The sequence below is a fragment of the Pholcus phalangioides genome, unplaced genomic scaffold (genome assembly GCF_987345545.1).
Source record: "Pholcus phalangioides strain wild (caught in Gottingen) unplaced genomic scaffold, Ppha-v1.0 ptg000003l_1, whole genome shotgun sequence".
NCBI lineage: Eukaryota > Metazoa > Arthropoda > Arachnida > Araneae > Pholcidae > Pholcus > Pholcus phalangioides.
In genome coordinates this window covers 31,142,384-31,264,335 of record NW_028301596.1, presented here as the reverse complement: position 1 = coordinate 31,264,335, position 121,952 = coordinate 31,142,384, and the positions used below count along the sequence as shown (strand labels likewise).

The 121,952-nt window shown below is 34.4% G+C and overlaps 2 protein-coding genes and 2 non-coding genes across 4 annotated transcripts; 2 read left to right on the top strand and 2 right to left on the bottom strand.

The window, feature by feature from the left end:
• Window positions 1–14,495: 14,495 nt before the first annotated feature.
• Window positions 14,496–55,780, top strand: Naa35 (N-alpha-acetyltransferase 35). Its single transcript, XM_089247492.1, has 20 exons — window positions 14,496–14,688; window positions 18,555–18,664; window positions 21,064–21,097; window positions 22,348–22,462; window positions 23,403–23,477; window positions 24,584–24,751; window positions 27,141–27,251; window positions 28,324–28,374; window positions 29,074–29,157; window positions 29,240–29,360; window positions 29,719–29,900; window positions 31,170–31,229; window positions 34,650–34,756; window positions 35,323–35,488; window positions 40,573–40,751; window positions 44,616–44,701; window positions 45,575–45,696; window positions 45,977–46,240; window positions 48,979–49,059; window positions 55,487–55,780. The coding sequence occupies exons 1-20, from the start codon at window positions 14,642–14,644 to the stop codon at window positions 55,544–55,546; spliced, it is 2,223 nt and encodes a 740-aa protein (XP_089103618.1). The 5' UTR covers window positions 14,496–14,641; the 3' UTR covers window positions 55,547–55,780.
• Window positions 55,781–59,577: 3,797 nt separating this feature from the next.
• Cand1 (Cullin-associated and neddylation-dissociated 1) lies at window positions 59,578–112,953 on the bottom strand. Its single transcript, XM_089247491.1, has 32 exons — window positions 112,593–112,953; window positions 106,811–106,912; window positions 99,829–99,896; window positions 99,392–99,504; window positions 97,997–98,097; window positions 97,079–97,145; window positions 94,473–94,571; window positions 89,992–90,118; window positions 89,464–89,626; window positions 89,249–89,352; window positions 88,983–89,137; window positions 87,864–87,981; window positions 86,299–86,484; window positions 85,899–86,010; window positions 84,938–85,031; window positions 82,904–83,021; window positions 82,515–82,646; window positions 82,206–82,339; window positions 80,792–80,877; window positions 79,831–79,945; window positions 79,024–79,109; window positions 78,284–78,451; window positions 74,447–74,532; window positions 71,137–71,231; window positions 70,818–70,921; window positions 70,650–70,717; window positions 69,278–69,467; window positions 66,563–66,751; window positions 66,364–66,435; window positions 66,095–66,266; window positions 64,132–64,278; window positions 59,578–60,165 (listed from the first exon to the last, which is right to left on the bottom strand). Exons 1-32 carry the CDS (start codon window positions 112,632–112,634, stop codon window positions 60,032–60,034), a joined length of 3,747 nt encoding a protein of 1,248 aa, XP_089103617.1. The 5' UTR covers window positions 112,635–112,953; the 3' UTR covers window positions 59,578–60,031.
• TRNAT-GGU (transfer RNA threonine (anticodon GGU)) lies at window positions 93,802–93,875 on the bottom strand. Its single transcript has one exon. It is a non-coding gene; the product is annotated as a tRNA-Thr (tRNA).
• Window positions 93,980–94,053, top strand: TRNAT-GGU (transfer RNA threonine (anticodon GGU)). The gene has a single exon. It is a non-coding gene; the product is annotated as a tRNA-Thr (tRNA).
• Window positions 112,954–121,952: the final 8,999 nt, after the last annotated feature.

The following is a 121,952-nucleotide window of genomic DNA, read 5'->3' as shown; positions in this document are numbered from 1 at the left end:
GCACCTGTCATTAAAAATGAGGTAATACGTGAGGTTTTTGTGTAATTTATATTTTTTAGTATTCTTTTATGGTTTTGTTCTGTTTTTGTTCTGCATATCGTGCTTTACACCGTAATACATTCATGAAATTATACCTGTGATTATTCTAAACTTTTTGTGATTGAACATAACGAGTCTGGAAAGCACTGAATTACCAATGTCAGAGGAAAGCGAATGGAAAGACGAACGACCTCCAGAACTGTACAGACCTGGTTATATGGCCTCACCTCGTAGAACAGAAGGAATTGAATGATTTACTCCGCAAATTTAAAGCTTTCGCAATTAAAGCAAGCTGAAATTTTGAATCTAGGTAGAAAAAATGGAAACTTCTGCTGTCTGAAGAAACAAATGTTTCCAGTTTTAGATGAAGATGTGCCCTTTTTTCTGTGTATGGTGGGTGTTCTGGTATAGACAGATGATGGGAAATAGGTGTTCAATGGAATCCACAGGTGGGATGACGGCTCAAATAAAATCAGCTTTAAAGCGGTATTATTGCATGACAACAAACTTCCTTCTGTGTCTATGAGTTAGTGCGGTGGGCACAAGAGAAACGTATCATTTGAATGGCGTATCATTGAAAAGAATATGTAAATTACTGTACTGGTTGAGCTGAGTACAAACATTTCACCTCCACTTCATATGTTCAGCCTAATGAATTTTGTAACAGCCTTCTTAAGAGGGTCAGGCTTTTAATCATTTGAATATAATTCTCGAATTCAGTGAGGGAAAGCTTAGAGTGTCTTTGTTGGACCTGAAATCAGAAAAGCAGTTTCGAAGTTCGTATCATGATCCATTCTATTTCACTGTTTCTCCTCACCATCCCCCTCCTTAGTTGAAGAGAGGCCAACTTCAGAAATTTAAGGTATAATCGTTCAAAATTAAATTACCGTAGCCCCACGGTAACCAATAGTTTGGGGCAACACCGCATTCCCCAAGAAGGGTCTCAACCGCCACTTTCGTTCGCAACTTTCTTGCGGTCCTGGACTGCCACATCCATTCTGACTCTTAGAAGTGTGGCTTTCATTTCAAATTCAGTACGGAAATTGTTAGCGCAAATCTAACGGCTTCTGGTTTATTGCCGTGATAACTTAAAATCGCTTACCACGATTACATGTGCTTCCTTGCACTATTCGTTATTGACATTCGGCCCCCGTAACTTGTTTCCAAGTTCGTATCATGATCTATTCTGGTTCTCGGTCTCTATTCCATCATTCTCCCTCCACTTGCCAAGAAAAAAAAAATTGAATGCATATTCGTTCAAATTCGAAGAAACGAAGCACCACGGAAACCAATAATTTGCGGTAACAGCTGAAAATCAGTTTGTTTGCGGGTTTAGAATATCAACAGTTAGTCAGTATAAGTATCTGGGCAGACTTCCGTTCTTATTTGCGGGTAGACGACAATTTCATTGTTAGCGGGCTGGATGGTCACTTTGGTTCTGAACCTTGGAAGTGATGGGTTTGCATCTTAGTAAGCACATTCTTGCCGCATGTCTAACCGGCGACTACTTCTTTACTGCTACATCTCAACTTCAGATCACTTAATACAATGTCGCGTTTACTTGCACTCCTTTATCAACATTCTGCCCTCGTAACTAGTTTCGAAGTTCGCATCATGATCCATTCTAATTATCTGTCTCTCGTGCACCATCCCTCTGTTAGTTGCCGAGAAGACCAGATCAATCTATTTCGTGGGGGCTTCTTTAAACAAATTTAAGGCATATTCGTTTAAATCGAAGGAAAAGAATCCTCACGGCAACCAATAATTTGAAATAACATGGGAACTTGGAACATGGTTAGTTTCCAGTTTTAGAACGATACATTCTAGTTTGAAGGCCTGGACAACCACTATCTTTTGGACCATTTTTGCACCGTTTCTTTGAAGTGTTGGGATTGCACTTTAATATGCACATTATTAGCGCAAGTTTAAAAGCGGCCGCATGTTTACCACTACGACATCGACAACTTCAAATCGCTTAGTGCAATTTCATGCGCTTTCTTGCGTTCCGCTTTAGTAACATTGTCAACGTAACTAGTTATTAAGTTCATACCATGATCCATTCCAATTATCTGTCTATCCTTCCCATCCACCCCTTCAGTTGCCGAGAACTAAATTTGAACGAATATGCCTCAACTTTTGAAGAACCGAAGCCCCACGGTAACTGATAATTTGCGGCATCATCGAATTTCCATTTCGCCACTTGGGTTCAAGTCCGACTCGTTCGACGGTCGCTTACGCTCTTGTCCGGCCACTTACTTTCCGATTCTTAGAACCGCTGAGCTTGCAAGTTAGTACGCACATTGTTAGTGCAAGTCTAAAAAACAGCGACTACTGTTTTATGGCTGTGACAACTTCAAATCGCTTACCACGATTACAAGTGCTTTCTTGCATTCCTTTTCAGTGGCATTCTGCTCCCGTAAATTGTTTCGAAGTTCGTATCATGATCCATTCTGGTTCTCGGTCTCTATTCCCCCTCCACTGTTGCCGAGAAAAATTTAAAGCATATTCGTTCAAATCAACGAAGCCCCACGGTAACCAATAATTTTCTGCAACAACTGAAATCCAATTTTTTTTTTTTGGTTTCAGAATACCGCATACTAGTTTGAAGGATCTGGACAGCCACTCTCCTTATTTACGGAATGGGTCCCTTCCTGCGAGCCTGGCCGGCGACTTCCGTTCTGAATCTTAGAAACTTTGTTAGCGCAAGTCTAATAGCGGCCACTTACTGCCACATCCACAAATTCAAATCTTGCGTAATTTCATACGTCCTTGCACTCCTCCTTGCCCCCGTAACTAGTTTCGGAGTTCGCGCCATGATCCATTCTAATTCTCTGTCTCTCTTCCTCCATCCCCACCTCTTTAGTTGAGAAGAATTTTAAGGTAATGTTAATATATTCGTTGAAATTTAAATAACCGCAGCCCCACGGTAACCAATAATTTGGAACAACTTGCGGAGATCCAGACTTCGTAGACTTCCTAGATACTGATTCTCTGGTTTTGAAAAATGAATTCTAGAGCTATTCAAAAGAAACTTATTGAAATAATCACAAGACTAGAACTGTCTTGGAGCTTGATTAGTGGTATTGGATCATTATAACCGAGTCAGCCTTTGTATTGTATCACGGTAGCATATGTGAAATTAAACTTTATTGTTTTTCAATCGTTCATACACCTAGTATCTCAATGATAATTTTTGTCTCACCACGGTCAGAACACACAGGTCCTTCTGCACACGAGGGCTAATTTTAGACATCTAGTACCGAAATCAGTTTGCCGTTAGCGGGATTCAATGATTTTAATACAGTCGACACCACTTATTAAAATCCCGGATAATGTTATCATTCGGGTATTATTGCGAAAAGTACGGAACAGACCAATATCATAACATGAAAAGAAATTAGTTTATTATTATGAGGACTAATCAAAAATCCAGAGCCCCGCTGTGATCACATTCAGCGGCGTGCACTGTACAAACATAGTTCATAAGTATATCTTCATTTTCTACAAATCAATGTGAACGGTTTTGCTTCCACGTCCAAAACATCTCTCGCTTCCACTAAACGGAAAATGTAAGAAAATATGACAAGAAACAAAAGCAATTTGTTCTTTTTTTTTCTATAGTTATGATAGACGGAAGAACCGTGTGATGAGCCTGTCCACATCCCACTTGCAAAGAGGATATCACACACTTACTTATTTTTTCTTGTACCAGTCCCCAACCCATTCACTGAAACTGCACCGAAACTATTTTCAGTACGTATCTTTCTTCGGGTCCCGAGCATCAGTCGTATAGCCTTTCTCTCGACTTTTTTTTATAACGAATACATATAAAAAAGGTGGGCAAACGGGAAAAGGAGCTGTGCAAAGAAAAGACAGAGCTCGGGTAAAGTGGGTTATATGTTGTGCTGTGTGTGATGGCGGCGGGTGATGGTTTTTCCTTTTGAAATATAGATGGCGAGACCTGCCATCTAATGGACCCGGGCCGCGCCGTTGCCATCCCCGGAGAGCGCAAAAAAGCCGGCAAATGGGAATGTAATTGCGTTAGTGCCACACAGAAGTGAGAAAACCGACCCTCTTTCTCCTACCTTCTACCTAGTCCCAATTCTGTTTCCACCCCAACGTTGCTGTTCGTCGTCGTAAGATGTTGTGGGAGGAGGATAGATAGATACATCGTGCTGGTGTGTATGTGTACTTTTCTATGTCGCTTTTCCTCCTCAACATGTATATATGTCTGGAGGAGTTTGGTGGTGGTAGTTGTAAGCGAGGTGTGCAGGCTGCGGCAATCTACCTGTCCGAATGGCGATGGCCCGTTATGACGGTGGCCTCCGAAATTATTTTACCCCGTAATGGACCCTCGTGGTCATGAAACATTTATAGAGACACTTGCGCTATGCGTTTTTTTCCTCTCCCATTGCCCACGAGTGAGAAGACAGGAAAGGAAAAGCCACCACACCAACCACTGTACCCATGTATACTGTATGTATATACGTATGGTGCTCACTGCTGCTGCGACTTTTACGAAAATCGCTCTCCTCTCATGCTTTTTTTATATTTTGTTTTCTGTTTCTCCTTTTTGCTACCACTTTCTGCCTGGTCTGTCTTCTTCCCATGTTTATTTATTGAAGTTCTATTCCCGGAAAAGTTGTTCCCTCGGAAACAAATGCGCTGTGACACAGAAACTTGTTTCAGGTGAGATTAGCTCCGGGAGGTTTTACTGTTTCCTTTTTTTTTTTTACTTTTTATCCCTTTTTCATGCCTTTTTTGTGGCTTTACCTTTTCTGGTGTCATTTTTTTTCTTATTCTCGTACCTGCGAGAGAAATAAGAGCATTCCGCTCAAAGGATTAGATTCTAGTATAAACTTGCATCGTACAAAAAAAAATCAATCATCATATTGAAAAGTCATCTCCTTCGAAACTATTAGTTACGTTTCTCAGATTACTTGACATAGAGTAGCTTGAATTGAACACTGTGAAGGACTGATTCGAAATCTAGATGATCGATTGAAATGAAAATTTTCGAGAAGTTAGTGTAGGCGAGTATGATGATAGTTCATCTTGTCCTTTACTGAAATAATGAAATTGTCAATGTTGTTTTTATATTCATGTTGATTCATCGTTTTGATCGTCCCGAAGCAAAATTAGCCATTATTCATCTCAAAATTGGCTAATTATTTTAAAAACAATATGATTTGAATCTACAACTACTGTTCATTTGAGGAATGAAGTTTTTTCTTAATAAAAGAATTTCGACGCCTGTAAATCAGTCTTCTTTTCACAGTGAAAGATCTTCCAGAAGCCACCTTCCAGTCGCTATTGCATGTATTTATCCGTTGATATCTTTCGTTTTTATATCACCTTCTCTTTCATTGAATCGAATATCTCAGCATAAATAATGATGAAATTACGTTTCCTAACCGTTCCAAAAGCATAATTAATTAATAACTTGGCCATTCTCATGCGTAAAAAATATCCCCCCATAAAGTTTGAGAAACTGGTCCAAGACGGAGTTTCAAATCATTTTTTGGTCCACCGCCTGTTTCTTCAGAAATTATTTTGTCTCGTCGATCCTCTTCCCACCCCCCCCCCCCCTTCCCCAACTTGACCAACCCATAGGATCGTATATTGTACCAATAATTTTTACCATGCCCACTTTGGGAATGACTGTTTTAGACTCATTGTATTCATTTTAAGGCAATCGAGGAATCATTGGTCAAAACATAATCCTGACACCATGAGTTAATTACCTTACATCATTTCTTCCGCGTGAAATGGCATGCCTTATCATCTATAAACGATGGGAACAGTTATGCCGTTGAAAATATACAAAATTATTAACAACGCTGATAGGAATCGCGCTTTTAGTGCTTCGCTTTTGAATTCTGAGATTGTAAAAAGTCATACAGTAATTTACATCACTTGAAATCATGCAAAAACGTCAGTTTAGTTTTTTGCCAATTTCAAATATTTTGAAGTTTACATGAAATACTTCTCTGATTCTCAGATTAATTTTCTAATCAAAGATCAGATTAATTTAATCCAAATATTGATATTTATGTGTTTAAAACTAGGAAGAAAGGCTTGATTTCTTGAGCATGTTTACATTGGAGGAACGTAGGCGTAGGGGGATATGATCGAAGTGTTTAAAATTTTCAACGAGATGGATAGGATGGACCATGAGTTATTAATACACCGTTGATCGACTTCTTTGGTAGGGGAAAACCAGTACCGTTTAGTAAGGGATAATTCTAGGTTGTTTTTTTTGCAGGGAGTCTTTTTCTCCAATAGGGTTGTTATTAAATGGAATAGCTTACATCCAAGTGTCATGAATTCTAACGCAATTGGTATGTTTAAAAAGAAGTACGACAAACATAGTGGGATAAATGGAGAAGCTATCCATACTTAGATAAGGCAAACATAATCTTCTTATGGGTATAAATTGTATTTTATATATATACTAGCTGATACCCGGCGACGTTGCCCACCCCGTAAAAAATTTATGTATGCATAGCTTATTAATTATTTCTTAATCAAGAAATTTCTGCATCAAGTAAGAAAAAATTACTTTTATTTTTTAAATATTTTAATTAAAAACTTGAGGCAATCGCTTGTGGATACACAATATTTTTTTTTTCCCATCTGGTGTGTAGATGTACAAATTTTTTTGGATTACCAACACGCGAACAGGCGATGAAAAGCTGTCCGTGAGAAATACAGGGTCAAGTAGGTTGATACCCGCCACTGCTAACGACTGGCCTTGCGCTTTGTTGATTGTCGTGGCAAAAGCTAAACGGATCGGGAACTGTAATCGCTTTGAAGTGAATGGCATTTCTTCAGTGATAATTGGGATACGTGGAATGAAGAAGTCTTCTCCTTTTTCACATCCAGTTAGAATCGGTAATTGAATGATGTAATTGTGCAATTTCTTCACGCAGAGTCTGCTGCCATTGCAGAGTCTCGGTGTCTCCAAATTTCTTAAAAGCATTATAGGTGCTCCGACTTTGAGGGTCAAGTTGTATGGTGACATACCCGGAATATCCAAAGAGTTCAGAAATTCTGCAGGATACAGAACTGTCTGCGCTGTGTCTGTGACAGTGTCAACCGATTTTAAGATATGGAGTCTCCCGGAATAATTTTTAGGATTTTTTCGTTGATCTTGTTCACACTGTCATTTTTCGGTGCCAGAATCGCTCTCTCATAAAGCCACTCATGGTTTCGGTGATTTTGTTGAATGTTTGGGAAGACTTTGTCTGCAACTTCTTGAACTGAGTTTAACAACTGGCAAAACCAATTTGAGAACGTAATGAGTCCAGCGCTTGGGTATCTTACGGGAATTCTTCCATTGCCAAGTTTGATCAACTGACGTGAAAATGATAGCAGTGCTGAGTCATTTTGCAGTTGAACTCGCATGTTGGTGGATAATGATAATTTTTTAACTTAATGCCAAAGTGTTGATGATTTGAGGCAAGCATTGAGTTCATCAGCTGGCGTTAAACATTTTTATTCTCAATTTTGTTGTCGCAGTTGTTGTCCTCTGTTGTTAGCGACGTCATACGTCCAGCTTGTGCAGCGAATATTATTCACACGTCTTTTAAGCATTTTTTAGTTTGAAACTATACCTCTACGATGGGTGGATGATGAGATAAAGGCCGCATTACACTTACAGAACACCCTGTATATAGGCAAGGAAAAATGTCTGGCGCTTCCCGGGTTTTCTTCAATTACTGGGAGGATTGGAAAAGTGACAAACCATTATAAAGGAATAAACTGTTATAATGGCAGCATTAAAGATTTGACAAACAAATAATTCTAATTTGGAAAATACTTAATTATTTCGTAACTGCTAATCACTAATGCGTAATTAATCAATTTGATTGATTTTATTGAACAAACAACATAACAATTAATAAATTATATGAATTAATTAATAATTCAATATTTTTCCAGAATTTTTTCTTTTTTTTTGTATTGAGATCGTGTCGCTTATGTTTTCAACTTGTAACGTGTTTTTTGCAACATATTTAATACTAATTGATAATGAATAGCAACACTTTGTACACGAGTAATATGTCGAAAAAAGTCTCAAATGCAGAAGCCCCAGAGTAAAAGCCAATCGATCAGTATTCCATCTACGTTTTCCGGGTACCGTTCCTTCCTTCACGTCATACAAACGGCAAAAAAAAAACCAGTCGGAATGTCGTAGGAGCCATTCAAGCCGCCCAAGAGAGCCAGAGATGGGCTTATTATTATTTCTTTACGGCCACACGCTCCGTGAAATTTCAATAAAAGTGTCCTTTCGCTGCGGGAGAGTCGTACTCTATCTCTCTCTCGGAATTAGAATCGCGCGGGCAACCTAAAAAAAATACAAGATATACATATAGTTTATTAGAATTCCCCAATGTAGCCATGAGTAGAAAGACATTTCAAATATGTGTGCGGTTGCAGTCACAAACTTTTTATTTATTTATACGTCAGTACATGTACCTCTGCTGGCGTGAATATAACTTTTTTTTTCCATTTCTTATCAAGTTTATCGATATCAGAGTCTCGATCCATGAATATCCTAGAGATTGAACAATAAATGTTGAAAAAGTATTGAAAAAAATGTATATAGAATTCACTCTTTCATCAAGTTTAACTTGATAATTAAATAAATATAGGGTCGATCAAACGGTGTGGCTGATGGGGTAGCAAAATTAAGCAAAGTAATCTACAAGGAAGCTGGTATGCACTTTTGGTTCGTTAGAAAAAGTAACATTATAAATATTCATGCAAGCTTTCCACTTGTGAGGAGATAGTGACGAAAGACTTTGGTCCGCTTCAACGATATATTGGGCAACTGCATATAAAGCCCATCAAGAATAAACGATCTTGTTACAATCACATGATACAGACATTCCGAGGAATTTCCTAGTCTAAGGTTTTTTGACGTATCACAAAGTCAAGACTTTTAGCGAGCAATCTAAATCAGAGTTCTCCAACCGCTGGTCTATGAGAATTTTCTGCCGGTTCACAAAACATTTTGGCCAGTCCATATAGCCGCTACATAATTTTTTAAAAATTTATATCAGTTATACGACTTTCACATTGTGCGGCGTTTGGCTTCAGTCGTATTTGGCTCCTAATTTTAATGTAAAAATATTTCATTCATTCGACGTAAAGCATCAAGTATTTGACGTTTTCGCTTCGAACTCCAAGTCTTTAAGAAAACGTCGTTTATATTCATCAAATGTGCGTAATTTTTGTAGACAGTGAAAACACGTTACTGAAATAGTTCTTGCATATTGTTAACCACAAAAGCCATGAATGTTATGGTGATTGTTAACATATATAAAAATAGCCATTGAGCTAGCTGATAACCGTTCAGAATGGACATTTAGGTGTTTATTGCTTGTTCCCGAGAACACGCAGACCCGCGATGAGCCCTAAATAAACGGGTTTTAATTATTTGAAAAATGGACCATATGCTGTGCCATCTTAACGCATGGGCCCACCCGGCACGGCGCCTCAAGAGAAGAGGGGCCTCACAAAAAATAGAACCGGTCCAAATTTTCGAAAATTTGCCAGGTAGAGCCTCAGAAAAATCACGTGACCCGGGGGGGCCATGATGCTCTTAAGATGGCCCTGGCCATCTCCCAATGTTTTCAGCGTTATCCCCAGAAGGGGGAAAAGTTCATTATAAGCATTTAGAGCATAGTTTCCCAACCTTTTTTGTCCCATTGCCCCCTTCTTCAGAAATTGTTTCTCCCTTTGCCCCCCAACGCAATCTAACGCATAGGATCCTATGGGTAGGATCCCAGTAGCTTCTACCATACGTAGTACCCGTAGCTTCTACCGCATCCCTGGAACATTCCATCGCCCATGTTGGGAATCACTGACATAGAGGGTACAGGTCTACCAATGAAAATGGTGCAAAAAATTTCCAATTCGCAATTAGCTCATACCGTTCCCCCCCCCCCACTAGCCGGCATGCAGGGAAACATCGAGGGAGACCAAACATGCCGGAAATAGTCGTATTTTCCAACATGTCCGGAAATTCGAATCACAGACTGTAGAAAATTGTAAAAAAATTATTATATATAGGGCTGGGAATCAATTCAAATTTTTAACTGGTTAATCAAAAATTTTTAATCGATTAATCGTCTAAATAATTGAATTTTAATCGAATATTTTTGTGACCAAATAATATTAATAAGTGCTATAAAAATACATTTTATTCATTTCGAATTCACCTATTCGGTAGATGTAAACAAATGTAGGAATAGGGTAAAAAATTAAGATTGCCGCTTCAAACAATTTGATATGCTCAACACAAGTGCCCAAATCCGTGATTTCTCCATTTGGATCTTGTCGTTTTTTTTTTTTTAAATCGGTTGTTTTTGGTTATTATTCACTGATTTCGAAACTACTTTCGATTATACTGTTTTGCTTGTTTTTCTAGAAACTCCACTCGAATGGCACTTGTGAGAAGATGAGCTATGCTTCCAAGAATACGAGCAACTATTGTTCATAGCGGAGACAATTAATTTTGGTATTCTTTTAAAACACCTTTGATATAGAACCTTCACAGCGACACCTACACTCCCATCAAACTCAATTTGAAAGTGAAATCATCAGTTTACATTGAATCTAATTCGATCAAAATTTTAATTCAAATATTTTTAAATAATGTCACTTATCCAAAATGTTCGGTATAAAACATGATTGTGGGTAGTTTCTGGTACCCTTGCCATGTGAGAAAACATGGCAGTTGTAGAGTCATGATGAAAATAAATCTAATGAAAATGTTTAAAAATTGCTTATATGCTGTGAATATTGCATATATGCTGGAGGGGAAAAAAATCCTTTCAAATTTAGAGAGTTGGTCTGCATAAAATATACTAGACAAAGGTTTGCATTATAACTAAGTAATTATTTGATAGCAAATATATAAGTGCTCTTGTGAATTTTGTGATTTTAATATTCCAAATCCTGTTTGTAAATTGTTTATATTGAAAAATTTGAACGTGTACATTGCTGTTTATATAATGATGGAAAAAAATATTAAAAATCTTTTTTTAATTCAAAATAATGTAATGGCCGTATTCACCAACACAGTTTAAACTGCAATCGCAGGTGAAAGGATCGAAGATCGAAACGGATTGGTTAAGGGGTGTCACGACCCCTGACGACATTTTCAAACATGACTTCAAAAAATACTTCATTCAATCGCAAATAAAATACTAAAAATTTCGTGTCAATCGGTTAATTTGTTCTTTCATAATAAAAGAAAGAAATACTGAATTATAGTGTAAACGTATACAAGAAAAAACACTTTGAACGCGATTTTCTCAGAATGCAGTTTCTGAGCTCATCCGTAAGATTAAAAAAAACTACTGCCCCGAAAATTCTGAAATTTTGCAGAAATGTTTATTCGACATGTGTTAGTAAAATGAACCTCGGATTTAGCAATTGGCTGATGGGAAGTATTTTTAAAAAACTGTTGAATTTAGATTTTTTCTCAAACTTTAAAAATTCATGAAATTCTAACGAAACGTCTGATATTCTATTCTCATTCAATAATTAAATATGATTACATGAAATATTTATTTTTTAAATTAAATAACTTATCTTTTCGAATTTCTTCATCTCCTATAGTTTATATTTTACTAATAAGATATTCGTATAAATAGCGCAGCTATTTTAATAAATCTTTCTTTTTCCCAGTCTGAAATCGGAATTTTCGATGCGCTAGTCGAACTAACAATAACTCGAAGTTTTTTGTCGGCCGCTGCAAATTCGATTTATCGAGATTTGACTGTAAATGCCACGCACATAAAAATTCGGAGAATTCAATGAAACTTCAGCGAAAGAAAGAATTCAAAGAAAGTTCAACCAATTGGGATATCAGATTGCGGTTTGCACCAAAATAATCTCAACGATAAGGAAATTTTAAATGAACACAAGAAAAATGTTTATTTGAAACGTAGGTTACTTATTCATTTGTTTTCGGAGTGGCTTGGACCATCTAAATATGGTCGACTATATGATTACATTATTATGCCAGGAAATGCGAAGTTATAACAGCGTTATAAAAAAAATAAATAAAACTATTTCCTATAATTCTGCAAGAGTAAAGTGATGAGTGATGTTCCAGTGTAAAGCCGGGTTTTCCTTAGGAACACGTTTTTTTTTGCGCCGCGTGAACCAAATAGGACCATTCCGTGCGGGCAGAAACTTTATCACGCTACGCGTTTATGTTTTCCTACCATGGCGTATCATATTTTCTGTCGTCTGCACACCGGATCGTCTGCTCCACGTATTTTTGCACAATGAAAGAGGGAGACAGAAAGGAGAAGGGAAAGAAAACACAACAAAAGTAAAGAGAAGATCCGCGAAATGCGCGACGCACGACGTGTTTAACTCCTCAAGAACCAGTAGGCCAATCCCACTCGACGTAAAGCGCTGCCGTGAGGTGTGTTGCGTTCTGTAGTAAAACACTTTTCCTATTGATGCGTGGACGGCGTGTCGGGCTGGGCAATTCATGTTGCACGCAGCACAAAAAACCTGCTCCTAGGTTTTATAAGTTAAACCTGGCTTAAAGCCGGATTTTCCTAGGAGCAGGGCCGTCTTAAGAGCATCATGGGCCCCCGGGCCAAATGATTTTGCTAAGGCCCTACCAGGCAAATTCTCAAAAATCTCAACCAGATCTCATTTTTGTGAGGCACTTTCCTCTCGAGGCCCCCGGGCCGTGCCCGGGTGGGCCCATGCCTTAAGACGGCACTGCCTAGGAGTAGGTTTTTTTGCGCCGCGTGAACCGAATTAGACCATTTAGCATCGGCAGAAACGTGTTACGTAGTCACGCTACGCGTTTGTGTTTTCCTAGCTTAGCGCATCAGCTCAGGGCGGTTACTTAGTACAGTGGTTCTCAACCTGTGGCCATATGGCCCCCTAGTGGTATTGGGATACTTCAAGGGGGCCACGGAAGAAAATGGAAAAAGGGGCCATGACAGGTGGTTTGGAGGGCAACAGAGAGTTGAGAAGAAAAATTAAGGTGTGAAGAAATAAAGTTTTTATATTGTAGTTACTATACACTTACAGAATAAAACAAAACCACCCATAAAACCAGTTCCGTCTTAGAGCATGAACCCACTCGGGCCTCACCACCTACATTTTGCAGCAGGTTCCTTAGGATGGGGTTTTTCACAGCCCCCCGGCTACATTTTTCACAGACCCCCCCCCCCCTCCTCTATATTAAATTATAGTGTGAAAAACAAAGAATGATGAAAACCATATCAGGTCCCGGGCTGCAGCTCTGTCAGTCCCACTCTTGTGAGGGGTCATGCCCGGGAGTCTCATGTCCATAAGGATGGGGTTGATACCACATATTAATACCCCACCTTATGATATTTTGTATAGTACGATAAATTTTGAAAATAAGTAGGAAATATGTCGGCTGTTTATTTCCAGCTAAGTATGGGACTACCATAGCATCACTTTGCCTAGGACGCCCATGATGTTGAGACGACCCTGAATAGAACTCGGACTAGCGGGGAGCTCAATAACCTCTAGGCCAGTGGTCTGGAGGCCAACCTTATTTGAAAAATTTTCGTTCAGTATAAATTCACTGACAAATCAATTCAATTCGTATAAAGGATCTTGCTTTTAGATGAGGGTCGAAAACTCAGGGTAATGCAGGGGAGCCACGAGAAAAACAAATATGGTCCAAAGGGGGCCACGGGCAAAAAAAAGGTTAAGAATCACTGACTTAGTATATGGCACTGGCATCAATGATTCTGTCGTCTGCATGCTCCGGTTTAAAAGAAAGGGAAAGAAAACAACAAAAATGAAAAGAAGATAGGCGAACGCGCGGAGCACAACGCATTTGACTCCTCCAGAAGCAGTCGGCCAATCATGCCCGATGTAAAGCGCTGCCGTGAGGCTTGTGGCGCTATGTAGGAAAATAGTCGCACTGCTTTTCTTTCTAGTGAGTGGACGGCGTGTCGCTTTGAGTGATTCACGTTGCACGCGACACAGAAAACCCGCTCCTAGGAAAACCCGGCTTTAGATGGGAAAAAAATTTAAATACGGGCACATATTTACTGAATAGTTGTAAACAGAAAATATAGATGGAAGCACCAAATAACATGCGCCATCGTGTGAATTAGCAAAATTTGCTCGCCTCTGTCCCGTATTTAAAAGACACCTGACTACATCAAGCAGCAAAAAATGTAAATAGAAAATTCTTAAATTTACCAAACAACTGGGAAACGATAGAACCACTACAATAACTTTATATTAACTTTTATAATGAATATCTAGGTATCTTAGAAAAGGACCAACGGGGATATTAACATGTTTGGTCCTCCTTTGTGGTTTACAAAAATGGGATGGAATAATTTTTATACGCACATAGTCCTTGCTATTGTCGCGCCATCTGTAACACGGAGGTAGTATTATATATCTGGTCTTCCCATAATACTTCCACGATGTGTAAGCCACTCCGGTAGTCTGGTTTATTTGTAAACAACGAATTTTTTTGCTGTTTCATAATGATGCTTTGATTTGAGGTTGTTTTATTTTGTTATATTTACCTGAAAAATTGGCATTGCATTGAAACACCACGATGGCCGATCAGAAGCAAGATCAAGAGAATCCAGAAACTAGTGACAGGTTTGTATGAATTCGAAATGTGATGTGAGAGGAAATCTTGTTCACTTTCTCTATTCGTGAAAGCAGGGCCGGAGCCATAAAACAATCTTTTTTTTAGACGCAGAAATAGCCCATGCAGTTGGCATGGCTTTTTGTGTCCTCACCGACGCTCGAAATGTGTCTTCCACTATTAATTATTAAGGAGTCATCCACTATTTATAATCTACATCATCATTAACCAGTCAACTGTCCAGTTAATTTCTCCGAGCGTTACCCGCAGTGCCCACTTTTTTTTTTATTTAAGATGCGCGCCTTTTCCCCTTTTCTTGGAAGTTTGAAATATTAAAATATTTTTTATAGCTTGAATGTGTGGAGACATAATATAACACTCCAAAAGTGGGGGTCATAATGTCCTGTGACTAAAAGAAATGGTGTTGATGGATTTATGTGGAACCATTGTAGTTGAACCTTTGCTAAAAGATATATGAGTAATATATCTTATAAACATGCATCTTCGCAAGGGAATTGGAAATCGAAAAAAAAAAGCGATGGGGATGCAGCTTTTTGCAAAACATGACAAATATAATAGTAATAATAATCTCAGACCTTGAAATATAATTTTTCAACTCCATCTAGTGATGAGATAATAAAGTAGAAGGTTGGCTTGTACAGATGGCAGCGCATGGAAAGACAAATTATTTCGTCATATCTATGTGAAAAAGACCGAAAAGTCTGCCGTCGTAGGCACCACCATTACGTATGGCAGCGTCGTAACCACTTGACTGGTTAAAGAGACATCTGAGGACACCGTTTTGCTCAAGGACGAAATCATGAAATATTTGCTAGAGGTTCCGGGATTTGTTAGTTAATTCTTAATATGACACGTACCTTGAAGTTGAAAATGTCTCCATTCATAGTGGAAGATGTCTGCCTTTGCTCGGGTACGAATCCAGAGGGATTTGCCCCCTTCCCAAAAGTGGAATGATGCTCGGTAGGAGGAGGAGGTAGAATTTGTCTGTCCCATAAAATATGGGATGATCCAATGCACCTACAAGCTGCTTCTTCGACACTCGCCTGGGGTCTACCCTCCTGGGCTCCATTCGTCATTGCAGATCCTCCATTCCATTTGTAGCTGAAGACGTCTACTTTTGCTCCATTCTTTCTGCCTTGGCTTCCTTCACAGCTGAATATGTCTGCCGTCTGAAGATTTGAGTTTAATGTAAGAAAAATAGTATTTTATTTTGGTCAGTGTACACTGCATGTAAACATTTGGACGTCATATGGTCCAGAGTACTGCATTTGTTATGGAAAAATTAGCAGTAAATCCTAAATATACCATATACATAGACATAACATTAACTGGACTGCTCATCCTGTTGTCTGGTCCCCTCTTTTTTTTAGAAGGCATGGACCTCCCCCACGTGACAAGTTGAATAACAAAAGCATAGTATCCATAACTTGGCACGCTAGCTTCACACTTGGCGACACATTCCTTGTAATGCATGAAGGGTGGAGAAAATTTATATTCACATTATTCATGGCTTTATTTAAAAGAAATAAATCATATTCATTTCTGCACATTCTTTATTCTTCATTTCGCAATAGCAATAAGTATAGGGACTAGGGTCACATAGTGAAAGACGTGAAATACAGAATTCCACGTCTTATATACACATTGGAACACTAAATTAATGTCGAGTTTCTTTAAGCAATCGTTTTGTTTTTACTTTCTTTATCATTTGAACTCATTTATTCGATCCACAAATTCCTCAAATAGTCTTTGAGAGGCTTGTTGATGCTCACATCTGAAGGCTGTACAATCAATGTTAGCCCATCTGGTATCAAAGCCAATGATGTTTTCGATTTCTTTGCCTCGGATTTGACATCGGTTCCGTGGGGTTTGAACATATCCCATACCAATAATGCCGGTTTCTCGAACACTGGTATAAAAATGACTACTGATTGTGGGGTGAAAATTTTCTCATCAAAAACTGACCCAAGTATAAGCCGACTCCTCTTCCCACTTGAGGAACAAATTTTTCCACAAAAAAACTTGGCTTATACACGCGTATATACGGTAATTGAAAAAATTATTTTTTACTCTTTTAAGTAATGAAACAATTAAACATTATTCATTTATTAAATGACACAGACCTCTTCCTGGAAAATGAAAATTTCCATCTTATTTTAAAGATCATTAGAAAACATTATTATTGCAAATAATAATTATAAAATATCAGAAAATATTATAAAAATCCTCATTTTCCTCACTGTAGTGCAACATTGAAAAACAGAAGTGTTTTTAGCAATTGTATGCTGTGTAATCGATTTCTCAGCTTAGAATGAATGAATATAAAGACTAAATTTTTTTGCGATCTGTAGAACTTGAAAGGGTGCGTAAAAGCAATTTGACATATCTACCAAGTTTTCATTAGGTATGTCACTGCCAGGATTAGGAAGCTCCTTCTGAGTTGGAAAAAACTATGGGAAAAAAAAACAGCAGGAATAAATGGAAGAAACCAATTTCTAAAAAATTACTTCCTCTCATACTCATGCAATCATAAGCTTAATTTACTACTGTTACAGGAGGATTTTATCAACTGTAATGTTAATATAGTATAAATTCTGAAAGGTTTTATTATAATATATTTGAATAAAAAGTCCTTTATGTATTTATGAACTTCAAATTACTTTTATTGACAAGAAATATAACCATTTTAAAATTAATTGCCACTTTCATCAGTTCAGTACAACATAGTGTGACAAACCTTTTTTTTTTTGTTATGACAGCCATTAGGCTGTTATAAAGTTGAGTGGGTGAATCCAAAAACATATATAAAATTCTTTTCAAACCTGCTGAATTTGCAGAACTTAGAAACATTTCAACACAATCACAGCTTTTTTTGAGAATTTCAGATATTTAACATATTACTTCTTTATTACATCTTTCTTATCATATAATACTATATTAAAATTTGAATGGTATGACTTAAGTTTTGCACTTGCAGTTAAAAAATCACAAGTTATTATACTTTACCACAGTTCCTGTTCAGAATTTAATCTTATCCTAATATTCAATATTGATAAGACATGAGAAAAAATGATAGGGCAGAATAGTCTCTTCATATCTTAATTTTATGACTTACAAATAAGGCATTGAGTCAGCATTTTGTAAAAAGCCCCATTAATTCATGATAATAATCAGCGCTATTTGCACAATCTCTCTGTAGCTGATATATTGAGTGCAATTTATGCAATTTAGAATTTCAAATTATTTCAAGTATGCTTCTATCCATCTCATGGAGATAGTCACTCATAATGATGAAAAACATTACGATTAAAAATGTTTCTAAGCATTTCAATTGGCTGTTATATCTGATGTCTCCCAGCAGCTTTGGTCTTATTGCATAGGGAACACCTGTCGATCATACACAATTCCTATGATAATTCCTAAAATACTTTTACATTTTCGTTAAACGCAGCATATTACTTACTCATATATATATATATACTCATATATATTACTAAGTAATTAGATGAATGTGCTGAAACTCTATGTCCCACTATATCATTTCGAAACCCCAGAGGTAATTATGAATCGCCCTGTATGAAGGTTGTCTATATATAAGCAATACACAGGTTCAAGCTTAATTTTATATAATACTTAACTTGTACCAGAATTCAGCAAAATAAATGACTATGTTAAATCAGGGTTTGAATGCATAATCGGAAACAAAATCTGTTCGAAACTTGATACAACCAAAAACAGGAATGTTTTTCTTTTATCCCTCATTTTTCAGTTCATAAAAATATTGTCGATATTGATGGAAACATTGTTCCTTGATTTGTGCAGACGTTACAATTATGTTTTTTTTATATTTCAACAGGAAGAAAGATGGCTCAGAAGCACAGCAAGCTGCTGGATGTGAAGAACCCGGTAAAGGGTGTACTTTCAATTGGGTGGATGTCACCAAGGATTTTTTTGTTGCCACAGATGGTATGGTTTTATTTTTTATTACTTATATGTCTCCTAAAAAGTTGATACAGTAAAACCTGTTTTCAATGGAAACCGTATTAAGTGGAAACCTATCGACCAAAAAAAATCTTGGTTCTCATGATTAGATTTTAATGTTCAAAATTAACATTAAAAACCCTGTGGAACCTGTCTAATGCAGAAACTGAAAGAAAAATTTGACCCTCTTAACGGAAAATTTTGCACAAACACTTCAAATATACAAAATGTTAAAGTGCTCTATCTAAATTTTTTATTATGCAATCCTTTACTGCTAATGCGGGTTCTACTTCTCCCACCCTTACATTAGCAAAAACCATTTCTGTACTTGATGCTGTGATTTTAAAAAGCCATGGTTTTATATATCGTAGAGCAGTTGCTTTCTTAAACGGTGACAAAATTTTTCGAAGAAGCAGGATTTTCTACGGGAGAAATCAGTTCAATGGTTAGATTTCCAAATTATATGCAAATTACAAAATGTTATGCAAGCTGTTTTCCGTGATTAGAGAGGGCAAAATTTAGGTGGGAACGAAAACACTGTTGTAAAATCATCAAATTTTACAGTGGTCGGGCAGCAAAATCATATTGCTCTCTCCCCCTCCTCAAAAATTGATACCCTCATTAAAATATTTAGAGAAAGTCAAATTAATGTAAATGTCATCAATTCAGATAAACAGTGTGGGGTGAAGTTTTATACGAAGGTGCTGTGGAAATGGAAATATTTAGTAATTATAGAGTGAATAATGTACATTATTGTATTTATTTTATATATTTTTAAATTATGTACTTTACTTTTAATTAATTAATTTTTTTTATGTTTCAATTACATCCAAAATCATTGCACAATTTTATACATTATGTCAATGGGACCTTTATTAATTGGAAACCTGTATTCAATGGAGAGAAAATGTTTGTCCCTTGTAGAAGACAGGCTTTACCGCATATTGGTGTCCCTTAAAAAAATGAGTGTCTGTGGCAGCTTGTGACTGAAAATTCTGGGGTAAATGGGTGGGTGCTAAAATTATACTGCATTTTAAGATACAAATAATCATTCATTTTGTTAGTCAAACTATCTTTACATTATATTAATCTAAACCATACAAAAAAAATGTTGCTCAACCAATCAGTGTAGACATAAGTAATTCATGCTGTTGCCCTAATCACCATTTTTTAAAATTGAAAATGTTCAGATTCTGCCTTCCACACTTACCATTAACGTTTATTACAAATTGTGAATATTATAGTTTGATTTCTATGTCAGGCTACATACTGAGATTTGAAAGATAGGTGGCAACATTAATACATTACTCATTGGCGGCCAGTGGTGGTTGTCTGAAGTTGATTTTCTGTGATTTTCCAACTTTGGGGGCACAAATGTGAGCCAATTTCCCATTTTAAAAAGCGTCTCTTCACAGAGCAGCCAGATCTTCAACACGGTAGGCATTTATCATCTTAACTTTGAAATATAGAAGACAGATGGCAGCACCAGCAGAACATGAAACAAGTACAACTTTTACAATATAAATATGATAAGAGATCACAAATGCACTCAAGGCCATTTTTAGAGTAAAAAATGGCCCATGGGTTCCTGGGATGAGTGATTTTTCTGAGACCCATACTGAAGTTATAAATGCTTTCCTACTTGTTTACATGCTTACTCTCAGAAATTTTAGCGTCATCTCATTTTCATGAGGTTCCCCCTCTGCACATGAGGCTCCTGGGCTGTATCTGGGTGGGCGCCCATGTATTAAGACGGCACTGCATACACTCAGAACGCACAATTTGGCATATACCGATTTGCTTGAAATTCTGCATAAAAATTTGTGTGATATGCATGTACTGTTAAGGAGCATTAATAAATTGTGTGTGTTGTTTTCCAGTCATCCCGAAAGGTGCATATGTCTGATAACCTGTAGATTCTTCCTCCCCTTTCTCTCTCGCTAGGCTAAAAAGTTGCTGTTCCCTTGCTTTCTTACTGTCAAACTTTTCTCTTCTAAGACGGCCCTCAAGCACCAAAACCAATAACCAGGTGGAATAGAATGAAGGAATCAGTTCAGACTATCAACTAACACACTATGCTGTATGGGTGGTGACCACACAAGATATAATTTTTTTCCCTTCAAATTATCACTTTGGAATAATTCATTTTCCTGTAAAATTTTATAAAAACCCATAAGATTAATTATAATGTAATGGTGTTAAATTGATATCCATTCCATTTTGGAAATTAATTACCTAAAACTTTTTTAAATTGTGTTTTTCCCTTAAAGAAAAAAAATTAAGCCGTCAGAATACCCAGACTGCTCTTCAGTTTTCAATTGTGAAGTACTTGATTGATACATTGTTATATGATTAATAATAAAAGCCTTTTCTTTCCCCTTTAGAGCTGAAAATTGGCGAGCTATTGCATGATGAGATGTGAGTAATATATATATATATACTTTTTTTGCATAGTCAAAAAAGATCACTTCGTGTTTTCTTGACTATTATGTGAAATTTTATTGTAGAACGTTTTCAGTCATCTGAGGCAGGGCCGTCATTTCAACTTTTGTCGGGGTGGGGGGGGGGACACACAAAGAACATGTACTCAAGGTATGCATATATATATATTTGTATATATATATCATTTGTAGTGTATTTTTAAAAGCCAGGTGATGAGCTGAATGACAGGCAAATGACAGGCCTGAGCTTAGGGCTCATTGCAGAACAATGCAAAACATTTTGCTTTCGAGATACCCAGATGCTATCGGTATCCAAGCTCAACTACATTGCTACTATGCTTAAAAGTTCTGAGACTTATTTTATTATGGAGCAATGATTACAGATAGAACATGTTTATTTGGTGTTTCCTTTGAAGTAACTACCCTGTGCAATTATGCATTTTTTGCTATTGTTCATAGATGCAACTACGGATTGCAAGCCTTTTTTTGTCACAACCTCCAGTGCCTTCATCACTGTTCGCTGCACTCCTTCGGAACTGGATAATCATTGCCCCTTAAACAAATTCTTTTGCATAATTGCATAGGGTAATTTCTTCAAAAGGAACACCAAATAAACAGGTTCTATCTGTATTCATTCTTCTGTAATAAAATAAGTCTCTGAATTTTTTGACCATAGTAGTTAACTACATCTCTGACAAGTAGATTAACCTCTTACCTGCCGAATTAAGATTTAAATTGATTTTTTTCTGCTATTTCCCTTCTGATCCTTTAGTTTAGAGATCTCAACCATAAAATCCAGGGAAAAAAATTCTCCTGTATGTTTCTTGGACTTGCGCATGTCCATAAAAACAACATTGAAATTTAAAAAAAAAAAAAAATTCCTTAAAAAATGGATGATGAAAAAAATTGAACTCACAGCATAAATGCTGAAATTAATGAAATTTTTGTTTTGTAAATTATGTTTGGAATCTCACATGTTCAGGGGAAAAAATCAAGTGTGCTTTCATGTAAGAAAAGTATGTTTTTCCCAACGTTCCCTTTTGGAAACATTGGCTGTTAGAAAGTTACAGTGGAAAAATTCATTTTGTGTGTTGAGTGAAAGGCACTAGCTTCTCAGATAAATTTTATTGATTGATTTCGAAAATGCAGTGATTTTTATAAATTTAATTTCTCCATTCTAATTTATTTTTTCATGATTGTTTCCGTTCCTTGTTACCTTTATTTTAGGTTTGGTTTATTTGAAGCTATGTCTGCTATCGAGATGATGGATCCAAAGATGGATGCTGGCATGATGTGTAACCGTGGTTCTAAGAAAGTTCTAAACTTTGACCAAGCACTCAGTGTAATGATTCTTTTTTTACATACAGTTTACATACTCAGAGAACTGGCATTGATTTCTCAAGTAAAAGTGTCTTCCAATAATATTTTCTGAAGAAATTTAATTTAGCATTTTGGTATAACGAATTGTTTTCTGTTATGAAAAAACTTAATGTAAAAAAGAATACTGTTTCAGAAATTGATTGCTATAACCTCGTATAAGCAGGCATACAATTTCAGGATATATAAATGATGTAGCAAACGAGAGTGAAGAATAGAGAAATGGAGCACAATTCTATCGGTATCAGGTAGAAAAGAAATGCTGCGCTATTATCGCAGCATTTTGCTTTTTCTCACTATTGCCAAAAAAGGTTGGGTATATAAAACATATATTTCGTACATGGGAATAAAATCAAAACTTCTGTTTTGCAATGCACAGTAAAGCCTATGTATTCTTTTCAAACAATTTATTTTGCATTTTATTTTACTTTGCAATTATATTTTGCATTGGCAATTACTAACTTCTCAGTAACATTTTTTTTGATCAAACAAGTATTTATTTATTTTCATCCGCGAAAGGCTGGTTGCACTTACAGGAACATGTTACAGTAAAATCTCTCTTTTGCGGTCACCGGTGGAACAAAAAAAATTGTCTGTAAAAGAGGGGTGACCGGTAATCAGGGGTTTGAAATGCATAATTTTATTGTACAAGGGAAAATTATTATTTGTCCACAAAAGAGGGGTGTCTCTTCTCTCTTAAGAGGGATTTTACTGTATATGGAACATTATACATACTGCTATTCATATATGGAACATTACACATACTGCTATTCATATATGGAACATTACACATACTGCTATTCATATATGGAACATTACACATACTGCTATTCATATATGGAACAATGTATATGGACATTAGGTGTATGGAAGCTCAACTATATTTTATTGTATTTTTTCAATAGGCGGGGACTTTGAAAGTTAAAGATTTTTCTCCAGCGGAGCAGATTGGAATTATCGATGCAACATTGTCCTGTTTGGTAATTATGTTTCATGGATCAGATGTCTTAGTGTAGTTGCCAAATTTTTCCTGTCATTTCTAGAACTGTTAATATTATGACTTTATTGTGACTTTTTACAATTTGTATCGATATGAAATCATTATATCATAATCATTGAGTGCAACCATTGAAATAATATATACAGCAAAAGTCTGTTATAAAAAATATGGCTTATAATGTGAATCTCGCTATTACGAATAATTTGAAAGTGATTGTCAGAGCTAATGTTAAATATACAAAACAAATTTCTTGCTTATAGCAAGTTATTTATGAAAATCAGAACACATTCGCTGTAACGAATGTGTGTTCGGAAATTATCAAAAAGCATGTTTTTCTGTCCCTTTCTTTAAAAATTATACAAAAAATGGAAAGACTGAAAAAAGTGACATTTTATTTAAATCTCTTAGGTGACCTCTCTCTCTCTCTTCTTTCTTTATTATCATAGGTGGTATGAATGGGGCATGTCAGTACCTCCCCCATAGATAAGACCACATACTGTATCTTATTTTCTTGTTATCTATATAGGAGATAGAAAACACATAATTTTTTATCTGTAGGTGTGTTTGTTGGGCAGGGAGCACGACCTCTGGTTTTGACATGGTTGTTATTTCTCTTAAAAAGTAATTTTTCTCCCCTCTCTCCTTTCTTGGAACCTTCCAAAACTGGGCACAGGGCAAACAGATCTTAATCATTTTCTCTGCCTTATATATTATTAGACACTGTACAACTCCATTTGAATTTCAAAAAGTGCAAAACTTTGATATACAATCAAAATTGTATATGCAAAAGCAGTTAACTTTAGATGCATATTTCAGCAAAAGTAGTTCAAATTAAAAGGAAAAAGAAAAGTAAATTTATCTAGTTATTTTATCTATCTCCTATTTATATGTTTCTACAGTGCAAAAAAAAATAAAATTTGTTTATAATGAGAAGTCCGCTATAATAACAATTTCCCCTTCAATTGTAAACTGACATTACTACATTATTTTTTTACTGAACAGACTTTTATTTTATTTTTTTATTTTTTTTATTGACATATGAATATCAAGGTATAGCCATATATTTATTTATTCTCTTCACCATAGGTAACTTGGCTAGAAGGCCATTCTTTAGCGCAGACTGTCTTCACTAATCTCTATCTTCATAAGCCCCAACTCATTGAGGATAAACTCATCAGGACATTCAGCATTCATTCGTTGAAGCTTTTAGATATAATCAAGGAATTCATCAGTAGGGCCTCAGTCTATGAAGAGGTAAACATACTTTTTCCCTTAATCTGCAGCATAGCTATTTACTTTGGAGATACTTTTGCAACTTATTTCTGACAGCCCAATTGAGAAAAATATATAAACTTAAAATGAAGTCAGGATGCATGAAAAAAATTACTTGATGGAAGTTTGGTACATCCAACAATTTTTAATCAAATTTTGTCATAATTGTCATTTGTTTTTGCTAACAAAAAAACTTTCTCTTCAGATCACCCGCCATTCTTTACTTGTCAAGATACAGTACAGACTTGAAGCAACTTTATTTCTTTACTGAAATCTAAACATAGAACAGCACAATATTTTATGGTATTGGTTTACATCAGTTGGCCACTGAAACCTTCCTACACACAATCTCTAAATTGTGTTATTGCCTCCTTTACTATGTTATTATTATCCTCCTTTTTTTGTCTCAAAGGGCTGAAGGTCACATTCTGGGAAGTCAAGTCTTTGGATTGATTTTTGGAGGATGAAAAACAAATTAAGGATAGTTTGAAATATAGGTATTTTTCTGTTAAAGGGACTCCAGTTTCACCAGTTCAATATTAGCAGGATTGGCAGATTTTTTGATGGTTTAAACTGTCACGTCAAAAACCTCAAAAATTGCTTTTTGATATAAAATTCCCATTGGAAATACACACATTAATTGTGCATGTAGTATTTAAAGTGACTATGTTATACAAAGAATAACTACTGTATATGATTGTAAAATAGTTTTCTACTCTCTACGGCAGGGGTTCTCAAACTGTGCGCTGTGGCGCCTTGGTATGCCTCCAACCTTTGTCAAGGGTGCAGCAGAGCAGTGGCCCTGACAAAGGTTTTTTGAAAATATTCTTTGTTAAACAGCTCTGGGGACCAACAAAGCTCGCGGATAAGCCTTGAATAGAAGAAAGAGGCATCTCGGGTGGGAAAAGTGCGAGAACTCCTGCTCTACAGAATTATTTTGGACAAAAGATATGTTGTTTTTCTTATAAATAATTTGAATAAAGCATAGCATAAACACTGAAGGGAAAACTATGGAAAAATTTGATATTCTTCGATGCAAGATGGTTCTTGACCTTCCAAAATTTCTTTAGCTGCTTATGTATGTATATAGACATAAACATCTGCTATGCACTTTTTATAACAGATAGGTGTTTAAAAAGCACCATATATGCAATGCTGATTTCTGTTAAATTATCTATATAATCACTGATACTTAAAACAGGCGTGGTAGCCCAGGTCGATAACATTCTCGCCTAAAGTGTCGAAGGATGTTTAGAGATGTTGCGAGTTGAATACCCAGTTTGTCCTTGTCAGAAACTTTCCAGACAAGGGGAGTACAACAGAAACAGTGACATGACCACAGAAAAAGATTGCTATCACAGGGAGTCCCACATTGAGGGGTTAGTGCACCAACCTCTCAGTGAGTATAGGAAAGGCTGCCGCGTTCAGAATCGAAAATTGTAGGTTTCGGTCTAATTAGCCCTTGTGTGCAGCAAATGAATGTGGTGCAACAAAAATGATGAAACTGATACTTAAAACTAAACCCTTATTGTGCATAACATTAGAATATATCGAGCAATCAAAATACTAAATTTTAGGACTAAAATGTCCTTTAATTTGGCAGTGCTGGCTTTTATATGATGCTTAAGAAACTCCTGTAACTTATTCTTAGCACAAAAGTAAGAATAACCAAGTTTGGCTGTGATAATGGTATATTTACAAGCATTTATAATGCAATGGTTTTCAATTGGAGCTGTATCTAAACGTGCAAAACATTGCTTTGGGTATTAAGTCCTGCTAGCTTTGCATTCATTGAAAATACTCTTTTAAAACTTTGGATTTATACAACTAAGGCTAAAAAAATTTTAGGTGAGAATAAAGGAGTTTAATTAGTATATTAACACATGCTGCTTGAGAATTTTTATATGAAATAAAGTTTTGGGCGGATCAGAAATTTTACATATCAAAATATGTATTTTTTTCTCAGTAATTATAATTCAAAATGTAAAATATTTTAATCTACATAAAAGTAAGGGATTTGTTTTTTAACATATTGGGTTGAAAAACTATTTGACAACATTGACAATAAGTTTTTGGCTGTTTTAATATTGATCTATACCAATAGTCATGCCATTTTTGTGCCAGCAGAGCATTTCTCGCCAAAATTCCTGTATTGTGCCAATAGCTGTTTTAATGCGTAGTACCAAAATATATTTGTTTTATATTTAAGGTTTTTATTTCTCAAATAGGGGTCTGACCTTCATTTTTGCCAGAATTAAAAAAAAATTAAATCAAGGAATTCATTCAATTGGAGTTCATAATATTGGGGTCTGGCTGTATTCAGTCTAGATTTACTGGATGATTTAGCTATTTTTCTTTTATTGCATTTCAGGAAGACTTCCAGCCAGTAATGTATGGCTATAAATTGGCTAATGATGTTTCCTCTGTCAAGGCATCATCGATGTTGAAGGAAGTTGAAGAGGAACTTTTCAAGAAAGTTAAGGTTAGAAATCGCAACTAAAGATCTTTCAGAAAAATGGAATTTTCTGGATGTTATGCCAAAACTGATAATTGAAAGAAAAGTTATTTGTCTCCTCCGGGAATCAAACCTGGATCCCCTTGCATACCAGGCAAGTGCGCTAACTTATAAGGAATTGAAAAGTGTGTGTCTCTGGTGTATTGGTTAGTTCACTTGCCTGGTATGCAAGGGAAATCGGGTTTGTGTGATTCCTGAAGAAGACAAATAACTTTTCTTTCCAGCATCAGTTTCGGCATAACATCCAGAAAATTCAATTTTTCATTATATTTCAGGCCTAAAAAATACCATCTCTTCATATAAAGATCTTTCATTTTATGTAGTTTCCACGGGAACTGAATGTTTTTATGATTACAGTCAGTGCCTAATGTATACTTGAGTAAGTATAGCATTCGCCCTGGGGCCGTATAATTTAGCCACTCCACCTTCAAATTCACACAACATGTATTCATGGATGAACCTAATATCTCTGACCCTTGTCATGGATGTTGAGTGGCACCAGCAACTAGTGTATCAGGACCAGAAAGTTATATTATTATAGAGGGTATATAGGTGTAGGATTTTCACAAAAATTATATATTGATACAAATTATGTAATTTTAATCTGTGTTCGAGATAAAATAAACTACTTCACATACACTCTAATATGAGGACTTGAAAATCCCAGATTGCCATAGCAACTAAAAAGTCTGTATTGGTGCCTTGAATTTTTCATGTGTGATCACTGAATTGTGGGGTTTGAGGCCAACATAAAATTTTCAGAATTTGTTTCAGCACGTCTACTAACATGGAAAGAGATACCTAAGTAAAAAAAACAATGCCCAGAACCATTTTTTCTTGGTAAAAATATGTTTGGCTCCTAAGAAATTTGGCTATGCCTAAATTTTTCTTCAGCGTGTTAAGCCCTTTACTAGATTTAAAATAGATTTTAATTTCTGGCCCATTTCATTTCACACAGTTTATTGCTGCTTTGTATAGTTATATTAAATTAATGAATTTTTGTTTTTTTTATATAAAAATATTTTTATTATTCATTTAGAATACACGGACAAAATCAAAAGAAGAGCAAGATTTTGATTTGCAGAAACAGGTAGTTCTATCATTTTAATGATTTAAAAATACTTTCATTTCATCTATACTAATGAGTTTTCTTGGAAACTCTTGTTGTTAGTTCATAACTTTTGCTTGATTCCTTGAAGTTCAGTAGAGAATAGAAAAATACAAAATCTTTGTTTGCATATGCAATCAGAGAAATGGTGAAAGTATAAACAAAACAAAAACTATTGAATATTAAGCCTGGTGGTGATACACAGTAGGTGATGTGCTGCTTCTCATGGGAAAGAAAATAAAAATGTCTGTGAAGGTAATGTAACTACTCCTACACTGATCTTTGTCCTTTAAGGGCAGCTGCTGTCTTTTTGGATTATAAGATCGCCTGCTCTTTAGCTTGATGGTGAAGTCACTACTGTTGATGCTTCTTTGTGAAGGGGGGGAAAAAAGCCCCAGAGATAATACACTGCTATAATACCCACAGCATGAAGATACTTTAAGAAAAACATATATATTCAGGGTATACATGGTAATATTTTCTCAAGGGAAAATAACTTGAAAAAAAAACTACTTGGTCGCATCTAAGGTTTAAACCAAACACCCCCCCCCCCCAATATTTTCAATAACTTTATGCCTATGTACATGTTTTTAAAAATATAGTGCTACAGGTGTGTAAATTATTTACATATTTTTGTAGAATTAAATGATGTATTTTATTTTTTTATTTTCATGCCCACAGCATGAAGTATCGATTGCTCTCTACTCCAGAATCCGATTTTGTCGACTTTTTTACCAAGCTCTGCTATTGTTCAACAAGAAAAAGGTAAAAATAAGAGAGTTGCCTTTTTCAAATCTTTGGGAATTAGTTTTGATGATTGTGAATTCAGTTTATATATTTTTTTTAGTGCATGGGGGTTGAAGAGATTGATCGTTACTTTGAGCAATGTAGTGAAGTTTTACCGACTATTGAACGAACGATATCTCTTGGAATCAAACCCGATCCCAGGGCTGAAAGTAGCAATAGAGGTAAGGTTTTTGGTTTCAACTCTAAATTATTTAGTTTATTTCTTTGACACTTTCTATATAATGCTTGTTTTCTATAAAATAATAGGGGTCACTATGAAGAACGCCAACTGCATTATTAGATAGTTTACACATTATAATAGTGTTTTTATCTAGTATAAGTCTTTGAAAAACAGATAAAATCTGGTATATACCTTCCTGCATGTCATACCATTGTGAAATAGAATTTCAACTTCCTTGTAATACCAAAAGCCACTGTGGAATTGTTTAGTTGAATTCATTATGCAAAAGAAGGAAAGAAAGTTGTTTATTCGTACTTGAATATATAAGTTATTTTTCTATTTGTTATTTGTCTACCTAGCTGATTATCCCACAATTATGGGATTTGAACCTCTCGTCAATCAGCGATTGCTTCCTCCTACATTTCCCAGGTATACAAAAATCAAAACCAGACAAGAATCGCAGGAGCATCTCAGGTTATTAGTATCAAGGTTACGAGCTGTTTGTAATATTACTGAGAGCACCACTTTTCATTCTGCCTTGGTAAGTTTCAAAATCACATTCATCTATGTTTGAAACTTTTATTTGCTCTTTAACAATTTGAAAGACAGTAAATTGAAAACTGACGAGTTTGTGTTCAATGTAAGCTTGCAATGAGAAAGGAAGGGTATTGAGAGTGTCCTCTTATCTTAGAAAATAGTTCTTTGCATAACTGTTACTACATAGTCATCCAAAAAAATTTACAATCTAATGCATGATTTTGAAAACTTACCTTTTTATATATGCTATTTAAAATTAATGAATTCTATGTAAAAAGTTGAATTCACGATTTTTTTTCATCTACTCTTTGATTAATCAATTTGATCATTCGTGTTGCACCACAACCATTTCTATGCACACAAGGTTAAACGAGCTAACGGTTTATAGTAAATTCCAAACATGACTTTCCTCCGAGTCTCTTACCTAAGTATTTGGTGTAGGACTTTCTGTTGAGAAATCCTGCAAATTGCTGCTAATGTGTAATTAACAATTTTGTAATATGCAATTTTGTATTAGTAGTGGATGTCTTATTGACTTCAGCTGCTGCTCTCTTTAATATCAGTTTTTATTCAATAGTTTAAACTTTTATAGTTTCAAATTAATGTATTAAAAGTTTTTACTATCATTTCCAAATCCAAGTGGAAGACCTTTCCAATAATCTGAGAAAGAATATGTTTTTGTTACGACCAAAGTCTGAAATGCCCATACTTCAAGTATCGCGCATGAAGCCTACTCGTTGTTGCAACTGGGGGGTGGGGGGGGGGAGAGCAGACAGGTCTGGTGCGCTGGACCAGAGGTGGTGCAAATTTCACTATTCATCCTCTCTGTCAACATTACAAGGGGGCACCAAAATGTGTACTTGTTCCGGCTGACCAAACATTTAGTTGTGGCTACTGATATTACAAAATAACACTGTTAGGCCTGATATATTAAGTTGTGCAGATTAGCTGCTGTTTAGTTTGCCAACTGTTACCATTTTGAAAAATATTTTCTGCTATGCTGTTTATCTTCACATTTATCCTGTTACATATAACATTCCTGAGAGGGTTTCTGTCAAATTGGTACATGCTGGAAAGTGTTGTATATGTGTGTATTCCCGGACATGCTGAGAATACTTGCGTGAAGAAGTGTGTGTGTTTTGTTTCGCTTTATATGGAAATTATGTAGTTTTTTTTATGCTTTCATTTTGATGAGAATTGCATGATTCTAATTTTAATTTTGCTCTTTCTTTTCACACAAACAGAAGATAATTGTTAAAATTTATTCCCCCAGGATTTTCTGAATGAATTCAGTAAGTCATCACCATGTGTTCTTTCACGATCTGTGTTACAGGTAGGGATATTTTTTTATTTTTCTGTATTCTATTTTTGCTACATCAAATAAACTTTCTATGCATTTTATGCAACTGATTCCAAAAATAGTGATACTCTGGTACTCATTAATTCATTTTGTATCTCATGGTGGTTACCACATAAATATTTTTACCATGTATATATAAAACATATAACAGAGCTAAAATAACACTATTAGCAAGCACAGCATGCTGAAATTTTTTTCCCTGTTAAAATATGACAAGTACTGAATTTGACAAGTTCTGAAATGGTTGAGTACCAAGGTAAGTAGCAAGACTAAGTAGCATCAAGTACAGTGATACCCCAACTTACGCTACCCTGAGTTGCGTAATTTAAAAGTTACATGATTTTCTGTGAAAAATGTTCATTTATGAAATTCGAAGCACAATCACTAGATTATTGCTTGGATAATAGAGATTATTAAGTGGTAGTTCAAATAAAGAATTGTTTTATTTGACCAAAACATCATGTGGTAGAACACTTCAGTGGTTTTTACTACCGGAACGGATTACAAATACAAGGCTACAACATGCAACATTCCCAACAAGGTGGCTGAGAAAAAGCTGCTATAATAAATATGGATGTCATATATTTCTGAAACAGAGCAATCCAATTAAAAATGCAATCATAAGCACTAAAGACTGTATACATGATAAAATATAATACATTGCCCAAAATAATGAAAAAATATTTATGGTTGTCTTATTCTAAGTATGGATAGCTTCTCGATTTACACCAACATGTTTATCGTAAACATTCACTCGCAATGCAAATTAAATGTTATGAAGTCATAGTTAAGTACCATGGGGTAGTGTAGCCATGGTAAGAAGGAAAAGCCAGGTACTTTTCCTAAATTTTGGTCCCAATAAATTAATATTCATATGTATTTTTATATGAAAAATTGTACCCCGACTGTAGGGATAGGACGAATAGTGATTTGACTGAATACCAATTTTCTTAAAATTCATCACTATTATGAATAAAATTGGTGTTTTTAATTGAAAATGAAATTATTGGTAATTTTAAATTTGTAGGATATATATATATATATATATATATATATATATAAACTGCTTAATTAAAATTTAATATGTATATGTATATATATATATATATATATATATTAAATTTTAATTAAGCAGTTTATTATTTGAATAAATATTAAGAAGTAATTGAAAAATGCAGTGGAATCCCATTTTTAACAAGCACTGTTACAGTGAAAATCTTGTCTTAACAAATACCATTATAACAAAAAAATCTTGTCTTAATACTTTTTTAATCCCCCAGATTAGTTTACATAGGAACAATACAAAAATTTGGAATTCCTTTATAATGAAATTTCATTTTAAAGAAGTGATTTCCCCAGTCAATTGGAGTTCATTATAATGGGATAAGACTGTATTTTTATTGCCATGGTACTGACAATCAAATTTAATGATATATTGTATTTTAATATTACTTAAGAAAATGTCAAGCATTAATTACTCTGAACTAGTAATATAGCATAAAATTTACAACTTATTTTCTTGTTTCTCCTCTTTAGATGTTCTTTGCCCATTTTGTCTCTTTCAGTCACTTAATACATATCTTTTCTAGATACATCCTTCAGTAGTGAACTTTATTTGTGTAATTCATGCTCATTTTTCTCATTGCAGTAATTTTTAGTAAAAATTGCATACCTATTTTCAGTTCATGTATTCCCTGTCCTAGGTACGGGGCCATTCAAGTACTATGTCAGCAGATTCTTAGCCATTTTTGACCCCCCCCCCCCATCAGCAAAGTCAGTAAAACTCTGACCCCCTCTTCCCTTGTCAGCTTTAATCCCTATCTCTTAATGCACATTGAGATCAGAGATGCATGCGGGGGAAGCTGCCCCCCACACGATCAAAATTGATTTCTTTGATGCAAAAATTATTTTTTTAAATTAAAATTTGAAAAGAAAATACCTTTATATATGTTATATTATAATAGATTTCTATTAATTTCAATTCTATTTGGAGACTAAGAACTCAAAATTTCTCTTTAAGAAATTTATTTCAATTCATTTTATAATCCATACATGCTAAACCTGTGGCCCTCAGGGTTATCTGATGTGGCCCGCCACCTCAAACCTAATTTTGTAAAAGTGAACTGAGCGGCACAGTTACAAATCACTTAAGTGACCCTTGACACAATTCCAGAGTATTGAAGTGGCCCTTGGCATATTTTCAGATCGCTCTGGTACGCCCTTGGTATATTTTCAGATTGCTCTGGTACGCCCATGGCACATTTAACGATCGCTCAAGTGATCTGTGGCACAGTTCCAGAACACTTAAGTGGTCTGTGGCACGTTTAGAGAGAGAGATCCCTTAAATGTCACATGGAACAGTTTTGGAGCACTTAAGTGGTCTGCAGTGCAGTTCTACATCATTCAAGTTACCCGGGCACATTTCCGGATTACTTAAGTGATCCAGGGCATGTTTGCGGATCACTTGAGTGACTCGCAACACTGTTCCAGAGCACTTAAGTGGCCTGGACACGTTTCCAGATCATCTGAAATATCTGCGGAACATTTAGGGATCACAAAAGTGGCTCTATAGAGCAGTGTTTTGCAACTGCCAGGCCCTAACATCAATCACACCTGGATGTGAGTGATTCACTGTTTCATTTTTCCTTATTTATTTCTCATTAGTTGTGTGTATGACGGGGCCTTCTACTCACAAAAAAGGAATCAAGGCAATGGGCTTCCCACGGTTGAGAACCATTGCTACAGAGGACTTATCAATAGGAAGAATGTTAGTTCAGGTGCCCACAAACTAGCAAAAGATTTTTCTAGTTTTTAGCATGCTCAGTAAAAATACCATTAAGAATATTTAATATTTTTATAAAGGGTGGTTGATGATGACGTAAGCATCATTCAAACTTCCCCCCACCCCGTCATCAAAAAGCAGCAAACCCGAACACACCCTCCCACAATGTTTACATAATACCTGAATGACCCCTAATCACTCTGACATAACCTCCTTCACTGGAAAGGGGAGATACACCATACAATAAAATATAATCAGTAAATTTTTATAATTTATGAGAAGAATTCCAATTGAATTAATTTTTTCAAATTAATTTGTACTTATATGTACATATATTCTGTAGAATTCGTGACCAATATTCGTCCATACTGAATTTTTGGCAATAGGGCTAAATAGTGAATAGCAACTGAATATTGGTCCAATCTAACCCTGGCTTATGTGGTTATCGTCGGCCCCTAATATCATGTAACTGCGGGTATTACTATAGTGTGAATATTAAGATAATTTAAATATATTTTCAAATTTTAACTTTTTTTTGTTTTTTATGTGTATATGTTGTTAATTAGACCAAATTGATGATTAACAAAACAATTCTGTATTTTTCTATCAAGTTGTTATACCTCAGTGAGCCAGGAAGAGTTCTAGGCAATCACCATATAATTGATGTTTTAAGGGATGCTATTAGACTTTTCATCAAACCACCTGCTCTCATGCCAAAGTATGTTGAAAAATTTCAATTTATAGTGTAATATTCACTTTTTAGTTTGTCTTAGTGAGGTGGTTGTTGTTGAAAGAGAGTTTCTTGGGCAAAATACTATCATTTGCACAGATTTATTTCCTTCTGGATGTTTTCCTAATATTAATAGTTATTATTGTGAGGAGGAAGTTACATTGCTGAATTAAAAAATTTTGATGTTTCTAGCTTTTACAAGGTTGTCTTGTATTTTTTTATTTAAGTTTATTACAAGCCAATTAATTATTTCATGTGTGTCAAGTTAGACACCTTCTGACAGTGCTAACCACTATCATTAGGGAAGCATCAAGAAGTAAATGAACTCATACCAAAGACGAGCTTTCTCACCAAAAAAAACTGATAACAATTCAGTTATCTTAAAATTTTTGTAAGGTCTGATTATTTTCAGTATATATGTCTTTGGATGTTAATTTGAGCACAAATAAAAACCTCTGCATATTCCATGGATAACTTCTACGATATATACTGAATGTTATGTCGCCATCACCTATTTCATTTTACCTATTTTTTTTTTTCAATATTTTTTCAAGAACTCCATTGATGTCAAATGTTCAAGCCAAAGAGTATGTTGAAGCATTTTTAGGGCATTGTGCCAGGCCTTTCTGTAAATTAGTTCAAATCACTGGTCACAACCGTGCCAGACAACGAGACAAGCTTGCTCACCTACTCGAAGAGCTGGCTGCATTACAGGATGAAGTATATTTCAATTCAGTAATTTTGTATTAGTTAATTAGAGAAATTTATGTAACATTTTCGTAGGCATAGTCATGAAATGTTTTCAATCACTATCAAATTATTCCACAACTTTTTTTGCTTTTACTCTTGGGAAACTGTTTCTTTAATATTTACTTCAGGTAAAAGCTGTATGATTTATTTGTACTTTTTTAAAATATCTAATAAATTAAAATGTCTAATTAAAAATACAGTGCATGCCACTTTTGATGTGATCACATCAGGATGTGGGAGTTTTGATAAAAAATATATTTATATGAAAGGTGACCATGCTTCTTGTTTTTCATATTTCTCATCTACTCCGGTCCAGTGGTGGTGCAAGGAAAAAACCCTACCCATGCTGGCATTGCCGTACACAAAGGGGGAGGGTTGGGGATTATAACCCCTTCGTTGAGTCAAGATTATAGTGTTATTTCGCATGAAAAAATGTGAACACCCCCCCACCCACGCATAAAATCTCGTGTATGCCTATTCATGTGGGACCTATTTTTGATGTATCTGACCATGTTTTTTGGGTCAGCAAAGCTTTTTACTCATCTTTTGAACTTGGGTTTGGCACCTGCATGTAGCCATATAACTCAACAATCACCCCTGATCCTGTCATTTTGGTAAAAATGCTTAAATCATCACAAATCCAATATCTTCATGGAAGTCCTACCAATAATTTAACCTCTTGAGACCCAAGCCCAAGTTTATCAACCGATTTTTATGAAATTTGGAATTAACCTCCTTTATGGTAATACAAAATATTATGCATAGTCATTTTAAAAAAAAAATTCAAGAAAACTTCACTTTTCGGCATGTCCATTACAATGGACATTGGGTCTCAGTTCTTGAAAAATATGCACTATTAACATAGAAGGAATGGGGTGGGGGGGAGGACGAGCCGATCAGCCGCTATAGCTGAACCCACTTTTTTTAACCTTTTAAATACCTTTTAATACCAGAAAATAACTTTTAGTACCAGAAAATAACTTTCAGGTATCTTTATGTAAGGGGTCATTCAAGTATTACGTCAGCATGGATGGGGGATTTTCGATTTGCTGACTTGATGACGGGGGGGGGGGGTGGTTCTTATAAAAAATATGAAATATTATTAATGACGTCTTACTCTGTGCGTGAAAAACGAGTAAAACTTTTCACTAGTTTGTGGACACCTGAACTAACATTCTCCCTATTGAGTCCCGTACAGAGCCACTCTAGTGATCTTCAAATACTTAGCGGATCCAAATGCTCTGGAGCTGTGCAGCGCGTCATATAAGTGATCCATGATTATGCCGCAGATCATTGCATTTTTAATTGGGTTGCTGTATTTTTGAAATATGACATCCATCTTTTTATGGGCATCTTTTTCTTAGCCACCTCATTGGGCATTTTGCCTGTTGTGGCGTTGTATTTGTATCTCTCTCTGGCAGAAGTGGCCACAGCTCAAGCAAGATAAAAACAAAATTTATTACAAACTCAGTACATCACTTCCGATTTCTTTAAATCATTTTAATACTATATACTACCACAACTCTCTTTCTTTCTTACTACACTTCTCAATACCTAATCTTGATCATCATGCTCTGTTACTGTTCAAATTTGTGTTCTCTTGTCGCTTATTACTCGCTCATACAGTCATGGCATATCTCTTCCTTTTCAGCTGAAATTCCTACCCATCATACCCTTTATTCTGAAAGTTGAAGTCTTGGAAACATTGAAATAGAAATTAAAGAAAAAAGACATTTAAATGAAAATCGATTCACATGTGGGCTTCTTTTATTGTCTAGTGGTGCAATTTTTTTTTCCGGAGGGTGCGTGACCCCATGACACCTTAAAAACTCCTTACTTTTCATTTTGAAAATTTTGTATGAACCCTGAAGAGTTGCTACAAATATAAATAATTTTTTAAGAAAAATCTTTGTCGGCTGTGGTTTTTATTTTGAATAATTGGAGGGGGAATGAATATCACTTTTAAAATTTTTATAATTTATGTGATGCTGTTACGGGTTATATTTTTGACTAATACTTGAAGGTTTTAGAACACTTTGGTGACGACAGAAAGCATGTATGTGGATTATTTTATGAATTCTTATGATGTCAGGTAACAAATCAAAACTTGTAATTTTTGAACCATTTCTACATCTATATTTTTGAGAAGAGGGAAAGATTGTTTGCAAATTAAAAATAAATTTTCATATGTGCCCCGCCCCTTTTTTTTGCTGTAAAACTTGTAAGTTATGAAGTTTGCCACGACTCCTTAAAAACTGCTTGAAACTCCTTAAAAAGTCCTTACAAACTCCTTACTTTTCATTTTGAAAATTTTGTATGAACCCTGCCAACATAGAAATATTCAACAAAACTATGAGTGGGCCTCTACAAAACAATTATTTTCAACAGTCAAACAGAAATATAGGTTGCATTTGATGCACATTACTTTTGTTTTTTTTGTGCAACCTTTGTTCTTACATCTTACAGAATTGTTTATATTCATCATTTGTGGAAGATGTTTGACTCCGTTTTTGTTACTTGTGTTGGACTCAATACTCGTATTGTGTTTTCATTTATGAGTGTTTGGCAGTGTATTGGCCATTTCTTCATCACTGGAATCTGTCAGCTCAGGTTGGCGTAGAAGTTTCTCTGCAATTAATATTTTGAAATCTAAAAATTGCATGGATTTACTACTCTCATTAGCCTTCTTGTCTTCCCTCATTAAAATCCATGCATTTGCTAAACCGAGATCGAAGAAATGCATGATTGTTTTTATGGTTCATTTTTTAGTGCGCGTCTTTATTCAGTAATAACTGATCATTCGATCAATCAAATCGATTCCACCCATGTTGTTATTGTATTCTTTTACAATTACTGGCCTAGGGATTTCCAGGTACGTACCCTCCTTCTTTGACCAACGTCTACATTGTCTTGTGGCTCTTTTCCAAGTTTGGAGGAACACAGCAACACAGCTTTCTTGTCAGACCATTTCACGATGCAGATTTCTTCATCCTGGCAGACTGACATGACAGAATTACCTCTTTCCATTTTGGACATTATTTTGTCATCAGTCAAGTTCACCGCTCTGGGAAGTCTAAAATTCATGATCGTTCCTGTGCAAGCAATATCTTTTTTCTGTAACTCATCTATCAAAGCAGTAGAAGTAAAATATCTATCAAAAAATATATGTGTTCCTTTTCCCACTGTCTCCACAAGTCGCAACACTGCTGCACCTCCAACACCAAGGCTCTTTGCACTTTCACTTGTAATTAATGTATTTTTTCCTTGGTATACTTCAAAATCCAATACCAATCCACTCGGTGCTGCCAAAACAAAACTTTTGAGCCCCTCTGGATTTGGTTTACCTGGTACAAATTGTTTGACTGCACACGTGCCTGTAAAGGGTATCATCTGTTCGTCAACGGCGAGATTTTTGCTACGAGGTAATGTAAGACACCCTTTTCTAACTTTGTCCATTATTGGCCTGACTTTCCAAAGTTTGTCTTTCTGTTTCTGTTCACTTGTAACTTGAGTATCATCAAGTACTTTTAGATGGTTTCTAATTTGAAAAAAAAGATTTCTAGTTATGGTGTTAGTAATAATAGGAACACGTGCAGATTTTTCCCAGTACATTCGAACACTTGGATAGCCTAAGCATGACATCAAGATGGTATCACCTAAATATGATTTCATGTCATTAAGGCATATGTTTGAAACGTTTCCTGTTTTTGATGGAACCTCATGTTCATGTATTTACACATTTCCTTCAGAAAATTATCATCCCAAAATAGAGAGACATAGTCTTGTGGTGTCCAGTTCTGTCTGTCAGTTGCAGAATCATCATTATTGCAACTGTAATCTTTAAGACCATCAAAACTGTGCCATACAAAAGAAAAAATAGTGATTCAGAACAGATTTAGAATCTTTTTTTATACCTCTAGTGAAATTAATTTCTGATTATTTTAAGGTATTTACCTTTCAGTTTTCTTCCAAAATTGACGCCTAGATTTAGGATTTGTTTTTCCCTTTTCTTCCTCAAAAGATTGTTTGATCTTACTATTGGGAGGCTCGCCATTGTCACTTGAACTGTCAACATCAATTATTGGACTATATTTTAAATCTTTACAGACTATGTCATTTTCCTGTTCATCCTCTGCATCACTAATGTCAATATCTGACACATCGCCATTCATTATAGCTTCCAAAACTTTCTCTGCATCTTTTTCGGCATCTAAATATCGTTGGTTTCCGAATATCTCTAGAAAAAATATGTAACACAGAAAAATATATATGTTCGTGATTAAAAATATCATTATGCACCAAGAAAATTGGTTATACTTCGTGAAAATGAAAAAAAAATCAATGCATATAATCTACCGATTAAGACCCATTGTCCATTACAATGGACACGGATAAAAACTTGCTATTGTCTTAAAAATATGCTTGTAAAAAATAAAATAACAACAGAGTTTAATCAAGCAAACATTTTAATTTTAGTATTGGATGTAATTGTTTTCAAATTCACTTCATAAAATATGTAAAACTACAATCAAATTGTTTACATACCTTCAACAGTCCTTCTTCTGTCATGAGCCATTTTCAAATGATGATATCTAAAAATCCCGCCGCAAAACTCGACATATAGCTGCACAGGTGGTAGCACCTGACTGTCCAAGATAATAGAAAATAAAATTTGAAGACCTGAAAAAAAAAAAAAATTTTTTTTTCATTCAAAAGAAAAATGTCCATTACAATGGACGTTGGGTCTCAAGAGGACATATCAATGAACTGAAGTTTGGAATACTTTCATCAAGAATAAATAAGTTTCTGAATATCATCCATGTTCCATTTATTTTCCCATCCCAATGTTTTCTTCATATTGGTACCTCTATCAAGCTCATATTTTGGGGAAGTGATGATAACATTACAAAATCATAATATTATCTGGAGTCCAATAAGTACCATAGTATGTAATTTTTCATTTTTGAATTTAACGTGCACTGCATAACACATAGAAAAACGCGGATTCATCTGGATTTCAAATTTTCATTCAACGTGCACTTCTCTTTTTACAGGCTGACAAAGTTGATGCGTATTTACATAATCTGTCTGTGAAAGCTGAAAATCACTGTCCTCATCTGGCATGTTTTGGAACTTGGGTTCTGTACCACACTTTGAAAGTCATGATCCAGTACGTTCTTTCTGGTTTTGAGCTTGAGCTTTATTCTAGCCATGAGTATACTTATATATTTTGGTAAGTTATATTTTAGTATATTTTATTGTGATATTTTTGCTTTTTAGTTTTTTGTATTTCTACACTGGTTAAAGCTGCATATGGGTCATTTCCAAAAAAGTGTACATTCAACATTTTTAAATGAAAAATTTGAAATTGATATTTTCAAAATAAAATTTATCTCAAATTTTGATCGAATAATGTATAGGTAGAAAGAGGAAAATCTTATGCAGTTGCCAACAGGTAGTGCTAATGCTTTACCCACAGTTAGAAACCGATTCGGGTGACTTCATTTTTCAGCAGGACAGGGCACCACCACTACACTGGAGCTTGGGCATTTGAAAATTTTTGTACAATTGCATTCCTACACGATGGATCAGCTATACAGGACCTGACCATTCAGTTAAACATCACTGGCCTCCAAGATCGCCGGACCTCACAGTGTGCGATTTCTTCTTGTGGGGGTTTATAAAAGACTATGTTTATGTGCCTCTCCTTCCAGCTACATTAGCTGAACTGATCGCCGGACCTCACAGTGTGTGATTTCTTCTTGTGGGGGTTTATAAAAGACTATGTTTATGTGCCTCTCCTTCCAGCTACATTAGCTGAACTGAAGGTATCGTTGAAGCATAACAGCAGCTGTGGAAGCAGTGGATGCAAACATGCTCGTAAAAGTTTGGGATGAATTTGACTACCGTATGGACATATACCATGCATCCCAAGGTGGACATATTGAGCACCTTTAATTTGGTTTGTCAAAAAACTTTAATTAGCCATGTAATATAAAATTAATCTTAAGTGTCCATCTATGTTCAATATTTTTCATAATATACGCATTTTAAATTGGGTTATTCTTTTTGAAACACCCTGTATTTTAGAATGACGATCGCCTGAAAAAATGTTCATTTAAGGAAATGTTAGCATGGTTGCTAAGAAATGATAAATACATAATGCTTTTTGAGCCATGTTGCAGTAAAAAACAAACATATTCATACTTAATTATTCGATGTGATTTGAATCAAAGATTCTTCCCAAGTCCACAGGGATAGAGAACATTGCCCCCTCCCCCACCACAAAGAATGGCTATGTTATGATGAAAGAGCTGTTATTATGAATAATCACTGGCTATTTTGGTAAGTTTGATAAATTTTGCTTGCATACCATGAATCTATCACACGTGCAGGTCATTATGCATAATCATCAATCTATGGTTAATGCAATAAATGAGTCATCATTATGTTTGCATTATGTATATGAGTAAAGCTAACATTACAAGACTAACAATAATTCTTATAATATGCTTCTTGTTCACTTAAATTAGTTGCCATAGCGAAATGTGCATGGTACTGTACATGCATCATATAGCTGCTTCGTGATCAAATAAAAAATAATAGTGATCAGATAATACACCGTAATAGTAAAAATTGGCATCACTTCTGTAATGTGGGCTTTTTTTGCATGCATTCAAGTGTGTGGGAAAAAACAAACGCAGCAGCAGGTCAATAATGGTTTTTATATTCATGTGCAGTTACATTTTGGCCGATTAGAACTTATATATTTTGTGTGAAAAATTTAATTTTCTCTCACTTTTTAAGCTTAGAAAAATTGTCAAATCTACAAGTTCCCATAACATAAAAAATTTGAAGTATTTACGACCCATCGATCATGATATTTATGGATTGAAAATTTTGGAATTATGCATAATCACTATATAAATATGATAAATGTAGCAAAATTTATCAAACTTTATTGAGATGATTTGATATTATCACATATATTGCCAACTAATTATCAATATATTATATCAATCATCAATATATTACCAACTATTATTATGCATATATATTACCAACTATTATTATGCATATATATTACCAACATATATGTGCGGTATATAGACTTCAACACTGGTTTCCACTCTCCCACACAACCTTTTGATAATTTAAAAAGTTTGATGAATTCCTTATTCAGCAATAAAAATGCATCTGTAAAGTACTTTTTTAATTTTTTAGAATATGATTGTGAATATGAAACATAAAAAAAAACTTCTATTAAAGAAAGAATTTAAATTATCTTGCATATGGAAGAAAAGAAATTATCTACTAAGAAGTGGGGTCACCCGATTCTTAACTACAGAAGGAAAATGATTCCTAGTTAAGAATGTGGTAGCAAAATTGCCTCTTGATTCTTAACTAAAGATCAAATCTGTAGTTAAGCATCAGATGCTTATTAAGAATGAGAAGGTGGTACACCCCCAGGTCTCATACTGTATATCAGTCAGCAAGAGGATTGATATTTAACAGTTTTTTTATGCTTTCACCATTATTCCCAGTTAATCAAGATGTGCAGTAGTATTTTTTGAAAAATAATCAGCTGGTTATTATAATTAAAGTTCTGATTCCAAAACAATTCTTACCATTCTTACCAATGGTTCTTATTGTAGAATAAGAACCATTGGTAAGAATGGGTAGAAAATTTTCATGAGAATAAGAACCATTGGTAAGAATGGGTAGAAAATTTTCATGAATACTCCTGAAGCAATGGAATTTTCTTTGGTGAAAGAAAAAAAAATATACCAGTAGATGATGCAGTACTTAACCAGTGGTATTATCTATTTTGCACAACCACTTCATTTGGACATTTCAACAGCATCAGTGTGTGGATAGCATAACTTTTATCAAGATACACATTCCAACACCAGTAAAGCAGCTGCTGAAGAACCATTTTGACAACAACACGACACGTGGCTGCCGCGTTCATCTGACCTTAATACTTGCAACTTGTTTTGGAGGATAGCTCAAAATGTTATGTACAGTGGTCGGATTGCAAACTTTAGTGAATTGAAAACACATCCACATCATTACCATGACATACACAGATCTGTCGGTGAACAAACATTTGTGTGCTTCCACTTCATAGTCAGAAGTGGAAAACATATTTTATATTTCTTCTGTAAGTTGTAGTTATTTGTTTAATGACTTCATTTTTGTGATGTTTTCATGAATTATGAAATCATGCTATGCTAATTAAGTTATCGTTTTGGCCTGACTGGGCATCATTTCCATTCTACAAGCAAATTTCCCATGGATTGGATGAGTACAGTGTTGTTTCATTTTTAAGTAAGTTCTTCCTTCACCATACAAAATTCCATTGCTTCAGGAATATTCATGTAAACATTCAAGTCATTCTGACCATTGGTTCATATTTTACAGTGTTTTGAAATTAAAACGTTTGTTATAATCACTCTGCACATTGTAAATCATTGCTAATTAATCTGCATTAATTATGCTTTATTTTGTCTTATCTGAACATAAACTAAGATCCATAGATTATATCCATCCATAGATTTTATAGTATGAAAAATTTAGTTAATTTTAATGTATTTATTATACACAGTTGACATTTTCACGAAAATAACTGTGGCAGTGCCCCCCTCCCATGCCTATTATTATTATTATTTTTTTTTACATTACGTTTGTCTCCACTATATGTAGGCCATTGCAAAAGTAACTTCATGCATACATGGATTATAGCAGCTAGCAACTACTACTGCTGGGATAAGGCATTGTGTATGGAAATGAAATGTTTGTAAACAAGGGGAAAAGAAATACATCTTCCAACCTCCTGCTTAGTGTTGTCGATTGATAATGATTGCTTATGGGGGGGGGGGGGATAAGTCTAGTTCCACCTTAACTTTAAAATTCACAAAAAAAACTTTCTACTAAAAAAATTGATAACACATTAGCTGAAAGGCTGATAAATATGAACAAATTTTTTTCTATATTGTGATATTGGAATGTTTCTTACTTTGCGTAAGGGATTACAATACGTGTTGTTCTAATAAGTGGTGTCTACTTTATTCAAATAATTTTTGATATATTACAGGTATTTGTATGAATTTCTGTATGGCTGGATGGTTTCTGCCTTGACTCGCGCTGACAACTTCTTGAGTGAACAAGAAAGTAGAGCTGGTAATTTTTTATTAGAACGTCCTTATCATTTAAGTTTATGCCTCATATCTGAAGATATGGTGTGACTCTCCACTATTGATATGAGGGTTTCAAAAGTTGGCTGATACAAAGATAAATTCAGAAAATAAAGTTTTTTAAAAGATAATTATCTGATTGTCCATAAATGGTCTATTTGAGTGCATATAAGCTTTAAGGAAAAAAGTGTGTGTGCTTCTATAGCATGGTGGTGCAGCACGTTCAGCCATCATGCAAGAAAACATGGGTTTGACTCCCTGGAGAGACAGTTGAATTTTCATTCCTGAATTTATCTTGGCCGCAGCCAGCTGTTAAAACCTTTGTAAGACTGTGTGTTAGTAGAAAAATATTTTCATAAATTTATCGTTTAACCTGAGAATGAGAAATTACCAGGCTGTTAGGCCATGGTCTGCTATTTCTTTCTGGCGTTTCTCCTGCCACAGCTGCGGGTAAAACATCAGAAAAAATAGTAGACCATGGTGTAACGGCCCAGTAAGTTCTCATTCTCAATTAGATGCCGGTTGTGGCCTATGCCAACAAATTAGTGTTTAACCCCAGGGTTCTTAACCTATGGGTCATGATCCAATCTTCGGTCACAGGAGCTTCTGAGATGGGTTGTTCAAATCCACTAAGAGTCAGGAGCGGCTTTTGAGCAATGGATCATGACACAAACTTGATTTGCAGGGGCTTCTTTTTTCTGTGGGTAATCCGAGGTTTCAGTAATTAGAGTTAGCCCTGGTCACCTCGGATTATTCAGAGTCTACTGTAAATAACAATTTTTAGTGTCAATCAACAGAAAAATATTTTCCATTAAAGTTTGAAGGTGTATTGATTTGTTTTCATTTCCACCCATTGTAGAACAGCAGCAACAAAAAGGACGAGCCCCAAAAAAAAACAAGAAAAAGAAGAAAACTCAGCCACATCATCGAGAAATAATAATAAACCAGGCACTTCAGAACTTATGTGGTGGCTATTATAAGGTATTTTGTTTGTTATAAAATGTGCTGGTTATCTTGAAAGATTCAATTTTGATCACATATTTTGTTTGTTATTTATAAATTCGTAATAACTTCTTTGATTTTAATTAGCAATGATAAGGAAGGTGGAATTAGCAACATAACTATTTTTAAATATTATAATTTATAATTGCTATTTTATAATTTATATATCTGGGTAGTTTTTTTTAGTGGGTTTTTCCCCACTTATTACTTCTATAAGATTTACTTATTTTTCGAATGTATCATTTCCTCTCTTCTTTAGGCTGTTTCTGGATTCAAAATCCATGGAAAACTGAGAAGACCTTACATTGAATTCGACAATGAGCAAGTCCGTTACGAGCATCGATTCGCACCTTTCAGCAGTGTTATAACTCCACCTCCTGTACAGTATGCCCAGTATCACGAGATGACTGATCTCACAAGATATGTCCCACCACCTGCACCAGAAGACCTTTACCTTGAAGCGTGCAAATGTTTCCATCATGCAAGAACTAATATAGAGAAGTTAACCGATCCAAGTGAAGAGGTAAGAGTTGTGATCTTAACTGAAAATGTGATCAGAAAGTGACATCATTCTTTTGGCATTACACCAGATAAGTACTAATGCTGTTCTTTATGGATTGTGCATACTCTCTTTACCCTGTTGTTCAAGTATGTGTAGTTCTTCACACGTATTGAAATTAGTTCATGTAATTTGTGCTTGCATATTCAAGAATGCTAATAATTGCTGCATACTTATGGCATTGTGATAGTAATGCATAAACTACTGTAAATATTTTTATACGCCATAAATAAGAAATTTATGTCTTACTTTTGAAAAAAAAACAATGCTTACCACATAATTGGCATCTCCTTAATTGACTTTCGTGAAGAAATCTGATTCTCTTATGCACTCGTTATAACAACCCCATGTAATTGTGACCATTTCATCACACCGACTGGTAAGGTAGGTCCTAAATGTTAACATATAACGGCAATCCCATGTATTTTTATTTCAATTTGACCACCTGATGTAACATCCATTTTTTGCAGAATGATGAGGGTCATTATAACTACTATAATTGTATTTCAATTTTTATTTATATCTTATTATTGGGGCAGTTTAAGCGAAAGTGCAGCAGGTTGAATGGGGTGGCAGTCTAGGCTTTTGCTTAGATACATAAATTTTTAAAATTTTAGAACTGAAAACTCACAAGACACCAAGTGCTTTCACTCTTTTGAGCCATAAACTTATGAGAAAACTTTATGAAACAGTCAGGCGTGGGGTGTGGTACCAGAAATAAGAATGAACTCCATCACATGGGGCAATTGTATATTTCAATGACCAGTATTTTTTAGAGTGGTTGAATAAAGGCAAAGAAAGAATTAGGGTTCTCACGTGTCCAGGGCCTAAAGCACCAGAACCCCCCGTTCCACTCCCCCTAGTTTCTACCTTATTTCAGTGCAGACATTTCTGCATTAACAAGGTTCAACTATATGTTAAAGATTTGAAATAAATTTAAAAATTCAGCCCTGAAAGCAATGAAAATATGATGGCTCATAAATAAAAGTTGTAATGTGGGAAAAGTTATCAGTTAAGAACGGCAAAACAAGTCTACATCAAAGATAGGGAAATATGGTCAAGTGTATTTTGTTCGATGAACAATGGTGTGCTTAGTCTTATAGTCGTCTGGGCTAAAGCCCATTCAGCCTCCCATCAAGGTTGACTTTAGGGGTGAGACACAATGCTTTGCCCCTGGGTCACAGGTGAGCTCGAGCCACCCCTGCTTATTATCTATTATGTACGGGCTATCCATTGGGACCAAAACACTATTTTTAAAGAGGGGAGGGATATTTCATGCTGAAATTTAAATGACTCCTGAAAAATTTACCTGCAATTCACTGATAGGAAAATTCGCTAAAAAGAATTAGTTAATAATAGTTCATCACCTTATATGTTTTTGATTGGGTCAGTGAAATTGTAAGACTCACTCATTTATGAATCCTGATGGTGATAAATTGTTTTTGCCGAGGTTGAACTGTTCTCTGAATTTTCTGGACATATTTCAACGCCCAATTTGGGAACATAAGTTTTATTAATTTTAAAAAATATATATTTTCTATGCTTTCAGAATTGGATTCTTCCTAAATTTATGAGTCAGAAAACATAAAATTAATTAGTTTGGGCATCCATGCCCTAAATTTTATTTTCAAGGACATTGAAGAGTCAGAGTGGCATATCTAGTGAGGGCTGTTTCATACTTTTGAAGTTTGTGCTTGTCACCTTGGCTCAGTGAGCGTGGTCTCAGAACTAATGCATGGTGTCACTGCTCAAACATTTTTTTTAGCAGATGACAGCACAGCACATGAGATGTAGTAAAATTAGTTGATAATTTTACTGTTTTAAGTGAGTGATTTCTCGTTCATGGTGATGTATTAGTGTCACAAGTATGCGCATGTGGTACTTTTATAATCTATAAACTAAAAAATGGGTTAAATCCAAGAAATAGTTGGTAAGTAATATCTTTTGAAATTAGCATTCAAAATAATAATAAATTCAAACATTTTATGCTAGGATTTTTTTAAATATTTGCTTCCCATGTTTTTATGTTGCAGTTGTATTGGTAATAATGAAGTCCAAGGCTTTTAAAAGCTACACCTAATTCAAATGAAAGCAAAAATGTAATAAAGAATTATTAGAAAGTTCAAAAAATAATTGAAATTATCTGTCTCAAGTTGACTTTCAATCAACCCAATAAAAATGAACCAATGTACATGATTCAACTGAAATAAATCAGAGAAAAATATTCGCTGTGGAAGAAGTTACCTCATAAGCAAATGCGAAATTTCTTATTTTAAATGTTTAAATGGTCAAATGAAGCAATCCAATGAATATACAAATACTATTAACAATAATTTGGTGCATCACACAACAACCCTTATTATATAGCTCTAAAGAGAGACCTGAAAACATGCAGGAAAATTTTTTTTTTCATGGATTTCTTGATCACACACAAAAATTTCTAAACTGAAAGATAAAAGGGGGAATATCATAAAAAAATAATGAAAATCGGTCTGATTCTCAATTTTATCTGTGAAAAGTTAATGAGCAAATGATAAGTGAAGCGTGTTATTTGGTCGTACATATAAACATATGTATCTTTAATTTAATCCATGAGACATTTCTGTCCTTTTTCTTGTGATAGCTTGTGCAATTATTCAGTTATAAATTTGTGTTCCAAGATGAGCAGTTATTATTTTTTAAAATTGGAAACATTTTTACAGGTTCTCAATATTTTGAAAGTAGCTAAAACAAACTTCGTTGTCATGAAGTTACTTTTGAGTGGACACAAAAAAAATTCAAAGGTAAGTCGTATTGAATTCATTGTTCATTACTTTTAGTGAGATTTTTATCATGTCTTTCTTGAAAAAATTAAACTTTTTTTATACTTGTTGTATTCCATTGATGCACAGATAATACAGTGGAACCTCCAGTTAACAAACACTTTAAAAAATAATAATGTCAGTGGCACACATATGTGCTAATACATTCGAATCCCATTATAGCGAACTCCAAGAGACAGAAGGAATCACTTCATTAAAATGAAATTTTGTTATAAAGGAATTCCAGGTTACCTAGCATTGTTCCGATATAAACTTATTGGGGGATTTGAAAAGTGTTCGCTATAACGGTATTCGACTGTAATTTGAAAAATCTATAATTTATAACATGATGAAATACTTTGCAACAAAGATAATATGTCACACAAATAAAAAACTGCGGATTTTATTGGGTAACCAGATGAACCATATTCACAGGATGTTCCCATATTTGTTGCTGCTCCAATTTTTTTTTTTTTTTTTTTTTGGGCACGGTAGCCCAGGTCAATAAGGCACTCACCTAAAGTACCAAAGGATGTTTTTAGAGGCTTGTCAAAAGTTCAATACTAGGTTCATCATTGTTAGACACTTTCCTGACACAGGCACAACAGAAATGGCAACATGGCCATGGAAAAACATTGCTACCGCAGGGAGTACCACATCAAGGGGTTAGTGCACCAACTCTTCGGTGAGTAGAAAAAAGGTTGTCATTTGGAATCGCAATAAATTGTACGACCCGGTCTAATTAGCCTTCATGTGCAGAAAATGGCTGTTGTGGGACAAAAAATGATCAAATGTACCCAATTTTTAGCAACTTTGCTTATTTTCGACAATTACCGATTCTAATTTCCCATATTTTTCCAGAGAAAACGTGGTTGGTCTTGAATTTCGAGGATTGAAGAGTATTTTTTAGTGATTTTTCATTCAAGCAAAGCATAATTTGAGAATTTTTAGGAATTTTTCTATAAATAGACGAAATTCCGGTTTCATCTCTTAAGATTTTAATAAGGTTGAAAAATCAAAAGCATTGACAACCTGTGTAATGAGCATCAACAGATACTCTTTTTTAGCTGACAAAATTTTAGGTCCCAAGGGTGTCCTCACCGGCACCACAGTAGTAGTTGGCTGAAGTTTGTTTTCTGTAGCCCCCCCCCCCCCAACTCATTTTACACAACTCATAGTTATGGGTCCAGCAAAGTGTGAATGCAAGTTGTTCTCCCCAACAAAAAGTCTCACCACAGAGAGCAATAATACAAATATTCAATCATTACATTTCATTTTTGAAATATTGATGGCAGCACAGGAAAATCAGACACAATACTAGATATGCACTCAGACTGTTAGATCTGCATGTATCATCTCATTGCAATGTTTGCCAATACTCATTGAAATTTAATTTTACTCCTCCAAATTTTGTTGAGAAGTGAAAATACTCATATGTGAATGCTATTAAAATTAGGTTTTTTTTTTAATTGAGTTATTTCTCATCGTTAAAAATAATACCCCTCTTTTTACAAAACTACCCCTTAAATTTTTGGGCGGGAGTGAAATTGATCTTCAAAATTATTCTTTTGGATAATGCTGGTCTAGAAGTGATCTCTGCAACGGGATAAATCTGGTTGTAGAGTCCTGCCATTTTTTCATTCAGTCCCAAGGGTATCTGTTATTAAGAGGTCCCACTATATCATAATTTTATACTGAATGCTTCTAAGATTTCTTTTTTGAACCTGTAATTTTTTTAAAAGAAAAGTAAAAGTCTGCTATAATGAGTAAGACTTATGAGAACCTCTCTCTGTAACAAGTGATTGTCAGAGCTAATGTTAAAAATGCTATGAATTAACCAAGTATTTCTTGCAAGTTAAAATTGTTTACAATTTTTGTTAATTGCATTTTTAATTGGGTAGCTATATTTTTGAAATATATGACATCCATATTTTTATGGGCATCTTTTTCTCAGCCACCTTGTTGGGCATTTTGCCTGTTGTGGCGTTATATTTATATTTATAAAAATACTGAAGATTTTGTAACATCAACAAAATTTTGCAAGAGGTCAGTTTTCTTTCTTTCCTCTAAAGAATTGAACTAAAAGGATGGATTACTATCACTTATCATCACACATGCTCCTTGTAAACATTGCTCTGAGGTAGTTCTAACAAAAGATGGACTTGGAAAAATCACATTATTTTATTCTCCCCCCCCCCCCCATATTTCTTGGTTTTCCCACTACTCCACATGGGTGGGATATGTGACCATTTTATTCAACTTTCGTCTCTCCGATTAAATACTACTTAATCATACATGTACGTTGTACACATTCCTCTGCAGAATTTCGAAGAAATTGATACATGTTGGAATGTAATCAATATCACGGGAAATTGATATCACAACTTAGGTCCTATTCATTGGCTTTAATCCACTAGAATCCCACCTAATCCAAAAAAAAGAAGAAAAACCTGATCACATGCGTGAGAAAATTCAAGAGTCAACTATAAAGAAAAACGTTCATAAATTCTGTATTGGGAAAGCATACAGTGTTTTATGTAAGTGTATCGCATATGTCTAAGAATTGGTGCCAGCATCCCCTTCTTCCCGCTCACTCAATGCACACTATCTATCTTTCATTCAATGCATTTCTGAGAAAGAAAGATAAGCATAAGATTTTATTGATTTTTGGTCATTGTTAAATGGATCTTTTCTGTAACTGTTATCTTACCCATAGGGATATTTTTTATTATTAGTGTTTTTAAAAAAGCCATATTTAAAAGACCAACTCAAGTAATCTGAACTGGTCCTGGTCCCAATTAACTTGGATTAGGTGGGGGGGGGGGTCTAGTGTATTAGTAAATTATCTAAAAGACGATTATGATGGAGATACAGCAAAAATTTTCACCAATTTCTAACCTGACAAAACCGAAAATTTGAAATTCGCTAATATTGAGAAGTCTGTTATAATGCTAATTTTCCCAGTGATTATGAGCTCTTATTATAATGAACTTTATGCAGTGGTGGTGGTGGAGGTAACCCACAAAATTTTCTATCATGTGGCAGAGCACATTCAGAATTAATTAAAAAATCAAAGTATTCTTCATAAAACCCAAGTTGAGTACCCACATGTTTCAAACACTTCTGATGCCCCTGTTGATATGTGTCGTATGCTCTAAAATTAGTTTTCAAAAATTTAAAATATGCACCAATTTATAAACTGTGTAACCTTATTCTGACAAATATGAGAGACAAATTTTCTTTCACATCTCAGATGGCATGAATTTCTAGCGGTTTATCAATGAATTTTAGAATCTTTGAATCTATTAGAAGATACTGAATCACAATTATAATATTCACATGTGCTGTGGCATCAGCTGTAACTTAATCATCAAAAAAGTTCAATGTGTCATTATTTTGAAATATTGTATAATTAATAGAGCTTGGATTCCATGTGCTAAAAAAAGGATGCGTAAAATTTGCACTAAAAAGTATTGAAATATGCATTAAAAAAATAAAGATACAACTGCATTTAAATGAATTTTAGAATCTTTGAATCTATTAGAAGATACTGAATCACAATTATAATATTCACATGTGCTGTGGCATCAGCTGTAACTTAATCATCAAAAAAGTTCAATGTGTCATTATTTTGAAATATTGTATAATTAATAGAGCTTGGATTCCATGTGCTAAAAAAAGGATGCGTAAAATTTGCACTAAAAAGTATTGAAATATGCATTAAAAAAATAAAGATACAACTGCATTTAAATATGCAGTGAAATAAAAAATATTGCGAAAAATGAAAACAAATCTAATAATACTGAAGTATGACACTAAAAATGAAAAATGTATGCAAAAAAATATTGTACTTTCAAGTACAGAAAAAGAAAACAAAAATTTTTTTAAAATATGAGTTAGAAATGTTGAAATATCCATTTCAAAAATATCGAAATATGCATGAAATAAAAATATTCCTAAAAATTCTTCAATATGGCCTAAAGAGCAGATACATTATAGCAGGGGTTTTTAACCTTTTTAGTTCCACGGACCCCTTGTGTCATTAGAGTGATTACCATGGACCCCTCTCTCAAAAGCACTTAAACATTTAAAATATAATAAAATGAAAACTATGAAACAGTAACAAAATGAGTATGTCTTTGTTCTTCAACACCTTTGAAATACACAGTAAAACTTGTTTTAAAACGACGTAAAACTATAAAAGTTTAATGAACGATTTTTTACAAAACTTTCATAGGACCTAAAGCAGAATTGCAAAGGGCCGGGTATATTTTTAAAGTTGGACATGTTTCCGCATAATCAAATTTGTTTATGAATGAAAATCAGTGGCGACAGTTCTTGGATTAAAATTTACGACGACATCAAGTGCTTCCAAAAGTATGTGTGTGAGCGATAAACAAAATTAAATCCATGTTATATGTGTACTTTAAACACTTTCCTTCCACTATATGCCGTTTCCTTTTACATTAACAAAATCAATGACTCAAAGACCTTCTGATAAAGTTAGCAACTTTTATGGCTATTTACAAAATTAATTCCAGAGTTGGTGGAAGAGTCTTGCCTGTGCATATCTGTACAAAAAAGCAATGAGAGACAGTCACTTGAGGAGCTTTTTTCACCAAAGTAGGGAAACCAGATGTATTATCAAGCATTGCATGAGCTCCATCAGTGCAAATTAAATGAAGTTTCATAAAAAGAAAAATATTACCTAAAAATGAAAAAATATCCATAAAATGAAAAATATGCGGTAAAACAAAAAAATTGTCACAAAAAAATGTATGAAGAGAAAAATATGCAATAAAACTAAAATATTGGGTCAAAAAAAAAATAACACATGTATCTAGATGTGCAAAAATATGCCCTAACATGAACAATACTCAAGAGTAAAACTTTTTTTAAAAATATTAAAAAAATTTAATTAAATTTGAAGAATATCTTATATATAAATGTGAAAGTATGTATGTTCTTTATACAAATCTACAGTTTTCGACCGATCGTCGCCAGATTTTTCATATATACCAAACAGGTCCAGGATTGAACCGTAGGCTACTTTAAAAGTTCGTCAGAGCTGGGCAAATGCCCGAAAAACTGTCGGGCAACAATAGTTTTGGGGCCTCAACAATTACTTTCGGAACGTTTACTTTGGTTACCGTGGTTTCCAACAATGCGTTTCAGACGTGAATATATGCCTTTACAATGGTTTGTCACACCTTTAATTCTGTTATTATAACAGTTTATTCCTTTATAACGATTTGTCACTTTTCCAATCCTCCCAGTAATTGAAGAAAACCCAGGAAGCGCCGGGTATTTCTGCTAGCCTATATACAGGGTGTCCTGTAAGTGATAATGCGGCCTTTATCTAATCAACCGCCCATCGTATAGGGATAGTTTCAATTTACAAAATGTGTAAAAGGCGTTTGAATAATATTCGCTGCACAAGCTGGACGTATGACGTCGCTAACAACAGAGAACAACAACTACGCTAACAAAACTGGGAATAAAAATGTTCAATGCCAACTGATGAACTCAATGCTTGCCTCAAATCATCAACACTGGCACAAAGTTAAAAATTATCATTATCCACCAACATGCGAGTTCAACTGCAAAATGACTCAGCACTGCTATCATTTTCACATCAGTTGACCAGCCAGTAGACCCAAGCACTGGACAAAAACCATGAGTGGCTTTCTGAGAGCAATTCTGGCACCGAAAAATGACAGTGTGAACAAGATCAACGAAAAAATCCTAAAAATTATTCCAGGAGACTCCACATCTTACAAATCGGTTGACACTGTCACAGACACGGCACAGACATTTAGTTCTGTACCCTGCAGAATTTCTGAACTCCTTTGGATATTCCGGGTGTGCCACCACACAATTTGACCCTCGAAGTCGGAGCACCTATAATGCTTTTAAGAAATTTGGACACACCAAGACTCTGCAATGGCACCAGACTCTGCGTGAAGAAATTGCATCATTGAAGCAACGATTCTAACTGGATGTGACAAAGAAAAAGAAGTTTTCATTCCACGTATCCCAATTATCACCGAAGAAATGCCATTCACTTTCAAGCGATTACAGTTCCCGATTCGTTTAGCTTTTGCCATGACAATCAACAAAGCACAAGGCCAGTCGTTAGCAGTGGCAGGTATCAACTTGGTATCAGCTAGTAAAAAGATAAAAATAATTGCTGAAATATTAATACAATGCAATCATAAGAAAAAAAAAGTGAAATATGTACTTATTCTACATTTTCAGCGATTTTATGCATTTCATATGCACTGACGATGTAAAGTGTATGTAAAGTGTTAATACATGCTTTTACACATAATCCAGGCTCTAATAATTACATTTCTTAAACCTTTATGTGCCTAATGTAAGCTTTTGTTTATCTTTTTTTCAACCCTAGGATCCACCCGAATTTGATTTCTCTGCACATAAAAATTTCCCTATCATCAAAGTTCTTTGAAAGTTGTCAGATTGTAAAAAAGCTTGCTGATTTTGAATTTGGCCCACAAAACATGTATGTTACATTTTTAGAAGAATGAACATTCAAAAATGTGATTTTGTATTGCGAATTCCTATGTAGCATTCATGTCTATTGTCTGTGTTTTGTAATATAGGAGGAAGAAAAAAATGCCAATCGATATGGAAGTTGTCCTAAAAAAGCCTTGTCGCAAAAAAATTAAAATTTTGGTTTTAATTTTTTTAGTGAATTTTTGACTATGGAAAAAATTTTGAATTTCTGTTTCCACAAGGTATTTTACGCAAATCATTGAACAAACAGCCAGATAGAAGATTCTATCCAACACTTTATCACAAAGTTTGGTATGGAAATTAAGGGGACCCAAATTGTTGAAAATAAAGATGAACTGTGTTAAAATTACTGCGCCACTAGATTATCCTTTATTGAATAAAAAATGAATGGTTCTCATTTATAACTTCTTCCGATGGGTACCGAATCCTATGATAAAATGTTGGAGAAATACCTACAAAGCAATACATGCATTTTGTGTAGCAGGGGTCTGCCCAAACATCTTGTAGGGCCCTGTTTTTGTGAAAATTTTCTTTATTTTTGTGAAAAATACCTAATTTTGCGGGAAGCAAAATAATGATGTTAATTGGTCCCAAAAGAAATGGAAGGCCAAATTTATGATTTCATTAATTCGTATTTTGGGAAGGGTTTTTTCAGATCCTGAATTTTGTGAAGGGTTCGGAAAATGGACCCAAATTTTGGCTGGACAGACCCCTGCTTAGACATTCCTTTTGAAGAATTTCCAATGAATTCTGAACAAATCTAAAAAAATTTACATGCTCGACTGGGCACATAACTTAAAAAAATACATGCCAGAATCAACGTTTTGCATCCCTGAAAAACATTGCTTAGTTTTATTACTAGATTTACTTTCTTAATTTTTCCCATGCATTCAAAACAGACATTCATATTTTCAAACAAACGTACATATTTTTATCTATTGATGAAAATATGTACGTTTGTTTTCTACCATGGGCGGTCAAATTTTTTATTACTGGTCTCTCGAACCACCATAATTTTCTTCTCGATGGTCCGATTGGTGATCTGCAACAACTGATTATACAATGATTTCGAACACTGTGTATATTTTTGCATTTCATTTGTTTGATAAACCCTAACAAAAAAATTTCCCTGATTTTTTTACACGCCCACGTCGGACATGTGGTTGAAAAAAAAAAATTATGTTGGGCAATGGATCTGTCCAGCCCTGATGTGTACCTAAGGTGAAGATGTGTCTGATATGTTCAAGAAGTGCTGCCATCTGTCATCTGAATTCAGAAACAAAAACCGGGAAGGTTGTTTCTTCTGTATGTATTATGTGTAGGTTTACCAGATCGTAAAACTCAGAAATGAGGATACATGTTTGTAAACATAATAAGCCTACACCTTCTACAATGTTGCTTATATATGTTTATACCAGATGATGCCATAATACCAACCAAGAAAAATTGTTTTCCAAACAAAACAAGGGCGCAGTAGCAGGGGGGAGCAATCGCTCCTAATCAAAATTTTGCCTACATTGGCACCTATTTTTCTAAATGACTTTTGATTTTTAAAACAACTTGAAAAATATCGCCTTTTTCATTTTCTACCTTCATTGACTAAAATGATGAGTAAGGAAAAATATCTACATTTATATTCGCTCTTATATTATCTCTTGCAGTTTCACAGTGATTGGGTTTGTACTAATCCTTGAGAGAAGGAAAAAAAGAAAGTGGAGGTTTTTTCATTATACCATTTTTGACAATTGCTCTCAAGCTCTTCACCTGGAACCATGTTCAGATCAGCCTCTGTTCCCCACCTTTATTAAAGGGCAGAACCTTGCCCACTTCTAGCTCTTAACTTTTTCTATTGCTATTGTTCGTTCTCGGTAGAGCTCCTTGAAATACCTTTCATAGGTATGAGGATGATGGCGTTCACGAAATGCTCATTCTGTTCTGAAGGGCAACCAAGAGCTTTGACTAAGGCACTTTTTGAAGAAATTAGGCACAGGAACCTATTGTGGACAGACCTATGAAGTAATGGCTAGGATTTGAGCTCCAAGTATCGCCTTTTCTTTGGTCGCCTTATGTAGAGCTTGAGGTCCTAGAAATACCACTTTATGTATGGGGGACTCGACTAGGAGTAGAGGCTTAAAGTCTAATCCTCACCTGCTCGTGGTGCAGCCTGTAAGTAGCCATGTTTAACACGTGGTGAATGGACTTCCTCCAACCCGCACTGGCTAGCTTGGAGGATTACGGCCAAAAAAGGCAATTTCTAGGCGTTATGAATCTAGCTATCTGCAGGTGCCTTGGCAAGAGCTACTAGCTTGTGTATAGGATAGTGTCAAAGACTAAGAAAAGGTGGAAAACATATGAGCTTTTGAGTCCTAAAAAACCCAAGATTTTGGGGCATAAAAGGGGGTTCTGGAAGAATTTTTCTTCAAGGTGAGTAAATAAAAAATCTATAATCTTGGGTCAATAGCGCTCTGATATGTAGAGAATGGGAGAGGAAATTATAGTCTTCTATATTTGTACGGCAATATATATATATAGTACTATATTATATACGGTGATAGTGCATAGTTTTTATGTTAAAATGTGAATTTTTCGGAAACATTCTTTTTTTCAAGATGCAGTTTCTCTTTTCTATGAATCACTGTTTCATAATTATGCATATACAGCTGTATGCCAAATCGGAGAAATTATTCCCTGGAAAAAGTGTTATGGCCAGTGTGTTTGTTAACTCATGAGTTGACAAACAAATTGGAGAGGAGATATGTTCTCAGGCCACTTTCAACCAGTGACAACTTCCGGGGGTGGGGGAGAGATACTGGCATAAACTGGGACACTTCAGAATTACTATCGTATGCCTCAAGGGGTGGCCAGCATAATGGTCAACTGCAGCAATGACCCAGAAAACATTTGTATCTGCCATATGGTGAAAAGCGGGCAATTTAAATTTTACCCTTGGCTCTACTTTTTCAACTGACACTTTTTTTGGTCTGTTTCCCGGCAAATTGCAAATTTTCATTTTAAAAAAACATTTTTGCAAATTACATTCATAGGTGGAATTTGATAAACAAAACGTTTTTCTGCATATATTTTTATCCCTTATTCTTGATTAGTCAACTGGTAGGGGCCACACGGACGCTGAAGAAATTGATTCACACACTGGTAAACTTCAAGTTTTATTATTGGGATGGAAAGCATGACACAAAAACCAGTCATGCGGATAGCATTGACTATCACGATATCCGTGATGGTACCAAGATAAAATAGGGACTACCTGTAGATATGAAAGGATGCACACACACACATCATTACCTGGCTCCTGTATGTCCATGAGATTACATGCGGAAATAGAATTGCGATACCTATATTATATACTTGTGTTACCCCTTCCTGAATAAACATACCAGTATTTTAGTTTGAGAAAGCAAGGGTGTAACTAGGGTTTTTACTGCCCCAAAATTTTGTGTGTTCTTTGTTCCTGTATAAAAATTGTCTTTCTCCCCCCCCCGAATTTTGTCACCCGGGCAGTTCCGACCCTGGAGTGGTGTCTGCTTCAGTGTGAAACACCAACCAACCTGCTATGTCAAAATTTGCGATGACTGCTTCAGTTTTTGAGACAAAAATCTTCTTGTGGGTGTGGAACTCTTTTGATCAAAAGCACAATGCAATCCCATATGGCACTATTAGGATCTGCGTAACCTAGTCGGTTGTAATTTCAAGGTGCCATTGCGAGTTCTAAAAAGTTTCATCACTGAGCAGAACACCAAATATGTATTCAACTATGAATACAGAGGTCACAATAAGGCAACTCGCCCTTTGAGACATCATAAAAATGGTCATAACAAACTTAACGATCATTTTTGTCGCAGTCTTTTTTTTTTGCACACAAGTGCGGTACTCCCTTCTGTAACAATTTTTTCCTAAAATATAAGCTGGAAAACTTTCGTAGTCTGAATGAATTTCACAATAAACTGAAGTAACACTTTTTTTTATTAAGAAACAAACAGTGTGAGAATACACAATCTTTCAGCACGTAATAACACCTATGGCCAGTTTTTTTTAATAATGCTCGAAACTACTTGTTTTTTTTTTTCGTTTTTTTTCGCCAAATCTTTCTTGCAACTAGTTTATCACAGATTTGTCACTTTGAAAAAATAATGCAAGTGACAAAATTCGTTTTTTTGCACATAAAAAAGAATTGTTGATTTTGTTTCTGAAAATAAAGGGGAAAAAGATTGTAGGTCTGATCACTAACGTCACTTATCATCAAAGCAATATTACCAGTCAGTGACCAGACTTGAAATATTTTTGAACATGAAATAACATTGACATTAAAAATAAAAACAAGGGGGAAATAAATCCATAGTTTCGTTCGACTCGCAAACTTCACACTTCTTCACTGACCGACCACAATTACTCTGCACACTTAGCTGATATCCATCATCAGAGACGAGTCGCAAATTGTTCCAGATGAATCTTTCTGTATGCTGTCAAAGAGAACTTGCAAATCTGGGGTTGACTTGATTTGAGCAAGGAATTCATTCACAAGTGGGTTCTTATCTGGGGAAAAGCAAATTCAAAACAAAAATTAGTGATGTTAATTAAATATCTCTTCAAATTCATGATTACCTTACACTAATGTCTTTTAACATGGGGGAAAAGAACCTCTTGAGCAAAATACCATGCTAGGCTCTTAAACTGGGCTGGTGCCGAAATATTTTTTTTCAATTTGTCAAGCCCTGATGAATACCATACGCAAATATGTGAAAAAAAATTAATCTTCACTGCTTGACAAATGTTAAGGGACAATCAATTTATGCAAAACTGCATTTTGGACTACTACACCAGACATGCACCTCGTCCATATTCCTTTGTCGAACTTCTAATGAATTGGTACATGTTGGAATGTGTGTGTACGTACAGTGCACCTTCTGTAAAGTTTGTGTAATGCTTGTCATATGTAGTACTACCATCTGCAAAAATTTTTTTTTAAACTGCGTTTTTCTCAGCTCATAGTGAGTGAAGTGTAATGAATGAATAATTATACCGTTGTAGGCCTGTTGTTCTCTGCAGCAAGACTTTTTAATGGGGAGATCAGCTCGCATTCGCACCTCGAAGTTGGGAACCGAAGCATTTTGAACAGCAGCACAATTGCAGAAAAAGTAACTTCAGAAATCCCTGTAGAGCAGTGATTCCCAACGTGGGCGTTAACGCCCCTGGGGGGGGGGGGCGATGGAATGTTCTGGGGGGTACAAGCTACAGGCATAACATAGGAGTCTATGCGTTAGATTGCGCTGGGGGACGGCAATGGGACGGAAAAGAGCGAGGCCTTTTATCTGTACGAAAGGTAATACGTGTCCACATTGTTTTCAGATTTGTAATTGCAAACAGTAATGTTTGAGGGAAACCAGTCGAGACCCATTGCTATGGAGCAGCGGTTCTGAACCGGTGATCCGGTTATTCGAGAATAATAAAATAAATCAATAAATTTGGTAAACAAAAAAAAAAGGCCTAAAGGGTACCGCCATATAAATAATATACTAAACAGGACTCCACCATAGAAATTATACACTGAAAAGGGCTCAGTGTGTCAGAAAAGGTTGAGAACTGCTGCTATAGAGGACTTATCAATAGGAAGAATATTAATTCCGGTGCCCACAAACTAATGAAAAGTTCTCGTTTTTGGTACACCCAGTAAAGATACCATTAAGAATATTTCATATTTTCATAAAGGGTGGTTGATGACGTAAGCATTATCCAAACCCCTTCCCACCAAAAGTCAGCAAATCGGAAACCCTGCTCTCCCCCATCGATGCTGATGTAATACTTGAATGACCCCTGTAACATAATAAAGAAACTTCAGGATATCTATTGAGTATGTGTCAAGTACATTGCTTCAAAGGATGCTTATCATTAGGTATGATGAAAAATAGCATTGTTCCTTAGCATTTGTCAAGCGGTGTAGTTGAAGTGACAAGGATCACCTTTAAGAGTTAAAATTGAATCTCTAAATTCAAGTTACTTCCCTCGAAAATTCTGTTGCATAGGAAATTTGCCAAAGACAATGGATTTGAACACAAGAATTTTAGATGCAAATTAAAAAATATATATGAGCATTCAAGTAAAAAAAAATCTATTGTATATGGGTTATTCTCATGAAATTGAACAAAAAATGAAGTTATAAAAAGACATGTCGACCAAAAAATCCAAAAAAATTCTTATGGATACTTTACCTGCTAATAAATGAAATATAGTAAGCAATGAAATTTGTTAAAAATCATGGTGAAGAAAACCAATTTTAACGCTTTATATCCTGACAGTACTTAAGTACATGGTTAGATAATTTATTTCAAACTAATTGTTTCAAAAACTTTTGTCCTTAATTATAACTAAAATTACCTACCAAATAATTTACATAACTATTTATAAATTAAAAGTATAAATGTAATGATAGTAATTTTCTTCTTATTCTATTTTTCACGTCTGATTTAAGAGGTAGGCAAATATGACGAGACGCTTTGCCTGCTTCCGCACTGAACGAGTTTTATGCTTGACAATTGTAACATTATACAGTAAAACCCCCTGTATTGCCGACACCTACAGGACAAAAAAACACAACCGTAAAAGAAGGGTGACCGTTAATCAGATGTTTGATACTTTTATTATACGAAGGAAAATTATTATTTTTGCCGAAAAAGAGGGGTGACCATTAAGAGGGGTTTTACTGTATTTTGGTAGCTCATTTTCAATTTAGACAAACACTGATACCCTAAACATTTTTTTTGTCAATAGCATTTGCATTATTCTAAAGACAAAATGTAGTAGCTGGCAACTGGTGTTATAGGACTTGAACAAATATTTTCCAAATGTTGTTAATGCAAAAAAAGCTAGGGAAAATTTTCATTTCACTATAAACTATTGATAAAAATATTTAAAATTATAAAAAAGATGAAATATGAAAGTATACTGGTCTTGAAAATATACTATTGGGAAAAAAATATATTTTTGTTTTATATATTTGAAGTTATTTCAAAATTTTAAAAATGGGCTGTGGACAGCCTTTGTTAAAACATTTCCTTAACAAATGTAAAGTTGTTCAAGCAAAAATTAAAGAAATCTGTTGATGAAAAAATTAAAAACAGTAGCAATTTTTCAAAAACTTTAATTTAAATATAGAAAGTGATGGGGGGGGGGGAACTGCTAGGGACACAATTTAGGCCAAATTCATGAGAAACACCCATATGAAAGGTGTCTACTACATACATTGAGAAAAATCCAATGATTTTTCCTTGATTGATTTAACTCTCTTTATTTAGTAACATTGGCAAATAAATGGTAATTTTTGAAAAATAGCTCTTTTACTCGCAACATGAAACACATCAAAATTGAGCGCAATGACGATCAACAGTAGAGACACTGCAGGGTTTAAGATAAGGTCACATTTTTTGCAAAATACAAAAGAAAATCGTAGAATGCAAAAGTAGTAGCCAATTTCGCGAAAATGCGTACAGGAGGTAGGAAATGAGTAGACATCTATAGCTATGTGAGCTGGTTTTTAGACATAACTATATTATTCGAAGCAGTAGATTAAACAATAAAACAATTATTTATTTACAAATATAAACGAAGGTGAAATAATACGCGATTCGGACGAGAGCAGGGACATGTACAAAGATGCGACCGGTGAATGTAAACAACAAAAGCTCTCTGGCCAGACGGCCTTGACATTGGATTTTTGTGGTGTTGCCACAAAAGCGAAAATAATTTTTTTACAAGTGCTGGTAAGACACTGCACATCCAACCATTACATTAGAATTATAGCATTTTGCTAAAGCTTCCCCCCCCCCCCCATTTTCGCTTAAGGAATTTTTTATCCAGCCTAAACCCTGAGACACTGGTTGTTTCTGTTGCGTCCCTGTGACCAATTTTTTTCCCTTCAAAACAGAAACAGACTCATTCACGCTTTAAAGTCAAAAAACCAAAGAAAATCATCAGCTAACCACCACAGCACAATCACAGGTATCCACAGCGCTTTCACAATGGGCTGCCCAATAGAAGGCGATGATTTTCAGGATAAAATCTAGCACTGGAAATTGCTGGTAAGAATCTGAAAATTTTATTCGTAAAAAGCCTGTGACCTTTCTGTGATGATAGACACCCAGATACATATACAGTCAAACCTCGTTAGTGCGTCACCCGGTTAACACGTTACTCCGCGTACCGGGTCACTTTTTGGAAGTCCCAATTGTCCTCCGGCAGGAATTGACACAGCTATGGCATACTCCGCTTAACGAGTCACTCCGCTTACTAAGTCATATTTTTGCTCTCCCAAGAGTGACTCATTAACGAGGTTTGACTGTATATAGACTCCCCTGTATTTTCATATAATTTTTTTCTACATACATTGGCATTCCATTAAGTGTTTTTTATAATGATCATACTTTTACAAAAAAATAATTATTAATACTAAAACAATGAGGAATTTAACATCACACAAACAATATTATTTAAAATATATTTTTGTACCAGCATCAGCAATGGCCAGCAATGCTGTGAAAGCTCTCACAGCAGACCTCTTCAACTCATCTTGCTTCTCAAATTCTTGCTTCACTGAATTTGCCTTGACCTTGGCTGTGCATGTCATTCTCAAAGGATCTACTAACCGCTCCAACCCTGAAAAATTTTTTAATGCAATATATACTTTTTTATACATGTTTCATCATTAATACATATTTGGTGTGGAGTCAATTTTCAGTGGTTTTCTTTGTTTATAACTAAATATCCCTGCCATGAGAATTCTAAAATGCCACAGACAATTTTAACTCTGGTTGGTGTATCGTAAACTGCTTAGAAGAGGATCTCTTTTTTTTGAGGAGAGCAATTTATTTACAGAAACAAATATTTGATAGAGTATACAAAAACAAAAGTCAAGCGCAAAAATCTGGCACATCTTATATGCAGGCAAATACAGTAAAATTTAACAAATATGGTGAAACTTAACAGCACTTGCTGTTCCATGAAATCATGGTCACCTGGGAAGCAGAGGTGGAATGGACGTATTGTAGCAAATGGAAAAATGAAAAAAATGCATTTTTCACAGGAGCATATGTACTTGCCATCTTGCAGCTATGGATTTGATACATTTTACTCTATGTTGATGGGATGGTTTTTGAGTTACAATTGCTTAAAAACTTTTACTAGCATTCTCACCTGCTCCCGCAGCTGTATATCAAATTTGCATTTAATTCAGCAAATTAAAAATTATCAATCAATGGTCTCACTAAAACGTTCCCTGTAGTTCCTTCTCATTTTCACAATTTTTCATAGTTGCTCATGTTGCATTTATTCACACAACAAAATAAATAGGTACATACTGGTGAGCTTGGCAAATCAGAAAAAAAAAAAATTAAGGTGCCACATAAATTTCTTGGGAGCCAAGCATTTTTTTCCAAAAAAAAAAAAAGGTCTAAAATACCACTTTTCCCAGAATTCTACCGGACTTGCAGCCCTTTTACATGCTGTGGTAGACACACAGATATAAAAATAATTTGCCAGAAGACTTGGATTTATTAATCAGACCAAAAATTTCAGGCACTAGTCTAAATTTTTAGTCGGCTGGTGACTGGGGTTTGCCAAGCCCTGACATACTATTGTAAAAAATATTAGAGCATTGCTCATTTCTCTCGCTTCGGCCATAAAAAAGCAAAGAACAGTTGGAAGTTATGACAGCATAATCTCTCAAACTCTCAACAGTCTGAATATTCTTTCCCCAGATTTAATCGTCAATTTTTCCTATTTTCTCAAAGACAGTAAAATCAACTTAAAAAATATTCAGTTTGTCACGTGACGAAATATTTCACAGCCAAAAAAACATTTTTTTAGGACTGCATAGGGTGCCATATAACCTGTTTTTCCAGGAGAGTCAAGTATTTTCTCTATAATCATGGCCTGTTTTTTAGATGTCCCGTTTTCCTGCATATTTTCAACACCCACTTGAATTTTTATTCTTTACTAAAATTAAAGATAAAATTATTTTCCAACTTATAAATCATACGAATAAGTAGCATATTTGTCAATTTGTTTTTTTTGCAGAATTCATTTTAATCTACTGTAATTTGCAACTTTGCTCATTTTGGCATTTTACTTCGCAATGATCAATGATTTAATTTTTTGAAATCCAAAATTGGATATATTTTTGCTGAGAAAACATGGTCAGTCTAGGTTTGAGAGGACTAGATGATTTTCTTTAGGGATTTTTCATTTTTGCTAAGCACAATTTGAGGATATTTTCTGGGACTTTTCTACAAAGTTAAAAACTCAAGTAATATGGTTTCAGACTAGAAGATTTTAACAAGGTTAAAAAATTGGAAGCAGTGGCTTTTATGCTATTGCAATTACTTCATTTTAATAAAATTGACAAGCAAACAATCAATTTTTCTTTGAGAATCAAATTTCTGATGAAGAAATTAACGGAATAAAAAGACTATACTTTGGAGAACAGCTGATGGACAAAGAGAAGCAAGACGAACTAGCATAAGATAGGTCAACATCTTGATATCATAATGGTCTTTCAGTCCATCTTCCACATGGTTCAGGAACTCAAAAATATCTAATCTGTCCAGGCAGGAATCTAGTAACGTATACATACATTCAAATGCGGCCTGGAAATAGAAATACAAGCCCGCTCAATTTCTCAACAAAAAAATATCTGGGGGAAAAACTGTCATTTTCTAATGAGTGTTTAAAAATTATAATTACTTTTCTAATGTCAAGACCATCATCCACAGTATGTTTGAATGGACCCATTTCAACTTCACGTATAAGCTCTTTCTGAAATTTAGAAAACAAAACAGCTGTACTATATTTAAAAAAAAGTACAAATAAAGCTTAAAAATGACAAACAAACAAAACAGGATTTTGAACAAACGTTACGAATGTCTTCTTAAGTATTACTCACCCTAACTTTTGTTTCATTATAAAGCTGGGGGAGAACCGAATCCAACAAATCTCTCACTAATGATGGCTTATTGTGAGCAGCGGAGTTGAAAGCTACTAAAGCAACCCTGCGAACATTCAAATCAGGATCCTCTAATGTCTTCAAAAATTCCCCTATGCATCCTCGCAATAATGAATCAATTGGCTGTGGCTATGTAAATTTCAAAACACATAAGCTACCATATCGTAAAAAAAAAATTGCAACATAAACTTTAGCTAAATGATAAAATTCAAAATTTTCACTTTTTATTTTAGTCGTATGTATACTGTATCTTAAAGCCAGAGGAACGCAATTCAAATTTTACAATCAGAATGCTTATTTATCATGAACAATGTGCGGTTAAGTAGTAATAGTATTTATATAATTAAGATTGTTCAGTTTTACATACTTCATCAATGCCATGAAACATTAAATCCAATAACTGTATTTTTCCATTACAGAAGGGATTAAACTATGACAACTATAATTGAGATCAATCCTAAAAAGTATTTTCTTTAGCTCTCCTGTAAAATGTGGTTATTGGACTTGGGTTCCTTTGACTCTGAAGTAAAGATATATAAGCAGGGAAAAAAAAAGACAATTTCGTATGCGAAGAACAACGTCAGTGACATTTAAAAACTCTCACAATATATATACATTAAAACTCCTCTTAATAGAGTCAACCCTGTTTTATGGCGAAATAAAAATATCCCGGCAAAAAGCCAATTTAAATAATGTATTTCGAACGTGTTTAACGGTCACCCTCAGATACAGTCATGGACACCATTTTCTCATTCATTCCCTTGGACTAAAACCCTGTACGGACACCAATCGCTGCAATTTTGGTTCCAATTATGCTCAATACATGACAGCACAAGTTTCATCTACTTTTTTGACTACTGTGCAGTGAAACTTTTTTGCTTGAAGTTTTTGTTAATGTTTAGCAACTCTGATGTCCGTTTGTTGGTTGTGCTTATATATTTTACATGATTTCACACTGTTTAATATGGCTTTTACTAGTATATAAATCCTCGCTTTCTATCACTAAGAGAAAAGATTCCCAAGTGAAAAAAATATCATATTTAAAGGGAAAAATGCAAATGGAAGTTGTTTGTTCTTGCAAATGAACAGAACGTTAGGAGGACACATATGAACCATTTTGAAGCAAAATAAATATCGACAAGAAAAATTGCTGAAAAACGGAAAGCAAGCTAGAAAAAGTAAATTTCTATTAAGACAGAAGAACTTGCCATAGACGCAGTTTTGTACGATTGGTTTGCTTCAACAAAAAACAAGAATTTGCCACTGTTTCTGACCCAATTCTGCATGATGTTTGAGAAGCTGTAGAAGAACGCAGATCCACCAACTTCAAAAGGTTAGTAGAATCGTTTCTGTGTATTATGAAATTGTACGGTGAATCTGCTGATGCCAATGATGAAGCGTGCAAAGAATGGAGTAAAAAATTGCCAAAAATTATCTAGGGATATTCAACCAATGATATATGCAAGGGGTGGCCAACATCTGGCTCGTGGGCAGCATGCAGCAAATGTTAGAAGGGGTTGGAATACTCAGCAAAACTAACCAAACATAAATGGATCAGTTTTTCCAAAAGATGTAAAAATTCAGTATATAAACTTTGTGTAATATTTCTTTTGCAATTTTAATTTTGTATCCATGCAATAATTATGTGCTTTCATGATATAAGCACATTTGATATTGTCAGAATTTCATTCATTTGCAAACAAAGAACCATTTCAAATATTCTTGATACTGCATTTTACAGTTCTAACAAGAACACCCTTCTGATGCGGTCACCCCTCTTTTAAGGTTGAATTTTTTTGTCCCAAGAGCGTCTGCAAAAGACAGGGGTTTTACTGTATTTAATTAAATATTACACGAACATCAAAGTTATAGCAGCATTTACAAACATGTCTTCATCCTACAACATCACAATGCACATTCCATATTGTCTGTTCTTTTTTCCCCACATGCTCGAATAAATATTACTGAACACAGCGCCATCTGCATGAAGTTAGCTTGTCTTCTTTGAGAAGTGATGACAGTTAACCCATGAACACTCACGCCGAGACCCATTCGTCAGCTTATTTCACTATTTTTTAGGTTAGCACGAGTACTGCCAGGTTAATAATTCAACACATGCATCCAGTAATATTTATTATTCGTAAATGAAATTTGTATAAATGACTAAAACAAATTGACAAACACCAGAAATACTTGTCAGTATCAATACTGTGCTGGAATTCTCAAATATAAAATTATGCATTAGATACATAAAAAAAAAGAGTAAAGCAATGGAACAGCAGAATGTAGTTCTGAAACCACAAGATTAGATTTGGCTACTCATGTCTCACCAGACGATTTCATTCAATTCTTTGTTCAATGATTAAGTGTACATTTAGAATAGCTCGTCAGCGACCAAGTTTTCATGATTAGATTGCCATTCTTAAAAGAATAAAATTGTCTGATGTGACACTGCGACAACCCTGCATATGACACAGGTTCCCATCCAGACAATGGTGTAATGATACAGGCCCATTCCACAGGTGGTCCAGGTATTGCTACAACATGAAGTGCAGTAGTCAAGCCTCATCTGATGGTTGGAAGACTATATACGTGTGATGAGTTGAATTTAAATTAATACAATATTGAAACACGCATATACATTTGCAATCTTACCTGATCAGAAATAGTGAATTTCATAGCTGTGACCACTGTACTACGGGTTAGGGGAGAAGGAGAACTGAGGTACGATTGAAGTTTTATCAAGAGATTTGGTGGATCTATAAGCGTCAGCTTTCCTAGGCACTCAGCAACAACATTCCTTGTTCCCTCTTCTGTGCATTCACAGTGATTAAATAGCATGGACCTTCATAAAAAAAGAAAATTGAATCAAATGACAGTGTGTAGGATAAGTTTCATTCTTTTGATTAAGAGTGCAGGTGTAATGGTTGAAATGTTATGCAATATAAATACTATAATTTTTCAGAAAATAAGTTACACTAAAAAAATGACAGAAAAATAGTTCACAGAAGTTTAGTAGATTGCAGAGGTGCAATGGATTTTTACATGGCACATGTAATTTCATTCAACAATTAAAAAAAATAAACCAAAAAGTAAAATTAAATGTTGGTTGTATATTTAGGTGCCATCCACTGGAAGCAACAACCTGCAGCAAACAATGCGAGCGACAACAGCAGACTATAAGTTAGATGATAAAGGGCATCTAATGTCGTTCACTGAAAGCTACCTTTATAAGCTACTGAATTCATGATTGCACTCTGTGCAGATTGTGCTCATTAATAACTTTGAAGAAATATTGAAAAGCTGAAATTTGACAAATGGATTCCCAGAAGACCTGTATTTATTAAGTCCATACTTAGTGACACAAATTCAGAGAAGGCGTTCATGTTGTAAATAAACAAACTATGTTTATAATCTGTAACAAATCATGAATGGAAATTATCAAATTTTCAACTTCCATGTTCACATGGGGAAAAAAAAGAGGCAGACTGAAAGAGGAAAAAAAAGAGGCAGACTGAAAGAGGAAAAAAAAAACCAGCAAGTGGAGTGAAAAAAGTAAACTATACTGCGCCTCTGTGCAGATTAAGCAAGACAAATAATCCCATTCGATTTGGATTTTGCTGGTTGTCTGTTGCTGTAGCCAGAAAAGATCATTCCTAGTGGACGACAATCTTCTTTCTGTACAACAGAATCAGTCTTACGAATGCAAACAACTGCACGTGACTTGTTTATCGCTTCCAGTGGACAACTGGCCTTAACCTCTATTTAAAATTTTCTTTAAAAATTTTATATTACTTATTAAATATTAGAGATTAACTTGGAATAAAAAAACTTGATGTTTTAACTGGATTAAAAATAGAGATGTAAAAAATAAAGTTTTAAAAATTCATTGCAATCCTAGTCAAAAGTAATTAACTGACCGCAAGAGCTAAGAATTAAATTTTGAAGCTATTTATGCTCATGGCTCTATTGCAGGAAATTACAGTAACTGCCTTTTGTTAATCTGAAGAAAAAAAATACTGCTCACCAGATATTATCTACAAAAGGTTGAAGCGTTTTGACAGTAGCAGGACTTGCAGACTGACAGCTTATTATCTGTAAGACATTAATAAACGCAATAATGTAGACAAACTTTTTGGTGTTCTGAATGCATTTAATTTACATATAATAAAAAAGCAATTAAATTGACACTTACTTCCTTGAGAGAGTGCAATAAGAGATATTGTCTTTTTGGTTGAGTTTCAATTTCATGTAAAACAAAAGGCAAGTATTCCGTCAAGTTACCTACAGATACACTCCCTGAAAAAAAAGGGGAAAAAATACTTTTCTATGCATTTATAATTCGCCACCTAATTAGGATTATATTTAATAAGAACAATCATTCAAACACAAAGTGTAACTGATATTTAGGAGAATTCATTGTTCATGAAATTTTTGTAACACCATTAGACAAAAAAGCATTTAAAATGATTATGAAATAAGAGGCAAAAATGCAAAATAAGATTAATATATACCCAAAGCAAAAGATGCTGCAGTTTTCACTTCCTCACTATGTGATGTAAATGCATCTAGAAGAATATCTTTGAGATCTGTTATGCTGCTCAAATCACTGCAAGAAAAAGAACCAATAAAACGCTAGATCTCAAATGATTTTGTCAAGGATACATTGTAATACAATCATCTCACTAAAATATTTTTAAATCAAATAATTTGATCAACATGCCTTGCAATTTTATCACACAAGTATTACAATATTTTGATAATTGGATATTCATATATTATATTACAATATTTTGAATCCTTTTAAATAAAAGGAACCAAAAGTGTGCTATTTTTAACATGTACCGACATCTCATTTTGAGATGTACTGACATCTGAACTGTTGAAAAGAGATAGGATTTTTCATCTAAATACAACCAAGTGACATATAGGCTGTGATGCCATCCAATGTGCACTTGCATCGACTACCAAACTGAAGAGATAACTGGATCAAAGATAACTTTAAATAGCTTTTTCTCAGTTTTGATTTAATGGCGCTTGGTTCCCTTTATATAAAAACCGTCCAATTGATACCCAATGCACCAAAAAATGGTGGTTTTTGTAAAAAAAACCTAATAAAAGAAACAAAAAAATCACATGATAGGAATATGATTTTATTTCCCCACATACAATAACTTTCATTGGCAGGATTATTGAGCTAATCAAATTTGTTTTGCATTGGGCGTGCTTTTATGTGTACTCTAAATTTGTTTCCTGGCAGAAAAGTTAAGAGCAAATCATAGTTAATAATGAATTTTAATGAGGTTCAAAAAACAAAATTAAAATTTGTGTAATGGAAAAATGTTGTGACCTTATTACATATTAAGCACATTTACATCTTAACACATTTTATATTCATACGTATCAGGTCAGTATGTTTTTGAGCAATTGGCAGTGAATGCTGGCAGAACTACAGATAGTTTTTCCATCAAAAGAACCTGATGTTATGACTAGAGTATAAAGAATTGAATTTTTCTTTTACAGTAAAGGGTATCAAAGTTTTTTTTAAAGTAAAAAACATTACACTTGCCATTGCACATGTTCTCACATTATATTTCAGGCATGTTCCCAAGGTATCAAACAGATTTAAATTTTTTTTAACGACAAATTTTCAACAGTATTAGAATAAACAGTAGCTATTGACATTTTTATAAAACACCTGATGCTCTGTTGAAGCTACTATTATAGAGTTCAGTTCATAAGTTATCTTTAAGCCTTGTCTGATAAAATATTGAGAAAAAAAAATAATACAGGCATCCCTCGCTTTACAAGATTAATTGGTTTTGCAAAATAGTTGTGCAAGACAAAATTGCGTAAAGTCAGTTGAATTTAACATGGAAAAGCGGGGTTAGTTTTCTTCAGAAGGATTAAAAAAATTGAACTCAACAGCAAAGGAACCATTTTGTAATGAATTAATCAGGGTTGGGTTTTTGCCGGCAATGTTAAATTTTTGCCAAAACAGTGGCAAAAAGGGGGAAAAAAAAGACAAAAATGAAAAAAAAACAATTGAAACAAAAGCGTAAACAATAAAAATAATGGATGTTATGTAATTATCAATCATTAGAACTACAATTTTGAAGGATACAGTTCCCTCTATTTATTTTATTCCATATTTCTATTAATATTATTGAAATGAATAATGTTAATATCAATTGTGAGAGCTTTATGTACAAATGATGTGTATTTAGAGTAAAACTGTTTGAACATGGTTTTAACAACAATGGAAATTAGTATTAAACCCCTTAACAATAACGGAAAAATGCTCTACATGCCAAAAAAAATAAAAACTTTGATTTTCATTTTCAGTTGTCTTTAAATGCACTTTTACATGCTTTCATCCTGGCTGTAACAGCTTAGTTACCTTACATATGGCCAAATTTGACATTTTGCCATCTCTTTTTATATATAATCCTTGGAAATAGTTCTTACATCATCTAATGTTAAAATAACAAACTATTGTAATGTTTGCTTTTAATTTAAGAGATTAATTTAACGAAAAAAATTGACAAAAATCTTAACATAAAAGTTGAAAATTAAAACACTATGGGCTTAGTCAATGATGGTGACCCCTATTATCTATTTAATACTTTGGAATGCCACTTTGTGACACTAACTTTGTTAACCCTTATCAAAACAAATGAAATAAAAAGGAATTTACTCTCACTCCTGTGATACGACTTGTACCAATTCATGTTGTTGGGTTTCATTAAGAAAAAAAAAAGACATGCTTTATTAAGAACTACTTTTCCTTGGCAAAAAATGGTTTTTGTCCATATTTATTTCCAACCCTCCTCTAACTGAAAGGAAACCAGCAGATTACAGAGGTAAAAAAAATAAATTTAAACATTTTACCTTTATTTAGTGCATTAAGATTCTAAGAGCTTGCTTCATGAAAGTAAAAACTAATGAATAAAAATGCTAGCAAAAATTGAAAGAATTCCAAATTTGAACTTTTACTTTCATGAAGCAAGCTCTTAGAATCTTAATGCACTAAATAAAGGTAAAATGTTTAAATTTATTTTTTTTACCTCTGTAATCTGCTGGTTTTCTTTTTTTCAAAAATTATTATTATATAATAATTATTTTCCTCCTCCAACATTTTTCAAAAATTATTTTGCCAGTGTAGTTTTTTCTACTATGACGACCCTGAATTAATTATTCAAACTTATGAATGTCGTGAATTTAGGCAATATGAATGAATTAAACTACTTTTACCGACTTCACTACATCCGATTGATTGTATTGAGAGTGTGGATGTTTTCTTTCCCAAACAGCCTGGTATGATAGGCTAATAACCATTTTTAATGAAACAGTCAAAATTCGGCTGACAAGCAGCAGCATCCTTTATCTCCTTATAAAAACTTCAGTTGCAAGGCCAGAGAATATTACATATTTCTTGCAAATATGAAAATTCTAGTTTCACTGGAAAAAAACTCCCCCCCCCCCAATTAAATTTCTCATGACATTATATCAATGTGTTCCCAAACATTCATAAGTGAGATCTGGCGAGTTTTATCAGAGAATTTCTCTCAGCTACATCATCAAAGGATTTAACTATGTCACATATGTATCTTCAATTTAGCATATTTGTTAAACTCCAAGCCGAATTTTACAAGTATGAATTCTTAAAAAGAAACACAATTTCACAGTACTGTACTCATATACAGAGAATTTATATGTGAAGATATTTTTCATCAAACCCCACTGAAATCAAGAAAAAAAGCACAATTTTATAACCTTTCTTTTTGAAAGAAAATTATTTTAAAGTATTTAAAGAGGACTTACATGTGCTTTCCTATCTCTCCAACAGCAAGGAGGGCAAACAACTGAACAGAATCCTTGTTTTTGGCCCATGTGTTTGCCTTAGAATTCTGAAAATAAAACCACTGGGTCAGAATTACTTATCCTTCACTTTTTGGTTTGTACACTGACTGGATCACAGAAAGAAATATATTTTTCATCAAAAAGACAAATAGCAATCTTCCATGACTACTTTGATAAAGTTTTCATCCGATGAACTCTTTCAAAAATAAATTGAAAAGCAATTCAATCATATTAATTGCATAAATGTTAATTTCCAGAAAAGGTTAAAAAAAAATTATGAATCAAGAAATCTTCAGATGATTTTTTTTCCATGTCACAAAAGGTTTGAAAATGAATAAAGAGGAAAACCAAGAAAGTTTTTTTTTAAACAATCATTTCCATAACAGGAGGTATTTCCAGATGAGTCAATCAGGAGGGCAAAATATTTTTCATTCTATATGAATAGTCTTTATTCAGTAGCTGAATTTTCTTATACTGTACTAAACATACAAAATTGTATGAAGTTTAACTATTATAATTCACTGTTTTGGCTGCTTTCGAAAACCTATTGTTAAAGATTTTATGTGAAGATTAAAATATATCCATACTTTTTACTCATACATGCCGCCTGGCAGTCGAGTGGTTAGGGAACTGGCTTTTCACTGTGCAGGTCTGGGTTCGAATCCCGGTTCGGGCATGGATGTTTACTAACACTAACAAATTCCCTGGACGGATCATACTGATCCCTTGGGAATACGTGCGGATCACGTTATTATTATTAAAAAAAAAAGTGCCAGCTGTTTCCTGAATAGAGAAATTAGATTAAAAATCTACTATATAGTTTCCTGCACATAATCTAGTTAATCAGCAAATGCAAATTTTGCTACTTTGAGAAAAAAATGTCACAGTATAATCTGCATATGCGAATTTTGTTTGTTGCTACAGTGTGATACCCTGGCTAACAATAATTTGTTCTGGAATCGCACTTGTTAGCCAAAATGCTGTTTCCATAAAAATTGTTCCAGTTACTACCCAAAATTTAAAGATATTTCTAAAACACGCAGGAGTGTTATAAAAAAGAAAAAATTGACCAAAGGCTGAAAGAAACAACTTCAAAATTGAATAAATGACAATTAACAGGAAGATGAGATACTGAAGATCCTTTTTATTTTACACTACCTACGACCAACTGTGATGGTGTCCCCATCCACCTGTGTGATTTGGTCAACTTATTTTTATGGCTGATAAATGCAGATGTAAACCACAAATTCCTAGAATGTTCGGACTATTCAGTTTGATGCCAAGAGTGTTGTACTAAAAAAATGCATGCTCTACAAATATAGGCCTTTTTTCAATGCAATTCGCTGAATCTTTCATTTTACATGAAATGGTTCAAAAACTTTCAGACAGAAGTGGAGGTACATTTAAAAAAATTTTGGAGGTGGACATGAGCTAATGAGGCTTGAATGACAGTAATACTGATCACACTAAAATTCAGCTCATGACATGGCTATTTTGTGAGCTCATGTGCATCCATATCAGCAAAAATGTTTGTTAGCCGAACCCGTATTCATTAGCAGAGGCATAAACATGAAAAAAAAATCTTTACCCAAAAAATTCATAAGCAGAGAGATCACTGTAATGAAATCTTAAGGAAGGGATAGTCGAAAACATGTTTTATAGAATAAGTGTTGATTTTTTTCTCTTATCTGTACACCATCTATGTATATTTTTACAAAAATTTATTTTTAGAAGAATTTATTCTAACCTCTCAGGCAAAAATAAAAGACATGATTGCCAGTAAACATAACTATATATAAACTTATGAAAGGATGACGTCACTCTCCGCTATACATATGAAGGTTCTTAACTGGCTGTTGTGAAGATGAAAAGCCAGTTGTTATAAACCTCTGTGTATATGTATAAACCAGGGTTGGGTTTTTGATGCTTGTTAAAAGCTTGACGCTTGATTTTAAGTATCAAAAATAGGTTTAAACTGTCAAAAACCTAAATGAATACTTTTTGATGTTTTGAACACAATAGGTATATAAAATGATGAAAAACTTACTTTTTTTGTATATTGCAATGCTTTATTTTTAAACATAAATTTATTACAATAATTAAAACAAAACTAATAATTATAATCTGCAATTTTGAATTTTTCCACATACGAGTCTAGAACATATAAAATATAATTTTGTGGTTCATTTTATCTAAGCTACTCATTACCTGTATTCAAGTTGCTAAGTGGAATAGAGCTGCTTATTCAAAATATGTATGATAGGGGGCATCACAGAGTTAGGTTTTAGACTTCAGAAACTAATAAATCTGTTTTAAAACAGTAGAAAACTTATTGTCAATGTTGTCAAATAGTTTTTTAACCCGATAGATACGATAAATAAAAAACACTTTTGTGTAGATTACCGGGTTTTACATTCAGAATTATAATTACTGAATAATTCAGAATTATAATTATAATTTTCTGATCTGCCCAAAATTTTATTCCATGTAAAAATTCTCACACAGAATCTATTAATACACTAATTAAACTCATTTCTTTTCATCTAAAAATTTCTTAGAGCTCAGGGTGTATAAATTCACAGAGTTTTAAAGAGTATTTCAACCAAAGCAGAGCTGACAGGACTTGATACCCAAAGCATTTGTTTTGCACATTTAAAATTAAATACAGCTTCAATTGGAAAACCATTGCATTATAAATGCTAGTAAATATATACCATATCATAGTGCAGAAGTAAGAATAACTAAGTTTGACTAAGGATAAGTTACAGAAGTTTAAGCTTCATCTACAAGAATGACATTAAATGACATTTTAGTCCTACAATTTAGTATTTTGATTTCTAGATATATTTCTATGTTATGCACAATAAAAGTATCATTTTAAGTATCTCTCAGTGATTATCTAGATAATTTAATAACAGAAATCAACATTACATATATGTAATAAACTTTTTTTAAACAGTTATCTGTTGTAAAAAGAGTACAGGAGATGGTTTATATCAATAATGCACACCATATATAAGCAGTTGAAGAAATTTTGGAAGGTCAAGAAACATCCTGAATCAAAGAATGTCAAATCATTCCAGTGTTTATGCTATGCTTTATTCAAATTGTATATTGAGAAAAAAAGCATGTATATTTTGTCCAAAATAATTCTGTAGAGAGTAGACAATTATTTTAGAATCATTAAATATTTATTTTTTGAATAACATAGTCACTACACATTACTTGCAATTAATGTGTGCGTTTCCAATGGGAATTTTTATATTGAAAAGCAATATGGAGGTTTTTGGCAATGTTTGATGTGACAGTTTAAACCGTCAAAAATTGATACGAGTCAAAAACCTGCCAACCCAGATATAAACCGCATTAAAAAAATTCAGTTTTTTTCAGAAACATATATAATTTGGGGATTAGACATAGGAAAAAAACAATACTAGTAGTAAGAAAATTACATCTATAAACATCATGCATATAGATACTCAAAACAAAATATCACAAATGTACAGTTACTGCCTGTTTCATTTTGCTTTTGTTATGGCACAAGGATCTGTAAAGTTGTGTTAGGCCGAACAAAATTTTAATCTTGAAAAACTTGCAAATTTTTTTTATAAACAAATATTGAAAATAATTGAGGAATACACATTTTATTTATCCAGAAATTGTAATAATTTAAAATCAAAAAAAATTGTCAGCACTATTTTTTTTTTGATTCAGTGAAAGATAAAAAGTCTTCCAGTATTTAAAATATTTAATTAATGAAAAATTTAATACTCAATTATTGCACATGTGATAACTTACAACAAGTAGCTCTTGCAAAAACCTCTTCACAACACTTAAAGCTTCATGTGGGCAGGTTATAGTCAGGGCAGCAACACATTTGGCTATTGAATGATATGCCTGCTTATGCATAGCATGAGTTGAAGTGCCAGTTTGAAATATGAACTCATATATAGGTGATGTCAGACACTGAAAAAAAATTGTTTTAATTAGTAAATTACATCTGCTGATAGTTCATAAAAAAACCATAACTGGTTGATATTGTTTGATACAAATGAGCATTAATGTTTCATGAACTGACTCAAACACATACAACTTAATTCAGTAACAGTAGAAAGAAACATCATTCTAAATCCACATACATAAGCAATTGTGTTCATAGAAAGCCTCATTGCCAATGATTGGTTAATGTAATCTCTTATTTTTAAACCTTTGAAAATTGAAACATTCCAACAGCAAAAAAATATTTTAGATTCCCTTTCACTTTATTAAATTTTCTTAATGGCAATTGTCAATTCTAATCGTCAACTACTAATATACATATTTTGTATATATATATGTATTTTGATCATTAACCTCACTCTAAAGCTAGGGAAAACGCAACTATAACTGAATTTTTTTTCCAGGAACATATTTGTATAGTGATTATTCTTGTATCACTTATGATAAATATTTTTAATGTCCAAGCATATTATTCCAAGCAACCTCTTGCTTATAGCTTGTCACAAATATCTTAAAATTTATGGCCATGAAATACAAACCTCTAAAAGCTCATTGAATGTTAATCCTGGTAGACCAGTGACCACCAATGCCTGGAAAAACTCCAACATAGCATTCAGTGCAGCCCCTATCAAGATAAGGATGAACATATTACAAAAGTTTGTTAACTTTTAAAATGTCTGTCAGTAATGTATTATTGTAAATCTAATAACTGCACCAATCCGGTCAAAAGATATCTATACAATAGAACCTTGATTATCTGGGCTAATGGTGGGGAAGGTAAAAAATAGATAATCAAAAAACATGATTACACTGCCAGGAGTAAAAAAAAAATGATTTAAAATAATTTGAAAAAAATATCTGTTTCACCTGTTTAAAATGACTATCCACTGTATATATTATTATCCATGCAAAAAAATCTAATAAAAAATTACACTTATTGAATGATAGTTCCTTGATGTTGATAAACCTGTTGCAGCACCCCACAATTCAGAGACAAAATTTTTCAGTGAACAAATCTCCCACACATTAATTTGCAATTCAATATAATGCCAAACTCATAGCGCCAGAAAACTGAGACAAATTGTGGGGGGAAAAGCTGCAGATTACACACAGAAAACTATGGAGATTATCAAAATTGAAGAAAAGAAAAAACCAATGATTGCTACTGCATTTCATATTTTCCTCAAATATTTCTAAATCAAATTTTCAAGCATATATTCACTTCTATTTTCATAACAAAACTCTCGAATTTAACTTATTTTCAACCCCTCATCACTATGGTTTTCTTTTCACAAAATTTCGCTAATCAAGCATATAACCTTTATGTTCCTAAAGCACGTACTCACCTTGCAAGAGAGGTGAACGGACTAAAATAAGAACCTGAGGTATAACAGTTTCAGTTATGTTTCTGAGAGGCTCCTTTTGAACTTTGGATATGGATGTTAACAAATTCATGGTCAGCTGAAAAAAATAAAATAAATATACATAAATCAGCTTTATAATATCCTCTAAATAATCTTTATTTGCAGACACTTTCAACATACAAATAAAATTTCAATGAATGCTACTAATACTTCATACTTTTATTTGCCATCACAAGTACGAGTTGGGCGTGAAATCAAAAAAAATAGTTAATTATGTACACAGAACAAATATAAACAAGATTTCTTCAAATACTAGACAATGCTCTCAACTTCTCAGCAATCTAGAAACTGAAAAGTCTCCCACTGTTTTGGAAGTAATATGGAATTTCTATAGCTCTGGAATAAAGTTTTAGTAACAATCACCATGCGTGAGTGAAAGGTAATTGAAGTTGCCAATGTATCATTGTGGAATATTTAGCCAACCAAATGTTTATGTAGACAATCATGTTAATGCTGTACCTTGCAAGTATGCAAATGGCTTGAAAGGTTTTGCACTCGCAAAAAAAAGTTAAGATAATGCATCATCTACATCAGTGTTTCCCAAAGTAGGCGATGGAATAGTCCGGGGTAAGAGGGGGGGGGGGAATAGAAGGCACGGGTATAACATAGGATCCTATAGGTGAGGTTGAGTTGGAGGGCAATGAGAAAACATTTCTCCAAAGGTGGTGACGGAACAAAAAGTTTGGGAATCTATGATCTACATGCAGTAGCTATTTGATTTTTCATCATGGTTCTTACTATACTAATAAATAACGCCCGCTACAGACAAAATTTCTAGCTTTGTTGAATTTCAGAATCTGACATAATATCCAAGAAGGAATATGTTGCCAAAACATTATTTATCCTTTCTCCCTTGCCTTATAACTGAAAAATGAACACAAACCTGTGATATGTGAAGATCACTTTCACTAATTAAAGGAGGTAACTCTGCCATAACTGTGTTTATCATATCTTGAGTCAAACTTTCAGCTTTAAAAAAACAGAAAAAAAAACATCATATCTATTCTAATATTATTTATGCAGTCTACGCCGCTTAATGTGATCACATCAGGATTTGTGTGGTTTCTGATAACAATAACTAAATGATAACTATATCCAAAAAAATTGTTTCACAGTTGCCATACATCCCATATGGTAAAACAGGACGTATTGTAAACTATTATTGATAAAAAAGACTGTTTTCCTTTCCCATATAAGTGGGGAACAAAATGTTCAATCATTCCTTTTTCTTCTAAGCCTATTCTAAAACAGCTTTTTCTCCCTTCGAGCTAAAATCCTGCATTTTCTGTTATTCCGCCATTGTAAGGCATTAGAATGGGGCTAATTTATATGACAATTTTTTTTAATGTACATAAAATGTTTCAAGAATCCCTTGATAGTCTTTCGGAAAAAGAAATTTGAATTTGGGCAACTACAAGAAGCTGATCAAGAACCGAAAAAAAAAAGTTTTTTTGACATTTAATTCACTAGAGGAAGGCCATTGAAAAAACATTTCCGCCCGTGAATGAATTGCAGCGAATACTACAGACTGATTAAGATATTAAGCAGAAATATATCTGTGGTGTTTGGTCAGAACATGATATCTCCAAAAATGTCTTTTTGATCCAGTAGTAAATCTTGCTAATTATAAAGTGAGATAAATGCACAAATACATGGGTACGGCTAAACAACATTCTCATGTATGATATTTTCATTTGTATTTGTGTGTATGCTTTATTTTTGAACGACTATGGAAATGCTTATATCTCAACAATGTGATTTTGGAGTTATGTTCTGGCCAAACACCACAGATTTGTCAACAAGGGAGATGGGAGAGATCTCCTCCTAGCCTCCTACACAGTCTTGCAGCCTGATAACGATAACTTGAAGAAAAAAATGAATTTGGTAAAACCTTAGCTTTTGACAGAAAAGATTATCTGAACTCCTGATAACTATAAACACATTTTTTTCTAAGTTATGTTAACCCATAACATGCAAAAGTGATAATAATACTCAAATAACACTATCTGTGATTCTAATAAGCGACGTTGACTGTTTGAAAATTCTTCAAAAACCATTATAATTTATGAATTAAATCTCAACCAACTTTCTGAGACACATCTTTAAAAATTAAAATTTTAGTGAACTTCTCAACTTCAGTTCGATACAGTTTTAATAAAATCTAATTTGATATATAAAACTGTTCAAAATAAGAAAATCTGGTAAAACCTAGCTACTGCTTTTAAAATATAGAACAAGTGATAATACATATTTTTAAAAATGAAAAATTTATAAAGAAAAAAAAGCAAAATCCATACTGTAATTCTTGACAAGGGTATCTAGTAAACTTAAAGTGCTGAGTTTCAGAGCTCTTTGGTTTTTCCGAAGGAAAGATGCTAATATTGGCATGGCTTCTCCAAGTATTGGTTTCAAATTGATTTTCAAAGGTGAGCTGACATGAGGAAAAAATAAGGTATGATAAAATAAAACTTATGTTCTGCAACATTGGAACAAGAACGCTAATATACATAAAAATTTAAATTTCAATTTCTAAGGATTAATTAAATACCAAATGCCTATGAATTAGTTCTATACTTTCTGACACATACAAAGCAAATTTTTCTTACCCAGCCACTTTGGTGAGTGCTTTTACTGTGGTAAGTCTTGTGATTTCATTTTTTAGTCTATCTAAGAATATAGGCAGGCATGTTTGGAGTTCTGGTTTCAAATAGTCACCAAGATTACATATAATCTGCCCCCTAGCAAAATATCAAAAACAATATAATACGAACAAACTTAAAAAATCCTTATTTTAAAAATGAACTATCTGTAAAAAAAAATCACAATAACCAATAAATTCCGAATTCAAAATAATTGTGATAAACTGAACATTTAAAATTCCTCTCAAATATATTACATAAACTGAACTGTTTCTTCATGAATATCAGAAATTGTCATTTATATCCAATAAATGAATATTTAAAAAAGAAACAGGAAAAATTTAAAAAAAACTTACATGCAAGAGATAGCTCTTTCTTTAACTTCTTGATCAATATCTGCTGCCTTCAGTCTTACTAAAGTACACTGGTAAAGATCAGTGACAAAGGGAGAAAAATTGAAAGAAGTTGGTTGATCTGCAAAAGAAAATAAAAAAAGTAATCCTGTAAATAATGAAAAAACGTAAAATCTGGTTTAAGTAGGATGTTTATATTCAAGACAACGCAAGAAGGAAAAACTTTTCATAAAACTTGAGTTCTTGTTATTTTCGCATGACAAAGATTTATTGAATACAAAATATAAAAAAAATTAAATCTAAGATTCTTTTCGAGTAGATTTCACCACCTTGTGTATTAATAAAATGGAAAAAAATTTCTATCGGTGTGACTTTTTTTTAATACTATTTGAAAAGAAAACTGGTTATTTACATACTGACGTCAGAAGACACTAATCTGCATTTTCATTTACCAAGCAATGAAGATCGGAGATGGAAATTGCTGTTATTTACCTTCACACATTGCAGATGCAAGGCATATCTTAGGGTGGATTCACATATAGACGCGGCAACCATACTTCAAAATAAAAATATCTGTCTTCGCCTATGCAGCCACCATATGATAGGCATGAATACATTCATTGGTTTTACGTTATAGAATGTTTGCCGTGTCTGACAACAGTCAGTCTGTAGATCCACCTTATGGGTGCAAAACTGGTATATTCAACCAGTCATCTAGACAATTAATTTCTTTTCTTTGAAAGTTTAAAGCAAATAAAATGTATTTTTTGATTAAAATTCTTTTATGAATACATTGAAACTGAGTTTATCATGTTTTTAGCTGTTTTTAAAATTCACCAAAAACAAATTTAATAATTGAAGTAATTAATTTGTATTTTAAATTATGCCAAAAATCAGCATTATGTGCTATTCCAGTGTCGCCAGATGACTTGTTAAATCTATTGTGTTTAGTCAATTTTTATAAAAAAATTTTGTTAACTAGAACATTGCTCTCTGAGTAGATGTATTTATATACAGAATATATTGGGGGACATATACTTCAATGCAAATAGAGCCTAACATTAACATTGTATTAATAAAGGAGAATTTTGGTTTTAATTTTATTACAGAGTTAATTTTAATTTTATTATATAGTGCATAAACTTCCAGACACAAGAAAAGTTTTTGTGTCCACCTCAAAGATTACACCTTGGGTATAATCTTTGAGGTTGCATTTAAATATTCTGCCAAACCAGGCATTTAAATTGTTTTCATCCATACCATTTTAATGGAAAATTATAGGTTTTAAAATGATAAACTGATCAGATGTGAATTGACAAAAACAATTCTGAACACATTTGTTTTCCTTGTCTGCATATACATACTGCTTGTACTCAGATAACAAGCTAAACCTAAATGGTTGAAGAGTTAGCAAATAGGGTTCGAACGAATTCTTAGGTGCATAGAGGTACATTTTGGCATTTAGATTACAAAGAATTTGTGCTTTAGACCATCCATTTAAAACTCATGAATGGGTTGTTAGAATAATTTCATTGCTAATTTGACAAAATCTAGCATTAAGAAAAAAATTTACATCTGATTTTGATACCATTAAAAGATTTCCTCTCCACTTTCGAACAGTTTTTTCAAAGAACTGTTTTATTATTTCAAGTTTTTTTGTCATTACTTTCAAGTTATTGTAAAAGCAAACATTTTCAGACCACATAAGTGAAGTTTTCAAATCTATGAGGGTTGTAAATATGACCAAAAAAAAAAGAGCATTAGATCAAGAGTGAATAAAGTGGTCAATTTAGTAAAATAAAAATGGTTTTGTGCATGGCTGAAGTGAAGATTGTTTGAAAAAAACTAATTCATTTTTTTTGAAGTAGGCCCTAACAAAATATAAAAATCAAAAAAATAAAACACTAAGAATGTACTGAAAATTTAATTGCATGCTGAAAAGCCAACATTTCATTATTTTGGTAACAATTCCATATATATTTTTTAACACACTCATACATGAACACAAAAATAAAGTTCATGATATAAATTTCATACCAAGTGGTCTTATAACCTTTACAAGTTGCTGAAGAACCAATAATGCTTCAGATGTTATCTTGTAGAAAACATCACCAACAGCATTGACAATGGGCTAGAATTGATTAATACACCATAAGCAAACACAGCAAAATAAATTGTCTAGACATGAACCAAATGTTACATCAGTGGTTCCCAACCGGGGGTGTGGGAGAGCATTTTTGCAGGTGCAAGATGGGGGAAAATATTACATGTTGACTGTTGTTGAAATTAAAATAAAAATTGAATTTTTCAATTCCTAAAACAAATATGAATCATATCAATATTTTGACACTTCATCTTCTAACTTCTGCTCACAAAAATGTGTCATAAGAATTTTGCATTGTAAAAGTTTCTTTTTCGGTTAGGAATAATACTTGTTTTCTATTTTGGTTAAGAAAAAAATACTATTATTTACTTAAACTGTTTTTGTTAACATTAGTACCTCATGTTATTTGCATGTTGTGCTTAGATTTGATAGTGTTGTGAAAACAACTCAAGAAAAACGTCAAAATATTCAGTCAAGTGTCAAAGGAACATTATAGCTGTTGCAGCTGGAATCAATAAGTGAAGAACTATTCACTGAATCTTTTTTCCAAATCTTCAAAAAATGTTAAAAATAGTAAGTTTTTAATATAAAAAATTGTTTTCGAATTAATATAAAAAAATGAAGCAAAGATTTAACATTAGCCATGGAAAAAACACATTAAACAATAAGTAAAAGAATTCATAGAAATTAATTATCAGATAATTAATGTAATAACTTACAGAAAAAAGGTTGGGATTTGTTATATTAATAAATGTATCACTGTCAAGAAATAAAGGGAGGATATTTGCATCATGAATAATTTCAAAATTTTTTATATATAACTCCTCCCTCCCAAACAAGATTTATTATTCAATTATTGCAGCATGAAAGGAAAGAAAAATGTGATTTACTCACTGGAACCAATAACTCAACATGTGGATGAAAAACTTCTGGGTTATGATGTACAAGCAAACAGTTCAAAAAACTCAGAGTATCAATTTTCATATTTGAGCTGGAGTTCTTATCACTGGAAAGAAAACAAAAATTTCCATATTATTGCAAAAACAATAACTTTAATTTGAAACAATTGACTTATAAAGTACTTACTTAATAAGACATTTAAAAAAATATTTTGCTTGCAAAGAAATCTCAGCCTCATAAGTTTTCAAAAGAATAACTGACTACATATACTAAGTTTCAAAAATTATGAGATGCTATTCTGCATACAAAAACATGTTTATCATTTTACTTTGCATGTAAAAGACAATTTATTAACAAATTAATACAAAATTAAAAAAAAAACACACACACACACCCTAACGAAAACTGTATTCCAGGTATCAAAGAAGGAATATGTTCAGATAATGCCCCAGGTAATACTGTGACGAGCTCTGTCAAAACCATGAAGCAACCTTGCCTAGTTTTAATGCTTTTTTCTTTAAGCTGCTTGTGTAAAGCCTTCACAATGAATGGTGTCTGTTGTTTCAACATTCTAACTGGACTAGAAGATGGAATAAAAACAAACACTGAATTATGTAGCAGTAAAAAAAGTAATACTAATATGTATAAAATAGTTATTTAAGGTATTCGACTACTTTTCTTGTCACTTTTCTTTAAAATGGTACTGGAGTGAACTTCAACATTTTTTAATAGAAAGTGTCTCGAAATAGCAAAAAAAGTGACAAATTTTGGTCTACCTATGGCATTTTCTATGAAAGGCATTTTTATGTCAAAGTTTAGGCAAAATTCAAGTGATATTTGAAGCACAATTGCAAAAGATTTTGTTAATGTAATGCTTTGGGATTTTCACAATACATTTAGCTAGTAATGTTGCAGGTTATGAACTAAAATTTAAAGGATTGCATGATATGCTCATAAGTTACACCCTAATACGTTTATTTACGTGTGAATTTTTTGAAATTTCATCCCACATTTCGTCTATAACACACCAATTCAAAAAATATGTGTGATAGACCTTAGATTTTGGTTCATAACCTCAACTAGCAAATTGCATTAAAATACTGTAATGATGCAATGAATAGATTTTTACAAATCATGTCACAAACTCAAGTAAAATGTCAAAAATAACATTCTTCGTAAAACACGTTTAAAGTCTTTATTCGCGTATTCTTGTATGTAAAAACGCAACACTAAAGTGAACGTAACTTTGATTGTAAGCATCACATAAACAAGGCCAGTTTTAGAATCACAACAAATAGGGCATCATTACAAGAAAAATGACAATCTATATTTTCTTCCAAAATGGCGTTTTCAACGTAGTCGGATACCTTAATCATATTTGATAAATATAATTTTGTTAAATTTCATTAGCTAACACATCATCACTTTATGAATTCTGAGCTAATCGGACCCGAGCCTGCATTGGACCATGCCCAGATGAGAAATAAATCTAGACCCAAACATCCCAAGGTTAGAGGCATTGTGTTTAACCCTTCAACCATGCAAAATGTTTTATCTTTGTCTCATTATTAAAGAAAAAAAGAATTTAAAACATTTCATTGAGGGATCACTTTCTCTCTGTAAATATGTTTGATTTTCACGATATCGTATTGATTACATTCATAGATAACTGATTGATCAGTTAAATAGTTTAAAAAATGGCTTTGTTTTATCCCATGACTAAACTACCTTAAAAATGCATCAAATTTATTGAACATCATACACCTGAACAAAATTTTTTTTTCAGTATTGATTTAATTTCATTGATATAAAATATGAAAGCTGAAGTCTGGCTATTTAGAATTAATGATTTGAAGATTAAAATTAAAAATCAGAACAGAAATGGGTCATTACTTATTTGTAATTCAAAAAAGTAATAAATTGTATAATAAATTATAAAAATAAATGCATTTAACGTACCCTTCCTCTAGCTCCATGGCATCATTATCCAAGCCTAACACACTTACAGATGGTCTGGTTTGCCGCAAAAGTGCAATATAAGCGTGGAAAATATCAACCTTGACATTCTCCTCTCGTTCTACAAGTGAAAAAAAAGAACAAATATAGATTAGAAATATATATACAGTAAAACCTCGATAAGTTGTCACTCCCGTTTTCGAAAAATTCTGACGGCCTAAGAGGAGTCATCAAATCAAGTGCGATACTGTAAAATTTGTATGTTAAATAATATGATATTCATATAAAATAAAATTACAATAACAAATTTATAAATTACAATAGGAAAAAAAATAGATTTTTTAGTTTTATGGCATTTAACTTACAAATGGTCCGATACACAAGTACACTTGCGAATCGACAACAATTTTTTTAAAATTCAGATGAATCAGAGCAACTGTTAGAATAGTCAACTTTTTCTCCAGCACATTAATTGATTGCAATTAAAAAAAAAAAAAGTGTTTTTTAGAAATATTGGTTCAAATTAACCAATGCATTGCTGTTTATTGCATTTTTATATGACATTGTACCCAGACTGGTGCACCTAATTTCGTCCCACCCACCGCGTAACTGGGACTGTACTGGGGGGAAAATTCACAGAATACCAAACTGAATAAGAAATTTATGAAAGTAAAAAAATAAATGAATCAAAGCAAATATGTTTCCCTTCCTGGAAAAATATTGCAAAAGATTAATTCGTACGAACAAACCTCTAAATTAACCTGTGAACCAGGACTTGACAAATTGAAAAAATATTTAGGCATCAGCCCAATTTCTTAGGATCCAAGCAAGATATTTTACTTAAACAAAACAGTCCTAAACAATGTTTTTTTTTACTTTCCCCCATGTTAAAAAATGTAGTGTGACGAAATCAGAAAATTTTGTGTTGCCCTCAAACTCAAACTTAGCAACCACATTTAAAAACTTTAAGTGCCAAATACAGATTTTCCATTTGTCATGGCAATCTGGCACCTGGGATTCATCCAGCCCTACTATAGGCTACAAGTAATTATCAGCAATTTCACAAACTACAGTGATTTTTTTAGATAAATTTAAATACCTTTTACAAGACATTCAACTTACCTTTAAACCTAGTAATTAGAGTTGGTGAAATTGTCTTGTAAAATTCCATAACCATTTCATGGCGAGTGGAAATAACTGCTTCCAAACATTTAGCGGATGCCCGCCGAACTTTCCAGCTCATATCATCGTCATCACTATATTCATCTTCACTTTCACTATAAAAACACAAATCAAAATAGTCATTAAACGTGTTGAAAAATATTTTCATCAAAACAAAAGATAGTGACATATAGAGATATGAAAATTAAAATAAATTATAGACTTACCCCTCCTCTTCCTCAGTTTTATCTGTTTCCATGTCATCATCATCTTCATCATCATAGTTGTAATTAGGATCATAACACAAATATTCTAAACATATTTTCACGATCTGAAATTTAGGAACACAAAATTTTAATAAAAGAAACTTTGCTTTATTAAGTCACTGAATTTATTAGCAAATAGCAGTTTGGATTGAATGTTTTAAAAAAGCAAAACTAACTGTGCCAACATGAGGAGATATTTCTTTTGGACAGCGACGAACAAAAGATTCAAAAGCTTGCAAACAATATTCTCTGAGCTCATCATCATCGATAGCACAATACTGAACAACCAGAGGCATTACTCTCTCAAGATGCTCCCCAAAACGATGTCCAGCTTGACGACTAAAAAGAAATTTGGTAATTTAGATATTATTTAAACGAGTTTATAATTCTGGCTCAAAAAATTAAATATCTTAGTGGTTCCCAAAATGCGGGTCCCAAGGATTCTACAAAAATGAAAATGTCCGGAAAGTTTTTTTTCACAAAATGAGTAAAAATATGACAAAATTTAATAAACCTCAACTCTCGGCTGAACAGCTACTAATATGCAGTATCATATAATGTAATTTTATCAAATTCTCAGTTGTAATTATAAATAGATCAAGATATTATTTTTATGGGGACCCATATGTGGAAAACCAGATTTAAATAAATATGAAAATTAAAAAAAAAATGTTCCAATTAAACTACGGGAAAAAACTACTTACCTGACAGCAGCAACAGCTTGTATGCATGTTCTGGTAGTTGAAGTAGAAGAATTTTGACTAAGTTCATCAAGAAGCACATCAATCAGTTTATTGAAGAGAGTTTGATTACAACTCATAACAAGATAACCTACGAGGAGAAAATACACTTTCAAATAAGAGGCGTAATTTAATACATAGCTCCATGTAAATCACAAAAATCACAGGAGACTTAACTGAATACAAAATGAAGCCAAATGAAATAATGGTACTAATTTTAAGGCCTAAATTAACAGCTGAAATTCTGATAGAGTGTATCCCTTTCAAATATTTCCTGATTAAGACTTTTCACTGTTCAAAAGATCAACTTCATTTTTAGAATCTTGATTCTTTCTCCTTTCCCCCCCCCCCCCCCCCAATCAAAATATACTTCACCTCAAGAAGTTTTCTAGCTGAACACGTATATTATAATTATTTCAACCTTTGCATCATGGCAAGTTGCTATTAACAAAATTAGGATAAACTTAATATTAGAATTTGTAATGACATCCTGGAAGGGTAAAAAGTCCCTCGAGAGTCCAACAGTTGGTGTGTGAGTGCCGTTTGTCATTATGTTTCTTTAGTAATTCTATGTGTTCTGCCCAATTAAAAAAACACATCTTTACAACCTCACTGTTCTGAACAGTATAATGATGGTCACCCACACCAGCGCATTGTGAGAGTGAGACTTTGACAATTGTTATAGTGAAATGTTTTCCCTCCTTTCACTCCATAACAAAGATGAAAAACTTTTGAAATGAATAAATATTATGTAACAAAAAATATATGAATTTCAGATATATGCCCCAAAGCAGAATATGTTGAAATCTGAGACGTACGTCGCAGAACAATCAGTGCTACTGCAGAACAATCTGGAAGATTGTAGGAAAAATGTAGAAAACTATATATTATGGGAACTGCAGAACATTTCCAGTCAGCCGAGGACTCGTTGCAGAACAATGCAAAACATTCTACTTTGGGGGATATATGTAGAGAAAGATGGATCCTCTCCACTGAGTCCCTGTGGAGGCAAAGATACATTTTTCTTCCCAAAATATCAGCATCTCTATAATATAGAGTTTCCTGTATATCTTGAGTTTTGGATATATTCCGTTGGATATATACACACAATGTTTCCCAACACAGAGACTAACCTATATGGGAGGGACATCTCTGAAAATCATCTCTCATTTTGACAAACCCTCGGTTTTTGGAAAACATTCTGTACTCAAAACTGGTTTTCTTTCTTAAGGGCTTTGCAGGGCTCCCACTCAAAAAATTAGAAAAAGTAGGACAAGGGAAAGGGTGCCCCTCCCTTAGACAACATAATCATAGCATAATGAAAAATCCCCAATTTTTTTTACATTTTAAAATTAATTTGTTTCTTTCATAGCTATTTCAGTATCGTGTAAGATTTGAGCCAAAGGAAAATGACAGAAATAAAGTTACAAAAACAATTTTTGGCCAAAACCGTGCACTAGCAACCACAGATAATTCTTTTCCATCTCTCCTTTCAATATAAATTACTTTTTTTTTGGTATTCCACAGTTCAGTCTGTAAACTCTGACAATCCACACAGCAGACATGTAAGTTTAAGAACACTCTTTCAAGACCACTTTCACTTCCAGAAGCACAGAGCAAAATGTGTAAATCACAAGGTCTGATGTAAATAAGTCAAGGTGGACCAGATGGTTTTACTACGTTGTCCATCCCTTTTATAAAAAAAATTTGTTTAAATTTTAGCGCTTAATGCCAGTGTAATCGTTTTCGACAAATGAAGCACTTTCATTTCAAGCTCTTTGCTGAGCATTGTAAATATTGTTTATGCCTCTGCATGCTCTAAAAATACAGAAGACAATTGAATGTTATTTGATATTAGATATTAGAGGCACATAACTAAAATAGACCTATGCACCCAATTGCTTTGTTATGTAAACTGTTGTTTCACCCATAGGCATACACAGAATTTTTCTCGGGGGGGGGGGGGGGGGGGGGGTTAGAACCCCAAAATCCTCCTTTGCGTATGCCAATGGTTTCACCTATACACAAAAAGGGGAAGCACCATAATTTTGAATATGATGAATGTTACTGTCCAAGACCATGAAGTAGTAAATACAAATTACTTTTTTTCCAAACAGACACAGAAGTTTTTAATCACTACTCTACTTGTTGAACCCTCAAACTAAGCAAAAGGGAAATTAATAAACCACCAAATGGTCAACATACACCCCCCCCCCCCTCCCCCAAAATAAATTTAAAAACCATACAATTTCTGTTTTGGCAGAATCATTGATTGCAATCTACTACATTTGCATTATTTGGCATTATATCAATGATTCCTTCATGAAAATCAATTTAACAAATTTTGATAGGATTTGGTAAAAAAGTAGGAAAAGTATGACAAAAACTAGAGTATGAGAGCAGGAAAACTGACAAAGTAGGACATTTTACCAGAAAGTAAGATGAGTGGGAGCCCTGATTTTAAGAACAGACGTGTTTTCTTTACCTGCGACCCATCCAGGGTTGGGTTTTGCTCGACAGTGGCAAGAACAGATAAAAATGAAAAAAACCCAGCAAAAATGAAAAAAAATAAAAATAATTAAAACAATATTACATTATGGATGTTGTGTAATTATCAATCATTGGGTTGATATATACCCATCACAATTTTGATGGGTATAGTTTTACACAATTTATTTTTCTTCCATATTTCTATTATTGAAGTCAATCACAATAATATTAATATCAATTGTAAGAGTTTTTTGTGTAAGTGGTGTGTATTTTGAGCAAAACTGTTTAAGCCTGGTTTTTAACAAGCTCATTTCTCTTAACAATAATGAAAAATGCTACACATACCAAAAAACCCTCTTTTCATTCTCAGCTGTTTTAGTGAGTAAACATATTCAAAGTTTGTCGAATAGTTCTTATATGAAGTGGCAAATTTAAATTTTGATTGTTGCGATTATCAACTTCAGCAATAGGGATCATAACATTACGAAAAAACCAGAATACAAGGTTTATAATTGTTTTACTCTTTTACATGCTTTCTGGTTGTTAAAACTTTAGTACCATGCATATGGCTAAATTTCCCCCTATTTTGCCATCTTTTTTTATAATCCTTGGAAATAATTCTTATATCAACTAATGTTAACATGGCAAGCTATTGTAATGTTTGCTTTTAAAAAAAGGTGCAAAAAAAATTTAAAATCTCTACAAGTTTGAAAATTAAAATACTGAAAGCTTAGTCAATGATGATTTAGATTTACATATTGCCTATCTAATACTTTGGTACGCAACTTCACGGCACTAACTTCACTGACCTTTATTAAACTAATGAAATGAGAAGGAATTTTCTACTCTAATTTCTATGATACAATTCATATTGTTTGGTTTCATTAAGAAAAGACTTGCTTTATTCAGAACTAGTTTGCAAGCAACTTGCTTGGCAAAAAATGATTTTTATTCATATTTATCTCTAACCCTTTTGCCTAATTGAAAAGAAAACAGCTGATTTCAGTGGGAAAAGTTTTAAATATTTCACCTTTGTGAAGTTAAGATTCTCAGAATTTACTTCATGAAAGTAAAAGTACAAATTTTGAATTATTTTAGTTTTTGCCGCTGACAGGAAGTATTTTTGCCAGGGTGGTTTTTGCTGCAGTTTTTCCCACTATGGCAAAAACCTGCCAACCCTGGGCCCATCGCATTTGAAAATGCCAAAATTCCTCAGAAAACTATCAAAGAAACAGTTATTTTCCGGATATTATGCTGAGGTGAGCTCGGAAAGAAAAGTCATCACGTCTCCGCCGGGACTCGAACCCAGGCCCTCTTGCATACCGGGCAAGCATGCTACCATCTACACCACTGGAGACACATGAATCTGCCTTCCAAATTTCACGCACTGTGTCGTGAGGCGCTGAAGTAGAGGCATTAGTAGCCTCACACAGTGCGTGAAATTTGGAAGGCAGATTCATGTGTCTCCAGTGGTGTAGATGGTAGCATGCTTGCCCGGTATGCAAGAGGGCCTGGGTTCGAGTCCCGGCGGAGACGTGATGACTTTTCTTTCCGAGCTCACCTCAGCATAATATCCGGAAAATAACTGTTTCCTTGATATCTCTGGCTGAGAAAAAAGCCATCTACATCTCTCTAAAACTATCAAAGTTGAAAATATATACATGTATATGTATAGTCGACTCATTATAATGACCCTGCACTATAGTGCGACCATTTTGTTACAACTCCTAATAGGATAAATCCCAAATGCTTTCATATAACAACCAAGTGATATAACATCCATTCCCGGTGGAATGATGGGGGGTGATTATAATGAGCATTGACAATATAAGTAACAAATTGTTTGAGTTTAGTTTAATATGCAAGAAAATTTTGTGAAGATTGAGTTAAAAATTCTAGATTAAAATCCCCATGGTTACACTAAAAAAATTAATATAGATATGAATAATCCTTACCGATCGCAGTGATAGAGCGTTTTCGCACAGCCAACCTTGGACTAGCTAATTGCGGCAAGAGTGCATCTTGTATAGACCCATGGTATGAAATCAAAAGACCTGAGAATTTTGAAGAAAAAAATTCAAGTCTACAATTAAAACAAAGACTTCAATAAGTTTTATCAAGCAAAGAAAATTTAGTATTTAGAATGAAAATGATATGTGAGTAAACTTTGTTCTTAGTTTTCCCTTTCACTGTATTTCAAGCCATTTAGGCTAAACCAAAGACAATTCTATGAGCACTTGCATATAATAAGTTCTTGGACACAGCAGTTAACATAACTTCCACTTATTTTAGGAAACCCATAAAAATAATTTAAAAACAGATTCATTTACATTCATTGTTTCATCAAATCCATAGGCAAAGATATGGGGGGGGGGCAGCATCGATGGTGTCAACTGATTTAATGTATATGCATATGGGTCATTCCCAAAAAAGTACATTCCACATTTTTGAAATGAAAAATTCAAAGTTAAATTTTCACAATAAAAATTATCTCAAATTATAGCCCATAACTTGAAGTTTAATATTTCATAAATATTTTTCACTTTTATTTTGTAATATTTTATTTTTTGGATTTTATGACTGAAAGCCATGGATTTTGTTAGGGGCCATTCAAGTATTACAAAAGCAGTTTTCAGCCATTTTTGACCACTTCCCTCCTTGTCAGCAAAATATTGACTCTCCCTCCCCCCCCCCCTTGTCAGCAGCTTAGAATATTTCATATCTTCAAAAAGGGGTGGTTGATGATGTAAGCAACCTTCAACCCCCCCCCCTCGATGCTGACACAATACTTGAATGACCCCTTACAAAAACAAATGTTGCTGTAAAAAAATATTTCTTCTGTTTTTATCTCTTACAATAATGAAATCAGATTATTTCTTACACATAAGCTGAAAAAAAAAAAGCAATTTTAAAAAAATTTACTTTTTTCCCTATCATTTTGATGGTTTCTCATTTTTCGAAAAGTTTATTTTTCACACAACCTACCTAAAATTAAAACTTTTAACTTCTGAGACAATGATAGATTGTCAACAAAGGTTGATAATTTATAATTTAACACCTTAGTTTGGAGTGCCCTTAAAATTATTTGCTTCTGACATGCTTCCAGTAGCAGAATGGATATCATAACAGTGCTATAGTATGCACAGAAATGTTTAACTGAGGGAAAGTTATCTCAAATATTCTAAATAGGCTATACACTTTTTTCTCAGATACAAAATGTGATAGGGATAACCTAGAGACTTCTCTATAACCTTTCAAAAATGTCCACTCAATGAGAAAATTCGAAAAACACCACGCCCACCCTTCATAGTTTCAATTTTGGTTCTGGTAAAAATTTTAAAAATCTGGTCAAAATAGACACTGAACTTGCTCAGCTGTATATTATATTCATTGGAATGACTTTTCTTTTACTTAAATTTTTTTTTTGTTGAAATTGAATAGTAATTTGATGCTGATATAAATCTTGTGTTTATGCCTCTCACATTAGTGATTCGGAGTGGACCTGGGGGGGGGGGGAAAGAGATAAAGCCTGGAAACAAAAATAAAGGAAAATAATGGTTCTGTTTCATAAAATGCAGAATGTATTGTCAAATAACGACCTTTACTCATACTAAAATGCCCTTTCTGACATATCTCCGTGGAACTGTGCCCCTGGAAGTGATTTAGACTCAACTTTCATATTTGACTGAAAAAATAATATGGAAAATGTTTTAAAGGGTTTAAATTGAATAAATAACTTATTAAATTTAACTTAAAACCTCTTAACTACATAGACTTTACTTTTAATCAGTTTCCATTCTGTTGGGTTGCTTGAGTTTTTAGAAGACTATAATAGAATGGACAAATTAGCTCCATTATAAATTTGAATAATTGATGAAAAAAAATTATGATAATGAAATAACAGAGTGGACATTTGACAGAAAAATCTGGTGCTAAAGACAAAAACGTGAATATTAAGTCATTTTGCAAAAATTGAATCCAAAATTTTTGATCAAGCATTTAAAGTAACCTTTCAATGAGCTCAAAAGTGTTATCAGAATTAATCTGGTATAAAAATATATTTCCTAAATGGCCATAACAGAGTGGACATTTTAAAATCAGAAAAATTTCGGGCATGAAGAAAAAATTGTCTTTCATAAAGAAAAAAACTTTTTTTCAAAATTTTATTGTCAGTTTTGTTCATCTATGACATATATAAAATGTGATTGTAAGTTTCTTGAAGGAAAAAAAAAATCCAGATTTGCAGTCTCTTTGTTTAACTTTTTTTCAAGGTGGGACAGTCAGATTTTAAGGTTTTGCTACAAACAACAATTTAAAAAAAAAATTAGATACCCCCTGAAACAAATTACGAAATGCCATATGACAGAGGATTAAATGAAGAACTAGAAAAAATTACTACCAGAGTGCTCTGAAATTTTATAAAAAATTTATAATCTGATGATCCCCCCTGAATCCCCCCTTCAGCTATCATTATCGAGCCACCCCAGCCTTTCATGTCTATCTCCGCCTATGATCGAATCAGAAGAATTCTTCAAAACAATATGAAAACACTATTACTTGCCTCCAAACCTGCTGAGAAGATCACTAAGAATATCCAGCGCTTCTAATTGAACAGACACATCCTCTTGCTGAGGGAGAGAAAAAATGATTGAAAATATGCAAAACAAAATTAAAATCAATTCCCATGCAAAATTATGGGAGCAGCTATAATAAAATCCCTTGTCTTCCTGGTGAGCCATTTTTTTGGTAGGCATTTTTTTTCTGTTGGCTATTATTTCCTTGTAGGTTTGTCATTGAAGTCTCTCTAAGAGGTCCCTAATAATAGGCATTAGTGTTAAAGAGCAAGGCATTTGAATCCAAGAATTTTAAAGTGTATTTTCTTTATCTTGTACCATTTAGGTAAAGTATGTTACCTTCAGTTTTTCTTGTTGAAATATCTCAATTTTTTTCAGGTTGTATATTTCATATTCTCAGCTTTATTATTTTTTTTTGCATACTAGCCATCATACTTTTAATAACTGCAATCACACATTTAATCCCCTAATCGTGTTTCCATTGAACCCAAAGACCATTTTTGGACTAATCCAAAGACTTTTGCCCTGACCGCTGTATTATTTAAAAGAAAATCCTGGTTTTTATCTTGCTCAGAGTTTTTGTATTTTCTAATAACATTTTTTTATAACCCATTGTGTTCATTTTATAATATGTTGCTTCATTTTCACTCTTTATCTTGTATCTGGGTTACAATGTGTTATATTTTTTATCTTGATCCCTATGTTTTATCTTTTTTGTATGTGTGGATAATTCTTTTCTTTGGGCAAAAAAACATCTGAAAGCATCACTCTGTTGCACTATTGGAGACTTCTCATCATGCTTTCAGATGTTTTTCCTTGTCAAACTTTGCAATACATCACTAAAAAGGGATTATACTAAAGCTGTTCCAAATCACGTTTTTCCAAGATTAGAGCATACAATCTACCTTTGCAATAGCACTACTCAATCGTCCAGTGATCTTTTTGCATATACTAGCAACTAAACCTGTTGAAGTAGGAGGAAGTTCACCAATAACAGTTTTCAAGCCTGAAACAAATTTAAATGCATAAAAATACATAAGATATTTTTAAATAAATATATATACGAGGTGTGTTTTTTAAAGTACCTTTTGAAATTCTACCGCTGCAGTGCTGCGGTCGGCATTCCACACATGCGTGCTGTGTACCTACATCTGTTGGCAAACAGACACCATTATGGAAATATACGACCATGTTTCAGTTTGTGAGTATTTGAAATGCCTCCAACTGTGAAATACGTGCTGTGATTCATTTTCTTAGTGCTAAAGGTGTGAAAGCAGCTGAAATTCATCGCAAGATCAGTGAAGTGTGCATAGGAAACATTATGAGCGATAGAATGGTAGAGAAATGGGTTAAAGCTTTTAAAGATAGCCCCACAAATATTCATTATGAGGAACGAAGTGGGCGATCTTCTGTCATTACTGAAGATTTGGTGAAGAAAGTTGATCAAAAATTGAGGGAAAACAGACACTTTAAGATTTCGTCATTATCTAATGAGTTTCCTCAAATTTCCAGAAGTGTTCTCTATGAAATTGTGACTGAACATTTAAATTATCGAAAGTTGTGCAATCAAAAACAAAAGGTGTGGCATGTTGAGTAAGGGGATCGTTTTGCTTCATGACAATGCCCGCCCACATGTGGCTAATCGAACCAAAGATCTTATCGCCTCATTTCGCTGGGAACAACTTGATCACCCTCCGTACAGTGCCAATCTAGCACCCAGTGACTACCACATGTTCCTGCATTTGAAGCAGCATCTGGGTGGTCAGCACTATGATGACGATAAGGTCAAAACGGCTGTGTTGCAGTGGTTGTCACATCAGGGGGCAGACTTGTATGAGGATGGGATTCAAAAGCTGGTTGTACGATGCGATAAACGCCTTAAATATTGGTGGAAATTATGCTGAAAAGTAGATTAAGGTACAGGGCTTACTTCATGATATCAATGACTTTAAAATCTGAGCAGCAAATCACCATTAGTTTTTATGTCACATTTCTCTCACAGCTTATATTTCCTCTCACCCCTAGCAAAAAAAATGTTGGTGATTCTTCAGTATTAAAAAATCTTTTCACATTTTTTCTTTCTGGCTCTATCAAGATGTTACAGTTGGTATATTTTACCAGAATCAATTGCACATATCAACAGGTAACCTGACTACTGAGCATTTTAATTTTAAAAAATTTAATGAAACAAATTGAAAAAAATATAAGATACCTGCAGTAAATAAAATATGATTGAAAAACAACACAGCTCCCTAATTATTGATTATTCCAATGTGAATAAAAATAGTAAAACTGCTCACCGATACTGGAAATATCTCTCAACTGCTCTTTTTCCGAAACCATATTATTACAAAGAGTATCAACAATGGTTTCTACTTGGTATTCTTTCACTTTGTTCACCAGGGGCCCAAGACTAACATAAAACAAATGAAGAAAAACAAAATATACAAAATAAAACCTTGATAGGAAATAAAAATTCTCAAAAATGAATACAGTGAAAAGCCTATATGATGATACTCAAGAGACCGGAGAAACTATTGTTATAAAGGAATTGATGTACAATATATATTTGATATCAATATATTAACACTAAGAAAAAGTGAATCTGGACCACAGATTAATATTGTTATAACTTGTTATATAGGATTTTCACTGTATTTTTAAAATAAAGAAAATGCAGAGAGAGAGAAAGATCATCCAAAAATTTAAATACTGAAAATGAAACCAATAAATTTACCATTTTACTGCAAGATTTTGGACTTCGCCATTTTTGTCCTCTAATAACTTCAGTAGCATTTTCACCACCTAAAAATATTTTATAACAGCATACTTAAAAAACTGATTCATATTTATTCATTTCATATTATAAAACTGATTCATTTTTTATATTAGATGCATTTATAAACAAAAAATTGCATTTATCTTACAAATCTCCTCAATCTATTTTGTTGGCAATACTCTGAATAGATCGTTCTTCGAGCATAACAAATATTTTTGTGAACTGCCAGACTGCATTGAGAGAGCACCTCCTAGAGTAGAAGGCCTCCACAGTCTGCTTGTGACCTCAGTAAGTAGTCCATTTTTTCTCAGAGTATTCAGGTAAAAAAATTCCCTGCCTGTGCCAGTATCATTATGAGGAAAAGAAATGATCGGGCTCAGAATTGCCTATTTCTATGCGGTATTTGCGAGCCAATCGGGATGATTCTACGCCAAAATAAGAGAAACGAAATAGGATGCTGTGTTTCAAAATGCAGCGAACTTGCTAGGTAGTCTGAATGATGTTTACGGCAAACACTGCAGAGGCCTATCTGTAGGAGGTGCTCATTGAGCACTTCAGAATTATAATGTGTCTTCAGAATAAGATAAAAAGCCACATGAAAAGCACATATTATGGTATAGTTAGGAAAAAAAAATCAGTAAAATCCCATTAACTTGTAAATAAAAATCATAAAGTTAACAGAAATCCCAGTAAAATTCCATTTACCCTTAACTGATATGGTAAAAATTGTGCATAACTAGCATTGTGGTGCCATTTTTACTCCAGCAAGTACGTATTAATGCATTTAAAAAAAAAAATCAACAAAGAGTTTTCATAAAACTATGGGTTTTTTTTTTTACACGACTTCATTTCTCTATTAAGTCCCTAAATAATTGTTCGAATTCCTTTAATCTTCTCAAAATTAGAGATGTAAAATTCTCAAGAATAATCTTTCGTAGAATATTCTCTGTTAGGACTATTATAAATAACTTGAGAATATTCTTATAAGTTCTCGATGAGAATATTCTGCTGTCATTTATAGTATAGTTACATATAATATCCTTGAGATTATTCTCTGAAAGGACTACTTTCATAAATTACTGGTTAATATTCTTATAGAAAATAATGAAAATTATTCTGGAGTTATTAATAATAGTCCTTCCAGAGAGTATTCTCCTCGATGAGAATATTCTTCAGTTACCGAAATCTTTCCAGAGAATATTATCAAGAATATACAGGGTGATCAGCGAATAAGCCCTTATTTCAAAATTAAATATCTCTACAAAAAAGATCAATAGAATTATGAGGTAAACGGTACGTTTATTAGCAAAACTGTAAGAATGTTGTACAGAAATTTCGAAAATTTAGTTTTTTTTTTAGTTTTTTAAAATTTTAAAAAAAAAAAAAAAACTGGAGATTTTGGGGTTCCGAAAATCCTCATTTGTGTGAAGAGAAACCACTGCATTCGCCTAAAGTTACTACATGGGCTGTGGTATGCGCCAGAGGCATTATCGGCCCCTTCTTCGTGCGAGAAACGATTACTACTGAACGTTATGTTACAATTTGTCAGCACACATGGCGCATACCGCAGCCCATGCAGTAACTTTAGGCGAATGCAGTGGTTTCTCTTCACACAAATGAGAATTTTCGGAACCCCAAAATATCCAGTTTTTTTTTTTTTTTTTTTTAATTTTAAAAAATTAAAAAAAAAAAAATTTCGAAATTTGTGTACAACATTCTTACAGTTTTGCTAATAAACGTACCGTTTACCGCATAATTCTATTGATCTTTGTTGTAGAGATATTTAATTTTGAAATAGGGCTTATTCGCTGATCACCCTGTATATTTATTATAATACAATGTTATTATACAATCTTAATATATAACTTGAGAATAATTATTATTTTCAATAAGAATATTCTCTAGTAATTTATAATAGTAGTCCTTTGAGAGAATATTCCCTGTCCCCGTCTTTCTTCCAGTCAAGATGGGAATACTGAAGTTTGCAGACCACAATATTAAAGTTTGAAAGCAAGAAAATTAAACCACCATGGCTGAATTGCACAACTTTTAAAGAAATGTGAGTGATACAGAATTTAAGTGTATGTACATTGAAGAAAACAACAGTTCTGTATCTTCTTAGAATGAAGGTGATTATATAAGAATAGCTTCCTTTGTCAACTTTGGTTTTATTTCTTTTGTCGTGAACTTATTTCTGAAAATTTATCCAATTTTAAAATAATTTTTCTAAGGTTTTAATCGAAATGTTTCTAAAATCCTTATAACCAAACTTTTAAAACCTTTCATCATGACCTGGAGAATATTCTCGAACCAAAAGTTACCATTGGGAATGATTATACCAGGGTTGGGTTTTTGACATGACAAGCGTCAAAAACAGGTTTAAACCGTCAAAAACTGTCGAAAACCGTCAAAAACCTAAATGAATGCCTTTTGATAATGTTTTGAACATAATAGGTATACAACATGATGAAAAACTTACTTTTTGGCATATTACAATGTTTTATTTTTAAACATTAATTTATTACAATAATTAAAACAAAATATTAATTATAATTTACAATTTTGAATTCTTCAACATGAGTCTAGAACAATATAATATTTTTTGTTATTTAAGTTTATTTATCTAAGCTACTCATTACCTGTGTTGAATTTGCTAAGTGGAATAGAGCTGCTTATTCAAAATATGTATAACAGGGAATCAGGGTTAGGTTTTTGACCCCAGAAACTAACTCAGTATTAAAACTATCCAAATCTTACTGTCAATGATGTCAAATAGTTTTTGTTAACTTGATAGATATGTTAAATAACAAAACACTTTTATTTAGATTAAAGGGTTTTATATTCAGAATTATAATTATTGAGGAAAAAAATATATTTTAATATTTTAAATTTTCTGATCTGCCCAAAATATTATTCCATATAAAATTTCTAACGCAGCATCTGTTAATGCACTAACTAAACTCATTTATTTTCTCCTAAAAATTTCTTAGATCAGGGTGTATAAATTCACACAGCTTTAAAGAGTATTTTCAACCAAAGCAGAGCTGACAAGACTTGATACCCAAAGCATTTGTTTTGCATGTTTGAATACAGCTTCAATTGGAAAACCATTGCATTATAAATACTAGTAAATGTACCATATCATAGTGCAAAAGTAAGAATAAACCAAGTTTGACATATACAAGCTAGCATTGCCAAATTAAATGACATTTTAGTCCTACAATTTAGTATTTTGATCGCTAGATATATTTCAATGTTATGTGCAATAAGAGTATCGTTTTAAATATCGGTGGTTATCTAGATAATTTAATAATAACAGAAATCAACATTACATACATGATGTAATAAACTTTTTTAAACACTTATTTGTTGTAAAAAGAGTACAGCAGATAGTTTATATCAATGTATATATATATAAGCAGTTGAAGAAATTTTGGAAGGTCAAGAATCATCTTGAATCAAAGAATGTCAAATCGTTCCACAGTTTTCCCTTCAATGTTCATGTTATGCTTTATTCAAATTTTATAAGAAAAAAAAACAAATATTGTCCAAAATAATTCTGTCGGGAGTAGAAAATTATTTTAGAATCTTATTAAATATTTATTCTTTGTATAACATAGTCACTTTAAACATTACATGCAATTAACGTGTGCATTTTCATTGGGAATTTTTATATCGAAAAGCAATATTTGAGGTTTTTGACAAAGGTTTTTGACAGAGGGTTTTTGACGTGATAGTTTAAACTGCGGTTTAAACCGTCAAAAACTGCCATGTGTCAAAAACCTGCCAACCCTGGATTATACCAAAAATTGTTTTGTTGTAAATGTTTCAGGCAATGAAAACAGATTTATATTTCACAATATATAATAAATTCGTAAAAAAATTTAAATTATTTAAAATAAAAATGAATATTCTCGATTATTCTCTAATTTTTACATCCAAGAGAATATTTTCAGAATATTCTCGTTCTCCGAGAATATTTTTCCAAAGAATATTCTCACCTCACATCTACTCAAAATGATCTTTTACATGACTTTTGAAATATTTTTAAAAATGTATATTAAATTCTTTTAATGCAATTTTCATGATTAAAAAATGAACAGATACGAATAAAATATAATCGGTAAATAAAATTTATGGATTAAAATAATATTTAGTATATTTTCAAAAAGCACCAAAGTCAGTCTTATTCAAAGTCAGAAACAGTTGTAGTGCTGTCCACACGATGGCGCTGGCGTATCTTCCCAGCTTGTATAATTATTAGTCTATTTTCTGCTGGTGGCATCACAACAGAAATCGAGAGTCAAAGGCGTCTGGCTCGGTTTGTTGATGGTTGATGTTGTCTCACTCACGGACGCGCGTCTGTGTCTCATCATGCACGGGCCACATTTTCCTCTACCAGCATCCCCGTTTGTATTGTGTAAATATTATCCGTTGTAAATAAAGTGTAAATATAACAACTAAAGATTGGTGACCCGGACGTGATCTGAACACGCAACCTTCTGACATCTTGACTTCATCGGACAGCATACCACCGACATACGTCACGTATCAGGCGTACAGAACCTAGTCTCTGATGCTCTTTCTAGAATACAAGCCATTGCATGCCCTCCATCAATAGACTATTCCAAGATCGCAGCAGCTCAAGCGACCGACAGTGAACTTGACTCTCTCAAGCATTCCTCCTCTTTAAAACTCAACATCTGCAATTTAGTTGGTATAGACAAACCACTCTGGTGTGACACATCCTGCAATCGAGTACGCCCATACATACCGAATACTCTTCGAAGACACGTTTTCGATGTTCTTCACAATCTATGCCACCCAGGCATCAAAGCAACAACACGTCTTGTCTGCGATCGCTTTGTATGGCCTTCAATTCGGAAAGACTGCACCACCTGGACTCGATGTTGTGTGCCTTGCCAAAAGTCAAAGGTGCACAAACATACTGTTTCCGCTCCAGGAAAAATAGAAATGCCAGACGCTCGTTTCAAGCACGTTCACATCGATATCATTGGTCCACTTCCGTCATCCCAAGATTACACATATTGCCTCACCTGCATCGATCGATTCAGCCGTTGGATCGAAGTTTTACCGATGAAGGACATGACAGCAGCCACTGTTGCTTCAACATTCTATTCTGGTTGGATCAGTCGTTTCGGAACCCCAGAGAAAATAACAACAGACCAAGGTCGCCAGTTCGAAAGCTTCATCTTTCACGAACTCACCAAACTCCTTGGCATTCAGCACATCAGGACGACACCTTACCATCCTCAAGCTAACGGGATGATAGAAAGAGTTCATCGACAACTGAAAGCAGCTCTGATAGCTGGGTCAAACATGAACTGGGTGAACACACTTCCAACAGTCCTGTTAGGGCTACGATCCTGCTACAAAGAAGACCTCAAAGCCACACCAGCACAACTCGTATACGGCACAGAGCTCAGATTGCCTGGCGATCTAATCACCAACAGTAGTAACAGCATACCGTGTCCCACAGAATTTGTCTCCATTCTAAGGGACCAAATGCAGCAGCTACAACCAACTCCTGCAACGGCGCATGGTGAAAAGAGACTGTACATACATTCGGAACTGAAGAACACCACCCACGTGTTCCTGCGGTCAGACACAGTAAAACGAGCTCTCGTCCCCACTTACAACGGACCGTACGAAGTGCTGAAACGTGGTGAGAAGACATTTTGCCTTCTCATAAAAGGAAAACCTTCCATGGTATCGGTCGACAGGTTAAAACCTGCCTTTCTGCTCACCGGCAGTGTGCCTCAGCCAACCAACAAAAACACAGATCTATCCGTGCCAAAAACTTGCTCTGTCGTTCCGAAAAGCATCCTAAAAAAGACAACGACCTGCAAAAATATTTGGAAAAACCGTCTACGTTCATCGAAGCACGTGACTTTTAAACTTTAATTCTTTCTCTTCTGTCCTCGTCCTTCGGACTGCGAGGGGGGTACTGTAGTGCTGTCCACACGATGGCGCTGGCGTATCTTCCCAGCTTGTATAATTATTAGTCTATTTTCTGCTGGTGGCATCACAACAGAAATCGAGAGTCAAAGGCGTCTGGCTCGGTTTGTTGATGTTGTCTCACTCACGGACGCGCGTCTGTGTCTCATCATGCACGGGCCACATTTTCCTCTACCAGCATCCCCGTTTGTATTGTGTAAATATTATCCGTTGCAAATAAAGTGTAAATATAACAACTAAACAGTCTTTGCAAACAACACGTTGATCACACAGATCTTAAAGAAAAAAACAGGAATAATTTTTTTTATAAAGCCTTGCTCTAATTGCTGATTAAAAATAATAGATGTTGTAAAAACAAATATAATTATGCTTTTTGTATTAAAATTTTTAAGTTTGCTAGTTTCTTATCCAAACTATCTGAATCTGTGAAGGAATAAAAATATGTAACATATTAAGCAACATCATGCAAGTTGGAAACACATCCACAAATTGTGCAAGAAACAATATTGTCAATAGAATTTGTTTTATATAATTGATGCTGAATGGCTCTTTGGTTGTACATCGAGTGAATTGAAATACCTGCATCATATGTCTGATACCGCACTGCCACCACACATTCACTTTAATATACGTAGGCCCCCCTATGTGTGTGTGTGTGGGGGGGGGGAAGAGATTAACCTATGAAGTTAATTTGGACTCAACAACCTTTCGTGTTACATAAACAGATTTTTGGTTTTTTTGCTTGTAGTTTATAGTTCATTCATTAATGCTTAATTCATTTTCAGCAATAAGGAGAAAAAAAGCGGTTAGGTGAAAATATAGATACCTAATTATTAACAAGATTTGTTTTAATTAGCAGTCAGTTAATTAAATGTAAAAAAATCTGATTTAAATAAAAAAAATCTGATCTTTTAAACTTTAATGCAAGAATGAATTATCACCCATGAAAAACAAAACGAACCTTTCTTTCACTGTCATCATCCAGTTTGATGGAATCTTTTTGCAGTTCAGCCATCAGATCATTTGTAGCCATAAATCTGAAGTCCTTATCAGTGGAGGTCATCTGAAAAAATTTATGAAACAAATTAGATGAGAAATAAGGCAAAGGATTTTGTAAAGCATTCATGTGTCATTGCAGGGGCGGCTATAGCTCACCTTGTCACCAGGGCTCAAAACCTCATGTGCTACCCCTAAAGATGTTCCTTGTGTAATGCTGAATGGGATTTAGCCATGAAGACTCTGAAACAGATCCTTCATCGTTCCGAAGTCACACACCACTGGTTAACCAACAAAATGCACTTCACCATAAGTCAAGTTCTGCTTCTAAAGAAATTATCCTGTTTTTCTTAGGTTCAGAATTACTTCACTGCTCTTAATGCCAGTTAGAGTTGAACCTTGCTAGCATCAAATACCTATTCTTTGGCTCAAAAGAGACAGTGCATGGTGTCATGTGAATTTTAACTATTCCAAAATTTAAAAAATCTATGTATCGAAACAAAAGCATAGGGCTGTCGGTTCTTACAACCCACCACCTGAATGTCCCACACCCCTAGCACCCTCGCTTAATCTGCCCCTGCATCACTGAACTAGGACCTGCCCAATCAAAAAAAAATTAGATGCCAGTCAAATTTCTTAAAAAGATTGAGAAAGAGAAAGTACCAAAGCAGCACCCATCTGCAACCAAAGTACACTGAGATATACTTTTAGCATGCCCCAACCTACATGGGTAAAGGTACCTATCCTACCTACATCCCGGAAAAGACAGAGCCCAGGTCATATCTGGTCTGACAGTGAAATTTCTCAGAAACCAAATGTGATTTTGTTCTCATTTAATGTTTTGAACTAGGGCCAGAACTAGAGGGGGGAACAGGAACTGCCCCAGGGTGACAAATTTAAAGGGAGCAAAGAAATAGTTATAAAATTTTATCACAAAAAAAAAGAGAAACTTTGCCTGGTTTTAATTTATAAAAAAATTGCCACGTTTTTAAGACAAATAAATTCAATGGTCGAATGGTCGACGCGTTTCGGCTCTTCAATGGAGAGCCGAAACGCGTCGACCATTCGACCATTGAATTTACTTGTCTTAAAAACGTGGCAATTTTTGTATAAAGTTATAAAATCATTTAATTTCAGAGTGGGGGGGGGGATAAAATCATGATTGCTCCCCCAATAAAATCCCAAATCACAGCCTGTTCTGAACCATCCTCTACTTTGAATAGCAAGTAGAGCTCTTGCTACACACTGCAGTTATAGTTTGCTTGTTTCACTCTGCATGAACTTTTCGAAACCAATTTACGAGAAGTTTCCTCGAACAAACAAAAACTTTGCTAGTCAAGGTCCCAATAAACTTTATTTTTCAAATCAACATAAATTCAATACAACTTTTCTGAAATACAAAATGCTTCGCTGTTTCTACATAAAATGTATTCTGTGTTAATTGTACGTAAATATAGAAACCTTCCCCCATAATCTGATTGCATTACTCAATATTACAAAGCTATACCACTGAAATATTTAATTACCCCTGACAATACCATGAGAATTGTTGAGTCATAGTGGCCATGATTAAATCCTTCCCCCCCACCCCCTGTAAGATATCCTATCAAAATCTGTATAAAACATTTTAACACAAATTCTAGGACAGTTTATCCAAACTTGGGAGGGGGAGTTAGAGATATAATTTTCTCTCTCATTCCCTACCACTGCATGAATGACACATTTAGTGCTGTGAAATTTCTTCATATCAATTTTGTTATTAAATCAATTTATGATATACAAAAACTAGGGCCTACACAAAATACATTTTGGATTTTATGGGACCTCATTGACCTTCGCTACAGGGGGTTCACGGATAATTTACTTTTACTACAGCATGGGGGGGTTTCAAACTTTTCACCCCTTTCCCTTAGTCAACGCTTACCTGCAACCCCCCCCCCCCCCAAGAACGGTTTGAGAAAGTCTCCTCGAAAAACCTCTGTCATGGCTGCTTCTCCACACCATCCCTCAAAAGGTTGGTAGCACACAGTTTGAGAATCCCTGCTACAGATGGACCAGGATGCATTGCATTTAACTAAAGGAGGTCTGCGTCATCAAAAATATCAGGAAAAACACCATTCTAAGACATAATTGTACCCCCCCCCCTTTTCAATACAATCATAGTTCTGAGTTCTGCACACCCTCCCTTTCAGAACAAAGTAGAATAGCTCAAACTGAATTTGCAGATAAAACGAAGGCAAAAAATACAGGCAGGGATCTATCCAGACTTTTTTTGCAGGGCTTGTGTTTTTGTGAAAATTTTCCTTATTTTTGTGAAACGGGTCATTAATTTTGTGAAAAGTAAATAATTTTGGAGAAGCAAAATAATCTACTTATCTCAGAAGAAATGAAATGGCAAATTTATGGGTTTTATTCATTTTTATCCTGCGAAGGGTTTTTCAGTTCCAGAATTTTGTGAGAAGTCTGGAAAATGGACCAAATTTCAGCTGGACAGACCCCCTTACTGGCCATGTGAGCAAAGTCACTTACATACTTTTTAGATCAATCTCAAACCAACAGTGGCATCATTCTAACGAGTAAACACTGCCTTAACCAAACAGGGACAGCAAGCTTTGAATTCCCAACACAGTGATATCCCACTTACATCAGTGATTCATTATAAGACTGTTAACATGCATGCGGTATTTCCTAATGCTTAATATACTTTTCCAATTAAAGAGAAGAGGTAAATTTGCAGATTTTTTTTTCTATTGTTTCTTGTCTTTTTTTACGTAACTCTCTCAGGAAACATTTTTCCGTTAGGAAGGGGGATTTCAAGACTTCAAGCTTTGTTCAAAATATCTTTGAAATTTTTTTTTAATGAGAAGACAAATGCAGGGAGACATACATTGATGTATAACTGTACACCGATCAGGACAAATTTCAGGTGCCATGGTGACTAAAGAATTGATATCGCCACCAAAAAATTTCTATGTGCAATTACTAGATAGAGTAAAAGAAATGTGCTTGACTTCTGCAGTATTTGGTTGCACCTAGATATTTTCTTTTTACCTGTCAGGCCCTGACCCATTCGCTGCTGCTGTGTTTTTGATTACATGAAAACACAGATTTGTTTCGCCAACGTGGGTCTGGATGATGATGAATATATCTTGCCAAACCAATCATTTCTTGCATTATTTTCATTTTCCATAGAAAACTTAGGTATACCTAACATTTTGTTTTCTGGATTTTTTTTACATTGCTAGCAAACATTTTTGATGAGCTCTAAGTCTCAGAAGGTGCCATGGAACAGACGCGGTATAATCCAGATTGCCAAGGACGGCATAATGGCACTGGGTAACTGTAACCCCTCTTATTTCTAGAATCATTCATTCCAGGTGGCGCTAGTAGCACTGCTAAATTCAAATGGCTGATGGTGTCTTATCCTTTTGTGTATTATATTTGAAATAACGTCATTATGTTTTCCAATGCATCATTGTCTTATCACTAGGATATTATCTGAATTGTACTGTCAGGTTGTATTTTTCCGATATATTTATTTTTTGTAACTTCTGCCCCCTTTTTTCACGCCTTCTGTTTTTATATAGTCCCATAAATATTATTTTAGCTAATTATTTAAACAAGCTGGACACCGAGCGAGATTTATGCCCTGACTGGATTATTTCAAAGAGTCTGGGTTTTATTTTTTTATACCGAGAATGTTTATTTATATTATTTATAATATTATTGTTGGTTTCTGCTCGTTATGTTGTCTGTAAATTCCCAATATATGGTATAGCATGATTTTATGACTTTATAACCAAACCCGTAGCACTAGTGTTACCCAAAAACGATTAAAAACAGGTGGAAATTATACAGATTAAATATATTAATAATAATTATTTAATCAATAAAAATCAATAAACACTTGTAGGGCGTACTCCATATGGGCTCGCCAAGCAAACGGCTTTACCACTAAATTCACACTCATCGTGCCGATAAAGGGGGGACCCTTGCCCCCCCCCCAACCTGAAAATATCCCCCTCGGACCACCAGAAAGGCTATGGCGAGGCTCCATGCACTAGGGCTGCTGCTCGAACACACAAAAACGATTGAAAAGGCCAATTAACACAGGTCTATCTTCATAAAGAAGTTGATAACGCTTCTCGGCTCTTCAAATTGTAGACGGTGCAGATACATTAAATCTACACGATCTGTCATAACGTGGAAATAGCATGAAAAAAACGGCACAGAAAAAACAAAACCAACTTTGAGCAAAATAAAATGTCAATAAGCTGAGGAAAAATGAGGCGCAGTGGCTCCATCTACGTTTTAGGACTTGGAAGAATTATGTTGGGGACATATCACTGTTTTGGTGCATACAAAAATTTGGCAACAAAACGGTATACCGTATATTGGGAATTGGTCATTATGTTGTCTATGCTGGCGACTTTTTTTTCAGCCTCAGCTACTTTCGCTTGGGCTGTCTGACATGTTTGCCGCCAAAAAAAAAATCACCAAATATCTGGATTATACAACATCTGTTCCAGCATTTTCAATATTATATATTATGGAGAAAAAGTGAACAACAATTTGGTTTTTTTTACTTCATTATAGTAGCCACAAATATCTTTTGGATCATTAGTTTTTCATAACTAACCAAATAATGACACTGTATGGTCGACTGGTCATCAAACCCAACTAAAAGCAGTGATGGTCTGCACTAAAGTTGGTTTTACATGATTTCTAATTTTTAAAAGAAAACGTTGACCGATCACTGTTAAAAAATCTCATCACAGAAAGTAACAGACCCACAACAGTACAAATATTCAATCTTATTATACTTCACTCATAATTTGCAATATAGGTGGCAGCACTGACAACACACTTAAAACTGTTAGAAATGCACACTTTCATCACAACTCACTCGGCAGTAAATTGCCCATGGAAACAGACTAAAAGACAGATCAAAATTAAGCTTGAGAGATAAAAACAGCAATATAACACTTTTTCTCTGTAATCTGGCCATGCGCTAGTGCCAGCCCAGTTGATAATCCAGCATTTTTAGGCGGGCTTTCTTCGAGCATAGAAGAGGAAAACATGTATCTGCATGTCTGTATGCACTTTTTATTATATATAGGCTTCTACAATTAGCTTCTAGTAATCTGGCAATTCTGTTAATCAGGCACACTCTGGTCTGGTATGCGCCGTATCATCGAAAATGTACTACAGCACCAAATCGGGTATGGCGATAAAAATAGAGCAGCAACACATCAATAATTCACACATAGGGCGTTTCTCACATAGGGAAACGTGCCTAGGATACCAAAATTAGCTGCCTTTCACGTTTTAGGCACAACCCACAGGCACACACGTTTGCCCTACAAAAAAAAAAAAGACTTCAAATAAGGAGGGCCCCAAATATTCAAATTTACTCAGAGTCCGAACTTACGGAGAACATCCCTGACTCCAACAAACTGTAATAAAAAAAATCATACTATATATGAGTATACACAAATTAGGAGCCCCAGACTCACTACAAGACTGACCTGCAAATCATTATGCAATATAATTGGCATGAAATATATATAATGATAATTCTAGAAACACGTTGAGAAATTAGTATTGGTGGACATAGCTTGTGTAAATTACAAAGTAAACACATGTGAGAAGTGTAAACACATTGAATTGTAAACAAGTATTTTCTTAATAAAACTGCACACACCAAAGAAACTGTAAAATAATAATAATGAAAAGGGGGCACAAACTTTTTCCAACAAGTTCGCGATGTGATACGAAACGCTCGCCATCTTTGACTGCGGCTCCGGAGAAAAATAAAACTAATTTTTCTTTCCGAATGAATGAGGACGAGAATAAACTTCGAATGGAATTACAGTCGCCACGAACAGAGCCAAGAATAATTATTGTTATTGATAATTCTGAAAACTTTCATTACACTCCTCTGTGTAGTAGCGGCTTCAAACACACCGTGTTGCCAGTCTCAACAAACACAAAGTTACTGGAATGCCGGTTTGAAAATTGCTGATTCTTTTCTTTTCGTTTTTTCCCTTCTGCGGTGATCAGAAAGTTCTGTTTCAATATTCGTCATATTTTAATGTCATTCAAAATGATGAGGAATGAAAAATAAAAATAATATTTCCTTTTTAACTGTGAGTGAAAATGTAACTTATTATATTCATTCACTCAATAAAAATTATAAAATTACAAATTCAGCACATGACGTCACAGTTCTTTGTTGGAGGCACACTGAGTGTCAAAGTGATTTCCTTCCCCCAAATGTAAGATAAGAATGTATGCCAGGGTAGGGTCGCAACTGGACGCTTGATCAGCTGGAGCTAGCACGCATTTTGGCGCCCCCCTTATAATGCTGATGAAGAGGTTAGAGGGTAGGATTTGAGCTCCCTCTGGCCCGAGGCACCGGACACAACCCGTGTTGGAGAAGCAAGGTTTAATGAAGATCACGTTATGCATTCAGCAGTTTCAATGGATTTTTATAATAAAGATATTTAAGCATTTTCCAAAATCTGTGATTAGAATTTCGCTGCATGCTGGTATCCTTCGATGTTTCCCGGCATGTCGGCTAATGTTGGGAAATACTGTAAAGCTATAACGTTTCATTTATTATTTTTTCAGTTACCTGTGCATTCTTAAATTGAGAAATTAGGTAAAATTGGGGAAAATCAACCACGTGTGAAGCATAGGTGGAGATAGACTTGGAAGTCTAGGGAGGGGTACGGTCACGGTCAATAATTTCTCGGGGCGGCATGATGATGATGATGTCAATTCATATATGCATATATATATATATACATATGTATTTATACATTATAGATCAGTCTACTTCACCTTTGACACTGGGGGGGGGGGGCGATGCCACTGACGCCTCCCGTATTTCCCCTTCATGGGGGGAAATCAACATCATCCAGTTGACTCGTGCTTTGTTATGACTCGTCCTGTTTCCAGTGAGGGCGACCAAGACCCAACCCAATAGGGTAAAGGGCTTATATCCCTAGAGGGGACAGAGCCAAAGCCTCCTAGATACTACTAGGAGTACTTCTAGGAGGCTTTGACAGAGCCCGGGGTCTTGTCTGGACTTCAGTGAGGGCGCTATTTAACTACAGGGTATTCCGTAGTCAATGCTTTATATTTCTTACTCCAAGCATCACAGTTCAAGGTCAAACACGCTCAACGACGAATTTTTTCCATTTCTTTGCAAAAAAAAAAAAAAATACCGGAAGGCTGAGCTAAGACTGGTCGTTGTAGTAGAATAAACGATATTTACCGGTCGTTACATTGTTCCGCAGAGGAATATGGACGAGGTACATGTGTGGTTTAGTAGTGGTCGTTACATTGAATAAAAAATAACATGGCAGAAATAGGAAAAAATTCGGGACGGTCGTTACAACGAGCGTTTATTGTATATGCAATTCATTCTGGAAGTTCGTTCGTAAACCGAATTGTTGAGAAACCGTAATAGTTTTTTTCATATAGGAATCAATGTAAAATTGATTAATTCGTTCCAAGGACTCCGAATATTTTTAGTGTGAATTTTCTCAGCAGCACTTTGCGGTCAAGTGCATAACGTAAAACCGATTGTAGATTAACACTGGAAACGCTTTTCTCCTAAAAGAGACAACCCCATCTCTACGATATACCCATGGGGGAGATAGACTTCGAAGTCTATCTTTCATAGCAAAAATATAACAGTGAAATAACAAATTCCTAGCATAATATCTAACGTAACTAAAAGTTAAATTAGAAAAAATATCAACGATCAGTTTTGTTCTTTTCGTTCAAACAGGCGTCCCGAAAGCATTTATAGGGACGTTGAAAAACAGCAAAAAAACCGGGATATGTGGCCATCCTGCGGGCTGGCTGCACTAAGCCTCGAGAGAAGAGAGCTTTAAAAAATGAGATCTATAGTCCGTTTCAGGTTAACTTTGCAGTGCAGAGAAAGGTAGAGAGTGTATTCCTTCGCCATAAAATATAGTTCCCATATATCGGAGGCTTACGATGATCATTTATGCAGAATATTTTAGTTTTTAAATGATTGAAAAAAAAATACTGAAAAAAATATTGTTGTGAATCGATCTTTATTCGTTTAAGAATTTTAAATTAGAAAAATATTAGTTACCATTATACGTAAAAAAAAAAGATTTTTCCCAGTGAGATTGGCGATGATCAGCCATACCTTACCGCGACCGCGCATCGATACATTGGTTGAAAGGCTTTAGTTCTCATAGCAACGTGTGATGCGGTTCAATCGTAGTTTCCCCTTCACTGCAAAGTTAACCTGAAACGAACTATAGTTGGAATTTTCGAGAGTAAGCATGTAAATTTGTGTGGTGGGCCTCAGAAAAATCATTTGGCCCGGGCCTATGATGTTCTTAAGGTGGCCCGGTCTGGCAGGGCTCTAGCCCTTGTGAAAAATATCTGGGAATTCACCCATATTATAATTTTTGTCAACAATATTCAATCATTACACTTCACTCATAATTAGAAAAAGTGACGGCAGATGGTAGAGCACTACGCATAACCAGCATTACACAGAAACAAACTTCGTGTCAGGCTCACAACATATACACGCACATTCCAACATGCACCAATTCATTAGAAGTTCTGCAGAGAAATGTGGACGTATGGCTCAGTAGTAGTGTTTGGTTCGTCAATAGTCACTTTTGTCCAAAACCAACAAACCGGGTAAAAATAAATTTTTTATCAGCCTACTAGAAAATTACATAGTGCAGTACAGATTATATTGACAAACATCATTAATCCAGATCCCTCTCTTCTGCTACCTATCAAATAAAAATAAAAACTATTATGATTCGAACTGGTGACGATTTTGATTTATTTGCCGCATGAAAAAAAAAAAGCAATACAGTATGATATTAACAAATATTTTATAAGCATTTAATATAAATTAAAATATTAAGTTTGCCGTGAAATTTTGATAGTCACTGTTTGTGTTTAGTAAAATAACCTTTCTATAAAATTCGCGAAAAATCAACTAACTTGGCTTTTTGTGATTGTAATCGCAAAAGCATGTAAAGTAGAAAATCGAACAGTTTATATAGTTTCTGATTACAACTACAGGAAGTTACACTGTTTCGAGTTTTATTAACATCATTTCACTGCGCGCAAACAGCAACTATTAAAATTTCTCAGCAAACTCAACATTTTAATCAATATTATTATTTAAAAATTATTTACTGATATCATGCTGCATTGAATTTATACAAATACAAATACAACACCACAACAGGCAAAATGCCCAACGAGGTGGCTGAAAAAAAGGTGCCCATAACAAATATGGATGTCATATATTTCAAAAATAAAGCAACCCAATTAAAAATGTAATTAGAAACATTATAAACAATATATACACATGATAAAATATTATACAATGCCCATAAAGAATAATTATGGTTGTCTTATTCTAAGTATGAATAGCTTCTCGATTTACCCCAACATGTTTATCATACTTCTTCTTAAACGTGTCAATTATCCTTGACTTGAATTGTCTCTCACCCAATTGGTGTCCCCTTGTAAAAGCAGTCGATTGGCGGTGTATTAAAAGTTCATGGTCCATCCTATCCATCCCATTAAAAATTTTGAACACTTCGATCATATCTCCTCGACACCTGCGTTCATTCAATGTAAACATATTCAAAAAATGAAGTCTCTCTTCAAAACTCAAGCCCCGTGTGCCAATAAGGACACGCGTAGCTCTTCTCTGCACCCCTTCAACCAAGTCTATGCCCTTCTGTAGGTATGGTCTCCAAAACCTTACAGCATACTCCAGTCCAGGACGAACTAAGCCTCGAAAAAGCGGAAGAATGACTTTAGGAGAACGCGAAGAGACTTCCTTGAAAATGAGACCAATCATTCTATTCGTTTTTTTTTGACCACCGCTGAACAACGTTCAGAAAACCTAAGCCGCTCGTCAATGAGAATTCCCAAAGCGGTGACCCTAGTTGCATCCGGGATAGTGACACCATCAAACTCCGAAGAGAACCGTGGGTTGTTCGAACCAAAATGAGCGACCATGCACTTATCAACGCTAAACGTCATGCTCCATTCATTTGCCCATGCTGCAATCCTGTTTAAGTTGGTCTGGAGCAACTCCCTATCGCTTTGATTCCCGATTACCCCCATTAGCTTCACATCATCTGCGAATTTGCTAGTAATCCCATCGATACCCTGATCGAGTTTATTGATAAAAAGTGAAAAAGTATTGGGGCCAAGAACACTTCCTTGAGGAACTCCACTTGTGACGCCTGTCCAACCAGAGAATTCCCCGTTGACCATAACTCGTTGCGACCTATCTCTTAACCGCGATTCTATCCAATTTAGCAAGTTGCCCCCTATTCCAATCTCGTGTAAACACTTCAAGAGTTTACCCTGTTGGACCCGATCGAATGCCTTCTGGAAATCAAGGTAAACAACATCTACATTTTTTCCCTTACCCAAAGCCCTTGTCACGTGATCATAGAAGCAAAGGAGATTAGTTGCACATGACTTCCCCTTCCTGAACCTATGCTGATTATCTGACAATACATTATTCTCGTCTATCCACTTCACAAACTGCCTTTTGATAATAATTTCCAAAATTTTCGAGAGGGAACTCGTCAAACTCACTGGACGATAATTGGACACAGCTTCTCTACTACCCTTTTTAAATATCGGAACAACATTAGCAAGTTTCCAATCCCTTGGGACGATACCCTCAGCAACACTACTCCTGTATATCTGTGTGACTGGCCCTAACAATTCATTAGCACATTCCCTGAGGACCCAGGGATATATATCATCTGGTCCTGGTGCTTTGCTCGCACATATATTTTTTAGAAGATTTAAGACCTCCACATCTTCCACTTGAACATCGTAGAGGATTTTATTTCCCCATGCAACACTCGTGTATTGAATATCATTATCTCTGTTAAAAACCGACGCGAAAAAGTCATTGAGAGCACTACACATGTCAACATTGCTCTCTAACCTAGACCCTCCTATCGAGAGGGGGCCAACTGTTCCCTTACATCCATTATTGACGTATCGAAAAAATGATTTCGGATCGGAGCCAATGTTATCTGCCAACCTAGATTCAACTTCCATTTTACTATCCCTTATCGCTTCCTTCAACACTCTTCTTTTATCAGTAAACAATGATATTTCCAGCATGGCCCAGCCGCAAGGTAGCCTGCTTATATCCCACAAGGGACAGAGCGGGGGCCATGTTTGGTGTTTGCAGTAAACAATGATAGGTCACCTCGTCCACTTTTATACTCCCTGAATGCTCTTTTCTTTTCAAGATAGAGGTCACGGACGCTATCCGTGAACCACAGCGGGTGAGATGTACAAGCACGCCTTTTTCGAACAAAGGGTATGACGTCGTGGAAAACAGAGGACAGTTTCGTACTAAATTCCTCCCATTGACTTACCACCCCTACTGATTCCAACCGGTCTTTGAAAACTTTCGCTGACCTTCCTCTCAGATCATCAAAGTTAGTTCTTCGAAAACAAGGAACCAGTCTTTTGTTATCAACCTTACCCGAGGAAAAGTTACAGTGAAATCTGACGATACGATGATCACTGGAAGAAAACTCTTCCCCTACCGAAACATGTTCAACAAGATCCTCAGAACTAGTGAGAACTAAATCCAAAATAGCAGTACCCCTAGTGGCTTCTGATACATGCTGATACAAAAAATTTTCAAGCTCCAACTTAAGAAACTCTCTTTCATACTGATCTGTAGATGAAAGGTTCTCCCATTCAATATCTGGGTAATTGAAATACCCTAGTATGAGAACCCTCTTACGCTTACACATGTAGGAAATTTCATCATGCAATTTGGCGATTTTCCATGCGGCACATTACTCGAAAACCAGTTACCAATTTGAACCATAACAGTTGTGATTTTTTATTTCATAGGTGGCAGTAGGGGTTTCCAGTTTAATGGCCATGACGTTTGAAGTGAACAGACGGACTTTTTTCAGCTGAGCAACCGAGAGTTAAGATTTTGTATCCAACCCAAGTGGAATCCTCGGTCAGCGTGATTAATGGTTAAATATCTTTTCCTCTGAAGACAATTCTTATTGTGTGTCGAAATCGAAATGATATTTCGGTGGAAGATCCCACCATGGCCCAAACCCTATGAGTAAACAGCTTATATCCCCTGTGGGGACAGATCGGGGTCATGGTCGGTTTCGGGTCCTCACGATGGGAGCAATAAACTCAATGATCTAAATACGGTATTTCAGGCGGAGCTGTTTGCGCTGCTCACAGCTATGCAACAGGCAAGCGCCAGCAAGAAAGAAACACACATTCTTTCTGATTCACTTTCTTCATTATATGCGGTTCTAGACATGGAGGAAAGAATAACAGGAGGTGACATCAGGAACGAAAATTGAAGCCGTTGTGGCAACCCTATGGGCTGACGAGTAAGCCCAAACAAACCGCTCTTTTCCCTATACTTAACATGTGTTTTGCCGGATCGAATTCTTTTAAAATATTAATAACTAAATAAATTTAAGCACCATGTCCATTTAATGCGTCTTCAGGTAATCTACATGATCCAATGATGGGGAAAGATAAAAGTTTATCCTTGTATAAGGGGTTGTTATATTTTTAATTTATTTTTGAAAAAGGGGAAGATCTTTTTACCTCTCGACTCGTCATAAGTTTTTAGTTCAGTACTTCAATTTATTTTAAAAATTTGATGCATCACATTAATGTCTATGGGAATATGATTAATTAAAATAATATGAAGCTGCAATAAAATGCAATTTCATAATTTTTTTCTTTTAACTGTTTATCTTGCCTTTTTGTTTCGTTCACCATTATGATAGATCCGGGACATTTCCAAAGTGTTTCAGGCCCGTGGGCGCTCGTCTTAAGCTTTACGTGAGGAATTTTGATTTCTAAATCAGTTCTGAGGTGCTCGAGCACCTTCTGACAGGGCCGTAGCTAGGATTTTTGCCACCCGGGCAAACATGATTCTTCTGTCCGGGGCAAACAGCATTTTGCCGCCTCCGTGTCTCAAAGCACTGGAAGTGCTCGTCCGTCACTGTGTATTTATGGTTTTGCTGCCTGTAGGCTGTACAAATTTCGCCACTCTTCTTCCGTTCCACTCTGATATTCTTGAATATGTATTACTGGAAATATATGCCGCCCATCCGAACTTTCCGCTATGTAGATGTAATGAGAAAAAAATATTAAAAAATAAAAAACTTTTTTTTACGAGCCGCGATAAGTCATCTCTCTGGCCTATAGTATTTAGAAAAATAATCTGGGCTGTTTTTTTTTCTCTTCATTTTGTACCAATTACTTTGCTTTCAAAGTGACGTGTACGAAAATTTGACAAAGTTTCGAATTGTATATGAAATCTTAAATTGTGTCGGTGTTCGAGTTTTTGCCTGGAATGGAGAAATATTTCTACAATATTTTAATATGAACAGTTGAAAGACATTATATATGCTAATGTTTTGCATATATAATGTTTTTCGCAAAAAAAGTCAGATTTTTTCAAACACCGCTTGTTCAAGTGTCTTTAAACATTGTATTTCTCTCAGCACTGAGGTGTTACATACTTTGGCATAATTTTTTTAAAATTAAAATGCCGAGAAGAAATTTTGTGGCACAAGATATGGGTAAATTTTGGTTATTTTTGCAAAAGGTTCCATGTTGTTGAAGTTAATATTCGAAAACAAATAACAACTAAAATTGTAAAAGCTCTCGTTCAATTGTATAAATATATCCAAAGAATTTGAGGGTAAAAAATCGAGTTCCTAAAGTGAATAGTAAATTTTTAAATGATTTTTAAAAACGGGGATGTTTCTCATAGGAAAGCATGGGAAGCCACGGTTTGTTTGGGCTTACTTGGTCCCTTTAATAGAGCGATCACTGGCTTCATCTGGCAACCCAGATGCCCCGTGCTTTCTCAACGGAGGCGCTGGTCGCGTCACCTCCTGTTATTCTTTCCTCCATGGGTTCTAGACCCCCCCCTATCACGCCACATGATGGCTTGGAAAATTAGAGACCTGTTACTGCCAAATAGACATATCTATATCTCGTGGATCAAAGCGCATAGTGGAAATACTGGGAATGAAGCAGCTGATCGGTTAACCAAAAGAGCGACCGAAAGACCAGGAACAGATTTCTCTATCCTTCTTCCAAAGTCGTTTGCGATGAAGAAGTTGCAAAATGATCTGTTGCAGAAATGGCAATCACGATGGTCAAATGACACGAAAACAGGTCGTAAGATCTATGAAGTTCTCCCACAAGTTAAATGCTCTAGTTATGGCTGGTCTAGAGAGACTATTTTATTTTTTTCAGAGCATGGCCCCTTCCCCTCCTATCTTCATCGTTTTCATAAGAGTAGGTTTTCAAGCATGTGTAAATGTGGAGGGGAGGGGAGCGTCTTTCACTATGCTACGGCATGCGAGTATACCAAGGACTTTCATTTTGGCTCTACTACGCCACAGAATTACACCACTTGGAAGAAACAGTTACTGAGAAAACACTCCAGAATCGAAAGAATTAAGCGCCTTATTAGATACGTCATTTCAAACGAAGACAAAATAACAATCACGAAACAGTGCCAAAGTACGAATGTTTCAGCTCCCTTACAAGCTGATAGCAACTCTTCATCAGACTCAGACTATGATCCTCTGGCATGAAATGCGATATGTTGGGATTGTCTCACGGTGTCTTTGTGCGCGACTTCTGATAGACAATGAAGTTCCTTGATTCCCGTTGCTGTCAATGGACAATGTCGCCTGTCTTGTATATATATATATATATATATATATATATATATATATATATATATATATATGAGTGTTTATATGCTTGTATATATATGTTTATGTATCTTATATATATATGTGTCTATAGTTATTTGTGGGCCCCCTTCGTGGTCTGCTGGCGACGTGCGTATGCACCTGCCCATGTAACCTCAACTTTTTGTCTTGTTATCCGCTGGTAGTCTTTAGGTGCTTAGTGCTCCGGATAGTGCATCGCTCTTCCACCATGGCCCAAACCCTCTGGGTGACCAGCTTATATCCCCTATGGGGACAGAGCGGGGGCCATGGTCGGTTTCGGGT

What these genes read in the sequence shown, in the direction of transcription:
- Naa35 (XM_089247492.1), top strand. Translation starts at nt 14,642, where the DNA reads ATGGCCGATCAGAAGCAAGATCAAGAGAATCCAGAAACTAGTGACAG. An exon ending in CCACTTTTCATTCTGCCTTG is followed by an intron (nt 29,901 to 31,169) that starts GTAAGTTTCAAA and finishes TTATTCCCCCAG; the next exon opens with GATTTTCTGAATGAATTCAG. An exon ending in TAACCGATCCAAGTGAAGAG is followed by an intron (nt 46,241 to 48,978) that starts GTAAGAGTTGTG and finishes ACATTTTTACAG; the next exon opens with GTTCTCAATATTTTGAAAGT.
- Cand1 (XM_089247491.1), bottom strand. Translation starts at nt 112,634, where the DNA reads ATGGCGAGCGTTTCGTATCACATCGCGAACTTGTTGGAAAAA. An exon ending in ATGATGACAGTGAAAGAAAG is followed by an intron (nt 99,897 to 106,810) that starts GTTCGTTTTGTT and finishes AAATATTTTTAG; the next exon opens with GTGGTGAAAATGCTACTGAA. An exon ending in ATGGTCTTGACATTAGAAAA is followed by an intron (nt 66,267 to 66,363) that starts GTAATTATAATT and finishes TTCTATTTCCAG; the next exon opens with GCCGCATTTGAATGTATGTA.